At 40.5% G+C, this 135,759-nt stretch overlaps 7 protein-coding genes and 1 long non-coding RNA gene across 12 annotated transcripts; 5 read left to right on the forward strand and 3 right to left on the reverse strand.

Moving 5' to 3' along the window:
• The first annotated feature begins 5,698 nt into the window (after positions 1-5,698).
• On the forward strand, positions 5,699-20,136 carry LOC106931509 (solute carrier family 22 member 13). Its single transcript, XM_088010112.1, has 9 exons — positions 5,699-6,753; positions 8,732-8,835; positions 10,904-11,058; positions 11,623-12,020; positions 12,792-12,898; positions 12,979-13,190; positions 13,722-13,830; positions 13,916-14,128; positions 16,301-20,136. Exons 1-9 carry the CDS (start codon positions 6,421-6,423, stop codon positions 16,371-16,373), a joined length of 1,704 nt encoding a protein of 567 aa, XP_087866238.1. The 5' UTR covers positions 5,699-6,420; the 3' UTR covers positions 16,374-20,136.
• Positions 19,987-28,867, reverse strand: LOC106931510 (digestive cysteine proteinase 2). The gene is made up of 11 exons (XM_015009667.2): positions 28,709-28,867; positions 28,238-28,297; positions 28,063-28,155; positions 26,528-26,700; positions 25,689-25,950; positions 25,411-25,606; positions 24,840-25,033; positions 24,664-24,755; positions 21,566-21,727; positions 21,183-21,372; positions 19,987-21,101 (listed from the first exon to the last, which is right to left on the reverse strand). Exons 1-11 carry the CDS (start codon positions 28,752-28,754, stop codon positions 20,914-20,916), a joined length of 1,656 nt encoding a protein of 551 aa, XP_014865153.2. The 5' UTR covers positions 28,755-28,867; the 3' UTR covers positions 19,987-20,913.
• Positions 28,868-32,379: 3,512 nt separating this feature from the next.
• Positions 32,380-50,079, reverse strand: LOC106931505 (SH3 domain-binding protein 5-like). The gene is made up of 9 exons (XM_015009658.2): positions 49,686-50,079; positions 49,416-49,478; positions 43,689-43,817; positions 37,824-37,988; positions 37,584-37,714; positions 37,267-37,309; positions 35,747-35,963; positions 35,271-35,630; positions 32,380-33,442 (listed from the first exon to the last, which is right to left on the reverse strand). The coding sequence occupies exons 1-9, from the start codon at positions 49,761-49,763 to the stop codon at positions 33,270-33,272; spliced, it is 1,359 nt and encodes a 452-aa protein (XP_014865144.1). The 5' UTR covers positions 49,764-50,079; the 3' UTR covers positions 32,380-33,269.
• A 2,419-nt stretch (positions 50,080-52,498) lies between these two features.
• Positions 52,499-69,422, forward strand: mturn (maturin, neural progenitor differentiation regulator homolog (Xenopus)). The gene is made up of 3 exons (XM_015009660.2): positions 52,499-53,170; positions 63,517-63,639; positions 66,824-69,422. Exons 1-3 carry the CDS (start codon positions 53,012-53,014, stop codon positions 66,929-66,931), a joined length of 390 nt encoding a protein of 129 aa, XP_014865146.1. The 5' UTR covers positions 52,499-53,011; the 3' UTR covers positions 66,932-69,422.
• A 1,224-nt stretch (positions 69,423-70,646) lies between these two features.
• On the forward strand, positions 70,647-81,785 carry LOC106931511 (E3 ubiquitin-protein ligase znrf2). Its single transcript, XM_015009668.2, has 4 exons — positions 70,647-71,453; positions 76,211-76,306; positions 79,332-79,437; positions 80,796-81,785. Exons 1-4 carry the CDS (start codon positions 71,135-71,137, stop codon positions 80,851-80,853), a joined length of 579 nt encoding a protein of 192 aa, XP_014865154.1. The 5' UTR covers positions 70,647-71,134; the 3' UTR covers positions 80,854-81,785.
• Positions 81,786-83,112: 1,327 nt separating this feature from the next.
• On the forward strand, positions 83,113-85,759 carry txnl4a (thioredoxin-like 4A). 2 transcript variants are annotated; one of them, XM_088010113.1, is made up of 4 exons: positions 83,113-83,270; positions 83,456-83,654; positions 85,041-85,144; positions 85,269-85,759. In XM_088010113.1, exons 2-4 carry the CDS (start codon positions 83,502-83,504, stop codon positions 85,438-85,440), a joined length of 429 nt encoding a protein of 142 aa, XP_087866239.1. In that variant the 5' UTR covers positions 83,113-83,270; positions 83,456-83,501; the 3' UTR covers positions 85,441-85,759. The 2 variants fall into 2 exon arrangements, with proteins under 2 accessions (XP_087866239.1, XP_014865156.1); XM_015009670.2 differs by having other exon boundaries at positions 83,476-83,654.
• A 12,302-nt stretch (positions 85,760-98,061) lies between these two features.
• Positions 98,062-135,400, forward strand: fam49al (family with sequence similarity 49 member A, like). Of its 4 annotated transcripts, none has more exons than XM_014976390.2 (12): positions 98,062-98,418; positions 112,834-112,927; positions 116,563-116,642; positions 123,455-123,576; positions 125,446-125,551; positions 128,320-128,456; positions 128,562-128,639; positions 128,772-128,888; positions 130,024-130,103; positions 131,242-131,368; positions 132,358-132,428; positions 133,660-135,400. In XM_014976390.2, exons 3-12 carry the CDS (start codon positions 116,573-116,575, stop codon positions 133,721-133,723), a joined length of 972 nt encoding a protein of 323 aa, XP_014831876.1. In that variant the 5' UTR covers positions 98,062-98,418; positions 112,834-112,927; positions 116,563-116,572; the 3' UTR covers positions 133,724-135,400. The 4 variants fall into 4 exon arrangements, with proteins under 4 accessions (XP_014831876.1, XP_014831873.1, XP_014831875.1 ...); XM_014976387.2 differs by lacking the exon at positions 116,563-116,642 and adding an exon at positions 118,468-118,547 and having other exon boundaries at positions 98,066-98,418; XM_014976389.2 differs by lacking the exons at positions 98,062-98,418; positions 112,834-112,927; positions 116,563-116,642 and adding exons at positions 113,425-114,165; positions 118,468-118,547.
• LOC148156387 (uncharacterized) lies at positions 111,846-112,839 on the reverse strand. The gene is made up of 2 exons (XR_015764611.1): positions 112,757-112,839; positions 111,846-112,393 (listed from the first exon to the last, which is right to left on the reverse strand). It is a non-coding gene; the product is annotated as an uncharacterized LOC148156387 (long non-coding RNA).
• Positions 135,401-135,759: the final 359 nt, after the last annotated feature.

Consider the following 135,759-nt stretch of genomic DNA (forward strand, 5'->3'; position numbering starts at 1 on the left):
CGCCCAGTTCTACTACTTAAATAATTTCTCCCGTTCAAGGATATCGTGTCATCAGCCCACCTCTGTAAAACTGCATCCATGCAGCATGACCTCGGCACAGGTTCAGTGAAACTCACAGAAGTATTTGAGTGTCTCTTCGATCTGCTCGGTGGTCAGGTCGAGCCTGGCGTCCGGCGCCACCAGGGGCGTGTGGAGCCAGTCATCGTTGTCGTAGCCGTAGACGGTATCGGCCCGCAGCCGGTAGACCGGCAGCTGCTCCTCCAGAAGGCTGATGATCTCGAACTCTGGCAGGTCGGTGCTGTTGCAGACATCTGAGCGACACCAAAAACACAAATCAGATTGCTTTGGATTTCGTTTTCTCATCATAAATAAATAAAAACCATCATTGCAGAACTGAATGTTCTCAGTATATCAAACAGTCAGTAAATCTCCTATGATCTAACAATATAACATGTCATGATAACAAATATATTGTCTGAATAAGTATTGCAATACACTGATGTCACTGTTTTGAGACCATTTTGAAGTAACATGTTGATAATGGGATGATAATGCAAGTTCACTCTCTCAGAATCCAATAAACTTCACAATAGAACTAGAAGAGATTTTAAATATCCAAAAATGAAACGCAACTAAAAACAATAAATAAAACAGAAATCAAAATCACAATTAAAACCATTGATAAATGTATCACGTAAAGAAAATTACCCACCAAAGAGATATTAAAGGAAGTTACTGAGCTCATTTTAACTTATCCTCCAATCAATTGATCAGTTGATTAATTACTTATTTTGACAGGCTTATTAGTGACTGTATATAATCCATATCATGTTATTACAAACTTTTAACACATACCAACTTATATTAAAATGGTAAAACATAAGCTGTAACACAACTGAAAACACTATAATATAGTGAACTTAATATACCAGCTCAATTATAAACTCTCAAATTCAAAAATATTTTATTAATCCTAAAGAGAAATTAATGTTGTATTTTTGAATATAATTTGAGAGCTTAGAATAATACCAGTGGATTGAGCTTGTATATTAAGTTCAATACATAAAAAAACAGATTAAAACCATTACAGTATCGAGTTAATATTGTATCAGCCAATACACCATATCGGTATCATATTGAAAGTGAAAAGGTTGTATCGGGACACTTCTAGCGCTGACACAATAATCTTGAAACAGCCCCTTTTCACCTTGTGTCAGCCTCATGGCTGAGGCGTCACTAAATTCACCTGTGATGGTTTCAGCGTCCCTGCAGGAAGGAGGCGCGGGGCCGGCGTCAAGCGGGCTGCACTCGCCCACGCTCACATACTGCTCTTCGTGAGCGAGACGCTCGTCGGGCTCCGGGTCTGGATCGGGATCCAGGTCTGGGGCCGGGGTCAGCGACGCGGCTGCCGGGGAGGCCAGCTTGGCTCAGAGCTGTGGAGGAGCAGGGGCCATGGGCCACTGGAGCCGGAGCCCCACGGGGGTCAGCTGCTCCACCACAGAGGCCGGAGACAAGGGTGGTGAGAGGGAGAGATTTCTGCCAGGGACGACCACAAGCAGAGACATTAAGAGAGTTAGTTAATGTAAGTCAAAAGTCCACACTCATCCTTGTTTTCACTTGACGGAGTCCTTAATTTAAAGAAGTCTGCTGAGTCGGCAGTAGACCTCCTGCCAGCGGGATGCATCAATAGCTCTTTGCAGACATCGGTTTTTAACGGTTGGGATATATTCAAAAATACTTTGTTAATCTATTTATGTAATAGAACACAAAGATTAAACATGCTGTTTAAATGCCTGGCAAGTGACACTCAGGCTACTTTAACACAGCAGGAAAATGCAACCCAGATCTGCTTGCTGTGATCTGTATCCGTCTGAACGACCCAATTCCAAACTCTCCCAAAAAAGTCCGATCTGTGCCACTTCGATATGTGGTACTAATTTGGTTTGATTTCAGCAAAAATATTGGAATTGAGCTTCAAGACATGCTGTGTCAACATGAGCTTACACTCTGTTCTGAAAACCTGAATGTTTTTGGCCTACAAGCGAAACTCTTTTGTGGCGGAAAACTGGAAAACTAAAACTGCATGGCAACCTCTGTACGCCATTTCTTTGGTGAAACATGGTGGTAGATGCATCATACTGTAGGGAGAAGCAACCGAAAGGTAACGACGCTAGATATCTGACCAGACATGCAATGCAGTGGTTTAGATAAAATGATGATCATGACCTAAATCCAATGGAGAATCTGTGGCAGAACATGAAAATTGATTTCCGCTAATATGCTCCGTCTGATCCGACTGAGCTCGAGTTAGTTTACAAAGAACTGGTCAAACATTTGAGTCTCTAAATGTGCCAATTATTGGATGAAGTGAGCTGCAAGGTTCTTTAGTGTACTAAATCTGTGCAACTGCAGAAAATTAGTCTAGGATACATTTAAAGGATTTTAAATAGCAATGACGCTACCTCTGACCTTGCAGTCACCCCAGAACGCCTCACACATCCACAGTGATATCAGTTTCTGTGACCTTGCAGCTCCGACTGAGTTCTGCAGGAATCACCATGTGGCTGCAGAAGTGAAAACACACTGCGGGCTGAAATTGTGACATCACTGCTGTGACAGATCAAACATCGAGCGAGCAAGCTTCAACACCAGAAGCTAATTTAAGCATCTGTTTACGTGTGCGCGTGTGTGTGTGTGTGTTTTGGCGCACCTAGTTGAGCGTGGGTGGATTTTTTTGTGCAGTAGAATAATTGAAACAAAGGTTGAGTTCATGTGTTTTGTAATGCTTCCACAACAGATAGATTAGCTCTGTTTTAGGTACAGCTTTCCCCATGCAGCACTCCGTAGACTCGGCTTAACATCTCTGTTAAGTGTTTTCAAAATTACATTTCGATATTTGTTGAAATTTGTTGGGAGGGTGGGGGGCGGAATAAGCCTACACCGTGCAAGTACAAAACTGAGTCCCGAAAGCAATGCTTGCTAATCAAATGCAAAACACAAACAATGACATGAGTTCAACCTGTGGTATAAACAGAAAACCCAGATGTTTTAGAAGTCAAGGCGACATGAAGCCCCTCATTAAAACTAACGTTACAATGTTTAATTTAATTCATTTGGGATATTCATCATATTGTCTTGGTGAAAAAGTGGCTACACACAAAAAACAGCTGGGTTTACGTTGCTTAGGGCAAACATTCTGCTTATTTTGGTTAGAGAAGAGCCAATATTGACCTGATTAGACTTTACTCAACCTTCTTAAAAACAAACCAGCATAAGGAACATAACATTTCAAACAGTGAAGACATTTATTGCAACAAGCTGATGTGACTTTTTTTTTTTTTTGTTATAAGCTACAACAACAATGATGTAAGATGTATGATGCATAAATATTTGAGTGTGGATGCCACGAAGCTAATGTTGGCTGAGCTGTTGTGATTGCAGACCCCCAAACCATTTTGTGTTTAGGACGGGCTCTGCTAGCTTGCTGACATGGGCATTTCTCAAACCCTGTTGTGTTAAAACAACCCAGACCAGGATTTATTATCAAAATAACCTAAATTAAGAATCATGCCGTTAAAGCTGCCTCTGCAGTCGGTGTGGTTAGTACGAGCAAATAGGTCAGGGTTCACAGATGCATGTGCCAGAAACCATAGAAACAATGTTATTTAAATACTGTCCGAGGGGCGTGGCTTCATCTCCATCAGCAGGTCGCGTCATGGATGAAAATCTTCGTTGTTCGAAATCATGTGTCCCCTCTCTAACACGGCGGAACGTGATCAGCTGACCTTATGCTGGATGACATTGGCAATAACGTGAGCTGCTCTCTACTTACTCTCACGATGAAAAGATCCGGGTGTCCCGTCTCAGTGAAACATCCAAGAGGGGAAACTACAGGCGGGCAGGGGGGGTTATGATGATGATGCTGGGGTAATATTCCAGGGATGGGCAGGAACAGAGGCAGGCAGGCCGGGCGGAGCGATGGGAGATCTGGGACTCTGTCTCTCTCTCTGCAGCGCTGGCAGCTCCGGAGGATCAGTTAGAACTCCGACTGGTTTCCAAACGATGCCCAGACCCGGTGCACTCCTTCGGCCTCTCATCCATCCATCGCGCCCCCCTCCACCTGTCCGTCCTTTCCAGCGCTTCTCCTCTGAAGCTTGTGTTACATGCAGTCACAGCGTCAGAGGCAGAAACAGGACGACTTCTGGGCTCCGCTTTCAAAATAAAAGCTCCGCGCACGAAAACACATGCGACAAAAGCAACCGCAGCTGGTGAGGTGCACTGTTCAAAAATAAATAGACGATCACGTTAGGGAGATTATTATTTTTAAAGACAAAACATTGCTTGTATATTATCTGTGAATTAATTTGAGGTAATTTCTGATATGTTTCTCTTTGAAGTTGCTTGAAAAACTCCTCTTTTTTTAATTAGTTCATCCGATTTGCGTAATCCACAAGTAACATCAACATCAAAACAGCCACAAAGCATGATGCTGCTGCCACCATGCTCTACAGTGGTTCATGTTCTCAGATCTAGTCTAACTAGTCTAACTCTTTGTACCAGCTGACCACAAACCTTTTCTATGAATTTATGAATTCAAAGAAAAACACACACACACACGCACGCACACACACACACACACACACACACACACACACACACACACACAAACAAATGTTCTCGCTATAAGTTTTCTGGCATTTTACCAAATCGTAATCATTTTTGCAATTCTAACCTAAAACAAGAGAAGTTTGGTCTGATTTAACTTCGGAGAGTGAGTAAAAGAAAGGTGTGTGTGTCTTTTTAATGCAGGGTATGTAAATATCTGGTTCAACTGATGGTATCACTTGAAAAAATTCTGAACAATTTCTAACTTGTGCAGCCATTTACACAAGTTGCTCCATTCAGGAAGAAAAAAACTGTTTCAAATGAATAGTTCAAAATATTTAGATTGTTCTTAAAAGTTTTCTAGTGAGGTTGGAGTTTCTGTTCTGATTTTTGTGTCTCTTTTCTCTCTTTTGCTTTTGGAAATACTTAGCTGGGTTGCTGTCTACTTTTGCCTACTTTTAGTGCTGTGACTTAAAATGTTATTCAGAATTCACGTTCTTGTTTTTCTGGATTCAGTGATCCAAACCAGTAATCAGTCAATGTGCTTCGGTGTGTATCAGGTAACTCAGGCCTTCTAAAGCAGCCATTTCACATTCTGCATCACTGATTCGCCTAATCCGTTTCCCTCTTCAGACAGATCATAGCATTTTTATTTACATGAACGTGTATTTAGAAAGTATCATAACATGAAATGCTTATAACAGTCATTGTTGATTAATTACGTGCTGCTTTGAACTTCACATTGATCTTTTCGGTTTAGTTTCAACAAATTATACATTTAAGCACACAAGTTAAATTTTGCTGGTTTTAAATGCATTTTTAAATTTTCTTTTTTACTTATAGATGTATTTATGTCTTTTTATTTTTTAAATTAATTTCTTAATAAAAATATTTTTTAAATTCATTTAAAAGATTTATTTTTTGAAAATTAATTGATTTAAAATGTTCACATTTGTTCTTTTTATATTTTTCCTCTTGTTTTTAATTATGTCAGTTTCGATCCTCCATACATTTAACAAAAACACACCAAATTTATGTTAAATCTTCCACCACCTGATCAGACAGTAGATGGCAGCAGAGAGCTGGTGTGAGCCGAAGGCACGTGCTCCACGACCAATTTATGCAAATAAGATGCTTACAAAACGGTAGTTGCGCTATTAAATTATGAATTAGGATGCGTCCTGTGCATCATAATTCAGAAAACCAACATATTGAATATTATGTAATAAATGTGCCTTTAAAATCCACACATATGGAGCGTGTTTTGCATACATGGAACTGCTCTGTACAGTAAGCAGCGCATACGTCACGCCACCTCCGCTGCCATTCATGCGCGTTTTTCTCCCCAAATTCCGCTTCGAGTGGGAAACCAGAAGCACACAGGCGCGTCTGGGGGGCTTCTGAGGGATGCGCGTCTTCTCTTACTTCTTAAAACAACAGCGCCAATCATTGTGGACCGTTAATTGCATCCGGTTTCCCGCGCCCCCGGCTGGTGAACCTGCACGCGCTCCTCCTTCCATTATGTGATGCGGAAAGAGAGAAAAAAACTTTGATGAAAGGTGTTTGGTTTTCACGCGTGGATCAGGAGAACTCGGCGTTTAGAAAGCGCAAGCGCCTCGCTGGTGGAGGCGTGGAGGGGGGAAGATGATCTGACTGGAACTGATTCAGATAGTTGTTTGTTTGTTGTTGTTCTTTTTCTTCTGCTGCACATGGAGGAGAAGATACACCTTGTTTACGTCCTGGTCTGATTCACTGCCTGGTGCTGCAGAGGAGCCACTCTTTCACGTTGACCTGTAGATCCCCATAAATTACCCTATGAATTTCGACCAGATCCTCGCTGCCATCGGCGGCTTTGGCAAATATCAGAAGATCTTGTACATCTGGATTTGTTTGCCTCAGATCCTTCTCGCCTTCCACATGATGGTGAGCATCTTCACCGGGGCCACGCCGCCCTACCGCTGCCGGGAAAGCTCCAGCTCAGGAGCGGGGAATCAGACTTCGCTCCCCGCAGAGAACGTCAGCCTCTCGGACTCCTGCTTCTCCTCGGAGGTGATGCTGCGGCTGCAGGGCAACCGGACGGAGCGCGTCCCGTGCGGCCACGGCTGGGTCTACAGCACGGAGGTTTTCCACAGCACCACTGTCACCGAGGTACCGGAGGATGATGGGATGTGGAAATAAGAGCTCAGCTCAAGAATAAATTCATAAGTTTTGTTTAAAAATATATTTGTAATAAAATAGACCACACTGCCTAATAAGCAGTGGCGGTTCCTGCGTGACTGGTGTCCTGGATGATCCCAGAGGGGCCCATCAACACAAACCTTCTGCAGCAGCTAAGTCCAAAACTTTTGTATAAAATAAAATAAATAAATAAAATAAAAAAATGTACATAGCTTATTTATTGAAACTGCCATTATGTTGTGACAGTATTGTATAAGACAGATAAACTATGAAAAAAATCAAGTGCTTCTGCTAGCTAGCAACAACCAATCAGAGTCAGGAGGAGGGTCCTAGCACTGTCAATCATGGTTGTATACACTGCCTCTTCCCCTCTCATCTTGCTCTCTAGTTGCTACTCCACAGCTTCTTCCTGATGCTCAGGCTAGTTAGCATGGCCACCGGTGACAGCGGATATGAGTTGTTTAGTCAACATAAATTGGTCCCAAAAGAGTTTGTGTTGGTATGAGTCCATTTCCACTTTTAGGGTCTCATGAGTTCCACGATGCGAAAACAGCGGCTGCGATCTCGGTATTTAGCAAACAAAATGGAACCCACTATAAACCACGGAGTTTCACAGAATTAACTGATATTGGCGGGAAGGGAAGGCTAGCTGTTAGAAGGGAATAACACATTTTAACACCTTATAAAACAAATGTTCTGTTGAACCACAGCGGTCTGTTATATTTGTGAAACAGAATAACAGTAAATGTTGGCCTTTAGATATTGATTTGTAATTTTTTTATTCTCACCTCATACTTCATACTTTTGGGGTTGATAAGAATGGATAAAATGGAAAAAAGAGGAATTCAGAAAAATTAGAATGGAAAAAGTGGAGTTTGGAAAATATTAAAAAGGATTTCATGGGGGCCGAAATATCCTACAACATTTATTTGTTAGCTGAAACTAGTTCTTTTTTTTAGTAATAGTAAACATTTTGAATAACACAAACATAAACGCACCCAATTAGAGTCGCGGCTCAGTTCCATTGTTTGTCTCCAGTTATGTTAAACTCCGGAGCGTACCAGCAGATGATGACATTTATGTTGCGCAGACGTTGTTGTTGAGCGACCTGAGGGTTGTGAATAAGTCTTTGCATCGTTCACCTCCAGAGGGATTATCAACTCCCTATGGAACGGGTTTGCAAATAACCAATAGGAATCTTGTTCCTAAAGCAGCTGATAGACGTGCTAATGGAGCAGCCCTCTGGGCTGTGAGCCGCACCGAAAACCGCCACTGCAAAGCATTTATTATAGATCTAATTAAAGAGTGAACCATAATATGAGCAAGTATATAGGAGGAGAAAAAAACACTATTGTGTGTGATTCTGACGCACACATTTACACACATCGTGCAGCAGACTTCCTGACAGAGACCAAACAACCACAAACCACACAGATATGATTTGTGGTTGTTGTTTTTTTTGCTTCCATACGGGTCTGCTACAAATAGTTGGTAACATTTAGCACATTGTGGTTGTTTTGGCTCTCCTGCTTGGTTTTTTATTTTTTTATTTTTTTTATTTTAAAAACCTAACTGGTGTTTTCTACACAGTATATGCTTTTGGCTCTAACTTTTGACACATTTACATTTTTCATTCCTTGTGCGACATCTTCTATCTCCTTTCAGATGCTTTTTAATCTGTTTCTGCGTGTCTCGTCTTTCTGCGTAAAATTTGAAAAATCATGGATGCAGAAAAGCTCAATACGTTAAAAAGAAAGAGGCTTGATTAAAAATAAAAACCAAACATTTGTTTTAGCACCTTGACTTCAGTATGAAGCTAGTATATGGTACGAGGTGAAAATGTCAAACAAGTAAAACCTGCATCCCACCTGGAGAAACCCATCTGTAAATGACAGAACAAATAGGATTCAGTAACAACTTTTAACTATTTCCTTTCTTCTCCTCCCAGTGGGACCTGGTGTGCAGCAAAGCTGGACTGAACAGCCTCGGATCGTCCATCTACATGTTCGGCCTGTTGGTGGGGTCTGTGCTGTTCGGAGCCATGGCTGACAGGTAAGGCTCGAATCTCGGACTCTGAGACGAGACGCCAGACTCGGCCGATCCAGGCTGATCTTTGGCATCAAAGCGTGGTTAAAGGGGCGGGCGCGCTGGAGGAGTCCTGCTGGCATGTGGTTGTTTTGTGTAAGTAGGGCAGCTGACAAACCGCGGCGAGTTAGTTCAAGAGTTAAAAATACACAAAGAGGTTTGACTCAAACTCCTCTGCTGTGAGGTGGAATTTGTTTCAGGCGTATGACATATTCTCAGAAATGGTAGTGTCCTTCTCCAACAAAAACAAAACATAATTCAGGAGAGTGTAAAAGCAGGTGCCTCGCATTTAAAGGCACAGTTCAACACGCCTCGATCAAGAGAAACAAACAAAAAAAATATATATATATATTTACTTTAATCAGCAGTGTTGTTTCTTTGATTTATTAGGTCTTAGACCTAGAAAGAGTTGCTAGTATAGAACTGTCAGAGCTCTAGTTTAATTATTTTCAGGGAATTAAAACAATCTGATAAAGCCAAATCCTGGATAAATTATTCAATAGAACCACCTGAAAATGACTGATGTTATTAATCAATCAGCCTTGATAGTTGAGGATTTATACAATCCGGTGTACTAATTGTCCCTGAATGCAACTTAAAAGTTCAGCTCTGGGGTCCAACTCTTCTTACAGGGAATCCTGTTCTGCATTGACATTAGGCAGCTACAGACAGCAGCACTGACACTTAGGCTTTTTATCTGGATCTAAACAAAATGTTTAGCTGTGCAGCTAAATACTTAGTTAGTAAGTTAAGTAACAAGTTTAGCCAATTACTGAGCTAAATTAAATAACATAGGACATGCTAAATATTTAGCTACCAAACTAAATATTTAGCTAACAAGCTAAACATCATTGGCTAATAATTAGTGAGATGTGCTGAAATAACATATTTAGGTTGTCATTTAGCTAACAAGCCAAATATTTTGCCTCATAAATATTTAGTGAGCAAGCTAACTATTTAGCCACAAACAAAAATATTTAGCTCTGGGCTAGCAAAATATTCGGTTAGGTCTGAGCTAGCTAGCTGTTTACAAACTTACTAATTAATTAGTTAGTTTTCTAGCCAATTAAACACTTTGCTTCAAATTAAATGTTTAGTTTGCTTACTAAATATTTGTTTTGGGGCTAAATATTTAGTATGCTAATGTAATACTTAATGTTGTGTTGGGTTTATGAATTGTAAATTTATAACATATTTAATAAAAACACTTTTGTGAAAAAAACTGAGCAACGTGAGAATGAAGATGTTCTGCATAGAACAATGTCTGAACCAATCCCAGCTATAGTTTAGCTAATCCCTGCCGTAAAGCTTTACCTTTAGGATGGAAGCTTGCTGCTTGTTCGTAAACCTTGGGTTGTTCATTAAGTGCAAAGGAAAAATAACAAAACAACCACAGCAAGAAACCACAGTGACCATTTTGTGAGTCAAGAATGAAAATGCTGATGTGGAATGAAACTCCTGTTATAATAAAGAAGATTTAATGGAGCAAGCTGTCAAGATTAGGGGCCAGGAGGTCAGGCCACAGAGAATGATAAGATACCAAGCTGCCCGTAATGGCCAGTTTCATACTGAAATACAAGTCATCAAAAATAAGAAATGAGAAAAACTTTTATGCTTTAAACAAGATAATTGCAAACATGGAGAAAAGGTGAATAGATAGGAAGGCAACTCGGAAAACTTCAGGAGGTAAATCCCAAACATAAAATTAGAAGCCACTTTACAAGTCACTTACAGTATCAATATGAAGCAATAGAAAAAACCTTTGGAAATGTAAATATTATGACACAGTGGAAGGCGCGTTACCAGAAGACATTCACGTGCTGAACATCTGCAATCAAGAATGTGTTGTAGGCTATCTTTTATAGAGACATGTTTTGGTTAGGCTGCCTTATTTTGGAAGATGTCTCTGGTTCAACATTTAAATTATGTTATGAGGGCTGAAAATTTAACATGAACCCTAAAAACTACACCTTCAGTTATCTTGGGGTTTTATGTGACAGATCGTCACTATCTTAGAGTGGTCTCTTTGTGAAAGGTACGGCCGACGTTTGGTCCTGCTGCTGTCCATCGCGCTGCAGACTGTGTTTGGAGTCGCTGTGGCTTTTGCGCCCAACTTCCCAGTCTACGTGATTCTACGCTTCGCAGTTGGGACCACGATATCTGGAGTCATTATCAACGCTTTTGTTCTTGGTATGAACTAAACGATCACACTCAAAGACGAACAAGACAAGGTGAACTATGAACATTTAAGTTATAACCTCCGACCTTCTGTTTCCCTGCCATAGATGTGAGACATTGCCAATATTTCTATTCTCTTAAGGTGGATGTGTGTTAACATTAGTCTGTACCAGAAAACAGCTGCTTGTCTAAACTTGCCCAAATCTACAGTTAGAGTTTGAGCTATAGAGTAAAAACTGGAGTTAGAACAAACAAGGTTCAATGGGGAACCATATTTCCTTCGTGACATAAAATATTTTTTCTTACTATTTTTTTCTCTCCTACAGCAATTAAATATGAACTCAGGTTTTTCTGCTTGATGCATTACAGAAAACTAATATTTAGGTTTTATTGATTTCAACTTCCACTTGCATGTTGTTTTTTTTATTAGAAAATATAAATTGTTTTCTTTGTAACCCTTGACACTTTATCCTTCACCTCACAACTCCAACCCTCAGACAATCCCCTTACCTGTGGTTCCTCCTTTCCTCTCTTGTCCTCTTCTCTCCCAAAACCTCCTCAATCTCCCTACGCCAGGTACTGAGTGGACGTGTACCAAGAGACGCATGCTGGCAGGCATCATCACGGACTACACCTTTGGCCTGGGATACATGCTGCTTGCAGGGGTGGCCTATCTGATACGAGACTGGAGAAAGCTGCAGCTCGCTATATCAGCCCCAGGCTTCCTGCTGATCTTCTACATACGGTGGGAGGTTCAACCGGAAAATTGGATTTATGCGTGTTCATGCTATACAATGAATGGCCTCTGTGTGGCGCTGAGTTCCTCCCCTCCCCTTATATCTGCTGTGTCCTCCATCAGGGTTCTGCCCCAGTCTGCCCGGTGGCTACTGGCCAACGACAGGAGAGAGGAAGCCATCGCACTCCTCCGCAAAGCAGCGCTAGTTAACGGCCGGGTCTTACCTCCCGCTGTCCAGGTGTGTGTTCGTCTCATTCGTCCGTCCATCTGTCCGTAAATGTATTAGTCTGTTGGTTCAGTTGACCAGTCCAACCGTTTGACCATTCATCGGGTCATCCATCTACACATACAACCAACCAGTCCATCCTTCCATCCAGCCAGATAGTGTAAAGTAAAAGGATGCCAGTCCAAAATGTAGGGGAATTTCCCATAATTCACAGTTTCATCTGTCTGTTCAACTAATCCAGCTGCTGCTGCTCTGCCCTCCAGTCCATCCCTCCAAAATACCATCCATTACTCAGTCCACTTGTCCAACAAATCCATCCGTCCACAGACTCAAGGTCAACCGAAGAAAATGCATTTTTAAAAACTTTTTTTTTACAGAAATTGGATGTAAACACACACAGTGGAAGAGGACCAGTCCAAGTCTGAAAGGCTTGGACAACACCAGATACTATATTTTTTCTCTGATGATGTTTGGACTGGCCTTTTAGTGCTGAGGACTTAACATGTTGTTCGTTTGTGGGTCTTTTATGTTCAACGTTCATTAAGTGTAAAACACTCAGAGTTGCATTAAGGTTAGATAATTTACTTAGTGATTGTAGAACGTTGCATTTCCTCGACTGCAGAGGATCTTCATCCATTTGTATTGAGTGCTTTGCTTTGCTTCCAGCTGCAGACTACTCCTGCTTGTTTGTGTAAAATTCGTATGGTAAAACTTATGTGCTGAAGTGATTTTGTACCAACAAGTTTTTTATTTGCTTGTGTGTCGTGTTCATTTACACATCAGGCTGAAAAGTGGGAGTTTTTAGGCGGCTCAAAGCGAAGTCACTCAGCTATGGATCTAATCCGTACACCACAGATGAGAAAGAGAACCATCATTTTGTTCTACATCTGGTATGTTCTGTCGGCCTTCTCCAGTATTCCTCAACGTTATTTCTAGATCTTTCTTGATTCCTCTGTGTTTGCAATCACAGGTTTGTGAACGTCCTAGTGTACTATGGGCTGTCTCTGGGTGTGTCTCGGTTGGGGACGGACCTCTACCTGACCCAGTTTGTGTTTGGATTGGTTGAGATCCCAGCTCGCTCCCTGGTCCTGGTCGTCCTGCCCTTCAGCCGACGCCTCTCCCAGAGTGGCTTCCTGGCGATTGGTGGTCTTGCCTGCTTGTTGATGCTCGCCGTCCCTGCAGGTATGGAAGATGGAGACCAGGGATTGGTTGCAGTTTCAGGGAATCTCTTAATGCGCTTTGCAAGATCTTGCAACTAACTCTCAAGGGGTTCCTACGTAGTCTGGAAAAGTTTGGAGTTTGACTTAATTATCTTCCAAATATAGATAAATATGTAAAAAAAAAAAAAAAAAGAAAGAACGTGGAAAGATGAATCCATCCATCCCACAAATTAATTTGTCCATCCAACTAGCAAGTCAGTCTGACTATCTGTCCAACAAAGCAATTTTATTCATTCATCTCTCCAACTAATTCATTCACCTTTCAGTCCATTTGTCCAACCAACCATCTATCATTAGTCTTTCCATACATCCGTCCGTCCACCTGTCCAATCAACCAAACAATGGTTGATCTAACCAACCAACCAACAATCCTGTTTGTCCAACCAATTACTAATCTCATCCATCGGTCCATCCGGCCAACAATCCCATCCATCAGCTACAAATACATATAAACTCTGCTCTCTAAAATGTCGATATTTTTCTTTGTCTGCAGATCATCCCAATGTCCTGACTGGACTTGCTATGGTTGGGAAGTTTGGTATTACGGCCTCATTTGCTGTCATCTATGTGTACACTGCTGAGATTTTCCCTACTGTGGTAAGGTAGGACTTCTACGTTTTCTGCCAAGCAGTTTAAGGCTTCCTCAGACATGCAGTCTTGCAGCTTCTTCACTTGGTGTACCTGCAGGCAAACAGGAATAGGCGTGTCCAGCATGTTTGCGAGGATGGGGGGCGTATTGGCGCCCATTATAAACATGCTGCATAACCACAACCCCGTCACGCCGCTCATCATCTTCGGCACTTCCCCGCTTCTGGGAGCAATTCTCGCCTTGGCGCTGCCTGAAACTGCTGACCGACCTCTGCCAGACACGCTGGAGGACGTAGAGAACTGGGACATCAGGTACTGCGGCTAGATAAAGATCTAGTCCCTGTAAATAAAACCTGTTGCACTGCTGCGTGTTAGCCTAGCCATCGCCTTCCAACGCAATTCTGCTCGATTCTATTCTCGATCTTGGCCTTTTCCCACTGAAAAGGATTTCTCTGATACTCCTTCTGAGTTAGGGACACCAGAGAGCAGTCCAGTGTTTTTGACAAATGAAACCCAGAGGATTTTTCTGAAGAATGGGTGCCAGTGGAATGTTTGCCAATTATTTTAGAGAAAAAACTTTCACAACAGCATTGGAGAGTCTATTCAGATGATCCAGGTGCTGGCGGTGACACAACGAATGACGAGGCTTGGGAACCTGTTTGGATGCCTTTTTGGCAAACAAGTTATTATTCAGTCGTGGAAAGCAGCTTGGATTCAGACTCTGACTCAGATTCTGAAACGTCTAACCAGGTGAATGTGGTTAGACATTCCTCTTCCACAACAGAAGAGGAATGTTGGTGGAAGAGAAATATGCATTTAAAAAGCAGTATTTGATTATCAAGGCAGGTATTGCAGAGGAAAAAAGAGTTAAAACCTCTGTACTTGGATTAATTGAAAGTTTGATTAATTTGGCTTTTAAAAAATCTACTGTACGCTGCCTTCCAGAGATTACTGAATCCATGCAGCAATACTATTTTGATAAAGTCTGGAGTCCACTTCAAGGACAGTTTGCCTCTGTGACCCCAGAGAACAACAATAGTGTTTCAAAGATTTTTCACAGGCTAACTAAAAAAGTTAATTGCAAATTGAAAGAGTTGATCTTTCTTTTCGCTGTATATGACCCAGTAACTTGTGGAGTGTTTTAAAAAACCACGTAGCTGAACCAAGTTCCCTAGCATCTGCAAAGGATGTTGCTCATGGTTTAAGAAAAATATAAACTTAAGAAAGTCCTCAAAAAACAAACAAAAAAAAGAAGGCAAGGAAATCAGTCAACAAAAACCATGCTCTGAAATTGCTTGTCCAGAAAATGCTGGATGAGACAATGCATGTCTCAAACATAATTGTCCAATGACCGCCTAAAGGGAAACTCTAATCGGCTGTTTGAAAAAATCTGGGCTTAATTTGAAAGAAAGGATCTCAATATCAGCCCATGTAAGATACCAAAACAGAGTAGCGCTATTTTAAATAAGCTTCATAAAAGATATTTTGAAAGAGATATATTGTCTATGATTAATTTAGAAATACCAGAATTTGACAAAATGTGGTACCCTATGTGATGAGACATCTAACAAAGCTGCAGAAGAAACCCAACGGCTTAAGGAGGCTGTTGTCGTCCTGCAGCGGCCTGGTGAGGCTCTTCAAATGCTGAATTTACATCAGTGAAGTCTAAGAGACAATTTCTGCTCAGTTTCAGGTAATTTCAGTACCCAGTGCAGCTTTAACTGCCCTCTAAAGAGTCATCCTATCAGCTGCCATGATGCAGGTGCAGAGATCGATCTCCACCACACAGCGATACTATGTCCTCAGGACTGAGCTCCCATGTCTCCACAGCTTCCTCTGGAGAGCTGGAATTAAAAAAAAAAGTTTTTAGAACTAGGATCTTCATGAAGCCTTGAAGCAAAATCTACATTTTTTTTTTTTTTTGCCATATCATTTATTTTATGAGTTATCTTTTGTATCACATTTGATACGGCAGGCTTTTTTTTAGAACTTTTGGGCAGAACCAAAGTTAGAGAAGCACTTAGATAATCTAACGGCAGGCAGATTGTGTTAGCCGGTCTCCTCCCGCCTGCTACATCCGGTTATATTTCAAAATAAGAGCACCAACATAAATCACATTGTTTTAATAATTAAATAATTTTTCACAGATGTTTATGAGTAGGGTGGGCTAACTGTTGATACATAACCATTACATTTAAAATCAAAATGTAACCAAAAATCAGTTCTGGTTGCTGAAATAATATGAAATAAGTAATTAAAAAACAGTAGTAAAAAATTTATTTTTAAATCATTAAAAAAATTATGTTAATTAAACTGACCTTGAAATAAATAAATTGCACAATTAATTTCTTGTCTTCTTCAGTGTTTTTTACCAGGCTAGCTTCGTTTAGATATATCAAATAAAATCCCAATGAAAGTTCAATTTACATGATTCAAGGTACTGTTAGAAATCTTTACGTTTGTATTTTTTTTAATCTTTGGCAGGATGGCTCCTATTTTGGAAAACCTTGAGCCGTACGAAGACTTCGATCCACCAGAGAGCAGCTGCAACATCTAGCGAGCCAGAACTCGAGTGTGTGCAGCAGAGATGAGCCGATTCTGTCAACCAAACGTTTCACTGCTTTGAGGCAGTGAAACGTGCCTCAAAGCTCCGACATCTAACACACTCAATCATCTTCTATGCAACTGCAAGTCATGATGTGATTATGAGCTCTATCCAAGAGAGCCAGACGTGCTTCACACACACCAAATCAGCACAAGGTGTTCACACACAAACACACACAAAGAAGGCATTCAGCGCTCCTGCCAAGGCCAATGAAAACCTCACTGTTTAAGCTGACGCAGGTGAGAACCAGCAGTCAGGAATAGCTGCAGTTCACACTTTTGTATATCCGTCGTCCAGTTTGTACCTTTAACCCAGTTTTACAAAGCGAACTCATGTAGAACATCCTGTAGATGTGAGAAAGTAAGAAAGCAACTCACCTTAGGAGTTTGCAGACAATTTTTGCATATTTATATGCCTTTATAAAGGTCTATATAAAACTGCCAGTCCAACACTAATGCAGTTTACAAGCCTGATGAACTCTGTAGAGTCTCGTTAAAAAGCAGAAGTACCTTTCAGCTCTAGGGTTTTATGTATAAGGACATCGAGTTAAGTGGTTCAGCAATTGGGAAAGTACAACCTCAGATGAACAACACATTTAACAGTTCTCATTACTTATTTATATGATTTACATATACAATATCCTAGCATTTCTGGCTCTACGAAGATTTATTTTCTTCAACGGATCAATTTGCTTCAGTTCACCCAAGATCACAGATATTCATTTTGTCAACATGTCCAGGTTTGGTGCATCGCTTTCGATTGTTATCGTGTTGCGTGACACAGTTTCATTAACTAGTTAACTAGTTAAGAGTTATATTAACTCTTTTATGTTCAAATGAGACTGTTCCAGAAATCCTGAGTCTTTATCGATGCAACTCTGCAAATTTATAGGTGTGGCATTTTGTACCCGTGTCAACTGTTATGTGTACAAAAAGGAGCATGAAGGGGCTTAATATATCATCCATACCCACCAGGTGTCCCTTTGGAATCAATAATGTATTTTTGAACTGAATTGACATCTATGAATCTTAAAAATAATAAATTTCAGTAGGTCAACTTTTATTTTGGTTTGATCAGGGGATCATACTCTACCTTATGATAAACTGTCCCTAAAACTATTTGAACATTTTGTAATTACCTGAATTATTAATCAAATTACTAAATGAATAAGTGAAATAAACTAATGCGCAGTGATTTTTAGCATACTGGCACAAAATGGCAACGCTTGGGTAAAGAAATATAGGTGTTAGGGTTGGTAGCTATGGAGGTTTTAAATGTTGTCATGCCTGACTTCAGACAGGCATTTCTTGGAAGAGCTGCAGCTACGTTAAATTGTTCCATCTTTGTTGCCGTAGAATGATTGATTGTTCAGAAAGTCATTTTGCGGACGGCTTTTCACTCAGGATGCACCGTCCAATATTAATATAGTTGTTCTGGCCGATAAATGATATTTACCGATATTATATATATTTCTCTACCTTTTTGATATTATAAGATGACCATCATGTTGACGTTGCTTCTCCGCTTCAGCTAAACTCCCCACAATCCTTTGCTTCATCACATGACCAAACATAACCTGCCGATAATGAAACATAAGAAGCAATAAAACGGAAATGAGCATTAGTTGTTAACATCGCCATAGTTTTACTTATGGAAACAATACGATAAAAAGTGACCGTAATCAGCCAATACTTTTGTTAATGCCGATATATCGCATATATCTGCTTTTAACATTGGAATATTCCACACACTCTCATGGTTAGAGCAGTACACCAACTATAAAGGCGTTGGGTCCTGCAGATGATGACTGCACCTCTAAACCCTTCAAGTTGCTTTGAAAGGTCTGCTTTCGTTTTGCTACGCATTGATTCCATCTGTCTTTACCATATGTCATTCATATGAGTTTCCATCTTCCCATCTTTAAGGCCTTTAGTTTGTTTAAATCTGATGCATTTAAACTTCACTGAACTGAAATGACTGTAAATCCTGGACATGGTTCTTAAGCATTTTCACATGTCATACAAAACACTTTTTCCAAAGTGTATCATGTCTCTTGAGTTGTAATGTGAAGCATGATTGCTGTTTTTCCAAGTAGCTGCAGCCGAGATTAGTTTGCATGCACTAGTTCCTTTTATCATGCGCTGTGTAGCCTTTGTATGACGTTTATACTTAGTTTTGTATTGAAATCATGGGATGTAACAGATCAGCATGAATCAAGGTGCTCGACTTTAGTATTTTTTGTAGACGTGCTGTTTTCGATGAGTGAAATATAATCACGTGTGAATCAATCTATACTCTGATGCATTGTATGATCTATTGATAACAGTTACAAGTAGGTTTAAGGGCTGTAGTTGCATTTATAGATGAAATGGTTGAAAAAAATGTTTACTGCAGATTTCTGCTGCAAAAGAATGTTTTTAAAACAATCATTGTCTACTGCTTAAAAAAAAGTTTATAAAGATTCTTGCATATATCTTGATATTGTTCATATTTTCTTAAAACTCGACCACAAATCTTAGTGGATGTTATTGGGATTTTCTGCGATAGACCAACACAAAGTAGAAGATAATTATGAAGTGAAAGCAAGTTGGTTTGTTTCAGGGGTCTGCAACCTGCGGCTCTCTAGAAACTCCCACAACAACTTTGGATAAAATGATAAAGAACCACATAACCCTTGTGAATATAAACATTAGGCTGGAGCAATATTCCTTTGAATGTCATCATAATATTTTGAGGCGTTTATAGCGATACCATTGGCAGTGAAAATAAAAGTTTTTACAACTTCTTTTTGTAATTTATATAGGCAACTATTTTCTCTGCTGACCGGGTCCATCACAGCATCAATAAATATGAAAATATTAATCTGTAATGTGGTAATGTTTTCATATTTATTGATGAGGTAATGGGCCGGGTCAGTAGAGAAAATAGTATAAATAAATATTCTGAAAAGATGGGAAGTTTTCAGAGTTTTCAGATATAATTAATGGGAATTTGTAGCTATGATAAATAAAAAATGCATGTGTCTAATAGCTATAACACACGAAGGATTTAGCTGTTTTCCTCATCTCATGGAAAAATTACATTGAATTTCCACAAAAGAATGACATTTGAAAGTATATTTTTTGTAGATTAATATCCAAAATATTTTCCACAAATAACATCGCATAGAGGAAAGTTAATCCATTTTGTTTTTATTGAAGATTTTTGATTTTCTTTATTTCAAAACTTAAAAACTGAAGTTAAATTGAGGTTATAAGGCGGATATGTCTCAGAAATGATAAGTTTCCTTTTTTACCAAAAGGTTGTGTAACATATATGGCTCTAAACACGTTTTATTTAGGTGACCTGCAGGTCAGAACGGCACTTTGGGTTGCAAAGGTTGCAGAACGCTGCTCTATTTCATGAAATCTATTTTCAGTATTTTCAAGCTTGTGATTTTACCAAATGTTTGTGGGAATACGTCTGCAGGCCTAGTGAATGTGGAAAGTTTTGACATTCAGCTGAATGAAGTGAAGAAAGAACGCCTTAGAGCCCGAGATGAAGCAGAGATGTCACTGCAAGCGGGGAAGTTTCAGCGTTTTTATTGTCACGATTTTGTCAAATATGTAACGATCAAGTGGAAATGTGTCATGAAATGTATTTTGTATAACTGAAATGAAGGCGTAGTGCCTTGGTGCCTCCAGCAATAAACTTGTTTGAAACAAACAAGAAGAAAGACGACATATTATTTGTGCAACTTTTGCAAAACAGTATATTTAGAAATGCACCGATCCGATATTATCTGTATTGGTTCTGATATTGAAATAAAATTCTAGATCATGAATCATTGCTGAACAGTGGTGCAGTTGGTAGAGCTGTTGCCTTGCAGCAAGAAGGTTCTGTGAGGTGACTGTCAGGTTAATTGGTCTCTCTAAATCCTCCCTAGGTGTGAGTGTGTGTGTGCATGGTTGTTTGTCCTGTTTGACTCTGTGTTGCCCTGCGACAGACTGTCCAGGGTGACCTCGCCTCTCGCCCGGAACAATAGCTGGAGATAGGCACCAGCACCCCTCTGGACTCCACTAGGGACAAGGGTGTACAGGAAATGAATGAATGGATGGATGGATGGATGGATGGATGGATGGATGTTTGACCAAGACAGCAACCTGCTGTCTGTCAGTTTACATTACCTGCTATACTCCGAATTACACTGACTGAACAAAAAAAGATTTGTAAAGCTATTGGTGTCTTTAAGTGTGCTGTACTGGTGCAAAGTCATCAAATAAATTTGTAATTCAGTCTGTGTTTTTTTTTTTTTAAAAAGTTTTACGTTAATTCAGCACTGTTTTACTGTATCTGACGATACTAAACCTCAGATATTGTGATTGGAAATGAAAAAAGTGGATCGGTGCGCCCCTGAATACTTTCAGGCTGCTTAGACTCTCACACCAAACAAAGTGTCATTCAGACCCAGGCACTGACAACAGCGTAAACATCAACAACAAACAGGAAGTATCTAGGCCAGAGTGACGTATGTAGCGTCTGTAGTGACTCCGCAGTTGTTGTCCTTCGTAGACATCAGGATGTAGCCGTCGTTGCCCCAGTACGTGGACCAAGAGTTCTTAACCAGCCAGTACGGCTCCCCGTTCAACGTGCCGTATCCCACCGCGAGCACGGCGTGGTCCAAGTCGTCCGGGGTGTTTCCTGAATCGACAACGGAGTGGAACGTTAGCTTGCAGACGGGAACAGAGACGTCCGGAGCGTCCGGAGAGACGTAAAGCTCACCACAAGCCGGTTCGTAGTAAACGCCATGGCTGTAGAAGACGAACGATCGGTGCGAGGCGTCGATGCTGACGGCGGTCGGGCCATTCTTGAAGAGGGCCACCCTGAGGGCGTCCGCGTCGCCCGACGTGACGTTGGTGTAGCTTTTGACGTGAGCGGTGAGCTGCGACGAGTTCAGATGGCAGAATCCGTTCTGTTCAGCAAGGGAAAGAAAAAAATGAAGCTAACTTTGGAAGAAGAAAATATGACTGACCTCAGAGTGGAAAATGAGTCATCCGGTGTTTTTTTTTCTTATAACGCCTCTGAATGTGTTTGAGGTTTTTCGGCGATATGAAACACCTCCACAGCTGTTAAAAACCTCAGAGTTGTGATGAAGTTCGTCTCACCATTCCCATGTAGGCGCCGTAGGTTTCCGTGGTGGCGATGCCTCCGTGTTTCATGATCCACTCGTACGCCCGCCACTCCTCCCCGCCGTCGCAGCCGTTGTTGCCGAAGCCCCAGGAGCAGTCCACCAGCATCTGCTGGGACAGGACTTGCAGGGAGCCCGTCTGGAAGAACAGGGGTCAAAGGTCAGCAACCTGTTCTCACTGCTACGGTTTGGGGGGGGCAAAAAAAGGGATTATGCTAAAAATTAAAAACACCCATTTATTGTTGATTCTGTCAATAGAGAGAGAACATTAAGCCACACATTCTCTTCAGCTTGATGATATTCTAGTAGAACATTTTTGATTCAAAGAGTAAAAAAAGTAGCTTACAGCTGCATCGTTCTGGCTGCTGAACACTTTACATTACTGCATTGCACAGGTGAGATTTACCCATTTATTTACAGACATAAACATCTTTTCATTTCAGATTTCCATCTTTTTTCCAAATTGACATTCCCAGATGTAAAAATTAACTTTATATTCATCTACAAAAGATAAATACAAAAGTTACCCCATAAGTTTATTACTGTTTAATCAGTACAGACTGCTAAGGAAAAATGGAAGGAAATACAGAAGGAAAGAAACAAAGAAGGAGGGATAACTTCTAGGAAATATCACATTCTTTACAAGTTCCTCCTTTCTTATCATCAGTTCTTCAAACGGTTCTGTAAATTTTATCCAGGAAAACAACCGTCTCAGCACTAACTTTTAAAAACTCATACAAACAATCAGACAAAGTGGAAATAACTTCTCACAGAGTTTTTAAAGATATCCAGCAACCCTGAACACGTGTTTAACAACCGATTCACAAACTTCTCTAGACAAAGTGAAACCGTCCTCAAACAGACAGAACTGTTCTTGGACCAGCTGTCCCTCCACAGATCTGCAGAGCGATGCTGTGAGACGGTCTGGAAGTGAAGCCGGCTGTGTTTGTGAAGCTGCCGGTGAGGACCGGGGTCACCGCTCTGCACAGGTCACCGTCCCACTGTGGGAGGGGAGCGCCACATCCTGGCAGATGTACAAAGCCAGAGCACTGGGGCCCTGGCGAAAACACACACACACACACGGCTCTCCCTCCGAGCCGGAACATTGCGTTCCTGCCACCGCTGCAGAACAATTAAACAGCACCGACTCTAAGAAGCTGCCTGATCGATCTCGACATCTGTCGCCTCCCTCTGTTCCCGACACGTCTGATAGACGGGAGAACTATGAAACTACACGGCAGAACGACTTTAGCATGTTCCGGTCGGTAATTTATGACCTTGACTAAAGAAAAGAAAAGCGCACACAGGCTCCTACGCAGAGCTCATACAGATTAGTCTGATGAAAACAACTGGAAATAAAATCTGGAAAATGTGGTGTGCATTTGTATTCCTGCACATTTTTACTCCAATTACCCCTGAATGAAATCCAACAAACAACAACTAAATTAAATTCTAATAAAATACATTCAAAATTTGAAAAAAAAAGAAAAAAAAAAAAAAAAAAAAAGTTCAGCAGGTTTGATTACTTGCAAACCATTTTCTCCTCTACTGGACCCGGGCCACGAGACGTGATGGAGAGCGGCGTGCGTGCCAGACGGAGTCAAAGAATTTGCTCACTTCGACAGGGTGCCATCAGATCCCATAATAAACTGCTCCCATGTTTGGATCGGTTGCTAGGCGACACAGGAGAAGGAATGCCTTTGAGCTTTGGCTTTCTCTGTGACGGGAGCCGACGGTTCAAGCCGACCGTCAGGTCTGACTGCTGCTTAAATCATTCTTCATTTAATCAGTTTAAGATGATTGACAAGAGCAACGAAAACACCAAAACTTTATATTTCATTTCACAAAGTAGAGCAGGATTGTAAAGTAGGAGGAAAAGAGGAGTTTCCAAAAATTTCAAATCGAAAAATTTGACAAGACATCATTTTCAAGCTTTGGAAGACTTTAAATTACAACGTTGTATTTAATTTAAAAAAATGTTAATTTAAGTTTTGCTCACTAAAATTGCACAATTTAATATTACTCAATTAGTTTTAATGAAAACTAAAGAAAATTTGAGGCAAGTTTGAATATATTATTTAAGCAAATAGAGCTGATAAGATTTTACGGAGCACAGATTCCCAGATGGAGTTAGGTCTGGACTTTGACTAGGCCATTCTAGCACATGATCTAAACTGATCTGTTATGACTGCATGTGTCGGATCTTTATCCAGCGCATTTGATGTGACTTCTGACAAACTTCCCTGCCCATAATGAAAGGCATGATGCTGCCACCACCAGGTTTTCACCACACTAATAGATTCATGTTGTTGATTCAACGATTTTATTTGGAGACGCCAAAATGTGTTTGTACAGGACACTTTTTAGATTTTTATTCCTAAAAAATTTAGAAAACAATAGATCTTTTTATACACTACTGAGTTTCTTTATGACATAAAATGCCAGTAAGATAAATGGAGATTTGTGGCAAAATCTCCATTTATCTTTAATGGGTCTGCCTACAGAATCTAATTCGATAAATTAGATGATGGGATTTATTTGTCCGATCAAAGGTATCTTATGAAAATTGACAGCCTTTAAAGCTGGCACTAAACATACTTTGCATTAAAGCTGCATTTCGTTATAGGTTTGATGTAATATTCTAATGTTAAATGTCATGTTTTTATTAGCTGTAAGTGGAAAATAAGCAATATTAACAAAAATAAAGGCTTTCAAACATCCATCTGTGTGTAATTGGTCTATATAATACGTTAGTGATAAGAGTTTCTGAAATAAATTAATTTGTTGAATGAGTCTGTATGTCACTAAGGATCCAGATAACTTGATCAGTTTAGCTTCCTATATGAAATGTATCTTTTTTATTATTATTATTCTTATTTGCCCTTAATGCAGTTAATGATCAAAGTGATGCCAGTTTTTTCTCTTCACCAGAATTAAGTGCATCATGAATAGATGAGGCGTAGAGCTGAACATCTGCATCCTCAAAGAGAATAGGAAATTAGCCCATCAGTGGAAAACACTGGAATGGGGTCACTTGCCATGCTAAAAGCTGCATCTTAATTCTGCAGCCCTCACCTTTAGGAAGAGGGCGCCCTCTACTGCTCCAGTGGTGGCAAAGCTCCAGCAGGAGCCGCAGATGGCTTGGTCCTTCACTGGAGTCACAGCACCTGAAAACGGTCACAGGATGAGCAACAAGTAAAGTGCTGACAAAAATCTGACTTTAGGGAAAAAGATTAGTGCCTCAGACGTACCGTACAGCCTCCAGTCCAGAGACTCGGGTACTTTCACCCCTTCGTACATCTTGGATGGGAAGGGGAGACCCTTGTTTGGGGTCTTGCTTCGTTTTCTCCCCCTCATGGTTGCTAGCTCCGACATGGTGCGGTCCGACAGCGAGTTCAGAGCCAGGGAGAAGGACAGGCCAGCTCTGTTCTTAGAGTGGACATACCTACAGCAACAAGGAAACATTACTGGAGACCTTTTCGCACCATAAACGGTTAAAAATCTGTATTTGTCAGGGTAAGACCTTTTTGTATCTAACTCTAACTTTTCGCATCTATTTAGCTGTCTTTCATCTATCTTGATATCTTCTCTACATCTACCTCATGTCACAAAGCAATGAAGATGTCTACATGCGACTCAAACTTTTGCTTGACAGAGAAAAAAAATACTACCAATATGAGAATATACAAGTTTGAACAGTCCTGCCACTACAAAATGTAAGACCTGTGATTAATGTATTTAAGACTAACTTACAATTTAGGGCCTTAATATTTGATGCATGAATTTAAGACATTTATAGGCTGCGTGGACTCCCTGTTTAACCTGAGGTTGTGAAGAAAAGCATGCTCTCTCTTCTCGTGCTCCATGTCGTCGCCATACTGACGCTGGAACTTCTCCTTGAAATGACCAAACATCTTCTGAGAGTGGCCTGAAGCTGAGGTGTGGATGAGTTCCTTCATCGGGTTAGCCAGTAGGTGGTGCTCTACCCCTGGACCTGGGAATCCCCCGCAAGTCATCCCTGGATGGAAAAGAAAGAAAACGTAACTGCTATCGTCGTCCGATGATTCTAAAAGGTTCCCGCTAAACCCGCCAGCTCAAACCTTCAGGCAGAGAGAAAACTACACGGTCAAAATGGGTGCTGAACTCTTTGTAGTCCACCAGGTACTTGTCATAATGGGACCCCAGCAGAGTGTTGTATCCCATCATCTCGTAGTGAAGGGGTATGGAAGTGCTTTTCTGTCCGTCTGCGTTTTTCTCTGCGTTCGTCACCCACAGCGTGTAGGTGTTCTTCTTGTAGCCCACGGTGGTCACGTTCTGCCAGACTTCGCACAGCGAGCCGCCGTAATACTCCATCCTCAAGAACTACAGAGGAAAATGGCAGGGTGGGAATGAAATGTTAAGCTAAGCGGATGATTAGCATTTTTGCTATCGCCGATAACTTTCTACAAAGGCAACCTCAGTATGTTCTGCTGTTTGAACATGTTGTTGGTTGTGAAAACGAGGACAGTCAGGGTGTGTAAACTAAAGCGGCGCCACTTGTTATTCTTATTACAGTAGTGATATTTTAAAACTGTTGTCACCAAACTTAAAGCAACATACAGTTAAGCAGCAGACTGCAGGCTAATATATAATGGTTAAAATATTAATGTTTTCAGATATTCAAATCTGTTTTGCAGTTTATATCATAGTTTAGAAGTGTCAAAGCTTTACAAAAAATATACAAAATCATCCATAAGAACCATCCTATATCTACAATAATGCTAGTTTCTTCATCGTTTTAGAGGCCCTAGCATTGCTGCTGCTTACACAGTTCTAATCATCTATATCACTGGCAAATTTTAATGCTAGTTTAACTTAAGGAGAAGAAAAGTTTTGAATGTGATCCAACTGATAACCTGAAATGTCGTCATTAGGGTCAGTGTGAAGTACGCAGACGCACCTGGAAGCCCTGCACATCCGGTAGCGACGCTTGCGGCTTGACCGCTTCGTCCTTCGTGCCGTTCACCTGAAAGCACTTCATGACGTTTTGCTCCACCTCTGTGGTCTCAGGAGTGATTTTGTAGGAAACGCCAAACTCCTGCTGAGCCCCCAGCTGGTAAGTGGAGACCTGGCCTGGTGAGAGGGAGCCACAGAGGGAAGCTTAGAGCGACACAGAAACCACAAAACCGACACCGGTGGTCTGCGTTTACATTACGGATCGAGTTAGCTTCCTCATTTTCTGACCACCTGCTGCAATTTTACAGCTCACATTTCAGTTGGGAAAGAGGCTTTTATACTTCTTCACGTTACAGTCAAAAACATCGCTTTGTTTTTAGAGTTACATCTGATTGAGCAAAACACAAGTAAACCTTCTCTGTAATCAATTAATCAATTAGTGGCAGGATCAATTAAAATGAGCTTGATCATTTCTGGTCTGATGATTTATGTATTTTGAAGGGATGTTTGTTTACAGAGACGTTACAATCCATTTTACTTATTGTTTTGGTTGCCACCTTTTATTTTAGATATTTAAAATATCTTCCACTTCCAGTGTTAAGTATTCTTTACTAAATTAAACTATTATTGACCTTTGAGAGGGCAACCTTGAATTATTATGCCGTCATTAATATATTACTTGAAAATGGTCTCAAAACAAAAAGATTATCATTTATCGCAATCATTTCTGGGGCAATTTATCGTCCAGGAAAATTTGTTATCACAACTGGCCTAAGCAGAAGGTTGTGCAAAATTGTAACGTAAACAGATACTTTCTTTTTCCTGAAAAGTGAGGTGTACGTTTATATTCCCCAAAGTCAACTCTTTGTGAAGCCATTTTTGATGCAACTAAAGATTTTGGGTTATTTCTCCCTCAGTTTTGCATTTCAAAAGTCACATTTGTCAATTCCTCTTTTTGCAAAGTAGCTCAAGCTCAGATATATTGACCAGAAATCTCACTTTTCAGATCTGACCACAGATTATCCATCACATTTAGGTGCCGAAAAGGACATAGATATTGATATACATATTGATTTTTACAACAAAAGAGCCACAGTCCAAAACATAATGTCCACTACAAGGGTTTGAAAATGCAATCCTTTAGAGTTTAATTTTAATTACATAAAATGCCAATAAAACTGACTGAAGGTTGTGGTTGTAGTGAGACAAAAAAAATCTGAAAAAATTAAGAGTGTGCATATTTTTGGACTGTGAAGTACACTTAAAAAAATGCTTAGTCATTATATTTTATATGTCTGAAAAATAAAAATCTGAACTCAGGTTCAATAAAAATACCCTACAGTGATGTGTGTCACATGAGTTAGCCGATCAAGTTCTCATTTTCTGTTTAACTTCCTGTTCACATTTGATGATGCTGCAATCTGGCTTCTTTTCACTGACACAACAGGATATCAGGTTCGGATCCATTCAGTCCATCTATTCCTTTAAAACAGAATCAGCTGTAAGAGCCTTCTGCCTAAGGTTGAGTAGTTCTCTTACCATGATAATAGTCTATACGGCTGGACTTTGCTGCGAGGTCAAACCAGCCCTCAAATGGCTCCAAAATCTCAGCATAGGGCAAAGAGATCACACCTGCAATGGCAATGAGAAACCTTAAAGTGTAAGGATGCAGATCCCTGTCATCAGGACTAAAACCTGCCATTATCCAGCTTACCTTTGACGTGATAAGCGTCTCCGAAGTCAGGAAGAGAAGGCACAGCTTTTGCATGTGTGGCTACAAATAATCCCCCCCCCAAAAAAAAAAATAAAATAATGAATGTCATGGATTTGACATGTAATTTTTGAAGTTAAACACAAGCAATTTATCAAAATAGCAATTTTCCGCCGTATAAAACAGAGAATATAGACACCCCTCGTTAATAACAGTGTTTCAACTCAGCCTATTACCCAAAATATCTGATATATAACAACACGTCAAGCTTTGTGGTACGAATTACAGTTTAACAGCATAAAAAGTAACTAAAACACAAATTATCATTATTACTAGCTATCAGCTAGTGGGTAGGAACGTGTTTCAACAGTTGCTACTATGCAGCAATAACACCTCATGCTAGCGCCTTTAACGGTTTTCATGCAACCTTCACTGACTGAAAACACGCTACGGGAAAATAGCGTCGTCTCTTACCGCTGGCAGCCCAAAAAAGAATAACGGCAATGTACAAAGGCCGCATTTTGTCTGAACCAGGTTTAACAAATACGGGGGGAAAAAAGGAGCCAGACTACAGTAAAGTAAAGCGACAACACATGACTCCAAATGCTACCCAGTATCTCCCAAAACACTCAATAAATGAACACAAAGCCATCAACGTCCCGTCTCGACCAATCAAATCACAGAGAGGAATGGCGTTGACCAATGAGATATCAGAGGCGGGTTCTAGTGTTTTAAGCGTCATGTGACATGGGTCATATGACCTAAGGTGATCTCCAGGGTAAGTTGAGTAACTTATTGCTGTTCTTTGCACATTTTTAACCGACCAAAGGTGCAGTTTTTTGTGTTGTTGTTCTGAAAGTTGGCATAGCTTTAGAGGGAAGGTTGGGAAAGGATCTGAGACGTTTTCCTGACTGTTGTGTCACTGTAACATTACTGATGCCTGTTGTTTGTCCAACTGTCTGCAATCTAAATGTGTTATACAATCAACTTGTATCTGTATAGTCATTTGTTTGCTGGTGTCTATATCCAGCGGTCATCTGGTCATGGTTTTGGACTATGGGAAGCCAGAGCACCCAGAGAGTACCCTCACATTTACAGGGATAACATTCCGACTCCATTTAGAATATTTAAGTCTCAAAAGTATTAGTAACACCAATCACTGTGATGCCCTTAAATGAAACCCAGTGTAAACTAATGCCTTTTGATGCTGCTTTAATAGAGTCCTCATGTACGAAATTTGATCTGTGTAAATTGAGCTGTTCTGTAAAACAGACATATTTTTTAGAAAGAAATGAAGACACAGTTAAAATCCTTATCTTTAAAAAAAAAAACAATAGTTAAACTGAATATTTTAAAGTGTCCAAAAAATAGAGTACCTTTTACCACTGCAAACCTAACAAGACTTGACCATTCACCTAAAACTAACATACGCCATCCTCATGGTTACACATGATGCGGAAATGCTTTTTTTTTCCCCAGAAGATCTAGGGAGCCAATGAAAGGGTGATTTTGAAAGAAAAGCTGTTAGAGGCTTCCAGCAAGACAACAACTATAGTTTTTGTTAAAATACTCTTCCAACAAAGCAAAATTGGAGTAGTTTTGTTTTTTCAAACATGCACTCAAGGCCATTGCAAAAACTTAAATAAAGTCTCAAATTTAAAAGCATTACTGTTAATACATTTTGTTCTCTTATAACAGAATAAAAGTAAAAAAAACTGATTTAAATAAATTTGTAAATATTCCAAGGAAAAAACTCAAATGGTTAATGAAACTGGAAATAAAATACAAAGATACATTCTATCACAAACATAAGCATTTTAATTCTGCATCTTTATTTTTCTTGAAATTATTTGCTTCCCCAGTTGCATAATTTCCCACTATTTGTGAAATATAACAGAAATTAGCCTTAATGGGCATTGTACCATTTGTTTTATATGAGGAATGTTTATAATAGTCTTATGACTGTAATCACTGTTAACAACAAATAAACATAGACTGAGGGGGAAAAAACAATAATAAGTTTGATGTGTCTTTTAAAACTCTACTTGTGTTCACTATGTGTGCATCGAGACAAATCCATAATGCAATATCAACACTAGATGTCAGTATATCACAGGACAGGACTACACATAACTGGAAATATGTTCCTCATGAGTCCAGGGTTATTCTGGCACAGATATTGAAACTCTAGATTCTCTGATGTAAGTGAACAGCAGCAGCCTGCAGTCGGGACGCTGTGGCGTTAGAACACAAAAGACGTTATTCTGCGTTTAACTCGGTCAGGTGGGCGTCTGGTTGCCCCTAAGTGAAGTCATGAGGTGACGGTGTGAACAACTGAGCAGTCAGTGGGGTTTACAGCAAGCCATGTTTTCATGAATAGTAACAGAAAACGGTGCAGATAAATGTTCTCTTCAGGGTGGGACCTCATGTTTGAGCCCGAAAAAGCATGAAGTCAAAGAAATCTATCAGTAAATAACTGTTTGCTTGCATTTGCTGCTAATTACGGGGTAGTTCAGCAAGAGCGATGAAAGTTGTCAGAGTGTAATCTGATGACTCAAACTCCGAGTTCTTACGCAAGACTTTTCCCTAAAGAAACCAAACCCCAAAGACAAACAGGAACACCTTTTCACCGCTTCTAAATCAGATCAGTGTGTTTAAACACAACGATCTTCCTCTTACACACGAAGGATCACTTTCTACTGCAACCAGAGCTTTACAGTTTATGAACTCTCATTTTTATTTTCGGAACAGACAATATGGATTTTCCTGAAAAGCCAGAAGGAAGCAGAATTAATCCAAGATGTCTGAACTTTTACAATTAGGTGTTGATTTGAAATGGAAAAAAATCTATATTTAGAGTTTTTAGTCACTACATTGACACAGAAATGTCAAGTCTGCCACAATCAGAACTCGGAAGCATGCTTGTTTTTTTGGAGCTATGGAAATTTGAGTGGAAAAATGGATTTCCTGCTTTGTGTCCAAAGGAAACGACAGAAAATAGTGCCTGATATTTTCTGTCAATAAGAAACAATAAGAAAACATAATTTTGAACATTTTCTGATGAGTGCGTAGAAGTGGGGTCCTGACAACATCTTTGGTAATGTCTGATCTAGAAACTGTCGTTTCTTATCCATCTTATTTGCAGAATAGCTCAATGTCTGTCGGATTAAATAAAAACTACCCGTAAACATCAATTTATAGGCTTCACTACAATTTGTCAATTAGACTTGCACTGGACCATCCATCCATTTTCTTATAAATTCAGGCCACCTCTGTGTCCTGCTGAAGAAGAGAATTTGTTGCATTCCTACATGGCTTTTGGAGAACTTTGAAAACATTCCTTCTTGCCACTCCTCCATAAAGACCAGATTTGCGAAATTCACAATTAATCGTTGTCCGGTCATTGTATTCTCCCACCTGAGCTCCTCTGGGCTGGTGGCTGTCCTCCTTTCCAGCCTGTGAGTGAAACTGGATGACCCTGTCTCTCAAGGCTTTCCTCATTTTCAGATGACGGGAGTAAACAAAGCTTCTTGAGACATCCAAACGTTGGGATGTGGCTACCCTAAACATGTTAGAAGTTCTCTGACATGGCTGGGATGTTCCTTTGTCTACGTAAAGCTCCAACTTCACTAATGCCTCTGAGGCCTTCGTAGAACGTTAAACTACACGCAGGCGACGACTTCCGTTTTACATTAGGCAACTTCTGGAGGCAATTGGTTGCGTTGGATTTTACTTAGAGGCAAAACGCATACCAGTTATTATTCATCACTGTGTTTGTCTGTTCTACAAAGTCCCATGAATATACAGAAGCTGGTGTGTGTGATGAGAGAAAAAGTGGAGAAGTTTAAAGTTAATATTTTTTGCCTTAAAATACTATAAAGAAGTGGGAAGCACCACAACTTACATAATACAATTGAACTTTGTCTTAAATTTGGGAAAAAATCAAAATGGAGAGAAATGTAGCCCTCGGTCATTGATTGAGCAACAAGTTAAGAGATAAATCTGTGGATTTTAAAGTGAAATGTGAGCAGACTTGCACACATGAAGATAAAAAAATGGACATGCTTTGTATAAAATGATAAAGGTCAGTAATTCTTGATCTTTACAGAAATGCTGCAGAAGAACAATTTCCACTCACTGAAAAGTTACACGAATCCCATGTTTAATGCTTATCTTGTGCTAAACAATTACAACAGTAACCACAAAACATGTTTCATATACAAGAATACATGAGTATAAATATAGAATATCTCTACAACGGGGTAATATCTGAACAGCTGTCCAAAACACAGAACACACACAGTCAAAAACAACAACAAACCAAATCATTCACTCAGCCACACAGAGAAACCTCAGAATCCTCTCTGAACTTTGCACTCAGTCACACATTCACTCACTCTTTCACAAGTCCGGATGGAAGACTGTTTATGTAGCTAAAGGCTAAAGGGTTAGGTCAAGCTGTAAGTCTCTTTAGTGCTCAGAGTTTCTTCCAGTTGTTTCCTTCACATCGCTCCAGAACAGTCGACACCATACGCTTTTCAACATTGAGACCGAAAAATAAATGGCGGCTCGATTCTGTCCCGTTCGGATCCTCGGGTGGTACAATGCAGATCTCTGGTTACAGTAAGGATTAGGTTGGACACGTCACTGCATAGCGTTAGAACATCTAAAAGGAAATCTACATCTCCGTGTTATGGCACACAAGTCTAGAATGAAGGTCTCTTTGCGAACATGGAGCAAAGAAAGTCAACCCAACAGGAAACCGTAGGAGTTTCAGGTAGAAACCTTTAATGCCCTCTGATAACACTACAGAAACGCACTCACTGTCCGTTCTCCACCCGCTGATGTTTATCATGTCCACATGGCTTCGGAAAATCCTCAACGAGGGTATAACGATGGCAGACGCACCATCAACACTGATGTGTACACAACACTTGAGACGGGGAGTCGTGCAGAAGAGCAGCTTCAGCTCTCGCCGTCTCTTTCTGTCCCATGTCAGCGTCCCACTCTGTCGGTGGGTCCCGCGTTAAGTTCATTAGACGCCGTTCAGGAGCAGAACGGAGGCGGCGGAGCTGGGGGAGGTAAGTTCAGGGTTGATGTAATGCGGGTCTTCCTCGTCCTCGGACTCGCCGGGGTTTTGGGAGGCGGTCAAGGTGAGCTTGCTGAGGCCGCCCTCTATAGAGGCCTCGGCTCCCTCCGCTCTGTCGCCTGCAACGCAGAGGGAAGAGGAAAAACTGGTTCAAAGTTTACCTGCTGGAGGCGGGGAACGCCAACTGTCTACAGAGGACTGTTTACAGCCACTGAATGTTTTTTTTTTTAAATTCTGCATTGAATGTGTGTGATGGACCAACACGAAGCAGCACAGAATCACCAAGTGGAAGTAAACTGATGCATAGTTTTCCAAATTAAACAAAAAAAAAAAGGATTTCAATCTTTGCAGGGGCTTTGTAAGGAAATGTGTTTTCAAAACGTACATATCCAGTCATTTCAAGCCAAAAAGCAGCTGTTTTAACCCTCCCATGGTCTTAAGAAGTGGAGTGAATTGGACACCGCAAGCTATTTACTCTGTGCGCAGGCTGACAGGGTCGCACCGACCCTGCGTGCGCTTTTTTTAGTGTGTGTGGTTTTGGGAGCTGACAGTCTGACCCCAGTATATGACTATTACATCTGCGTTCAAGATCCTGAGCATTGCGATAAGACCGAGGGAGAGTTAAAGTTGGATTTTAGACCTGCTGCAGAAAAATCTGGTTTCTACAAAACAGGTATCTGACTCAAAACTTAGGAAAATTAGTGTTGACAACTGACTCTTTCCAGTGCAGTCTTATTTTGATGATTTATGGACGGTATGCTTGGTGCATTATATTCTAAGTAAACTCTGCATCTAGTTCTGCCTATGCCAGTTACCATTGCAGTACTCCTTTACAGCAGACTCAGCAGCAATTTCTGGTTACATATTGGCATAAGCCAGCTAACAGTATTCAGCTATTCTGAGGTTCTAAGATGTTTCATAATCCTTAAACTTTGCCATCTGGCTTTTTCTAAAGTTTACTTTTTTTTCATGAGGTAACAGAGAAAGTTCCAGAGTTTTTTCTGGCTGTTTGGACCATAGAGTAACGTGGTTTCCTCTACTGCATCCATTCTGCAAAGCGCTGCCAAGCTAGCAGGGAGAAAAAGCTGGATCAGATCATTAGCAACAACAGGCAAAACTTTCTTAAAGAAATGTGTGGGTAGGACATCCAGACAGCAGGAACTGGAGCTTAATTGACTTATAATTTCTTCTAGGGTTTTATAATAAAGTAGTTGAAATTGGGTCATTTTTCCTGCTTTTGTTTTGTTTGGGCACAGCATTGGTACTGGCTTTGGAGTGGATGTGCAGATTAATTCTCTGATCTTTTGAATTTTCTCTGAAAGGAAACTGGAAAACTTATTGCAGGCGGCATTACATTGAAGTTCAGGTGGCAATTTCATAGGAGGATTTGTGAGCCTGTCAACAGTAGCAAATAGAGCTTGAGCATTGTTAATGTTTTTGTTTATGACATCTGCAAAGAAAGCCTCTCTTGCATGTTTTAGTGTTGTGTGATAGTTACGTAGGCTATCTTTGTAGATGTCATAATAAACGTGCAGTTGAGTTTTACGCCATTCTGTTCGGCTCTACGGCAGAGTTGTCTTGTAGATTGAACTGTTTGTGCATTAAATTGCAGTAGATGTTGTTTTGTTGCCCGGCCCTAACTGGCATATGGCATTTAACATTTCTGATACAGGAAAGCACATTCCTGAAACCAGTCCCCTCCCCCACCTGTTGCTTTGAGAATTCATAGAGATTTTTTTTCACTCCCAAAAAAATTGTAGCATTTTAAATTTATATGACACTGGAAACATATTCTTGAGTACAATACCAACAACTTTCAGTCTCTATACTGAAGGTGCGTAAATGGAAAATACCAAGTAAAGGACAGAAACATGGCGGGCAGGGAAATCATTTCCTTCATTTAACGACCTACTGTAATATTTCGTGTGCTGTTTTTCTACCACACACCTCTCTCCTGATCGCAGTCTGGAGAGGAAGCTCCACTGCACTGGCTGCGAGGGCCCAGGACAGGTGAGACATGACCGGAACTGCACACCAGGTCTGGGCCGTGAGAGGCGCCGAGGGCCTCTGACTCCAGACCCTCAGGACAAGACGAGGAGGAGGACGAGGAGGAGGAAGCGGTGAGGAAGGAGAAAGGAGGGTAGCCGGAGGAGCAGGGCATGCTCATGGGAGTGGAGGCAGAGGTGGAGGGATGGGAGCACGAAGAAGGCGGCGAGGAGGGCGTCGTTCGGCACGAGGAGGTGGTGTGGGTGTCTTCCTCCTCCTCTGAGCTGCGACTGCCCTCTTCATCAACTGAAACTGACACCACTGAAATAAATACACACACACACACCATTAAACATGCAGGCTACGAAGGTGCACCAACAAAATACACAGACATGGATTGACAAAGAGGGGCGAAAGAGTGATGTTTTCAAACTTACTCGACAGGCCGTCTGACTCCATCTTGAAGTTGCTGATGTCGTCGTGACCTTCGTCGACCTCGGCGCCCACACCTCGCTCCCTGGTTCCCATGGAGTGGGAGCGCCGGTGCGCGTGGATTTCCTCCGAGATGCTCTCCAGGCTGCGCAGCGCTGCGCGGTACTCGGACTTGGAGACCACAAGCTTGGCCTGACGGTCGTCAACGTGCTGCTTCAGTTGCTGTGAAAAACCGAGAATCAAACGTCAGGCAAAGAACTGAAGTAAAGTTTATTCGTATAGCACATTTCAGCAACAAGGCTGTTCAGAGAGCTTTACACAGTACAGACATAATAGTGACCAATTATAACAGAAACAATACACATTCAATTTCGTCAAATGCCATCATCAAAATGATCAAGCAAATGCACATTAAATATATTCATGAATGTTCCAGTTGTTGTTAATCAAAGGACACTCTAAACACATGATCCGATTTAGAGGAACTCAGTGTTTTGACAGTTTTCTGAAGTTTGTTCCACATTAGTGGAGCATTATAAATAAATGCTGCTTCTTTAAGCCATTCAGTGATTTATAAACCAGCAACAGTATTTTAAAGTATATTCTCTGAGATACAGTGAGCCAGTGTAGGGACTTCTCTAACTTCCTGGTTTTAGTGAGAACCCGAGCAGCAGCGTTCTGGGTCAGCTGCAGCTGGATGACTTATTTGTTAGGCAGACCTGTGAAGATGCTGTTGCAGTAATCAATGTGACTAAAGATAAATGTATGGATGAGTTTCTCTAGATCTCGCTGCGACATTAGTCCTTAAATCCTGGAGATGTTCTTCAGGCGATAGAAGGCTGACTTTGACTGTTTTTATGTGGCTCTGAAGGTTCAAGTTTGAGTCGCAATAGCTATATATACATGAGACACACTTTGCTATGTTTTGACAGAATGTGGTTTTAACTAGTGATCTGTGGTGGACCACTCCCCTCACCTACCTGTTGCTTTGAGATTTCATAGGGATTTTTCCCACATAAATAAAACAAACAAAAAAACCAAAGACAGCTATTTAGACATTTTTGTGGGACCAAACAACTCATTGTTGGTTATGTTGGGAATGAGACTTGGTGAAATAAACGGCTTTCTGCAGATTTTTTCAAACTACCACTTCTGGATGTCAGTTAACTAAATTAATGTAGCTAATTTAGAACCATAACTACATGTGTCTGATGTAAAATGTCTATCTTTATTTGGGTTCTCTAGTGTAATGTATATCTATAGAACACCATTTTCCTGCAGGATTACTGGTGTTTTAGTGAACAGTGAATTTAGATTTAATCTCAAAACTTGAGATTTACGTAGAATTTAAACTCTGATCTTCAAAGAGAGTTTTAAACAAAGTCATAGCATGCTCTCTCCATCAACTCTTCAATATGCACATCCATAAACATAATAAATACATTGCTAACACATAATGTTGCGATAGTTCACAGTTCTATGTTTAGAAGTTCAACTAAAATCTACAAGCTTTCTATATACATACCTCAAGCTGTAGATAATATTTAGCTTTCAGTTCAAAGTATGGTCTGCAAAAGAAGAAAAAGAGAGAGAAGGTTGAGAGGGGGGAAAACGGTCAGAAGAAAAAGAACAGTCTTCTGTTAAAAAGTCACATTCCTTGGCTCTCAAAAAGGGAGCACAACCCAAAGCTGTCCAATCAACACATGGAACATCTGGAGTGCATCAGGTGACGCTTAAAGGGCCCTCTATTTTTCAGCGCGCTTGCATAACACTGAAGAGGCCCAAAGAGGGCGGCGAAACGTGCGAGCGTCATTTCCAGCCAATCACAATGGAAGCGCCGACCTGGATTTGTTTATGGAGCGCTTCAGCTTCTTCTCGATCTGCTTCATGTGGCCGATGCTGGAGTTGTAGTTGGCTGCTGTCTTTTTGTGTTCGGCTTCGCTCCGCGTTCTCGCTTGCTCTGCCTCCATCACCTGAAAACCAAATCCGGGCAGAGAGTTCCCCGGAGTCGTTAGCAAACTCCCTCTCGGTTGTTGTTACGATGGACGCTCTTTGTGGGTGCGTCAACTCGGGCGTACTTACTCTCTGGGTGGCGTGGTTGAGCATTTCCTGCCAGGCAGAGTCAAACTGACGGGTGTCCTCCTCCAGAAGCTTCTCCTCAGCCAGGGCGATGGTCTCCTTCGCTGCCCGCAGGATCTCCACCGCCCGCTGGAATTCTTGGGTGGCTTTTTGGGCTTCGACCTGGGCCTGTGGCGCCAAAACAGGAAGTCACGGTTACGACTCACTGGAAACAAAGAGTCCCACTCAGAAAGGTGCACAGATAGAAAAAATGTGCCCTTCTGAAGTCTATTTTATTTTTTACAGTGTATAATGTATACCGGTATATTGCTTATGCCTATTGCAATAAGCAATAAATCAATTAATTGCATAATAAATTAAATTGAGCTCAATAATTTTTATTTGCATGATTTATCGTCTCTCATTTCTCTCTTTCTTCCGAAAAACTTGGAAGAGAACAGTTTTCAGTTTGTGCACACCACTAGTCGCTCTCAGTGATACCATTCAACTTAGACCTCCGTAAATGCCCACCCTACAACAAGGTATTAAATCCACAGTGGATGAATACAAACGCATCCCACATTTGTGCATTAAAATAAAGAATTTAACGCCAAATATAATTTTTTTTCTTCCACCAAAAACTACACTCTACTTTCTATTAGTCTATCAAATAAAATCCAGATAACATACATTCAAGTTTCCATTAAAGGAGACCAAATGTGAATCAGTTCAGCCTGCACCAACAGAAACATTAACATCTGCTGCTCATAAAACTTCTTTTAGTTGGTCGGATATAAACAGACCCAGGGAAAAAAAAGCAACTTTAATCGTTTTTAGCATGCTGGGAACCACTTCTGGGGAAAAACACGTTCCACAATGTTTACAGGAATCCAGCTCATTCCCATCACTTTCCCTGACCCAAACTGCTGCACAGACTCCATACTGTAAAGTCACTCTTGGTATGCTTAAAAAAAAACAACAGAATAGCAGGTTGTTAAAAGTTTGTGACATTGAGATATGAAAATGTTTTTCTATATAGAGTATTCTTCTTCTGCTCCTGTGAGCATGTTTGTCATTTCTATGCATGGTTTGAAGGATCCGTGGAGGATTTCTTTTGACAGCTACGGAGAAACTAAGAGGATTTACCACAGCACACACACTCATTCAGAAAGACAAGCATGCCTTGACTCTGCAGACAAACAGACACTTTGTCTCTGAGGGGCTCTGACATGCTGTCAGTGGCCTCTGCTTGCCCACTGCCACAGTCAATAAGGAGATTATCACCAACCCCCCACAGTACATATCTGGACCCACTTGCGTCAGATGAATAAGCTAAAGGTCATTGTGATTCAGTTATGGAAACTATTGGATTAGATGACTTTGCATGAGGTAAAAATAATTTTTGTAAGTTGTGCGTTTAAAATCTAACGGTGAAGATGGAAAAATGACAAAAGTGAGTTGGCAGCGATTTCAGAACATTTGGGAAAGGTTCCTCTTTGCAGCATGCCTGTTACTTTTCCTATCATGCACTACTTTCGAATTTATTACTTTGGTGTGAAATAACAGTACAGACCAAACTGAACGGAAAACAGAGGTAAAGCTAGAACACAAAACCTGGAAGCAAGAGACACCGTGACAGCATCTCAGTCAATTTCAAGATTATTATTGCAGCTTTAACTACAGACTTATGAAAGACAATAGATTTTATTTCACATATTAAGACGTCACATTCAGCAGTTTACCAAAAATAAGAATAAGCAATATGTAACAAAATGATCAACATATACAGTGTATAGAAGAAGCAACAGAACAAAGGTACAGCGAGTACTCATTATTATTTTTTTGTTTATGTTTTAAATTATTTTATTATAAATTGTAAAAGTTTTCCTCAAGATTAGCTTGAGTGCTTTTTAGCTTTTTTTGCATAATTGATACTTGTCAATTAAATTTTTTTAATTGTGCCCTATAGATTTCATTAGTTTTTTTTAAATTTAGGTTTAAAATTTCAAAATTAAATTTTATATGTAAACTGAGGTTTTAGCTTTAATTTGAAATTTGAGCTTAAATATAGAAGAATCTAAACACAGAAGAATGTTCTATATTAGAATGTGAAGCATTCTTCACATTTTATAGATCATGAAGATGCAAAGCATCTCCACATCATGACACTACCACCACCATGTTTGATAGCTGGTGTAAAATTCATGAATCTGAGCCTCAAAGTGCATTTAAGTGTCTTTTGTTTCACATATATATGAAGAAACTCACCTGAAATAAACCCATTTTTTATAACCACTATAGCTCAGAGCTGGTGGAGATGTTCAGTCGATTACTGTCCATAATTTATGTCTCAAGTCACTCTTGCTAGTACAGCCTACATTTAGGGCCAAATGATTCTGCATAGATATTGTGTTTGGAAAGAAATGTAAAACAAACTTTTAATGGTAAAATAAGAGATCGGTGTGTAATAAATAAAGCTTCAAGACGTCCAAGCAGGTCCGGTAAGCTTCCAGAACCATCTCCTGCTGAGACTATGGCATAATGTTAACAGAGGCACAACCCTGTAAGGTAAAAACTTACGGAGAACAGGTTAGGAACAAGAAGATTAGCATAGAAGAAACCACCAAGGACATACTGAAATTCTTCAGGAAGAAGAAGGCAGAAGATCAGTGCAAAGTTATATTCTCTAAAGAGTATTTTAGCTTATTTCCAACATCTGGAAAATCATTTGCCTAGAGCAGAAAAGGTAAAAGCTTCCGCAACCCTTGTGTTGTGCAACCAGAGAAGCATCCGGATACATGGGTGGGGTTGCTTCTCATTAACCCTTGTGTTTAGAAATGGGGTACAACCAACACCACACATGTAAAACTTGTATCATTTGCCACAGTCCTCTACATTTGCCTCAGTCCTCACACGCACAAGGGTTAAAGTGAGTTGACTGAGTTACTATTCTACCCAAGAAGAGCTTTTTGAAAAAAAAAAAAAAACATGGGATAGTGTTACCTGGTAGTTAAAATGAAGTAAAATGAGGTGAAGGAAGAAAACTAAATTGGAGCTAGAAAACACAAATGTTCACATGTACTGCATGCTGGTTTTATTTATTATGAAAAAGGTAAAAGCTAGCATTTTTTAAAATTAATAATTATTATTATTACTACGAGAAATGCAACTACAAAAAGGAATCATTTGCCTTTTTCTCTCTGCGTGACCCATTTCCCAGGGTGTAAAAGAGGACAACAGACGGAGGATGATGGATATTTGATGAGGTGAAACTGTGTGGCACAAACACAAGATGAACTAAGACTCTGAAGCTCCATCCATCATTGCTGTTTCTATGTCAAAGTGAAGATCAAGGCTGAGACAGATCTTTTTCTCTGACAAAATTGGTGTCTTTTCCTTGCTGCCTCAAAAACAACTCAGGCTGTGGTCTATGACCAAACATGCTAAATATGTGCTTCCTCCCTTCTTTGCTCTTGCAAAAAGAAGCAAACACACTCTCCATCCCATAATGTGCAAAAAGTTCAGTCTCTAGTTGAGCAAAGCTGGTAGAGACATACTTCAGAAGTTAGTGTGATAGATGGTTCCACGTGGTTCTGACTCAATGGGCTGTAAATGCATACCACATTTTCCCCTTATACTTAAAGAAATTGGGAAAACATTTTATCTTTCACTTCAAAAGTATGTTGTGCTAAAAAGAGAAAATCTGATGAAATGTGATGAATCAGTTATTGAAATAATCGTCAACTGATTTAGTAATTTATTTATTGCAAACTGGAGAAGACAGACTTAAAAAAGACCATTTGATGAAAGAATATACTCAGAGCAGTAATTCAGCCAAAACTGTACAAAATATAGATGTTTTGCATTTAAGATAAAAGAAAATTTTTTTATCTGGAAATATATTCCATCCAGAAGAAAAAACAGTTTTAAATATCAGTAAAATTATTTAAATTTATTTTCTTATTTAAAAAAGGAATTGAATTATTTATTTGCATTTTTATGTATTTCTAATATTGCATAAAATAAGTCTGAGGTTAAACAAAAAATCTGAAGAATGTGGCAATTTTTCCCAGATTAAACAATTAATCATCAGAATAGTTGACAGACTAATCAAATTACTAAAAAAATCGTTATGTACTACTTTGTGTGTATAATTTCTGTAATAAAATAAGTTTATGGTTGATAAAATATGAACTCAATTTAACTTGCGTAAAAGGTAAATTTGCTTCAACCTTTGTTAGGATTTCATGATAAAATTAATATTTTGTGCTTTTCAAAAGAATGCTACATATTTGCTCTGCAAAACCAACACACTGTAACCTCGTGACATTTTTCCGTGACCACTCATCCCACCCTACATACTATTCATGTCTGATGTGTCACTCTCCAGCTGATTCATTTCAGTTTTTTTCCATCTAGTCTAGTACCTCCAGACGTGTGTCCTGTTTGTTGCTTCCAGTAGAGTCTGGGGACAAAGGGTGGGAATGGCACAAGTGGATGAAGGTGGGTGAGGGTTGCAAGTGAGGGAAGAGACATTTGCGCTGATAGCCAGTGAGACTGAGGAGAATGCTGGGTGAAAAGGACAAAAGATAGAGCGGACCGGGAAAATTCCTACACTCTCCCCCTCAGCCTCAGTCTGCTGGAATGTAAGAGGGTTAACAAGGGTGGGAGGGATGAGATTGGCAGATGAATGGGGGTCGGGGAACCACTGTTGACATTTTTTTGCCAAGGGCCAGTGAGGAAATATCTCAATCCTCCGGAAATAGGTCATATATTAAATATTAATTCATAAATCATGCACACACAACTTTCCTATATGACCTCAGGCATTTATTGGCTTTGGTCTATTTACCAGCTACATTTATACCTAACCCAAACATTTACCCCAAGAATAGGGGTCAGCTGAATTAAGATCTGGCTTCGGTCCCCATAACCCCTATTGGTCTTCTCTTGTACCAGCAAGGTCCTACTAAATCATAAAAACAAAAACACACATACACACACTCACACACACATATATATATATATATATATATATATATATATATATATATATATATATATATATATATATATATATATATATATATATATATATACTTAAACGCCTAAAGATGGATTTTGTCACGCAAGTACGAGTCCCATCACCATTCAAACCCTCCCTGTTTATCCCTCACGTGCTAACATCAGAACTAATGCTGCTCACATAAGCATTAGCTCATTAGCTCTCAAACAGACACAAGCAAGGACACACACGCACCCACCCACGCATGCACACACACACACACACACACCCCCACACACACACACACACACACACCAAAACCCTCAAGTCTATTTCAGCACAGCTATGACACACAAATGTCAGTCGTCTGAAGTCTGACTCATAAGATCCCAATTCCTTGGCCAAGACGATGGATTCCACAATTCTGGCTGTATCCAATCAGATTGAAGCATCAACATTAACTTTAAAGATTAGCTGGTAAAGTATTCTGCAGACGAGAAAAGCAAAGTTTGGGTTTTAAACCGCACCGGAAGTTGTTCTACCCACCTGCAGCAGTGCAGGAAGCACTAAAAAAACTGTAAGAAAAAAAGAGCAAGAATATGAAATTTGTTGCAAGTCTATCAGTAGTTTGTAAATGTGTTCCTATGTGAAGTTAGCTCAGGGAAGCAAAAATAGCCCTCATGTGATGGCTCCCTTTAAGCAGATATAAGTAGAGCGCTTTAAACTTGTCAGTAATCCTCAGTAAACTCGCCGTCACAGTGTCTGTCAGCTTCAGAGTCAATCCAGCTTGACTGTGCTCTGTGTGTGTGTGTGTGTGTGTGTGTGCGTGCGTGCGTGCGTGCGTGCGTGCGTGCGTGCATGCGTGCGCGCGTATAGATGTGTACCCGTCTTGCCACTTTGCGGGCCTCCCAGTAAGGTTTGGAGTCGTCCACAGCCCGTCCGATTTTCTTCAACACTTCGTCCAGCTTCACTGTCGCTTCCACCAGCACCGCTCGAAACCTCTGGCGGAAGTCCTGCACATGTGATGACATGAAGAAAGCAGCATATATAAGCGTATCAAATGCTGCATGGTAAACATTGTTTGTTGAGTGGTCAGGTACTTTTTGATCATAAGCATAAACCGGGCGAGGGTCACCTTTTAGGTCGTGATTGAAGTTGGCTTCTGTTGTGCCTTTTTATAAATCAAGATTTCTCTGCTCTATTAAGAAACACACAACTCCAACTCAGAAAATGCTCCAATGTTTCCATTATGCTATTCCTGGTCCTTTATCTCAAAGATATTTAATTATCATGAATCTCTCCTGGGCTGTTTGTCGTGTGCATTTAAACTGCCAGCACTAAGTGTGTTTTTACTGATGCTGCCAAGTAATGTTGAAAATGCTTTATTTAAAACCCCAAAATATCACAGTTACAAGTAGCATAAAACATGAAATATAGAAGAGTCTAAACAGTGAATGGATGCTGAAAATCATCATCCAAGAGAAGTGAGTCGCACTGAAGTGACTAATTTGATTACATCTGGGGGTCATGACTGATCAGGTTTTCTACTTAAGCCCTACTTTCTGATTATAGCTGCACAATAAATGTGATAGGCCATTGTGAGGTTACAGATCATGTTGCTGGGTTTGCTGAATCAAAAGGGAGTAGCTTACAACTTCCACCTTTCCTCTGCAGGGGATCTTCGCTAGGGGATTTCCCCAAGGCTGAACTTTGTGTCACTAACACTTGAAGTGTTGCCCAATAAGATTCAATGCCATGATTACAAGCAAAGGTATTGTGCAACATCAATAGCCAGTAATTATCTTCATCAGATTTTGCAATTTTTGAGATCGGATGAACATCGACTGTGATGTGTCAACTCTTTGCTAAGTGGTAATATGAGGTAATATGAGATTCCAGAGTGTGACTCGGGTTCTGTAATCCCGTATTATCCCTTATAATTCATAGTTAGGCCTGTCACAATAAATAAAATTTTTACTGGATGATAAATTGTCCCAGAAATGATTGCTATAAATGAAAATATTTTTGTTCTTAAGACCATTTTCAAGTCGTATATTGATAATGGCATTGTAATGAAAGTTTGTCCTCTCAAAAACATGTAAACACACTTTACACTGGAACAGGAATATATCCTCCTGACTACCAGGAAAAAAAAATTGTCCAATCACCATTTTTTTTAAATCCCACATTCTTCGTAAGGTAATAAAAGGTTTTATGCACTTACTTTGTCTCGTCCCATAGAATGTGTTATTACTGATGAACACAAATTTTATGTATTAGAAAAAGATACGAAAAAAAGTCCCACCCCTTCATATGTGGTATCATTGAAAAGCCCTAAATGTCCTCTCCAGATACCAAAAGGAATTAATTCAGTAGAATGCAGGGAGTGGGAGATATTCAAGTTTAGAAATGTCCTCTACAGAGGACAAAAATGAACTACTGGTAGTCAGGAGGATATTTTAAATATCCAAAATAAAACATGGCAACTGAAAACAATAACTAAAACATAAATAAGAACCACAAACAACCAAGCTCAGCAAACAGTGTGTGTTGCTACAATGGGACAGAATTGACTGTTTCCTGGCATGGCTCCCTAACAACCAGTTGACATGTTGGAATCGTCTGGCGGCTGTTATGGGGACATGGTGACCCCAAATCACTCAGCCCTGGCATGTGGAAAACCTTTGCTGGAGTAAGCAAATAAGCGCCACAATTTAAAACTTCATAGTGCAAAAATGAGGCCTTGTGTGTAATTTTGCAGAGAGGAGACATAAGAACAGTGCAGGCATCTGGAATCTGCATTCTTGACCTTCTTTTTTGGGTTGCACACTCCAAACCACAGCTAAAACTCCATCAGCAACCACAGCTCTCTGGCAGTCTAGGGTTGTGTCAACATTTTCCTACTTTCTAGACAGTCTCTTCTGCAGAAACACCCATGCTATTTTTCATTGTGACGAATAAAAACCATGACCACAGAGAGAAGAGAGAGTCAGGTTTCTGGATTGAACTGCCTTCATTCATGACCTGTCAGCAATGTGTGTGAAGCATTTTAAAAACTGAAACACTTAATCCTTTGGTGTCCTGAGAGCTTCAGTGAGGATAATGCGTGGGCGGAAACCTGAACGAATGCTGTGTATTTGAAGATTTGCATTTTCACGCAATCAAAAGTTAATTTGGTACCTGTTTGCATATCAGTGTTTGTGTGGATGTGTGTGTGAAATGCCGCCTCTGGTGGTCTGTGGAGGCTGTAATTTGGAGAAGCCCGGCATAAAAAGGCAACACCTGCATCCTGTTCATCAAGCTGACTGAGCAGCAAATGAAAGGTTAGCGAAGGAAAACGGGGAGGGCGTCGCAGGAAGCGCACTTCCTGTGACATCATAGCACTTCCTGACGAGCCATTCCTGCACTGAGATAATGATGCAGCTTTTGAATCCAGGAGGTAAATCCTGTGTATAGCTGCACATACAGCAACCTCAAATTTTACCAGTGAAGCTCTTAAAAAAAAAAAAGCATTGAAACGAGTTCATGTTTTATAAATAACAAATTTCACGCTGAGAAATTTAGGGAAATCCAACCTTTAATATGATTACAGTTAATCAGTGAGAAAATCTCATTTTGAAAAACAAAATCACTGGTGGCATAATTACTGGAACATGCAACAACAATCCATGTATCCATAGTCTGTACCCACATGCATCCCTACAGGGTTAGGGGAGACCTAGCAGTACGGGGGCACCGATTCCAATTTTTAGGCTGATACCAATTTTTAAAAAGCCTGGCCTGCCGATTCCAATTTTCACTGATACCAATTTTTTTATTATCTGAAATGTCGTTAAATATAGCGACAAATCTGCTAAATTAGCAACAGTGCAGTGACTGTTGTTAACTGCGCATCAGCAAACATGACCTGGTTGGCGGGTCCTTCAGTTAGCCGTCACTCTTGGCAGAGAGGTGGATGATTTTCAGACCTGCGTACAGTTAGATAAGGTCGGTTTTACATTTAAGTGTTGATCAAGTGCTGATCTCTCGAAATTAAAGCCGATTTTTCAGTGCACCCCTAGCTAGCAGTCAGGTTTTTGGACTGTAAGGAGAAGTTAAAGTACCCAGAAAGAACTCATGCTTGCATGAGAACATGCATACTCCTGGGGTTCAAATCCCGGACTTTTTGCTGCAAGGCAACAATAGCTGCGTTTCCACTGACCATATAATTGCGCAATTTGACATTTTGAAAATAAATTAGATTTGAAAATAAATTAGGTAAACGCGGCAATTGTGAAAAATCTCTTGGTTTTCGATAAAGTTTTGATGCTAACATGTGCTGGTTTTCTTGGCAAGATCAAAACTGGTTTATTTCGCAAAAACACAAAGACATTGATGGCAGTAATAGTTGGAGGATTGTGGCACGGAATGTTTTTTAATGACTTATCATGTAAACAAACTTATTCACGGGTGATTCTAATTGTGTTTCACACTTAATGGAAACACCGCAATTGCGAATTTGTGTTTTTTTCCGACGTTGGCGGAAAAATGTGATTGACAAAGCACATTTGTAAAGGCAACGCATCTAGTGTTACCAACTACACCAACATAACATAATAATTTCTATAAATCATATAAATAGAAACATTTTCTTTAAGTTATCCTTTATCTTTTTTAGTTGATCAGAGTATCTGTTCTTTTAGTTAGTTTTACACAAATACCAGTTTCGTTGGGGTATAAATATAACATTACCCATTTCTCTAAACCATTCTTCAAAGTGAGAGAGAAAAGAGAATATTTACTTCAAATAAGGCAGATTTGTTTTGATCTTCTTAAACAGGAAACGACTAAGAAAAGCTTATCGTAGTGTCGCTAAGTGTCTGTATCAGGTGTAAGATTATAAGATGACATCGCAGACTCTTTGGGGTTTTTCACTGAGTCGCTCATCAAAACATATGGCCAAGTCAGCAGCAGAATAGTTCAACAACAAAAAAACTAATCCAATAGAGGTTGGATTGTTTTCATTTTTATTCAAAGTGAGGCTATTCTGCTCCAAAAAAAGATGAATTTATTCTACACATTTCTACCAGGGTTTTAGTATTTATTATCCTCCCTGTAGCACACATACACAAGCACACACACACACACACACACACACACACACACACGTAAACGCGCACACACACACACACACACACACAGCGTTCTACTTGTGGGAGCAAAAAGAGAGGTTTATAAATGTGTCAGCAGAGTTGCACACAGTTTGAGCAAGGATTTAACTTCACTGCCTGATTTTTTCCCCAAATCCTGTAAATCTACATCTTCCTTAATCATGTGCTGGCAGTGCAGGGAAGCAGCCTGGCCGTTGAACGTTTAGCCTCAGGACGTTGCTAAATGTCACAGTTGCACGTTGCCATTCAGAAACATGGGCTTCTTGGAGCATTACAAATGAAGAGAGAATGTTTTCTTTTGCTTTTTGTATTACAGAACAGGAAACAGAAAGTAAAAAAGGAGGCTAACCCCACCCTCTCTTGATGAGAAACAGAAGAGGCCTACTTTTAGGATAGGAAAACCTGTGGCCTCACTCTGGAATGTTTAGGTCGTATCTGAACGCAAGCCAGAGCAATAAAGAAAAATCCCGTCTGATAACAATCAATCTTTTTAGAGTTTACAGCTTTCTTTCTCTTTAAAAGCGTTTCATTTCTGCCTTCACAATCAGGGGAAGGGAGTTGCAGCTCAATGGCAAGAGCAATGACCGGTCTCTAAGTTGCCACAGAGGTGCTATTAAGCAGTTGTTCCATGTTTTTTTTTTTCCTACAGAAAGAGGCCAGAATTTTCCATCTTTCTGAGGCTCTTGAACCGTTTTGAAGCCAAAACACTGTTGCTAAGGAAAGCGTCCAGCACCTAGCAACAGCTTTCACGCGATTTTGTCATATTAAAACCACAAACTTTTATTTATTTTACTGGGGTTTTCTCTAATAGACCAACACAGCACTGCATAGTAATAGTATAAAACTGCAAAACGATATGGAAAAAAAGCATTTTATATTTTTTAAATGAAAAAAAGTTAAATTCAGTGCCTTTTAGATGTGAACTAACTGAGTCAAACTGTGTTTGATTTATAAATGAAGCTAAAAGCAACACTACACTTGACCCTGAAAACATCATTCCCACTATGGAACACGGTGGTGGCAGAATCATGATGAGAAAAATGAGAGCTGGGCTACAAGTTACAACCCTAAAAACTTAAAGCCCAAGCTTCAACTGAAGGTTTCAAATCAAAGCATAAACACGGCCCAGTTAAAGTCCAGGCTGAAATTGTATTGAGAATCTGTGGGGGGAAAAAAACAACAAAGTATTGACACAGAAGAGCTAATACATTTTTAAATGTTTTGAAACCCAGCTGTTGTTTTCCTTCCCCTTAATTATACAGGAAGGTTATATACATACTGGTGTTTCTGGTTTTTAACGTGACAAAATAAGGGAAGAAGTGTATTTAAAACTACCTGAACTGTAACTGAAACAGAAAGGCTCCTGTGTTTAAATGAAAACATCTCAAGCTGGATGGCTGCGCTGTTTACCCCGGCAGGACAGATCCAGTAGTGATACAGATGATCTTTTCTTTTCCTTACCTCCAGCTCGCTCTCCAAGCGGTTGATGTCATCCGTGGACTGGTTCAACTTCTCCAGCTCTCCCTGTTTACAGCAAACACGGCAGGGACAAAGAGAGGCAGACCGTTAGATCAGAATAGAGGCGATGCACAGTCACTTCTGTTTAGTCAAATTACCAACTGTGCGTCCCTGCATATGACCCAAAACACATAAATCCAGTGTACTCTAAATAATACATCAATAAATTATTCACAAGAATGTTTCATCCCAACTTTTCCAGACATCTCTCACCTGGATTCTTGGATCTACTTCTTCCTCCTCCTCAGCACACAGAGGATCGTCCTCGCAGATATTCCCATTGCGCTCCATCCTCGGGGAATATCTACAAAAAAATGTTTTTGTGTGTGTTTTTGAAGAAGCGAGGGTCTCCAGCGCAGACAATGAGGGTTGCAGAGCGTCTGGCAGCGGGCGGCGGTCCGCCCTGTTTAACCTTCACGCAGAGCGTCCGGCAGTCTGCATCGCTCTCAGCGGACTCGCAGGGTCTACTGGGCGGACGGGAGGTGAGGTGACCGCGGGGTCCGCATAGCGCCGCGTCCGGCCGCGGTGACGTCCACAAGCAGCCTGCGAAGGACCATAACTTCGGCTCGCGAACGAACTACAAAGAAGAAGAAATTTACCTACGCTGATCAATGGGAGTGTTTCCGGGTTGGGGCCTTCAAAATAAAAGTCAAACTGAAGTGGAAGTTTTCGAATGAAAACATTTCAAGTTAGAAGGTAGATTTGGAAAAATGCTGTGAAAGATGGCGGCTTTTTTTATGTTACTGCTTTAAAATAACTGCCAGCGATTAATTGATTAAAATTATATTACAATACATTTTAGGGGCTTGGTGTGACATCAAAAAGATACTTAAACTAGTGTCTTTTAAAAATTATGCTTGACCTACCATTTCAATAATTTCTATTTTGTAATGTTGCAACAATAGTTGTCAATATATCCCCGAGAATGATGTTGCCGCCATCATGTATTAGGTGTGAGATATTTCATATTGAAGTATCTCACAATCAATACCAAATATACAATAGAAAATATACAATAGAAAAATAAAATTACATTTCAAGAGGGAATCTGAAATTATTCATCTTACCTCACTAATGTGTGCTTCATCTCTCTTTAAAACATAAGCAAAATCCACAAAATCATTGAAAATGGATTAGCTTATGGAGGGTTTGTTCTCTAAATTAATAAGTATAACTAGTTTCTTTTTATTCTGAAACCCAGAAGACTTTTACTTTGGTAAAAGCCTTGTGAAGATGCTTGAACTGAAATATGTCCAGCTTGTTGGAACTCCGCGACACCACGGACTTTTCGGTGGTTCCTCTCCGCCATCTAGTGGCCAGGACTCCGGGGAGCATGGTGGGACAACCTGACTGGAAGCGTCTAGATTCCTGTAAACAGAGCCTTTTCTCCACCAGGGGCTCCCAGCATGCTGGATCCCATTAAAGTGCTTTTGTCTGCATCTGTCTTATTTCTAGGAAACTGAGAAATACTGTTTACTCCCAGTGGATAAATATTTAGTGGCGGGCTCCAGTCACATAGAAAATCTTCTGGATTTTTTTGGATTAAACCAACACAAGGTACTGCAACATTGTTTTTCATTTTTTACTACTTGACAATAAATAAAATATTAACAAAATCTATAACTCAATATAGGCCCAAAACATAAAAACAGCTTTGGACTGTTGCCTTATTTAAAAGAGACATTTCCAAATACTTTGGGTCATCAGTTGTTTTCTATTTTGTTGGTAAAGTTATGGTTCAACCTGTGGTCTTGGGCCGAACAGAATCATTTCAAGGGCTGGCCACAGTTTGGCCTCCCCTGGTCTAAATCCTTGCATTTTAACTAGAAGTATGTTTAGCACCAATCTCCTGCTGAAAGGTGAAACTCCACTTCTGCCTCAAACTTTTACATGTTTCACCTCCCTTCTCTTCTCGTTCATGTCCCTGTTGGAGAAAAACATCCCCACAGCGTGATGCTTCCACTACTATGTTTCAATGTGGGGATAGTGAATAATGTGTGAATTATCTCCTATGAAGTGCAGCAAACTTAAACTGAGTGCCTTCGATGTGCTGATAAGGTTGTTGTTGTTGTTCCACAATGCTGTTTATTCACTAATGTTCTCCAACTAAACTCTCTGTCCATTGCTGATCAGCTGGACTTAAATGACTCTCTGACTGTATTCAGTACCATAGGAGATGTCTGAATGTGGTTGGTTGCACTGGATTCGATTCAAGGCTATTAAAATGAAAAGCGGTTGCATAAACATTGAATTTTTATTTGATTCCTTTACAGCTATGCAGAAATTGTTGTATTGCATGCAACTAATAAAAGCTGTACCGTAAAAATAAGTGAAAAAGTTCAAGGGGTACAAAATGGCTTCTTTCAATACACTGTCAAAGTTTTAACTATAGGGGTGCACAAATTTAAGTTTTATAACCAATCACCAATTTTACAAAGCCAATTTTGGCTAATCCCTTTTGTTTTCTTTTCAGAGTCCATACAGCGATAAAGTTGCTAAGTTAGCAACAACTAAGAACAATTTAGAGGGATCAATTAGCCGTACAGTAGAGGTACACCAAATGCAATTATCTGGCTGATATATGTCTTCAAAGAGCCAGTTTTGGCCAATTTAGTTTGTCTTAAAAGTTGTCAAATATAGCGACAATTTACTTACCAACAGTGGGGTGGTTATTATCAACGTGACCCGGTGGGCAGGTCTGTCACTCAGCCCTTTTTCACAGCAGAGCAAGACAGGATAGTGACTGATTTTCAGACATTTGCAGAGTTAAATAAGATCGGGGGATAAAATCGATGTCGCTTAAGATTCGACCAATGGCCGATCAATCGGTGCAACCCTAGTTTCAACTCACTGGAACTGTATCAGAATAATTAATTGGGCATATTGTTGCATTCAAATGTATAATCAATCATGCCTGAATTATTGTTTTATTTAAATAATTAATTGTTTTTCGAGGAAGAAACGTATGCACAATAATTTAGCATAGCTGACTTTTCTTAAAAGAAAGAAAAGAGAAAGAGGGAGTTCATCCTGAAGGCTACATCCAGTGACATCATCTTTTATGTTTTTATATATGATCCCATGTTTCACACTGTGTCTAATTCAGACTAATGTAGCCGACAGATTGCGGTGGACGGCTGGGCCGCTTAGCCGTTCGTCATCGCCTCTCTCTCTCTCTCCCTCTCCCTCTTCTTTTTTTTTATCCCAGCGTCCCTCCTGCGTATGCATATATGCGACGGTCTGATTTCATAACGCGGTGAGGAGGAAGAGAGGAATGGGGCTCTGAGAGGCGGATGAACATCAACCCCATCGGTCGGCTCACCGTGCAGAGCAGCAGCTGCAGCCGCCGTCTCCACCCCGCTGCTGTTCGCCGCCGGTGCCGCGCAGAGGAGATGCGCTATAGCGGAGGCTGCTGCTGCTGATGCTGCTGTTCTTTGCGTCTTGAGCATCATCGCCGCGACGGCCAAAGGGTGGGCACGGGGGGTGGGGGGAAATCGATCTCCGGAGCCAGGGACACACGGTAGACAGGACAGCAGAGGATGGAGTTCAAGCATCTGGTGGAGGCGGCGGAGAAGTGGTGCTCCGGGAACCCGTTCGACTTGATCTTCGCCGAGGAAAACGACGAGCGGCGGCTGGACTTCTACGCAGAGCCCGGCGTCTCTTTCTATGTGCTGTGTCCCGGCGGCACCGACACCTTTGTAAGTGGGCTTCTGCAGGGCCTTAACTTAGCTACTGTGTGTGTGTATGCGCGTGTGTGTGTGTGTACGCGCTTGTAGGAGTATATAGGCTGGGTAAAGGAGGTGGTGGTGATGGAAGCGGGATAAGAGGGGAGGGTGAGCAGTATGATGTCATTTCAGTCTGCCTTCACACCTCTTCTCTTAGATGTGTTTAATATTGTCCTTCCTCTTGTTTTATTTTTATTTTATTTTATTTTTTATTTTTTGCTATAAATTATTTCAGTATGGCTCTCTATTCAGGGCGGCATCGCCTTGGGGGTGACTAAAGCACTAACATTTTTTTTAGCTGCATTAAAAGGAAGAAGTCACCATCTTGTGTTTTGCACTGGATAGTAGACGTAGCATGTGATGCTACTTCAGTATTTAAATATTAGCATTATCAATTATTGAAACAAATGATTTTTGACATCTTTAGTGTATCTGCTACAAATGAACACAAGAAGTATGCTACAGCAACCTTCTACACTTTTACAACTTTGCTGAAAGTGAAATGCAGCAGCTTACTCTATACACCAGAGGGTTAGTTTTAAAACTAGCTAAATGCTGTTTAGCTAGTTTCCCAATAGGAATTCTTTTACACGCGAAACATTTACACTATGTGAGGCTCTGTATTAACCACAGGCGATGACGATCAATGTTGAAGTATTTTCCATGCATTGACCATACAGACAGAGTTGTAGTTACTACATGTAGTTGATTAGTTGATATTATGAGTGTTTGATCAAATCTCAACTGTTTAAACTGTAATTAAAAAGAGTGAATTCATTTTTTTATATCATGTTTTTTTTTAATTCTCTAAAAATATATTGTGAATTCATTGCATTTTATTGGTCCTTTAATTTATTTACTCTGCACTTTAGTCTTTCCTTTTTTGCTTTTGCATTTTCAGCCGCTGCACATAACTGTAGTCAGGAATCGTTTGATATTAGCTAGCATCATATTCTGGAATTGTTTGTTATTCCAAAATGTTCATTCTAACGATGCTGCAAATTATTCTAATGTGGCAAATTTTGATTAAGTTTAGCATTCGATTGGGGAAAAGGGATCAGTCAACTGGCCGACCTATTAGTCGGCCCCGATTTTTTTAATTTTGGATGACCGGCGATCATCCCAACACATGTAAAACCAAGCTATCCACTGATATCTAGCTCCATGATCGATGTGACCTGTCTCTGACTTTGGTATGTGCTAAAATCAAAATCAGCGGATCAGGGTTTCTCCAGAAAACTGCAATCAGTGCACTCATACATTTGATATAAGATGATTTTGTTAAAGTCTGTGCTGATTCTAGACAATAAGACAGGTCTTAACCTAACACAATAGTTGGATTTCATTCACAGTTTGATATTTATCATTAATTTGTGTTCAAGTTATGCATTTAAGAAGTCTATCTATCTATCTATCTATCTATCTATCTATCTATCTATCTATCTATCTATCTATCTATCTATCTATCTATCTATCTATCTATCTATCTATCTATATATCTATCTATCTATCTATCTATCTATCTATCTTGATTAAAACCATAACAAATGTGAAGATTTCAGGTCATTTTTCTTGTCCTTCAGAGTCACACAGATTAGCATTAACTTCATGTGAAGAATGATAATAACAACTGGCCAATCTCAAACAACCCTTTAAATCAATGCTGGCATTCAAATGCTTTATCAATGTTTGCACCCTTCCTGTTCGCAGCAGAAACATTTCTAATAGTCCTAAATAATAATAATAATAATAATAATAATAATAATAAAAACAAAGTCTTTGTGTTGGGCATAATAACTGCAGATTTGTTAACCTACAAATTGCAACCAAATTGTTCTACCTTCTATTATTATAATAATTTTTATATTTTTACACATGTAAAAGCCTTAATGGTGGAATCGGCCCTCAAAATTCAGCCTGGTCAGCCAGGCTAAGATGCACCACATCCTAATGGTGGACGCAGCACAGCCACAAACTGTTTCCTCAGAGCTGACTGTATGTCCTGCGGCCGTGTGATGCAGTGTTGGAGTTATGAGTCCTAAAGTCCCAGAAGCCCGATCTGCCCCTCCTCCTCCTCCCCCCACCGCTCAGTGACACGGGCCAATAGGGCGGGGGAGCAGATGGAGATGACCCAGGAGCCGGGGCGTCTGTTCAGTCAATAACACATTATGTCACACGGACCGTGCCTCTGTTGTGTTTGCACGCCTCGTCTGGACGTCGGAGTAGTGCCATGGTGGGGCGTTTAGATAGCTGCTGATGAAATTTAGCTGAGTCCCTGCGCCTGAGGCCCTGCTCTCCTTTAAGAAGCAGATTCTAATCAAAGCGAGTAAACAAGACAACAGCGGGTTCTTTCTGCGATCTGCTGTCTCTCAACAGAACCACTTTGGTCTCTCGTCCTCATGCTCTCCCTCCCTGCTTGCAGCTTTCTCCTGCTCTGTAATCTAATCCATGTCAGATGTCTTTGCAGCGCGTTCTCTCATGTACTCATCTCCGGCTACATGCATGGTCAGACGGTCAGAGTTCACTGCTGCGCAGCCTCAAACCCGCTGCAACAACACTACAGGCTGCACTCAATTTTCTCTTAATATTTTATGTGGAAATATTCACAATCACACCATATGCCACGGCATTAAATGCATACAGTACAAAAAATAAATACAATTCAAGTAGATTGCACCATTAGTCAAACATTTATGTAATTGTGTGTGGTAGTTGCATTTTGATCTAGACTCAAATTCATAAACAACTGCCAAATATCATCTAATTATTTTAAAATAAGGCATTTTACACAATTGCACTTCAAGAAAGTTAAATTAATTTGCACAGCTGTTATAAAAAGTCCTGACATACTAACCTGCATTTCAAGCAAGAAATAGGCCAACTGCAAAAGTGCTTACTAGTCTGGCAGCTTGTGCCGCCCAAGAGGAGAAGCCGCCCTGGGCACCTGCCCATTTTCAGAAAGCGCTATTTCATCTACTGACACTCATCAAACCTCCACTAAAGCCAGTGAAAATGCTACCTTGTTATTTTTTCAATAACGGATTCCAAAAATCGAAGTTTTTTTAAAGCACATTTTTGTTTAAGTAGAAGCATGCGGTTCAGATTAGACCAGAGGTTCCAAAACTGCGGGGCGCGCCCCCTAGGGGGGGCCCATACCATCGCAGGTGGGGGGAGGGGAGAAGCCGTCTGGATGGAAAAAAAAAAAAAAAAAGCATGAACGCTGTATGCCCTGGGTTTTTACCTTAGAATGGCCAACTCTCTGTCATTCCTATGTCAATTTGATACAGTAGAGGCTTCCACACTTCCCATATCTGTGTCCTCTGTTACTTTTATCAGCAGTTAAAACAGTTTAATCCGTTGTTAACATGTCGTAACCTGGTTTTCCGAGCCCCCTTTAAACGCAACATGAACGCTAAGACGCTCGCGCTGGGTTTACGCCTGTGCGGCAGCGAAGGAGACCTGCTGCTGCTGTGCGGAGCTATGCAGGTTTGTATTAGGATCATGGCAGCAAACCAGCAAAAAGCAAAGAACTTTTCACAGTTTTTCCCCCAAACTAACAGACTGAGTTGAGTAAAGCTGTTGGATGCAGGTAAAGTTAGCTAAATGGTGACTAGCTAATATCAATACATCACCTTAAGCTTAACTAGCCTGTAGGCTACTGGTGTTGTTGTCTATGTTCAGCTACATACATTCATTTCCCCCCCAAAAAAGTCAATTACCCACCCCCCTCCCCCCTGTTCTTAGAGACAGGGAATCTCTAAGAATCCTCCCCTCCCCCGCTTTAACAACGGATTACTGCTGATAAAAGTGACAGAGGACACAGATATGGAAAGTGTGGGAGCTCCTACTGTATCAAATTGACATAGGAATGACAGAGAATTGGCCATTTTAAGGTAAAAACCCAGCGCATACAGTGTTCATGTTTTTGGGGGGGGGGTTTCACCCAGACGGCTTCCCCCTCCCCCCTGCAATGGGCGCCCCACAGTTTGGGAATCTCTGATTTAGGTAATGGAAACGAAACGCACATAATTGCGCAATACCTTGTTGAAACAATAATTACTGAGATTATTTTTGTTCTTTCATTAATTTGAACACGTTTTGTTGATTTGTTTTATTTATTTATTTTTGTTCTTTAATAAAGTTACAAACGTTTTGATAAGGAGTCAGAGGAGGACGTGCTGGTCTCAGCGTCCTGGCGGCGTTCAGTTTGTCACCTAATGCCGAGATCAACTCAAAACTTTGCGCGATTGACGTATCGCACCGCTGCTCTAACAAAGCACGAACAGTTCAGAAACAATATGAAATGGGGGTGGGGGGAGCTATTTATTAACTGATTAAGTTGTGTTTTAGATTGTTCTTGAAAAACTAATCAGTCACGGCTGATTAGTTTCACTCACGTCTACACAGTGAACCCATTGATTTTTTACAGCAGACAGCCGCTCCCCCCTCTTACAGGTACTGCGTACCCCCGCTAAATCTTTTAGGGGTACGCAGTACCCTACCGTACACGCCTACTTTCACCCCTGACCTTAAGCTTGTTAACAAGTAGCCTGTAGGCTACTGATGTTGTTGTCTATGTTCAGCTATGTACATTCATTTTGCCCCCCAAAAAGTCGATTTGTAATGCTAATGCGGTTAGCTGTTGTCAGTCAGACCGACAAGAACATCATTACGTCATTAAAAGCCTAGTCTTCCATGTTTGAATATTTTCGCATTGTAAATCTTACATTATGAAAATTATGGTTAACAACTAAAAATAAAACCATTAAAAATAGATATGTAGTAGCGCATTTACTGACTGCAACCACATTTGTGTTGTCTAAATATTTGCTAGTAGCACTTGAGTTAAGTTTTGTGTATGAGAGGGAAAACAACGAAGAAGAGGCAGAGGAAGAAACCTTAGAGACTCATCCTGAGCTGGACTGATGAAAAAATATATATATTTTTTTATCTTTTACTTTTTTTTCAAAATCTTTCTCTTTCTTACTGCTTATTTAATGTCACATGCTGTTCTTATTTTTTTTTTCTTTAATTATGTAAAGCACCTTGAAATACCTTGCTGCTGAAATGTGCTATACAAATAAAATTTGATTGATTGATTGATTGACTATACGACGGTAATGGCGAAATTTAGCGACCATTTTGTGCCTAAAAGGAACATTATTCATGACAGAGCTTGCTTTCATAAGAGAGTGCAGAAAGACGGAGAGCCAGTCGAAGCATTCGTTAGAAGCTTATACGAGCTAGCACAATACTGTGAATTCGGAGGTACCAAAGATGAACAAATTCGAGACAGGATAGTGATAGGCATATTGGAGCGTGATGTTTCCCAAAAATTGCAGCTGGAGGCAGACCTCACACTTGAACGAGCTATCCAGATAGCACGCCAAAGCGAACAAATCAAACAGCAGAGCGCGAGTTTGCGTGTGGAGTATGCTGTGGACGGAATGAGTCAAGGAAGACGGCATTTTCACACTAAAAAGAGCAACAACGATGCACAATGGCAGAGAAAACCGGAGCTCGGTGAGTCCAAATATATCCTTACATGCCCTCGCTGTAATAGACAACATGGGAAAATGCAGTCATGCCCAGCTAAGAATAAGAGGTGCCGGAAATGCAATAAAACTGAACAATTTGAAGTAGTCTGCAAAACAAAAATGCTGAAAGAGGTGACAGTGGTGTCTGACAACCCAGCGGAGAGGGACGATATGTTTTTTCTTGGAGCAGTAACTAATACTAACCCAGCTATAACTGAGCAGCCAGATTCAGAAAATGAGTGGCTTGTAGAGTTACCTGTAAATGGCTGTTCTGTCCAATTTAAAATCGGCACAGGTGCAGACATTACGGTGATGTCACTAACTGCATTTAACAAACTGCCAAAGAGCCCAAGATTGGTCACAGCAAGTAAAATGCCACTTGTCACCAGCCCTGGAGGCGAAGTCCACTTTGTGGGTAAGTTTCTGGCCACAAGTCAGTTTAAAGGGCAGAAATACCGGTTCTGGGTCACTGTCATAAAGGGACCCTATGCACACAACCTGTTGGGAGGTAGTGTTGCTAGGAGGATGGGTTTGGTCAGAAGGGTCAACAACATAAACACAGACCTCCTAGGGGACATCTTTGGAGAAATTGGCCTGCTTAAGTGCGACCCTGTCAAAGTAGAACTGAAAGCAGACGCAGAGCCCTACAGCCTGAAAACGCCACTCCATGTTCCATTTCCCCTCTTTTCGAAGGACTATTAGTCGACTCAAGGGTATGTTCCGGAGGTGGGGAATTCCACTGGAACTGGTCAGTGACAATGCTACTCAGTTCACATCTACTGAGTTCCAGGACTTCACCAGAGAGTATGGATTTGTGCACACAACCTCTAGTCCCCATTACTCTCAGGCGAACGGTGCTGCTGAACGAGCAGTTCAGACTGCTAAGAACATCTTGAAGCAGCCTGACCCCCATTTGGCCCTGATGTGCTACAGAGCAACCCCTAGTACTGCCACAGGTGTGAGCCCTGCACTACTTATGACTGGAAGAGAGATTAGAACTACACTTCCGATGCTCAAGAGCAAGTTGCAAGCTGCTCTGGTGGACAAAGAACTGGTTCAGCAAAAGGATGACCAGACAAAGCGTATCGGTTCTTCCACGACCGCCATCACTCTGGACAACCACTTCCCACACTACAACCAGGACAGAACGTCAGAATAAGACTGGATGGTGAAAAAGGTTGGAAAACCCCAGCTAAAGTTATTGCCAAATGCAAAGAGCCACGGTCTTACATGGTGAAAACAGAGAATGGAGCTGTGCTATGACGGAATCGGAGACACCTGCAAGCTGTCCCACTTCCCACCGATCGACCAGATCAGCTGAAGTCACCTGATTCCCCAGTGGAATCAGGTGACCACCTGAGGAAAGCTGTCCTCAGGTGGACCAGCTTTCCACCTGAGGACAGTTCCGACTCCACGACCAGAAGTTCTGTTCAGAAGCAGCTGTGCCCAGATGTGGAACGTCCTACTACACTTGAAGGGTCACGGGTTACATCCAGGGGCAGAGTAGTCAAAATTCCTCTGAGATATAGAGATACTTAGTGAATCAAAGCCCTTTACTTCACCTGTTTGCTTCAGGTATCTAGGTGTGAAACCTATAGAGTTCAGAAATGTATTAAGTTCATTCTAATTTTGAGTTTTCAAGGACAGGGGAAAACATTTTTGCATGTTGCAGTTTGTTTCATTTCTTTAGAAGAGTAATTTGATACAAGCTAAAAAAAAAAAAAAAAAGGGGGGGGGGGGGGAGAAAAGAAGCAAATTGAAATTTTGAAAGAGCACTGGAACTTTGTAAGTCTAAAGATTCATATGTTGGAGTTACCACCAGTCTGCTAAAAGTAAATGAAACTTTTAAGTTTGTTTTGTAGGTTTGGTAGGAACAGCAACTGTTGAGGGCAGAATAATCCTTACGTTGCTGCGGACTGAGGGCAATCTACCCCAACGTCCTAGTGTTAAGAGATGCTATTTCTAACTTGTTAAGTATTTCTGCAAAGTATCCATGTAAGGGTTAAGCAAGCGGGTTTCACTGCTAGAAGGGGGAGATGTAGTGATATGTCACAGTTAGGCTTCCGTAGCCGGGGGCAGACTGATGAGCATGCGCTGTACATCCAGCAGTTGTATTGTGGCACTGGGACAAATAAAGCGGAGTTCTACGAGCTACACAAGGCGTCCATGTTCAGTTCTTCGTCAAAATAGCCGTTCATGACAATACCTCTGTCAGATTTAGATTTAAATAATTATTTAAATTTTACCATGATGTTTCTAATGACTGAACATACTAACATGTTGATAGTGGCCCAGCTGAAGTCAAAAGTCACCGTTTGGGAACTGAGTGGCTGAATTATCTCCTCAACATGTCACGTTCTGCAGACAGCTGGTAAAACATTCGACTGAAATAGGAAGTTGCAGGATGGTGGTTCTTGAAGGCCACAATTGTAGACACTTGCTATAGAGAATCTGTGGAGGAAGATTCTCTATAGCTTGTCTCCTTGGCTGTGACGGCAAGGACACATCCCAACCTTAGAAACTTTGAGCTCATGAAAAAAGGTGAATGTTTAAAATATTTGTAGACACATGCAAAAATGACGATAATACTTTATCACTGAAAAGGCTGTAAATTATTATCAAATGCTATTTTTATTACTATATATATATATATATATATATATATATATATATATATATATATATATATATATATATATATATATATATATATATATTACACCATAAACAAAGTCTTATTATTCAAACTTCTTTTCTGGTTTATAAATATTTGCGTAAAAAACTTTATCAAATGATAAGTTAACCTAACTCCGATCTACTCTTGATCTTATTTTTATTCTTAAATATATGAATCCATAAATGTATAGATTTATATGATCCATAAATATAAGGAATGTTTGGTGACCTAGAGGGATTATAACAGCAAATTGCTGTCTCCAGCTCTTTAACCTCCTCCTAATATGTTCTAATAGCTATTTTGTTTAATTATTGAGCTCTATCATCAGAGATAAACATTACCAAAAAGTCAGATAATAAGTAATACACAGTCACAAATTACAGTATTCTTTGTTTTCCTTTTACAAATGATAATAGTTGTTAGATACAAGTTGAAGAATTTGTTATTTATATATATATATATATATATATATATATATATATATATATATATATATATATATATATATATATATATATATAGTTTGTAATTATAATCTACGATTAAAAAACATTTCCCAGAAGAACATGTCAGGTCTCCCTACTGACCTAAATCAGATAAGCCTAAAATAACACTTCAGATGTCATAATTTTCAATACGAGGTAACCTGCGGCACAGTTCCTACCGCAAGCTTGACTGGACACCAATAATGCTGTTGACTAATACATAACCTAACAGCGTGACCTTTGGACTCTGATTAAAGGGATGTTAAGTACACAAAGCGTCATAGCTGCAGTGGTCCATCACACGCAGTTGTTTCCATGAAAGCCTTGACCAATTTCTTCAGGAGCGTCTTGGGTCTGATATCAGCCTATCTCTAGTCAGCGCTGATTTATTATGTTTATTGAAAGAGGTCACATATCTCAATAAGCAGACTCGATTACCGTCCATTGCAGCACATCTCAAGGCAGATATTGTTTTTCAGTGCAAAATAGCTTGAGCTGGACGACATTTTCACATCTTCCCTTGCAGCTCTGGCTGTACATTCTGGAAGGTAAACCTCCGTCCCAGTCTTAAGTCAGCCTTTAGCATGTTTCTTTCCAGGATTGCCCTCTACTTATGCTTCCCACAGCTTCCCATCAGCTTGGACTTGCTTTCCAGTCCATGCGGGCCAAAAAGTTACATTTTGGTTTCGCCTGATCCGAGCTCCTTCCTCCACGTTTCCTGTGATCCCTTCTTGAAACAAACATGAAACAAGACTTATTTGTGTGTATTTTTTTCAGCCCTGTTTTAAATTTCTTCACAAATTTTCGTGTGACACACATAAATTTATCTGACAGAGGCAACTCTTTGCTAGATTTTATTTAGTGGTATAAAGAGTATCATTTTCGTCACACTTCTTAGATTTTTACTCTTGAAAAGAAAAATGAAACCTTGAATTCTTTACTTTTCACTTCAGAGTTATGCACAACGTTGTTGCTCAACTGCATCAAATATGAATAAAATATATTGAAGTGTGTGATTTTTACGTGACAAAATGTTACATTTTAAAGGTGTTTTAATGCTTTTAAAATCCACTGTAAATAGATTAGGAATGGGCCAAAAAGAAAAAAAAAACTTGTAGATTTCTAGCATGAAAGTTGGCTTAAAAGTTGTATTAAAAGTTGGCTTTAATACTGAAACACTGAGTTTTGGGTAAACCACAAAGTAAACCAGATCCTTCTTTCTGAATAAAACCAACAAAGGGGTGGGAGTGTTATGAGGTAATGATGTATTTCATAATACTATCAGATGCTGCTATTTTTTCAAAAAGTGCTGCAATTACAGATTTATGATTTACAAGATGATTTAATGGTTTTACCCTAAGAATGTATTTTACAAAAACTAGGGATATGTAGTGTTAAATAACACTACATTGAATATCCCTAGTTTTTGTTTCACTTAAATCTGATATGTCCCTCATATTTTTTATGTTTTGTGCCGGTGTTTTTGTTGCTTTTAGAACGAAAGATTGTGTCTTCAAAGTTCCTATCTCCTTTGCTAGAGCTTGGTTGAAAATATGTTGTAAACCAGTGTTTGCGTGTGTGTGTGTGTGTGTGTGTGTGTGTGTGTGTGCGCATGTGCAGCATGTTTGGAGCGAGAGCGAGGACTGCCTTCCGTTTCTGCAGCTGGCCCAGGACTACATTTCCTCCTGCGGGAAAAAGACTCTTCTGGAGGTGTTGGAGAAGGTCTTCACGTCCTTCAGGCCTGTAAGGAAACTGAAAGCATGCAACTCACTGTGTCAGTTTGCTTCCTAACACACTGTCACAGCAAAGTAATTTCTGTCTGCTGAGTCTAAGTCGATTACAGACTTGATACATTCTGTTCTCTCTGCCCATAAAAGACACCATGCTGGACTAAACTCAAGAAATCTTTATAGGAACTTAAGCTTTAAAGCAACCATTTTTCAAATGTTTTCAACACCTGTGTGTCCTAGTGTTTATTACTATGGCAGAGGGTAGAATAAGACTTTTTTAATGTTTTGAAAGTGCAGGTTAAATATAAAACTAACCTGGTAAATACTTTTGAATGTGTTATGATCTCAGTTCATCCAATAATTACGCACAACCTTATTACTTCCTGCAATTTAGAAGTTACAAGAAAACACAATTCAAACCTGATAAATACATAATATCTTAAGACATTAGTAAGCCACACCTACAAACATACCAGACTGAACTGAATAACATATTTTTAAAAAGCAACTCTCTTCAATAGGGGAGAATTCTGCCAATTCTGATGCTTCAGATGAGCCTTTAGGTTTGGCAGTGGTGGTCCTTACACTGAGTTTTGAGTAAAGTCTCTTAAAAACTGTTTTAGAATTAGTTAAACAAGCATAAAAATTAGAGATGTGCCGATCAGGTTTTTTCCTGCAAATTTCCTGCCGATCACCCATGAGGGCCAATCACGGCCGATCACCAATACTGATCACATTTTTTTTTTTTTAATCATAAGCACTACCGGTTACATTATGTGGAAAAAGGAACCATGAATTCACCTTAATTTAAACAAAAACTTGTTTTTAATAACTTTTTCCAAGAACAAAACAAAACAGGCATTGTGCAAATTGTACTGGTAATACTATCTTTAACAGACTGAAAACATATGAAGACTCTGAAGAGGTTAAATAATGCAAAGAGTCTAAATAAAATCTCTCAACATTGCCAAAAAATTCAAGTATAAAACTTAACATTCAAAGGCAAATACAGGTTCCATTACAATAAACAATCCAGAGTTACTGAATGAAAACTTCCTGATAGCATGGGGGCTAGCTGATTACTGCTAGCTCTGATTGGCTGTTTCTGACTGAGCGGAGTAATTATGCAGAACAGGGAGGAGATCAATTATTTTTTCAGAGATTATCTGTCTCATGTTAGGACAGCGAAAGTTTTAATACGTATGTAAAATTTATCTTTTTTAAGTTAAATGCTGCAGCTTTAAGCAGAGGTTCGGTGTGAGAGTCACTACCAGGTGGAGCAGAAGCGGCGCTCCGTCTGTGAAATATTACTACCTGTAGCGTAGCAGCGGTTCAACAGCGAGAGCAGAACCAGCGTTTTACATCGCAGCTCGAAGACTTAAATAATTTTGCGGGTTATTTGTTTAGCTTTCTAACCGTCATGCTAATCCGGTTGAGTGTTTGTAGCTGAGCGCTGCTTTATCTGCTATCTGATTGCTCCATATGTCTTTTTTTTTACTGATGTGAGCCTCGAGGTACCCAAACTCTGTCAAGTATGGCATTGTTTTTATGCCATATTAAATTCGTCATGTTGGTGTATTTTGACGTGCTGTGCTTCAATTTTCCGCCGCAACACGCAACAGTCCCCATTCACTCAGTGCGTTATAGGTCCACACAACATTGCTTAGGATTTGTTGCTGCGCGTTTGCGCAGAGTGAAGGAAAGAGGAGACCAGCTGCACAGGCAGGCTGCGAAATGAAAGGTGATCCGTTTGTGTGATCGGCAACAAGGGACCGTGATCGACGATCACCGATCATACACTTTTTCACGGAAATCGGCCCATTATGATCGGTGGCCGATCGATCGACACACCTTTAATAAAAATAGTTTTGGAGGGGCTTTAAAAGCATTTTAGACAGCTGTTTAAAAAGCCTAGCTAAATCTTGTCACCTTTTAATTTCATTATAATTTGATGCTAAGCTAAGCTAAACTAATCCTCAGTCTGACGTAGCTTCATAGTCACTGTTTTATAGAGACAAGATAGTTACATTCTAAATTACCTATCTTGAATTAACCAAAGCTAATGATTTTACCAGATGCTAAACTGTTTAAATTTTGGGCCTATAGCCTACATTCGGAAAGAGTGATACTGTTGGCATTCTTGTCCACAACTGAGACATCGGAGCATTTGGGATGTTAGGGGATGAAGCCTTCAAGTGTTGTTTTCTCCTGTTAAAGATTTACCATCTGTGGATAAAGCTTTTGAATCAAACAATAAATTACCTCAATTATATTTTGACAGGCATTTTATTTGCCCTGATCTTATCCCTCTTTTATCTCCACCCAAATTGTTTCTGGAATGTTGGTGATGTTGCTGAAGCTCTTAAAAAGAAATCTGAAATTTGCTCCCCCTTTAAGAACTTATCTGTATTTTCATACATTATGGAGATAAATGATAATAAGAATTGGAAATCTCAAATATATTGATACTGAATTGTGAATAATTTACTCCAGAGTTATATGAATTAAGTTGTATTTCCAATATTTGTGGCTGTTTGTGATTTGGACAAACTGTCTCCTTTAAAGTATGAGATATTCTGGCTGTCCTCCTATCAGTAGATATGATATATGAAGTCTCATAACCTCATTTTCATACAATAAGTACAGCACAAGAGTTAGATTTTAGAAAACATCAGTTGTTTACATGTGTATGAGAAGTTCCCAAGAAAAGTATGAACACAAAGTCAATGCAAAATATTCCACTGAAGATGTCTGTTTTTCATATATAAAAACAGACATCTATGACAACAGATTTTTACCTGATTTTTTATATAAAAAAAATCAGGTACAAAAATAGACTAAAATGGCAAAATTCAAAACATCCAATACCAAACACCATTCTTAAATTTTGACTACAATATAAAAATACATCAATCTTAATCTATTTTTACCCTGTCTATCTATTGTTGGTATTTATGTCAAACTTTATACTCTACCATTACTACAAGTGGGCTTAAAAACAAATGTCCTGTCAAAGTTGTCTGCTCCAAAGAAGGGAATATGTGGAAAACAAAAAACAGTCTTGGTAAAACAATAAAAAAGCTTGCTGCACATTCAAACATTTTTTTATCATCAAACTTTGTATTAATTATATGAATTTCTCATACTGGCTCATCCCTACTGCTAACTCTCTACTGCCCCTCTCATTGGTCTTTCAGCTGCTAGGTCTTCCAGACATTGAAGATGACAGCTTTGAGCACTACCATGCAGACATGGAGGGGGAGCCTGGGTCCGACCACCAGCAGATGGGGGTCAGCCAGCAGTGACGACCCGCTGAGAGGACCCCCGAGCCTGGGCACGACTGCTCCTGAAGACCTGGGCCTTGATACCTTAGCTCACTTAACAGCACACACTCTTGCAAACTTATAGTTGACATGCTGAACTCTCACCACCTTGTTCTTGAATGTTTCAGTGGCTTTGCTTTCCAAAGACTGCACTTTGTTGACCTCCCCCACCCCATCCTTTTCTAAAAGACATACACAGAAGTTTCCATTTTCACATATATTAGGACTTTGTATTGACTTCCATTCATTTTAGTATAATGACATTTATGCCTAGACTTACCAACAACCCCTACCCTTACAATTACCAGTATATTTGCAACCCTAAACCCAACCAAAACTGGATTCACACCATACCTCTCAACCTAACTAATAACCCTAAAAAAGGGGGCCCACCCCACATGTAACTCCCCAAAGACTTTTGGCAACATTGGTCCCCTTGCGTCCTTTTTGGGTTATGGAGACAAAGACTCATGGGGACTTATGGGGACATTGGTCTCCATTTGTGTTTTTTTGGAGTTATGGGGACACATGGGGATGTTGGTCCCCCTGAGTCTCTTTTGGAATTATGGGGACTTATAGGGACATTGGTCCCCCTGAGTCTCTTTTGGAGTTATGGGGACTTATGGGGACATTGGTCGCCATAAATGTTTGTTTTAATTATACCAAACGATCCTAATTAGGCTACACAACCAAGTACAAACACAAACATATACACACACCACATGCTTTGGGGTTATGTGAGCTGTAGCCATGTATAAGTTATAATCATTCACAGTCTGGTTAGTTAAAGTTCCACAGCACAGCAATATTCTATCAGCTTTGTTATGCAGAAAAACATTCAGATGTTACGGCAATACACACCCCACCCTCCATGCCATCCCCGACCTGTGGAGCGAATGTGGCAGATTGCTAACTTTTTCAGCCAGTTTGACATAAATGACGCACAAATAACCAACATCATGGGGGAAAAACTGACAGTTTGTGGCTACGTGAAAGCAAAGGTCTAGCAGGTGCAGGAAAGAGAAAGGGAAGTGAGGAAATAACATGCAGTTAGTTGTGACATAGATTCACGCTAGCAACATCTAACATAAAAGCAGTCAAATAGGTTAAGGTGATTCCCTCGATGCAATCGCTCCTTTGTGTGGACTAGAAAACTCTACAGCTTTTCCCAGTAGCATGGATCATTTTAAAGTGTTTGTTAATGTTCGTAAAGCTGTGCATCGAAAATCAGTTACAAGTTGACGATCTTTTTGACCACTGTTGCTATCTTATGACTGTCACAATAATAGCCCGTGCTGCAGCTTTAATCCTTTCTTATTTGGGTGTCTCGTCGCCATGCGACACCCAGCCTCTTGAATGTTGTAGTCTTCCTGTTGGTCCAAGGTGTGCCTCTCTTCCTGGGCACCACCTGAGGAGATAACCATTGTAAAGCTTCCCAAAATCCCACTCTTTTTCATGAAATGTTTTCAATCTGTTGTCTCATTTAGGGGTTCTTCAGAATAGGCTTACAAAGGACACACCCACACACCCCTGGAGAGCATGGGAGGAAGGGGTAATTAGATACTGTTGACCACCCGGTTTGTATGGAACGCTATCAGGCCAAAAACTTGTGACTTTCATGTGCCTTCAATGTTTCTACACCATTTACTGGATTTAAGAGTTTGTGTAAACTACAGAAAATCTGGCGTGCCCTACCATAATAACAATAGATGAATAGTGTGCATTACCTGCAAGGTCTTTAGGCTTTTAAGAGTTTCCAAAAATTATCTTTGTTTAAAAAAAATTCTTAAAAGTTCCTAACTCATCCAGCATGTCAGGTTTGGTTGTGGAGATGTGATTAAAGCAAGTTAGCTACGTCTGACATACATGGAGTTGAGGATTACATTAGCAACGGGGGCCATGACATTGGTGCGTCATAGCTTCCTACACGAATAACTATTAGATTATACATCACACAGTAATATGAGCTTAAAATGACAACATATTGTTTTAAAAATTCATTAAAATAAAAGCTTGGGGCCCCTGAGTTTCCCTTGTTTCTTAGGTCTATCCAAGTCAGTAATGTTTCTTGAGTGTTGGTTGGTTGAAGGCAAATGTTGCTGATGTGTGCTTAATACACTGACAATATGCAAACACGTTGTTTCATGCAAACAACATATCTTTAACATATAAGTCACATGAAAAGTTATGTGTTTTTGACCCCTCTGGCCTTCCATAACACAACTTAAAGTTCAAATCTCAGTCAATGCACTGCAAGACTTCCTTTTGCTTTCTACAGCTAGGTCAACACAAAGGACTAACGGCTCCTCTGCCAAGTTACTTTGACTCGTAAATGTTTTATCATCATCATCATCATCATCATCATCATCATCATCATCATCATCATAATTTGCCTGTTTGAATGTTTTCCATGCAGTATATTCTCTGTCCTCTGATGTGTGTGACATTGGTCAATAAACGGTGTGAACTGAGAGTCTCTTGCCGGTGTGTTTGAGTGTTATTGGGACCAAAACGGACACGAAAGGACTTTTCAGGTTCCAGTTGAGGACCCTCGACCTACTGCCCTGCCAACAGCCTGCTAATGTTATTGGAGCTGACGTCACGTGGCACCTGACGGGCAGCCTCGCGGAGCTGCGTCAAGGTGGAGGAATAACCGGATGTAAAGGTTGGCTTTCAAAATAAAGGTATAAAGGTTGGAAAGAGTGCTCACAGTAGTCCAACTTCCATTATTTTCCTACAGTTTTTATACAGATCCAAATTTTCCAAACATCACATGATGAGCACTTTACATAATTACCACATTACATAAGAAGCCATTAGTCATGATAAAGAAAGCGAAGCGCACAACACAACTTTATACCAATGCTATTTTTTTACTAAATTTGGGGCTTTGTATAGCTACTTTTAAATGGAATAACATCCTTCTGTTATATATTCAAGCTGTTTTTTATTTGCAAGTTGTCACGCTTCATTTAATAGTATCTAACCAACTTTGATTGCCCCTTGCAACATGCAGGTGTAGTTTGTAAAGTTACAAGTAATGTTTCATTTTTTTAGTCAGAATTTCTTCGTGTTTTTAATTCATTTATAAATGTCACAGTTTCAAAATAATATTTTATTAGCAAGCTAAATATTTAGTTTGAAAACTAAATATCACTCCAAATTAAATATTTAGCTAGCAAGTAGCTTCAAACTAAATATTTAGTTAGCAATTTATTTCCAATTATTTCAAAATTAAATATTTAGACAAGGTAAATATTTATCCTCCAACTTAGCTTGAAAATATTTAGTTACCAAGCTAAATTTCTAGCTTTTAGTTAGCAGATTAAATATTTTGGTTCAAGGGAAATATTTATTCAGCAAGCTATTATTTAGCTTTAAACTAAGTTTAGTTTGAAGCAAAAATATTTAAAGTAAACTAAATTTAATTTGAAGTAAATAATAGCTTGTTGACTAAATATTTAGTTTCAAGCTAAATATCTAGTTTGAGGCTAAATATTTAGCTTGCTAACTAAATATTAACATCTGGAGGAACGGCAGTGGTCCAGAACTCCAGAGAGAAAATGTTGCCAGGATAAGAGACCTAAACTTCCAAGTCTTCTCTTTACTGTTCACGTTTCCATATTTTACGCTTTTATTTTGAAAGGGGGACCTTGTTTATTTGACTTCTATAAGTTCGCTTGACTTAAGCGCCCCGCCACAGAAGGTGGGGGAGGAGGAGGGCAATCCCTGCTTTTATTTTTCCTTCCCCACGGCCGCTGTTGAGCTCAAAAACAAACTTGGACCAGACGAGCTTTACGCAAACATTTGCGTTCCTGCGTTCGGCTGCGGCGCAGGGAGTGGAGGCGTGGGGCTCATTAGAGTTTTTTTTTTCTTTCCTTCTTCATTTCTTTGTTGAAAAAAGGGGAAGGGTTCCGTTAACGGAGGAGAAAAACAGAATAATTGAATATCAAGTTTAGTGTGCTGAGAATACGCACTTGACGCACGGAGCGCACCGTAGGAAAAACTCCTGAGATGTTGGATCACCTCGACGGTCTCGCCCTGCTCCAGCGTGTCTCTTATTTCCTTTGTTAGTGTCAGCTCTTCTGAACTCACCGTGGACATGTGTCGCGGCTGAAATACGCCAAACTTTCCAGCGCAAAACAACAATAACAACAGCAGCAAAACCTGTAAAAAGAGACCGGCATGGGGGCCAAGCAGAGCAGCCCCGCTTTTGACAGCAGAACTCGGGCTTACTCCAGCTCAGACCTCCCGTCTGGAAACTCAGCCGCGGCGGACGGGATCACGGGGTTTAGGTACACAAACGGACCCGACGGCCCGCGGATCCGGTACACGGGCGGAGGGCCCACCAACTCCGGGATGAGGATCCCGACCGGCAGAAGGTCGGGGTCACACAATCAGGGTCTGGATGGCCCAGACGGGGATGAGGGGCAGCTGCCCCCAGAGGCTCACCGGCTGTTCATAGGGTCCTTACCGTCTCACCTGTCCCCTCGCCTGCTGGGAGGTAAGGTCCCCGAGCACAGATTGCACAATCATAACAAAAACAATCTCTGGAAGACATAGAGGGAATCTAACTTACATAGGGGAACTGAATCTATATCTGGTGCATCGTTTTACGTCCGTTATTTGACCTTTTTCACTCTAATCTGTACTTTGAGCAACCGTACCTCACAATACTGCTGTTTTTTTTTTTTTTGTTTTTTTTTTTCACGGAGTAGAACTGCATCTACTTCCTGTCTTTATAATTTGCTCAACACATTATATCAGATGTTTTGACACTCTGGTGGTCAACATGAGATTAAAGATTTTAAACAAAGTCCTTTGAGTATCATTAGTGATCCGTGACGCTTCATTAGTTTCTCACTCAAATATTTCCAAACTGCTGAATTTGACTTTCTGTTAAGGGAGAGAAAAGGGCTAACTTTGTTTCAGCCAGCTGACCTGCAGAGGAATGCAACAGGTGGGGGGGGGGGGGCGGTGCTGTGTTTAGTCACTCTAGCGTCACATTAAAATAATTTTAAACCATAGGAAAATCTGCCCATTTTGTACCCTTTGGGACTGTTGATGTAATAAGATCTCACGCCCAGAAACTTTGGGATATTAAAATGACATACTTTTTTTAGTCAAAGTGAATCCAGTCTTAAGAACACATTCAGACATGTTGGTGAATAGTTTAAGCTTGTTTTATATGTATATGGTTTAGCTTACTTTTTTGGGGGGGAAAAATATTAGGAAGTAGTTCTTTCAATCTTGAGTTGTTCTGTTGACATAATAATGTTCATCAATACTTGCTTAGAACATATTGAAGAAGTACTCATCAGTTTGATGAGCCCAAGATCAGGCTGGGCTTTACACAATGTATAGAAAATGTTTGGTAACTATGACAACTTGGGGCCATACCAATCGCAATCTTTCGACCGATCACCAATTTTTAAGAAGTCTAAACTGACAATTCTGATTTTGATCAACACACTCTTTGTTTTTGTCTTGAAAACTGCTAAATGTAGAGACAAAGTTGCGAAGTTAGCAGCAGTGGGGCGACTATTGTTGACTGCACACGTGGTGGGCGGAGTCTATCAATCAGCCTGTTTCACAGCAAAGAGACAGCAGTTGATTTCCAGCCCGTTGCAGATGAACATTAGATTTATTTTGGCCTATCGTCCAAAATGAAAGAAATTGGTTCTCCTAAAATTACAAGATAACATATGTTTTGATCCAAACAAAAAATAAAAAAGAAACTAAAATAGAGAAACTCAACTGATGAGAATGTGTTTCAAAAATTGCAAAACACTGGAGTAAAAAGCAGTTTTTAACTCAATTTATGAAAATACTGTAAGGCTCGTTGTGTTGCTGGATCTGTTTGTGGTAGAAATCTGAAATTGGCTTATATTTGATCGGAGAAAAACTGAACCACGTTCTTTTTCTTTTTTTCCATTTTTTTTAAACCACCTGACCATACTACTGATATTAGCATTGATTCTTCTTCTGGGAAACGGCCAACATCTCCCCTGTGATTGGCTGTTTTTGTGGCTTTTTGTGAAGCCCACGTACTTCCTGGTTAACCACATATCGTTTCTCATGCGGATTGCTAGAACTATTAAATTGGTATTTTAATTTATTCCTTATTCAAATACTGAGGTCATTTTATTACCAGGCACTAGCCATGGAAAAAAAATAAAGGGGAAAAATTTTCAAAGGGAAAATTTAAGGTACTACACAAAATATTTTATTTAATTACCTTTTTTGCATTCATATTATTTCCATAGTAGGTAGTACCTCAAAGGTTAACCACCTTTAACTCAAAAGCAGATTTGTGTGAAAAAATTTCCTAAGCTTTGCTAAATAGCAGGGTTTTTTTTGTTGTTGTTGGAGGAAACATTGACCTACATCCCAGTGAGTCAAACTGTAGCTTCTATTTTAAATAAGTTAAGAGTGAGATCTTTTTTTGTCTATATAAAATTATTTATAGATATAGTTTCCTAAACTAGTGAAACTTTTTTATGTCATTGAAATCTTATGTTTTCTGGTAATCTGGTTAAAAGAAAAAAAAATTTCATGCATGTTGCTTTTTTGCAAATTTAAAACTAACTTTTTTTTACTTCAAACTCCATGTTGTTTTATTATTATTATTATTATTATTATTATTTATTTATTTATTTATTTATTTATTTATTCATTTTTCTCTCTTTGTGAAGTCTTCGGGACCCCGGATTTGGTCTGGACCAAATAATTCTGCACTGTTGTTAAAACGTGATTGACAGAGTCTTTGTTTACCCCAAAACATGGCTAAAAATCTTCTCTTCATCTCATGGACTCGCTATCTTGTGACCTCTTACTCATAATCATTAGATGTTACGGTTGCAGTCCCGACTGCTTGGTATTTTTCCATTTGACATTCGATACCTGGATCCGTTTAAAAGCCGTATGATGACTGAACCCTTTGTTTAGCCCTCCTGCACATTTATCGCAGCCACAGGTGGCTCTGCTGCTGCTGCGCCGCGTTGCCCTTTGTCTTCCTTCTTCTGCTTCTCCTCTGTTGTGCAAAACAGGGCTGCGCTTTTTTTTTTTTTTTTTTTGCTCTGAGAGGGAAGAGAGGACTATGTAGGTCAACAGATAAGCGCTTCCTGCTGGTTACACATTGCCTGACACGGACACACACAAACGCGGAGTGAAACTCGCAGGATGCACTCAAACTTCCTGAATCGGCAGGTTTAGCTGTTTCTCCTGAACCAGTGGGAGTCTCCAGATCCGAGCACAACAAAGCAGGGAGCGGGGGGGGGGGGGGGGGAGGCGAGGGAGCTCGTTCTGTAATGGTCATGGGGCTGAAAGAGGAAACGGTGCTATGCTTTTATAAACGACATCCATAAAAATCCAACTGATCTCTGTCTCACTCCCCACGTTTTTTTTAGTCTGAAGTTACTGGTAGAGGTAATGAGGAAGTCTAATCACTGATAAACTCATTTGTAACCTTTGCCCCACCGATGAGAACCATGTGACTTAACGGGCCTCACGCTGACTTTACGGAGTCCCTTATAAACACATGACACACACATGAGGTAGACGCCAGGCGCAGTGATGGCAGAACAAACTCTGCATTTCTTCTTCTAAAAAGAGGCCAGTCTGTCTCAGGTTGAGCAGCTCTGGGTTTAATCTTTGCTTGGAGCAGAACATGGAAGATGCAAAATGATATCTGATATGTCCCGTACAGTAACTTGCAAAAGCAACTTTTCAACTGGCACATTAAAACTGCTACATTAAAACCACAAACTTTCTTCTAAAAAAAGAAAGTTTGTGGTTTTATGTGGAAAAAAGCAGCACATAGCATAATTCAGTGGTTTCCAAACATTTTCTGGGCCCCCCCAAGGGATTACAAATAGCTGTCTGGTTGAACGACGTGTGTGAGGGGGGAGGGGGGATCGACTTTTTTGGGGGCAAAATGAATGTACGTAGCTGAACATAGACAACAACACCAGTAGCCTACAGGCTACTTCTTAAGCTTAAGGTGGTGTATTGATATTAGCTAGTCATCTTTTAGGTAACATTACCTGCATCCAACAACTTTACTCAACTCAGTCTGTTAGTTTGGGGGAAAAACTGTGAAAAGTTCTTTGCTTTTTGCTGGTTTGCTGCCATGATTCTAACACAAACCTACGTAGCTCTGCACAGCAGCAGCAGGTCTCCTTCACTGCCTCACAGGTGTAAACCCAGTGCAAGTGTCGTAGTGCTCATGTTGCATTTAAAGGTGGCTCGGAAAAACAGGTTACGACATGTTAACAACAGATTTAACAGTTTTAACTGCTGATAAAAGTGACAGAGGACACAGATATGGGAAGTGTGGGAGCTCCTACTGTATCAAATTGACATAGGAATGACAGAGAGTTGGCCATTCTAAGGTAAAAACCCAGCGCATACAGCGTTCATCTTTTGTTTGTTTTTTTTCATCCAGACGGCTTCCCGCGCCCCCCCTGCAATGGGATGGCACCCCCCCTAGGGGTCGCGCCCCACAGTTTGGGAACCTCTGGCATAATTGAAAACTTGTAAATAAAATTGGATAGAAGTTCGATAAGAAAACAAACTTCGGACAGCTCACAAAATGTAATTTTGTCTAACGTTACTACGTATTTTAATTGATTTGTTGTACTTTTTGTGTCGTTTATGATGTTGATATAATACTTTTTTCCACTTTGTTACATTTGTTTAAAAAAGTACTAAACAAGTAAAGTATTATTATTATTATTATCAGTAGTAGCTGTAGTATTGGTAGATGTGGAAGAAGATCTGATCAGTTGAGATCACATTTGTATTTTTTAGCGTCAATGGAAAACACATTAAATATTGTTTACCATTATAGCAGGCAAACGTAGACGGAAAGACGGATGGATGAAAACAGAGGATAATCTTGGAAGAAATCTTACTAAAGACTTGAAGCAGTGGACGGCGTCCCCAAGTCTAGAGCCAGAATATAACTTTATTTTAAAGCATATTTATGTATTTCATCGTCCAAGTCATAGATCTAACACATGCTAACTCTTACGCATCAATTTATAGATAGAACTACAAACCTGAGCATCTTCCTTAGCAGACTGTCATGCAACAACATATCATCTTCAGCCAGATGATAAATAAGATGTGCTGTAACACAGACTGCTGCTGGAGACGGTTCCTGCCCACAGCCGTCATTTGAATGTCCCTTAGGGATTATTAAAGGTTTTTTAAATGTTGATTATGGGTCCTAATGTTTTTTGTGTTTTGTACTTTCAGGGTTCCACTGTCCTGTTTGCTCCAAGTTTATGGCGGCAGATGAAATAGAGAAGCACCTGCTCGTGTGCTTCAGCAAAACACGCCTTATCTACAACAGTACGTTCTGGCGCGGGGGGAGGGAAGCGGTTCTGAAAGTTGTTTTCTGTTATGATACAGCAGATGTGATGAGTTTTCTTTATCTTCTCCTTTCTGCTTTAGAGAGACAGAACAACATGTAAGCTGACTTTAATTTTAATCAGTGTTTGAGTTTTCTTCAACGGCATCAGAATGTTTTGTTCAACATTTGAAGAAACTGATTACTTATGATTAGCTTGCATAACCAGTGCGAGCTAATCAAGTGGTTGAATTACATCCTGACCATGTTATCGAGTTCTGCTGAGGCCTGATAAGGAGCCATTCATTTGATTCAAGTGTGCTGGAGCAGTTCTGAACCCACAATAACCGATAAGGCAGTCAGACATACTTTTACTCCCCAACCTCAGACCCGTGAAGATCCAACTTCGATTTGCTGTAGTTGTTCATGTTTGTACTAAAGTATCAAAAACAACAACTAGAGGGAACATTGGGAAACCCAGGCTGTAGGGAACTATAAAAAAAGCAGAAGGTGGTTGCAAAAACAATAAAGAAGCATACTGTTTGTATGATATCAATGCTTTGGCTATGGGGAATAGCAGCTGTATTTTTGTAGTTACCATTAGAGGCCCATAAAGCAATCGTTCTGATTATCCGGTCAAATTACCGCTAGCTAAAAGGTTAGCTGCACTAACCCTAAACCAGTAATTATCAATAAATGCTAAAGCGCTAATTTCAAATCATATCTGCCCTTATAAGACTAAAACCCTTGAGTACCAATTTAATTTCGATGCTATAGTAGTACTTTCTATAAAGCCCATAGATATTGTATTTGTGTTTATATCTTGTTCTCTTTTGAAAACATGAGCATTAATATCGATGTCGTCTCACTGTTTGAAGTATTCTTAACACTTCAATGACCAAAACTTTAACACTGGTGTCGGCCAGCTGTTAAAGAACAGCAAACTAAAACAATTTATTCTTTTAGGGGAAGCTAAACACGCTAAACGTTTTTTAAGCTAGCAAAAGCGCTAAACAGAAAACTAGCTGCGGGTTAGCAGAAGTGTCCCCTCCACTGGGTATTACACTGCCTAGTGCTCACTGGCATGTTACTCATAGAAATATTTTTATGTGAATTTCCAAAGACACTCACCTTCAGCCCCCCAAATGCATCATGAATGCAAAGCACTGCCAAAAATTCACAGACTCAGTTGGAGAAGTCCCAGAATGCACTAGTCGACCCTTAAAAGCCGGCTGTCTCTGAATGTAGCCACTAGCTAAAACTGAAATCTAATTTTGTTTAGTTGGTGTCTAGACAACACGGCTTCATTTAGGCAAAAAATCAACCCAGTGTTGACGCATACAGTTGGATGGGTGCATGATTGTCGACAAAGAACTTTCCCCCTCAACTCCCTTTCTCTCTTTGAAGATATTTTTGTCATGCAGCTCAGTTTGTGGCCTCGGGCTCTTGCAGGCCAGAACTCTGTATCAGTCCTTTGTAGGATATCAATGGTCCTTAAGACCAGAGCGGATCGTCATCTGCATATGTGGAATTTGCACAATACAAACTCAGTCCATGGAAAAACACAGCAGAAAAAGCTACGTTTTGACTTGCACATCTAGAAACACTCAAAATTGGACGACAATCTCACTCCAGGTAAACATTGCTTTGCGTTTGCGGCTTGACATGATTAAAATCGTTAAGAAATATTACTCTTTGCGTTTTGCCAACCCACAAGAAAGAGATGAAAGAGAAAACTAATACAAACGCGTGAAGCAGCTGCATGTCAGAGCAGTGCGAGCAGCACCTGCACGAAGCGACGCACAGGAAAGACGTTTAGAAAACATCAGAAGCAGACGGTTGCCCTGTGCAGCCCGAGGTGCGGGCCTCTTTCGTCAGCTCGTCGCTGTTTGCCTGAATGCCAGCGGGTGTGGATTCCTCTTTTGTTTTGCGGCGCCACATTTGTTTATTCGCGCACACGCCCACTGCGGTGTGCATGTGGCTGATAAATGTGCAAATCCGGAGCATCTGCTGAACGGCGTCAATCAACTTATCGCGGTCATGCAGATGTGGAGGATCTGCACAACTGCAGCTTCATTCTTTACCTGCGCTAGACTTCATACGCAATAACTTTTTGATTGAGCCTGCCTTTTGTTTCACTCTCATAAAGCCCACATGCAGTTTGAAAACCTTGTCTTTTTTTGTATTCTCAGAAAGATGAACCCAAACTTATTTACAGAATCAGTTGCATTTAAATTTAAAACTGAATGGAAGATTTTTTATATTTAAAATACTACAATATGTTTAGTTGGTGTGTGCTTTGGTATATAAATAGGAGAAAAAAAAGGACGGGAAAGGTTAAGAGGATATTTTACGTTTAAGCTGACTGACAAAATTAAGAATAAAAAAAAGAAGAATACTACAATATGAAGTAAAGCTAAATTTTGTATATGATGGAACCTGTTAGAGTCCTTAAAACGATCAGATACGGGGTGTTGTATTGACCTTCATTTAAAATTCTGTTACCTTAAACAAAATGTAACAACATGAAAAAAGCAGGACACTGAATTATGGCTTCATTTCTTTCAGAAGAGCTGCTCTTTTTATTATTATTATTATTATTATTAGTTTTTATTGTATTAAAAAACAAAAAAGATTGATGGCAGTTAAACTCCAAAACTCAGATTTGTTTTCATGAAACAAAAATATCTAAAGCTTATTCTGTCTCATTTGATCCGAGATGTGCACTTGAACTAGGCCATTCCGAGACATTTATCTGTTCCCTTGCTGTTTCTGGAACTGCTCACAACCTCTATAAGGAGACAAACAAAATGTGAATACCAAGAGGCTTTTTTTGTGTGTGTGTGTGTGTGTGTGTGTGTGTGTGTGTGTGTGTGTGTGTGTGTGTGTGTGTGTGTGTGTGTGTGTGTGTGTGTGTGTGTGTGTGTGTGTGTGTGTTTATGATCCAAAGTACTTGATTAATTGATTTTAGTTTTTGGTGCATTGTGTGGCTCTGTGCTCAGGTTACGCGTTTTGTCTCTTTCTCAGAGGACATCCTATCGAGAGACTCCGGTGAATGTACGATCTGCTTAGATGATCTGGAGCAGGGAGACACCATTGCCAGGCTGCCCTGCCTCTGCATCTACCACAAAGGGTAAAAACACTCAAATATGTGGAAGTGGTTTTAGAAAAATGAAGGCCTGGTCCTCTGCTCTTGAATCAAATTCAGAATACTTTCTTAATCCCAAAGGGAAATTAGACATCTTGTTAGTATGCCAACCCTTGCGATAGGCCATAGTTATCTGGAGCAAGACTCCAATCCACCATATAGACACCCTTTCAATATATTACTCATTTACCAATACTGCAAATCAGTTGCTGACTGAATCTAATTAAAGTCACAAAGATTTTCTCTAAAACTGATAAACGATTGACGCCTTACATTTGGACTCCTTTCAAGATTCACATTTGACCGTCAGATACCCAACAGAGTCTGGGTCCGTACCGTCTTCACTTCCTGTTGTAGGACGAGAATGAGCTGCCCCAAAAATATTTGCTAATTATGAGGAAAATAGAAAAAGAAGGAGCCAGGCGTGGCTCTAGAGATCCTCCAGGTTCGTGATCCGAATCAGACCACCTGTTTTATCATCTTTCTAATCTTTTATCCTGAGATGGATCATAAAATAATGGGAGTGACAACGATATAATTCCCTAGCAACCAAAGCAATTACTCTGAAGTTTTCAATCACAAGATCCAGAATCAGCCTCTGAAGTAAGAGTCTCCTTATGAACTAGTGTAGTCCCACCTGAACAAGATAAACCTATTGATAAAGTAAAATAGGTTAAATGGAATGAGGGAAGTGGAAATGTTGTAAAGATTTATTGCAGCATATAGTGTCTACAATATTTTTTCTTGCTGTATCAAACACATGTAGTAAGGACTGGGTGTCCAAAAGAGACATGTCAGTAATGTTCTTTACTGGTAGCTAATGCTGTGCTCCAGTTACCTGGTCAGAGAAGGCTGCACTTCCGACATTGTTCGTGGTACTTGTTACAAACATCATTTTTATTTTCCATATGCAAACAGAAGGTTTAATATGTTCAGTTTAGAGCTGGAGAAGCTACGTGTAACATCTATTTTATACGCACTCCTACCTGCCTGTCTCGTAAAGTAACTTCTGTTGATGCGTGGAGCGGCCATATTGAAACTCAAAGTCAGCTTTACAAGTTGTACCTGGCGATAGTTGGAGTCGCCCCCGATTTCCTAGCGGTAAATTTGACTCTGGAGGGCATTCCAGGTGAATGTTTCCAAGCATTACTCAGGCTAGCTGATTAGCTGACTAAACTGAACTGCTAGCAAGGCCTTTCAGGAGATCAGGACCAGTTTAGTGTCCATGTAAAGAGATTCTTAAAACAAAAGGAATGGGTCAGTTTGTAATTCTAACTTTTATTTTTCATTAGATACAAGATATTAATTACCTCTTGTTTTTTTGCATTGTGTTTTTTTTCCAGGTGCATAGATGAGTGGTTTCAGGTGAATCGCTCCTGTCCGGAGCATCCCACCGACTAGGAGCTGCAGAAACGCAGCTTCATTCAGCAGTTCATCGCCGAGGCTGACTGTGCACCCTGACCTTATCCCAACAGCTGCCTGGTCCAGTGAAACGGCACACTTTTCCTCAGGGTCTGCGGGACGTTACGACACGCAGGATTCCTCTTATTGCCTCACCGAACACCGATGGACTTTGGATGCTACTATGCTGCGATGTTGCAAGAGCCAAAACCGGAGACGTCTTCTTCTTCTCCTCTCCGATTTCCGTGAATTTTCCTAATCGCCATCTGTCGGCCTGAAGTGGAAGCTGAGTTCTGATCCAGACAGTTATGTGGGTCAGGGTGCGGCTTCGCGGCGGTGGACCTGTCTATCCAACGGGGTGGAAGGAGGTTTCGGCTTAGTGGCAGAATGTTGATGTTGTGCAATATGAAAATTAGCCAAACAGAATTTCAAGCGAAGCGTATATATGCTTTAAGGGATTGATTGCTGTGTTGATGCTAGTCAGTGAGTAGGTCCAATTTTTATTTAGTTTTTTTTTTTTTTTTTTTTTTCTTCAAATTGGCTACCGGTGTCCTTTGTTAAACAATCATGTCTCCTAAACCAAATTGTCTAACATGAGATTGTTGAGCTCCATTAATCATGTGACCATTTGGGTAGCACAGTGATGTGACTGTGTAGTTGTAGTGTTGAAGCTAAAGAAAGGTTCAGACATATCTAATGGTGATTTATACTCGCTCTGAGGAGTGCCGTAATGTGCTGCTATGTCATAGACTGGAAAGTTTTCTTTAACCTTTGAGCCTGTCTGTTGTCTGTCGTTCTCTCCTGTTTGTACTGTAATGAATCGCACAACAATAAATGTTTTTATGTTTGTGTCTTTTTTCTGGTGAAAGAACTGTTTTAGGTTTCCGTGTACCATATGCGTTGAATAAAATAAGCCCTTGATTAAAAAAGAATGCAGGAGTGAATGTTCTTTGTCTTTGGAGAGAAGATTTCAAACGGGGTCAAGTAATTTAGATGCTACAACATATTGGCACAGACAAATTTCCTGGCACCACTGCCTGATAAGATGTAAAAATGATTAACACGTAATCTCACAACAAAAAATTTAAAGTATGGTGGAAGATCTATTGCGCCTGTCTTAGCCTTTTTATAGTCCATATTATTAGGAAATGTAAGAAGTATCAGGACATTTAAATATGATTAAATAATTATGCCACCAGTGATTTTATTTAAAATTAAAAAATGCCCTTCAATTTTCCCCTACTCTCACCAAAAAGAGATTGTTTCAATTAAATGTTGGGGTAACACTTTATTTGAAGGGGGCTGAATAAGACTGTCATGACACTTTCATAAACATAACACCTGTCATGAACATGAATAAGTCTTCATGAATATTTATGACTGTTGTCATAAAGCGTCATTTGGTAAATCATGACACTTAATACAAAGTTGACATTATTCAACATGTCTTTGTTATGACAACTTGACATTAACCAATAAATCATTACTGTTTAAACTTTACCTTTATTAACATAAAGTTACCTCATTTTTAAAGTGCAATCAGTAATACTTTTATAACAAATTTATAACAGTAATGATTTATTGGTTAATGTCAAGTTGTCATAACAAAGACATTTTGAATAATGTCAACTTTGTATTAAAAGTGTCATAATTTACCGAATGACGCTTTATGACAACAGTTATAAATATTGATGGAGGCTTATTCATGTTCACGACAGGTGTTTATGACAGTGTCATGTCAGTCTTATTCAACCCCCTTCAAATAAAGTGTTACCAATGTTGGATTTGACCAAAAAAAGTGTTCCTTTTATTGCTAATAAAAGCTGACTTTAAATTTTTTTAAACCTTAATTTTTTTTATATTGTAAATTGGTTTTATTCCCCAATTTTTAAATATATTTCTCTGCTGTTTTTTAAATACGCAAAGATGGGTTTTATCTTGTTCTTTACAGTTTGCCTTACATTAGACTTTAGTGATTTATGTATAATTTGAAAATTTGCCAAAAAAAAATATTACAGCCAATCAATATTGTTTTTTTTTCTACGCCAGTGTTGGCTTTTTACAATTTGTAAGTTTCTGAAACATTGCCCCTTTAACATCAATTTAAAAAAAAAACTGTTCTACAACTGTTATTTAAAAGGTTTTAATACGAACAATAAAAAAACTGTTTACTAAAACCTTTTCAGAGTTTGAAAGGTTCAAAAATAGTTGCCGTACATACATCGCGGCCATAGACGCTACCTTGTCGCTAGTTTGATGACGTCATCGCTCTTACTGGGACGTTTGTTTGACGCGACGAGACGTCCAAGATAGGCAACATTCAACAACAAATAGCTTCTTTTTTTAATATTACTGTATTACTTTACTTGGTAGTTAGGCGTTTATTTCGATACGTAACACTCACTTGTTAATTTAAGGTGAGTTTTTCTATTAATTTGGTCAGGGTTGTGCTTCCTTTGGGGTTTCTTTTCTGTTTCTTCCAGATTTTTCCTCAGCTAACATTACCCAGCGCTAGCTACGTTTAGCTGCCTTGTGTTTCACTACTCAGACCAGTGCATTATGTTTGTTTCATGACCGTCTGTCTCTCCTTCAACCTTAAAAGTCGGATGTAATGACCTGCAGGTTGGAAATCACTTTCTTGGATCAAGATGTCGTACATGTTGCCACATCTCCACAATGGCTGGCAGGTGGACCAAGCCATCCTATCTGAGGAGGACCGAGTCCTGGTCATCCGCTTCGGACACGACTGGGACCCAACGTGCATGAAGATGGACGAAGTTCTTTACAGCATCGCTGAAAAGGTTTGATTAGTTTGTTGACGTCTTTGCCATCAACGTCACGTCGGAGCAGCATCCAAAGTTTGCTCCCTAGAATAACCTGCTGGTTTATTGGTTTTTGAAACGGGTTTAACTTCGTGTTGTCAGGTCAAATCCGCTGTTCATCGAACTACACATATTTATGTGAAACATTTCAGTTATTGCTACATTTAGACGTTTTTTGTTACGAGACACAGTAACGCCAGCAGAGGTCGCTGTTTCTTACGTGCTTCTGATTAATAACTGGTAGTCATCATGTAGTTAACAGCTTATTGGAGATACACCAGTCAGTGTTTTGTGGCCATTTTCTAGTCATTTAATTTGTAAACTGGTTTGTTTATAAGTACCGTTCGCACACAACGTATCAATCTCTATTTAAAGAAACTAAAGGGAAGATTAGATACACAAAACCATCAATCTTTGATTAGAGACCAGGCTAAACATTTAAAAGTGTTGCATTTAATAGATAAATGTTAGAATATATTTTTCACATAAGATTTCTAAAGAAGAAAACAGAAAAATTTGTTGTTTGAGGATTCCTGTGCTTTGTAAGAGTAAAAGTTATCAGTTTTTTAATGAGATTCTATGATTGAAATCTGAAGTAAACAATTTTTGCTTCAAGCCAAATGAGCAAATTGTTTTTTCACAACTCAAGCTTTCAGGAAGTTTTTCAGCCAAAGGAGCCAATACATTTCTGCATAATTAATACGTGTGTGGCCTCAAAGGAAACAAGCTGAACATATGACATACTATGTGTCGTATGAAGTCTTGGAGGAAGGGTAAAACTCTTATTGACTCATTCCCTAGACCCACTACTCTGTAAAATTGACCTTTGCTGATTAATTGCACCACATTTCTCAAATATATAAATTATAAGCATTTGCACATTTAGAGCATTTGGTTCTCAGGGCTGTTTGAGAATAGTGAATAAGGATCTCTGGTTGTTTTTACACCTCAGGTGGAAATATTTAGGTTTGTGTACAACCAGATGTAAGGACCTTCATCCATTTGATTCAAGCATTTATTGAATAGTGTATGTTTGTTCCTTTGTATTTAGTTTTAATGGGCAAACTTGTAAGATTTTGTTGCTATTTTAAACTTTTACAAAACTCTTTACTGAGTTTTTATTAGCTTGCAGTTTTCCAGTTGATCACTGAAGTTGCTAAAGATCTTTGCAGAGTAAGATAGGATCAGTTTCTCAAGTTTTTTCCGATCTCCCAAAATTAAGGAAATTCGGACAGACTTGTCAGTTCACCCCTAGTTTTTTAACACTGTGATAGTTAACTTTTACTTTATAACTTGTCTTTTTTTTACCGTTCTGCTGGTTTTGTTGGACACAGTTTGCTATCAACGTTCCTTTCTTTCGGCCAGGTCAAAAACTTTGCGGTCATTTACCTCGTGGACATTACAGAAGTGCCCGATTTCAACAAAATGTACGAGTTGTACGACCCCTGCACCGTCATGTTCTTCTTCAGGTAAGTCATTCTCCGAGTGTGAGTGTTCGTGATGGGAAGGTTGAATGGACGGTTGACGGTGCGCAGCAACCACTGACACAGCTTCCATCTCCTGGTGTTAAACAATGACGTTTCTGTTTCCCAGGAACAAACACATCATGATTGATCTGGGCACCGGTAACAACAACAAGATTAACTGGATCATAGAGGACAAGCAGGAGATGATAGACATTGTTGAAACAGTGTACCGAGGAGCGCGGAAAGGAAGAGGCTTAGTGGTGTCTCCTAAGGATTATTCCACTAAATACAGATATTGATTTTATTTTTTTTCCTTTGCCTGCCTCATTTGTTCAGTGTTTGCCTTTCCCATTTGATAGTTTGGCAACCGAGAGACAGTAAGTAACGGAAAGCAAAACAAAATTGATTTATTTTTGCTTTGTCGATGAAGGAGGAGAGGATCCTCATCTGGGGTCTTGTTACTGTTTGTGTTTCATGTTTTTCACCATTTCATGAATATTGGTGTGTCCTGTGTTTTTCGAAATCTTATTTCTGTGAAATAAGAGTAAAACAGATCAGACACATTGTATTTGGCCTCTTACTTGACTGTTGTAATAAATATGAATTTCTACTTTAAAACACTGTCTTGATTTTTATTTTATTGAAATGAGTTTAAAACTGCAGTATGCAGAATGAAATGTGATGTAAAAGAAGCAAATGGAAAGGGTTTCAGAGCAGGTCTTCAGTTTTTATAACATTTAAAGTTATACTAATTAAAGAAAAATAGACAGATGTGACTTAAAAGGATACAATCATGCACATACTGCCTTCATACTACTAACTTTGACTTTATGTTAAATAAAGTCAAATTCTTGCAGTCAAAGAATTTCTGGGAAATTATTTTTTGTATTGTTTCACAGGTAAATCTTATTTCTAAAATTTATTTATTTCTATTTTTTATTTTGAAAATCTAACTTGTATAGCTTCATTACACACAATGATACATTTCTATCAGAGATAATGCCAAAGTTCAATTTCTCAAAAAATTTTAAATGTTACACTAGACAATTATGAGAATATGTAACACAGAGATATTGGTGTACTGAATTATATGACCATGTATTAAATTGCCTGCATAAATTTCCATAAAAATATAAAACTTTCTAATAGTTTTCAGCCTTGTGATATAAAACGACTAAATAAAAAAGTATCACTAGTGTTGCCAGTTTCTTTCTGTTTTCAGAAAGCAGATATTGCATTAAAATATAGAAAATAATTTTTAGAACTAATAGCTTCTATTGCCTTTACATTATTAAAACACATATTTCAATGCATTTATCTGAGCACAACCATGGTACCTTTTACAAATTTATCTCAACAGAACTATCTAGGAGCTTTGAAGCATGTGCTCCAAAAATCACCACTAGATGGAACCAGAGTACCGAATAGTCTGTTGCTTTGATCTAACACGGTCACTTAATGTTGATGAATGATCCAATCTGGCTTTTCTTGATCTAAGATGATTTCTGGTTTTCTTTGAAGTCTCTTTCTTCCAATTTCGATTTTTGAAAGATTCTCTTTTTATACTTCACCATTCCAGGTTCGTTTACAGGGGTTACTTGGAATCTTTTGGAAGATGTAAGACCTTCCCCATTTATGCTTAAAACACTTTTCTCGTAACCTAAGTTACAGAAATTAAGTCTGTCTTCTACACCATGAGAAACAACTAGAGAAAATACCCGTAGCTCCTCCCTCAGACAAATTAGGAGGAACAAGATATGTAAAGGTCACTGCTTGCGTCTTCACTTTGAGGCTTAGACAATGTACACTGACCAATGGCCTCAATGACGAGGTGCTGAGGTGGCTGCTTACCAGCTGGCAACTGAACAGTGTTTGAGCAGAGAAGAAGAGGCAACCAACTGTTCTGGCTGCTGCAAAAACTTTGAATAACTTGGCTGTAGATGCACCAAGAGACAGCGGCGGCTACAACATGACCTGATTGCTCTAAAGTCTGCACTCTGACCGTCAGAAACATGTCTGTAGTAGAAAACAAGCTCGTTGTCTGTGTGTACGCCATGTTGAGGGCCCACAACACCGCCCTCCAGGCGTCCCGCATCCTTTCCAGTTACATTAACCCGGAGTCTGGCATGGCTTCTTCTTTGTCTGGCCCGTCCCTGCAGGGCTCATGTACACTATTCCAGAGCCGCTGTTTTCATATGGAGCATGGGGCAAAAGGCCGCCGCCATTGGTCCATTATAATTCACATTATCATGCATTGTTATTCCCTATTAGAGTTAATCAGCTCAACCTCAGGGGAAGCAAGTCCAGACGACTAAGGGATGGTGACTAACTCCGGTCTAGACGTGAGAAGAGGTGAGGTGGGATGTACAGTAAAACACAGAGAGGGGTAAAGACATTCAGACAGAAGAAGAAGAAGCAGCTTTTCTTATGGACTATATGGGGAATATGCACGCTCATGCTGTAAAGCCGTTTAATCCGTAATCTGGTTTAAACTGATAGTGTTTGAATGAGGGGGGGATGATCCGGACGCCAGGGGGAAGACACGCTGGCATCCTGCCATCCCCTGTGTGTCTCTTGCTTTCCAGGTCTGTCACTATCCATGTGGATACCCAGCAAGCGGCGGGGGAAGGGAACAGGACATTTGCCAGTTTCTGGGACACCCTACCCCCCTTACCTCCCTGCCGACTTCCATACTGGCACTCACACGGATACATACACAAACAAAGCTTTGCCATTTTGTTTCTACCCAGCAACTGTTTGCTCGCTCTGTTCTTAACATACATTAAAGTGGATTTCTCTGGTAGAATTTGAACTGGGCCAATCGGCAAACAGAAAAAGTTGTGAACAATGTCGTTGATTTTCTGCATCGTTTTAGAGTTGTAGTCTGCCTGTAGTTTTAGCAATGGCAGGGGAGGAAGAGAACAAGCACTTTCAATCTGCGTCGGCAGGCTGTTTCCGGTAAGTTTCAAAGCGTCGGACTGGCGCCCAAACGTTAGCAATTGGGTAAAATTTAAAACTTCAACAGAGTCCACCGAAGCAATAATTTCTCAAAATCTGAGGGTCCAGACCTTCTGCGTGAATCAAAATATAGAGCAAGTGGCTGGTTTTTATCAGACTATGTCTCCAGGGATGAGGCTTTAATCGGTTATGCCCCAGTCAGACCGGGCCAGATTCTTCTCCATTTGCAGATCCGACGCAGTTCTTCCTTGTTTTTTGGAACCACCTCAGGGTTTGTACAAGCCGGACCTAGCCAAGTATTATGCACAAGTTGAGATGTTGTTGATTGGCCTGTCAGCATCTCAACCACCATTTTCAATCCACAATGAGAGTTGGTGAGGTAGCAAACTGAATATTGATAATTGTACCGTCAAACCTTGAAGTTCAAACCTCTTTATTAATTATGTGGGAAGAGCGCATACAGCGTCAGCTGGACACGGCAACTTGCAGTGAACAAATACTGAGAGATTTCTAAGAAACTGGTCGCAGAAGGGCACACGATTATGACGCCATGCTAACAATCAAGTGTGACCAAGAATCATCCTGATACATGATTCTGATAAATACATTTTCATAATTGTCACCAAGTTTGCATTCTGGGCTCCCTGAGAATCTCTTTCAGATTGAAGACGAAGACAGATTAAATATAACATTTTACTTAATGAGCCATGATTTTCTTTATGCATACGGTTGCTACCCATGCATGTGAGGACGCTTTGACGACACATTATCCCATCCATCCACTGCAGTAGTTTGGTGTTTTAGCTCAAATGGGACACAGACCAACACTTTTCCTGGTACGTGCCCAATGAGGTGAATGAGAGAAAGTGGAAGTAGATGCTGCGTCCCAAACACACGCACACACACACACTGTCTGTTAGTTATAAATAACTTAGATGGAGCGACGCAGAACACCCTGAAGCTATGGGTCATCTGGCGCATCTAGAAGAGGCCATTAAAGTACGCTGAAATGCTCCGTATGTGAAAGCAAGCGGGGTGAGATTCTGTGAGGCATGTGACCCGACTCGGTGTTCCGCTGAGAGTTTTAAGTAATGAGGACGACGTTGCGCTCATAAAGTGGATTACAGGCTTTTAAAGTCCTATAGAAACATTCTCAGTGCTAAATTCAACAGACAGACGGCTTCTATTTTCAATCAGATGAGGAGGGAGGCACTCTTTAATGGCAAATATGGAGGCTCACAAGGCCTGGTGTTGTTTCACTGACCTTCCACTGGGTTGTTTTTGTGAAGCCCCTTCAACTTTTTCACATTTAATCACATTATAGCCACAAAGTTCACTGTATTTTATTGAAATTTTAGTTGTAAGACGCGAGTGAAGTTTTAGCCTGAGTAGCTCAAACAAAGAATGAATGGACAACTTCTATTAACAGCAACTCTGATTTAGCTCTGGACTTTGACTGGACCAAAATTGTCGAGTACAAAGTACTTGGAAATAAAAATAACTAAAATCAAGTAATATTTTTTTTAATTTATTTATTTTACTGCATTTTTTGGGGGGGAGTGGGGGCAGAAAGGGATCTTATTCATTGTAGATCCAAAACATATGAAGGATTTTGCACATTTGCTGTACTAAAAGTTTTTGAAAATATTTTGGACTCGATTGAGCTAATCTATTTTCAGCTGTAAGAACAGTTTTAATCAATTAAAATAAGTTTAATAAGTTAAAATAAAGCTAATTTGGTTGCGGCAAAGTCAGCTATTCTTATAAAAGTCTCCGGATAGCGCTGACTCTACTTATTGTAAAATCTTGGTTATAAAAACATGAATACTTTGTGTTGTACTTTAGATTTTCCATTGTAAAAAAAAAAAAAAAAAAAAAAGTTGATAATTTTATCCTGATTAGAAATAATAGTTCTCTATCTGCATCTGGTGGAAGGGCCAAATTTGTATCATTCTTGAATGAGAGTTGGGGTCTGACATGATCAATCCAAGGGTCACAGAGGGAAACCTCAGGCACAGCCTCATAAGTGGTCAGTAAGAAGTTTATTTTTAAGCTTTTCAGGGGTTGGGCAGACAGAATGTGACATAGGATATTTACAGTAAACTGCTGCTTCTTGCACTTTTTCTTCTCTGTTCTTGTATCTCTGCACAGAGATCCTGTCGGAGGCGCTACTGTCACTGTGAAGTGCTGACCTCATTCCTGCACGGCCTTTAACTTCCTCCTCGTCCAGTAAACTTCAACTCTTCTTGTGAGTTACATCACAGCCTCTTTACGTAACCCACTCCGCCGGGAGCGACATCAAACCTCGTTCCTGTCTCTTGGCTTTCTAATTACTTCAAGGCGAATGTCAGCTAATAGATTTAGGGATGAGATAGGAGGAGGTGGCTCAGTTTTAACGTGGAGCTTATCGCCGAATCTCTTCTGAATGGAGACGATCTCGGGATTCGATGACGGACTCGTTGACTGCAGGGTGGGTTTGAGTGAAGAAATCAGAGTAAACAAACCGTTGCCTACAGGCTGGCAGAGATGAGCAAGCAGGGATGTTTGAGGCTGATAATATCCTGAACCAAACACACACACAAACCCTCTGCTTTTAAACCACTCCTCCTCCTCCTCCATACATGCTGACAAACTTACCAGCTGGGTGGTATGTTTGTTTTCACACCCTGCCCACCCCCCTCCACCAATTTTTGAGTCTTTCTTGGGGATTTGTGACTAAACGGATTTGCATTCCCACATAATCCCCCCCCCAAGAAAAACGATGCCATTCCTCCATGAGCAGTGGAAGCTGAGGGTCCGCCGAGAGAGTCACCAGAACTCAGTGGGGAGGCTGAGGCAAGGAGGGGGGGGCTTACCGACGTGCCGTACAAACACACGTCACATGAGGGGCCCCTAGCACCTCGCACTCAGCTACATCTGAGGTTCGGCTCCTCCATTCAGATGCTTCAGAGCCAATTAGCACCTGTCCTGTACTCCCAGGCGGGACGGCCCTCCCACTGCAGGGAAGGTGTGATGCTGAGAAATGCTGCAGCTGAACCAACACAGCCAGTGTGCACAGACTCTCATGAATGTAGAAGAGGAAAACTGCATTTTGTTTTATTTTTTTATTACTTATGAAATATGTTTGAAACATGTAGACGGACATGGTTTGTACTTGGAATCTTGGTTCCAGTTTGAAGTGACAATCCAAACCTTATCACATCTGATTCACCAGTATCTTTTTTTAAAATGATCTTAATTTTGTAATGTGGTGTTTTGCAAGCAGTTTAAACTAATAAACTTTAAAAAAAAATACAAAATGCATACAGTCATAATCAATAAATTAGAATATATGACTATAAGTCTCCTTCGTCAGCACAAATTTCTTCTTTTGTCCTAATACAAGTTAGTTAAAAAAACAAAACACCTAACACAGCAATATAAAAACAGGATACAAGACCCTCTGCAATAAACCATGGAAGTATCTCCACCCCATGATACTCCCACCACCGTGCCTCACCAGTAATGTGAAGATCTAGTTTTCTCCACAGTCACCATAGCCCTGTGTACTTCTCTGATTAACCCTCTCTGTGTCAGAGAGGTGGACTTTTATGTGTGGATTTTAGGTGGGGATGACAGAGCGACTGGTTTGAAATTCAGTTCTCTTTCTCATCTTAAACCGCTGCTCCCTGACCTGGCTGCTGTATTCTTTTTGGTCTTCGTGATGCTTTTTGTTCCCTAAAGTTCCCAAACAAACCTCCCAAGACCTTCAGTGAACACGTAGATTCATACTGAGATTAGATTTTCTCACAACGCTGGTCACAACGCACTGTAAAACCCTCCGCACCGAATCCCACACTCTCACTTCATGAGTCTCACCAACCGAACGTTAGGCTTTGTGTATGCAGATGAGCATGTGGGCAGCTGCTGAGCTCAGTATGAACACCAACGGCATTTGAATTTATGTTTCCAGTGTGGTGTATTTGGTATTTGTGAGAGGTATTCGGTCTCTTAAGTTCTCAACGTTACATTATGTCAAATGTATCCACCTGCTTCTCATCATCTCAGGTCCCTACATAGTCTTTGTTAAAGGGGGGCATCTGCTGACTGAAAAGAGGTTGCTCATCTCTCCTCTCTGCCCTTTCCCCCCACTCTTCCTCCCACTTCACCCTGCCGTTCCTGTCGATGTGGTCTCCCCGACCCTGCAACACCCCTACCGAGCTCGCGCCGTTAGTACAGTCTGTCTGTACTCTCTCCTTATAAGGGCAAAACACATTGACAGAGGCAGAGAGAGGGGGCCATGCCTCCTCAGGCAGGCAGGTAGGGGGACAGTGGCTCAAGCAGGAAGAAAACAAGACGTGATGAAGAAGAAGAAGGAGAAGAAATGATATAGCTGATGGACTGCAGTGTGAGAAGGAAATATGTGTTTGGCTGGATTGACTCCTGAGAACAAAGAGGATGTTTTATAGGAAAAGGCCAACACCTCATCATCGTTATAGAAAACATCTTAAAGAAACCTTTTAGAAGCAAAGACCCCAACGCTGTTATGTTTTAATGCACAATATACATACAACGCATTTTAAAAAGCATGTAGTACTTACATATCCCTCAAAAAATAATCTGTAGCGTGATAGTAAAAGTATATTTGCAACATTATTGCTTCGTATGAGAGTACTGCAAACACACAGTTGATGGTTACAATGAATGGATCTAAATACATCGCCAGCCTGAAAAAGTTCCTACATACACAGTATTACAGAAAACTTGAAATTGGGTTGATGTTCACTTTCCAACAGAACAAAGTTCTCTGAACATAAAGCTGGAGCAACAATGGAACGGTTTTTACAACGTATTTACAATGGCTCAGTCAAAGTTTTGACCTGAAAATATGTGACAACTCTTGAAAACTGATACAGATGTTTTCTGTCTATCTGAAAAGTGTTGAGGATGGTCCATGTAGTCCAGTCCCCCCAAAAAAACATTTACGCTTCCGATTGTTAAATAACACTTTTGCAAGATACAAAAGTGTTATTTGTATCATCCTGTAGCATCCAGTGAGGATGCTACAGGATGTACCTGTAGCATCCTCACTGAAGACATCTAACCTGTAGGTAACGGAGGGCAAGGAAACTTAGGATATTTTCTAACTACAGGATGTTAGAGATGGATACATCATACTTCTTTAAGCATGTTAGATTTTGCTTGTTTCAGCGTCTGCCCATTGAGAACAAGTTTCAGTACTTGGGTCTTTCACGTTTACTGGCTTCCTGAAAAAGGCACAGAATGTGGTTTTACTTTGACATTACCCGCAGTCAAAACAAAAGAGCAAACCACTATGTACCAGCCACTGGCTTCCTTTCATAAAGGCACTACCAAAGACCATTTAAAAAAGTCTTTACAAAGAGTACGTATATCCAAGATGTACAGTTGGATGCGTTACCTTCCTCAATGACCCGCAACTAGGTGTGGATAATAGAAATTACCTTTATTTATCTTTACTACAGTTACAGAGAAGCTTTTTATTAAAAATATATCTGGTTTACTATGAGAGCTGCAAGGTATAACTGATGTTAGATCAGTTTCCTTGCAGCAGAAATGCTCCCAGTTACAATCTCAGCCCTGTGCCTTAATGTCTGTAGTCGCTCATGATTTTGTTGTTCATCTGTGGTTCCAGAAATAGAAATATTAAGTTGATGGGCCAATCTAAATCAACACTAAATGTGTGTCTATCACATGATCAGAGAGTACCCTATGTCTCTTCTATTCTCCACCTGAGGCAGGCACCCGGCTCATTACAGGTATAGTTTGTGAATGATTGGATGTTTCACAATGTCCTTTTCCTCTCCACAGTACCGACTGTAAAAGTCTATTTCTGCACATATGGAGGATGCCAATTAGTCCTGAGAGAACTGCTTCACCTCTACTTAAAGTTTTGAGGAGGAAAGCACTGTAAATTCTTGGTTTTACAGTGCTTCAGCATTCTTGTCTGTGGTAAGCATTCATCTTGTACTAAATAGATTGCTAAAACAAAGTGCTAACCAAAACTTTGGTCAGCTCTTTTGTCCTCTCAGTCTTTTGTCCTAGTAGTAACAACTGCACCTGACATCTCTTCATAATTCATAAAGCATGACTGGGCTCATTAAGGAGACACACAAACACCACCGACAAGTCTCTGCTTTTCACAAAATGGACACCAGCCCGAGGAGATGGACCTAAACAAATCATAGACACTGTATAAATAACACAAGGTTCTCTACCTTACACTAGTTCACAATACTGTGCAGGTATTAATAATTCAGCTACACTTTTCTATATTTCTATATGGCTCTCAAAAATTATCTTGACCTCTTTTTTGCACCTGACTATTGACAAGGTAACATAAACCACAACAGATGTGAATTTAACGACACACTGACTACGGCTATTAATAGACCACATTTTGAAAATCTTCCTCCCATTAGACGGGTTTGGCAGTCATTATCTCAGGTTTACTTCCCAAAGAACTGTGTACAGTAGTTGTCTTTGTAGGCAAACTTTCCCCAGAAGCTTATGCAAATTGACTTTCTCATCTGAGCGGTAACCTTGGATACGAGCAATTTATCCGTTTTGGGTTGGTTTGGAGCAGAGCTGTTATCTTGCAGAACAATGTGCCCACATTAGGTCATAATAATATTTCTCAGGAGGGGGTTTGCACAACCACATGCACAAACATGTTTGTTTCAATAGCATCATGGAGATGCCTCAGCTCCACAGAGCATGCACACCTCTTAAACTATTCCAGCACTACTTCAGTAAGTATGTCACCTGGTCCCTCTGGTTTTATTCTAACATTCCCTATGACCAGATATTCTTGAACAAGAATGATCTTATTCAAGATCATTCTTGAGGCAGAGAATGATCCTTGACCTGAAAAAGGCAGAAAATGTGAAAGCAGCTAAGACTCGGGGACCGGAATGAAGCAAAACCACAGAAAACTGGTGAACCTTGTTCAGATTAGAAAGAATGGGCTAACTTCACCAGTGATTGCCTTGGTGTTCTAGCCTCAGCTTGGCTGGGCTCAGTCGAAATACTTGTGTTGTGGGTTATTGAGATTGGGTCCAATGGCTTAGACTTGGGTGTAATTTAAATCCATATCCATAAAACCACTTCTAAACTCTGAAAGAGTACTTCTGATGACTGCTTTTTGGACAAAACCTTTCCAAGAGGACCTCTCTGATTTTTATTTTTCATAACATGAAAACAAACACAGTGGGATGACTCCACTCAAGAGTATTCTCAGCCGGTGACATCTGAGCAATGTATCTGTCAACCACATTCAGGATGATTCAACACAAGGTACTTGGTCAAGCCCCAAAACCCCCACCCCACACACACACACACACACACACACACACACACACACACACACACACACACACACACACACACACACACACACACACACACACACACACACACACACACTATCACATCAAAGACGTTTATTAGCACACAACAGGCGAAACTGCCCCCAACCTCTCTTTTCTTCTCGAGAACATCTGCTTGGTGTTGTGGTTGTGTTGGGGGTGGTGCTGCTTGGCGAGAAACTGTGAAACTGTGAATGTTCTGTTGTCTAAACACCTTATGAACTCTATTTCCCATTAAATTAGCAAAGCACCCCAATTAAACTGTCTCATTCTTACATTTTGGAAAGTACTCCCAGAAGCCGAAGAGCCGTCTGCTGTTTAGCCAATTGCTAACTCGTCTTTTCCTATTGTTTTACCAGAGTGATGTTAACTGGCTAGAATACATCAAATTATTTGTGAAAATGTCAAAGACCAGCACGTGATTTCCTCCCATCTTTTGTGTACAAAGTGTTGATGTGAGTGCTGGTGTAAAATAAGGATGAAGTAAGACAGAAACTTTTCTAAGGCTTGCGTGAGATTACAAGCTGCTTATGTGCTCTTGGTTGAGCAATGTTGGACACTGTTTGGTGATGTGAAAGTATCAGTCAGAAAGTCCACTTCTCAGACACAACCACAAAAACAGGAAGAGCTGAGAGTGAAGTTGGACATCTGACTGTCCCTCTGTTCTACATTTAACTCTTACGCCTATGTCAGGCTTCAGCAGGTCTGACTTAATTAATAAGCGACATCTTTTGTACAGTGCCTCTCCCACATTTTGTCAAGAGAGCTATTAAAAGACAGCCAGAAGAAATTTGTTACAAGCCATGTTGGGGATAGACACGTAGAAGAAGAAGCTCACATTAGATGAGGCCACATCTATCACATAAAATCCCAATGAAAGACATTGACCTTTTTGATTCTTAACAATAACAAAAAGTAAAAATGCTTTATAAGACAGTGTCTTAGTTTGGTAAGTGTGCTAATGGTTCACAAGAAAACAGTCATGAGCACTGAGCTCTGACGAAGTTCTAGCTTTGTCTTTAAGCTTAAAGCAAAAGTGGATGCCTCTTTAAAGTCATCCGGCATCTGACAGCAAGATGGTGTCCTCTTTTACCCATCAGCCTATTCAAATATTAACAATCACCACAGTGGGAAGACTTCATCAACTGGACTGCCCCAAGAGTCACTCCCATGACCTGACCATAAAAGGGCACCACGTCTTTGTAACCCCAGCTGTGGCACCGTAATAAACTATGGTGAAGCATTGCACAGTAACATTTGGTCTTCAGCTCCTCTACTATGTCCCCATCCCCCGGCTGGGCTACCACAAGCGTTGGACTGGGCAGAAGACCTCTAGACAATAGGCTCTCTGTTCCCCCAAACACATACTAACACAGATAAAGTGACAATTCAGGCATGGCTCATTTAATGTTGCCCTTTTGTCCAGGCTTCGACCCCAAAGTAGGTGTCCCTCACGGACAATTTCATGTTCATGAAGTATCCAAACCCTTTGAAATGTTATAAACACAAAGTTCAGTCTATTTTGTTGGGTTTTTATGCTATAGACCATCACAAAGTTGTGCACATTTTGAAGTGGAAGAAGTGATAAATGATTGTGCACTTTGTTGACCCTACCTCAGGCACTGGTGAGGTGCAAGTCTTTTGCACATCTAGAGACCGAAATATTTGCCTTTCTTCTTTGCAAAACTTGAAGCTCAGAGTGAACATCAATCAGAAAGGATTCCCCACAACATGAAGCTCCCACCTCCATGTGGAGTGCGTGATGCTTTTTGTCCACTAATGACAAACCTCCGAGGCCTTTGATGAAAAGTTTTATTTATACTGACATTAAACTATATTCACATTAGCTGACTGCTAGAGGCCATCAATCACTCTTGATTTCATTTAGGGGTATCACAGTAAAGCAGTGTGACTGCAGATGCATTCGACACTTTCCAAAACTGACTAACAAGGGAAACGTTCAAAGGTTATGGATCCTTTAGCAATGCATGGCAAGATGAGTACAGATGCACACAAAACCAAGCATAGGCGCATCAGGAGCAAAGTTGTGTAAAGTACCGTTTCTCTTTTCACAGCGTTACTCTTCCGAGTTCAGTCTAACAAGTAAATACACACACCTACACCTCTGATAACCACAGAACATAAAAAGCCATAACATTTCCTTCCCCTTAACAGCACAGTAGCAAATGATGCTCAACAATCACCCACACACTTTGCAAAAAATATGCCGATGCACATCCCTGCCCTGCCATGATTCACTTTCACACTGTGCGGACAGAAAAAGTCACTCTGCCGCTGAAACAATATCAAACACAATGCGACCCTGAATGCATATGCACACAGATATATGTAAGTCAGGGCACACAGAGTCTCACTGCCAGCAGGCTAGTGGGAGATGTTAGTCAAAAGGGGAGGGGGTGAGGACACGCTAGATGTGTGTGTGTGTGTGTGTGTGTGTGCGTGTGTGTGTGTGCGCGTGTGTGTGTGTGTGTGTATTGGGGGTCTTTGTGAGCGAGCGAGGTAGGAGGAGAGGGGTAGAGGGAGGGGGACACAGTGTTCTATTTCTCATAGAGCAGCAGCTGCCGTCTTTAGTGCGGAGACAGAGAGCGGGAGAGGGAGGGCTGCGTGGCGTGAGGCAGTGCGTGCTCGCGATGTTTAGGTGAATCTACAGCCTTCTGCCTCACAACCGTAAAGCAGCCTCACTGAGTGCATGCACGGCAGCAACACGGACACCTCTTCCTCCTCCTGCTTTCCGTCTCTCTCTCTCTCTCTCTCTCTCTCTCTCTCTCTTTCTCCTTGTTTCACCCGGCTGCCGGCGTCTTTACGTCTGTTCGTTTCCGTCCTCTTTTGTTTTTCTCTCCTTCATCCGTCTCGGCCCGGAAAGAAGGAAGGAGCATCGGAGTTGAGAGGCATATCGTCCTGCATGCCCAGCCGGTAAGCTGTAACATCTTTACTTCTCAGCGCTGGTAGAAAGAGCGGAGCTGGATAGTCCCACCCTGCAGCATCAGTATCAGGGAGAGGATGCTGAGAGATGCGGGTCATGATGGGGGGGGGGGAGGTGGAGGCGGCAGGTGAACGCTGGGTATAGCTTCCGCTTGGATGGTGGGTAGATGGAAGTATAGGTATCAAATGTAAACCTCACAGTGCTGGTCAATCTTTTTTTTTTTTTTTTACTGCATTTCCCAGGTGGGCCAGGGTGGTCACAAACTCACACACATCTGCCCACTTAGCAAACGTCTATACATTAAACCAACAAGGCAAACATGAAGTTTCTGTGGATATTTTTCCTCCCAAGTAACGTAGGACATACCAAGAACCACCGCAGCACATGTCACATAAAAACGAGACACATTGGTCAGGCATGTCAGCCGCCCACCCCTCACCTTTTCAGCTTCATCACGTCCCATGCTTCATACCGAGAGTTAGCTGGGTCGGCAAACAACCTAGCTAAAAGCAACATAGCCCCAACGCCAAACGCCGAACAGCGTCCAGAAGGGAAAACAGGAGGGGGAAAGAGAGAGGTGAGCTGGAGACAGGGGGAGAAAAAAACTGAATGGAGGAGACAAATGAATGAGAGCGATGGCTTTCCAGAAGAGTTTAGTTCTGGCAATTGTGGGAAAGACAAAAAAAATAATGAAATAGGTAAAGAGAGGGTGGAAAAAAGCTCGCGAGCCGCCTTGTGACTCTGCAGGTCTTTGTGTGTGAAGGAGCCGAGAGAAGCTACGGATGAAGGATGAAGAGCAAACTAAGAGGAAGAAGAGGTGCTGAAGAATCTTTATATAGCTGTGACATGCCTTGTATCGTGATAAATTGAATAGTATATACAATTAGTAGTATAACCTATCATGATAGTAATAATAATAATAATATTAAATTAATGAGTTAAAGTGTGTTGACAATAAGCATAAAAATGTAGAAAAGTAATGAAAGTATTTTATAGATGGAAAGGGAAAGGAAGTAATCAGCTTGTAATTGAAAGTTCAGATTTCAGATCTGTGTCTGGAACTCTGGTAATCTACATGCTGGTTTTATATATATACATTGATATTCACTGATGTGTGTCTACACCACTACAGCTATCTTTAAATAAAGCGCACCAGTCTTTGAATCATGTGTGACTGCCTATAGGTTTTTTTTTTATTCCCCCTCAGCTGCTGCTATGGTATTTACTCCGCTGTTGCTAGGACACTCCCTTTGAACATCTTAACCAAGGCTTTCCATTGGCCCGCCGCAGTGATGCAAGATTCCCTCACCCCAAATCTGTCCTGAGCGCCCATAGAAACATGCCCGTCTGCGTTTCCTCCTCGCTCCTTTCTTCGCTGTCACTCTTTTGTCTCACGCCCTCCCCTCCTCTCCTCCCTTCCTCCTTCGCTCTCCTTTTTTTCCCTCTCTCTCCTCCAGTCCATTCCCCCCTACTCTTCTCACCTCTCCGTTATTGCCCCCCCAATATATAATTAATTCTCGCTTTCTGTAATCCTCGGCTCGCATCGGTCTTGATGAACTCTGTGCTCTGTGTCACTTTTCTTCCCCTCATAAAGTCTAATTGCCCGCTGCTAAATCGCATCAGCAGCATGTGGGAATGCACAATCATTCTCTCCTGCTGTCTTCGCGGAGGATTGCTGGTTTTGTGCGGCCCACAATGCCCCACTTCCTGCATCCATATGGGGTGAGTGAGGCATCTGATTAGCCCTTCTTACCATGAGTCAGGAGGAGAAGGTTTGAGAGAGCAGAAGACGGGGATGGGGGTTGGTGTGTCACAGAGGAGGAAGCTCCGGTTTCAATCACTAACTTGTATGGATTTCGTTAGAATCATTGAGTGAGAGACCAGCTCTAGAGTCATTGATAAATGTGAAGTGGAAGGAGAATGAAACATGGTTTTCTTGCTTTTAGAAAGGAAACCACAGAAAAATGGCTCAAGCTCAGGCAGATTGGAAGGAGGTTGTTTGTCACTTTCACTTTCCAAGGGGTTAGGGTTAGACAGCTCACCATGTCTCTGGTTGTATGGTTAGGGTTGTTGTGCTGTCTGTTGTCAACTTCCCACAGGATGATGCTCCCACTGCCATGCTCCAGTATGTACGTCTTATTTGGCATATAGGCCAGGTGTCGTGTTTTCTAGCTCTTCCACATGTTTGCTGTGTTGCTTTTTATTAGCTTGAGGGAAACCAGTGAGGTGTGGCTGTGGGTGGATTTTCAGTAAACAGGTTTTCTTCAAGGATTCACCTGTATTAAGCTCCAACCATTACAATTAGATTACATCTGAACTCAAATGGTTGCGCATAGTTTAAAAAAAAAATTGTATCAAAATAAAAGGAGTATGCCACAAGTTTCAGATTTTTATTTGTAAAAATTTGTTGAAAGCCTTAAATAGTTTTCCTTCCAATTCACGATAGTGCTTCATTGTGTTGGTCAGTCATAGCAATCCCAATAAAATACATTGATAACTGAATAGACCAGAACAAAGAGAACAAAAGAAGACTGCTCAGTCATTAGAAATAAAAATATCAGACTCACAAACCAGGGATTGTGCAATGGAGTCTTATCACTTTTCCAAAATGCACATCGTTTATCTGTGTTAAACACTGTAAAATGTGAAAAATAAAATGCAGGCAGTATGAATACTTTTGAAAGGCCCCCCTGTGTGCACGTCATGCTGTAGGGAACAGAGGATTGGTCTGTCTGAGGTTAGGTCTTCAGATGTGTTGTCTAGATCAGGTAAAATGATGCGAAATCATTTCGACTGTTTACCAAGCGAGGCACGGTGGAGGCTGTCGATGAAAACATGCGCTGCCAAATCCAGCTGTGACTACTCATGCCTGAAATCTATTGAGTCCTCCACTTTTACCAATCATTTAAATACAAGAAGTCTGAAACATGTCTGGCCACACAGCTGCTAATAGATCGTTTTATTTCCAACTTTCAAAACTGGTTGTTAAATTTCCTCCAACATAATAAAACCATGCAATAAATTGTTGTTTTCTCATCAGTGCATAAAGGAAAGTGCAGAAGAGGAGATTTTTTCCCCTTTTGATGCACGCTCCATTTTTTGTGCTACTCCTTCAGTGAAATACGGCACCCTGTCCATATGTCAGTTGGTAACATCTGTCATTCGGGGCTTTTCCGCACGAGCTAGATCAGTTACAGAGCCTGAAATAATACCAGAACCCGAAATGTGATCCGCCTGCACCTGGTAATCGTGTGCGCGTGAGTGTGTGTTTTTAATCCAGTGTTGTCAGGATTTAGGGATTACGTCCTCAGAGTGTGATGATCCCGTTAAAGGGGCCACAGGCTGGAGCGCAGCGAGAACCACAAATAGAAAGCCGGAGACTTAATTTGCCGCAGAACAGGACAGTAAAATGTTTAATACATGCAGCTAAAGTAACGGGGTTGGAAAGAAACATCGACTCACGTGCGAACTTTTATAGACAACACTCTCGTCTTTACAAATGTGTTCATTCGGTTTCAGGATGAAGGTTAATAGTGAAGTGATCGATTCAGTTGGAAACGACTCCAGAGTCAATCTGACAGAAGCAGGTTAATTCATGTAGCTCAGAGACTGAATGAGGAAGAAAACAAACACGCTAATCTCAGTTTAATAATAATTGATGCTTGGTAAGAAGTCTGTTAATGACAAATTTTCTCTCCAGAGGAAGCCAGCACCAAGGCATTATTATGACTGAGCTGATAATCGTTGGAATGTATTTAGAGGGATTTACTCGTTTAAGAGAACTTGAAATATCAATCTCACTGTCCTGTCATCTGCTCAATATATACAGCATTTAATACATGCGTGTAAATTAAACGATAAAGCCTTTTAAAGATCCTTGCAATAAAGAAACTCATGTAGTTTGTTCTGTTCTGTTCTACACGAGACAAATAAAACAGAAAAAAAACACTGAGCCGCTTTCTAACACAAAATTTAATCGGTTTGTTCTCATTTTATTTTAAAGATAATAGTACGTGACGGAAGGAGATATTATTTCTCTGTGAGATAGTGTCAAAGTAGATTACATAATGCATCAAAACACAACATCGCTTTACAATAAAATCGTAAATCTTAACAGCTGTTTGTCATTTCAACAGCTTGAGTCAAGAGGCTTTGTAGGAGTCTGTTGTTTCTGCTTTAAATGTTGCAGTACTGTTTGTCAGATGGGAACAGTTCATAAAGTTCATGGAAAGGCTGTGAGGAGCCTCTGACGACGTCCAGAGTCCTGTTCCTGTAGGCAATGTAAAGCACATCCTGGAAGAGATGCTGCAGCGACACTTTTAGCTCCCGTCACTATTCTCTGCACGGCCCTGTTTCGTTTATGTTCAAGCGGCTGATGCTTTCTTGCAGCTCCAGCTGTTGGCCTGAATTAAAATTTTACTTCTGAAATAACTTAAGATTAAATTCAGACCCATATTCATTGAAACCACAGGAGCTTTGTTCAGTTTTCGTAAACTACAACCACCAGTTTTAACATTAAAGCTATATTTGCAAGTTGAAAAACCAGAGAGATGCTTCAGTTGCTATGACGGCTTACAGGTCCATAACATTATTTTTCTGAATGTGTACATCAAAGGAACAGTGTAGCCTACTGTGTGCACTGCTGCTTTTACGAGATACCACTGCCAGAAGTGCCAGTAAATACTTTATTGAAACTTTGTGTGGAAGCCATTTTGGTTCCAGAAGGTGACTTTTTAACGCCAGACTTACAACTGCAGGAGGTCATCTTTTTATATTTCCAATGTGTAATTAGATAAAGTTTGACTTCCCAATACAAACAGAACAAGCTATTTTTCTCTGTATCAAAGGTCAAGTGGTCTTGGGAGCCTCCTGCTGGCCTGGAGGTCTGAAAAAGTGGCTCAATTTACTTACTTTATGTACTTTATGTACTTATGAAGCGTGCGTCATGAACTTAACGACAATTAACTGATAATAAATTTTCATATTGGATATTCTTAACAGGAAATTTCACTAATTTGCATTTGAGTTTACAATACAGAAATGGTAATGATAACAATGAAAAATGTTTCGATGAGTGTTTGGCAAAATCCATCTTGTAGAAGTAGCGTTTTTGTTGTTGAAAGGAAGGATAAAGATTAATGCATATAAAATGAAGAACTCCACTTCATATGTTTTAATACTTTACAACCAGAATGATTTAACAGACCAAATAATTTGCGTACTTTCTCTGGTTTGAAGAGAAAAAGTTATAAAGGAATGAAGGAATTTAAGAGAGATCTTAGAACCTACTTGATTCTGAGAGAACTGAAAGTTTCAAGATGTGATAAATGATTGTGTTCACCTCTAAATGGAACAGGCTAAAGTGGATCCATTCCAGCCTGTAACCAAACTTAACTTAAACAGCAAAACTTTCTCTTTAGTATTGAATGAAAGCAGAAGTGGACAAATTTCTGAGAGTAATCAGTTTACCTCAGATCTGCCCTTGCGAGACTTCCGACAGCGTTGTGGCCTGCAACTTGTCGATGAGATCAATCTCTGTTTACCAACGCCAACAGATAGTCTGAATGTTCACCCTCTGGACATATTTGAGATCGATGCCACCAGGTCTAGGGAAGCTGGAGCTGATGGGACCAAGTGGGAGGCTGAAGTGAGGAGGGTGGGAGGAGAGAGCACCGTTTATTGTTCTGCTGCTATATTTCAGGGAGTGAGAGGGAAAAATCATCTCTGTGTCTACAGCAGGGGAAACAAGTATTTGAACTTACATGGCAGCCTCATTTTGATGTGAAGAGACAGAATATCAAATAAATATCCAGAAGGAATTTGTTATATAAACGTTGTAAACTGATTTGCATGTCTACAAGCGAAAGACGTACTTGTTCCTCTACACTGCAGTAGAAAATCTGACGCACAAGACTGGATAAGCAGTCATTTGGCATATAAATCTATCAGCTACCAAACACACCTGTCCATAGATTCATGTTCTTTCCCAATCTAAGGGAAAGAACAAGAACAAGGGGGAACAAGAACCCCTCCAGCCTCTGAGTTCCCCTCAGAGGCTGGAGGGGTCTGCAATCTGCTACATGCTAAGTGTGCTTATTTGGAACTAGGTGAAATGACAGTCAGAGGCCCTCAGTCTGAAGATCCATGCAGGATGTGGTCTTTGTGAGGATGATCAACAGAAATATGAGGAATCAGGTTTGAAAGCAGTACTGACTACTGTCACCAAGAACCTTTTAGCGCAGCATGCTCTGCTGAATTTAAATCTTGGACCTTCCTTACATTCTTGAGGAAAAATTCTGTGATCAGATGAGACTGAGGTCACTGACGTTAGCTTGACCCATTTGATTTGGAGGAAGGGAAAGACTGATGAATATGACTGGAACTATCATGCTTTGGGGCTAATGCACGGTAGCATCTACTGCAAACTCTGGAGGAGAACAGGAGCTTTCTTTCCTCCGTCAGAACGCCAAGGATCACCCAAAACATGTCACCAAGACAACAAAAAGGCTAAAGAAGGGCTAAAGAAGAAGACCTCTGTGCTTCTGAAAATCTGTGAAGGAATCTGACACTTTGGGTTGCAGAGATGCAGCAAAGAACCCTGAAGGATTTCTCTAAAGTTCCAGTGGGCCAGAATCCCTCCTAAGCTAAAAACAAACCTGGTGACCAGCCCCGTCCAGTTGACCCTGTGTGCATTCTTCCACCACAATTGATGAAAAGGTTCGGACCTCAAGGTTTGACCATGGAGGTACCGATTTGCAGCTTGCCATCTCAAAACTACTACAGTCTTGTCAATTGAAAATGGTAGTTGAGATCTTGCTGTTGACATAAATCCACGTGCCAGGCAACGAATGCAGTCTGCTGCCAATCAAGCCTCTTGCGCCCAATACCTGACTGGGTCAGGCCAGTACCACTCGTGATGTGGATCCAGAAAACAGCGAAGAACCGCAGAAGATCTCCAAATGGAAACAAATCTGACTGGCGAAGAACCTGTTAATGACTCAAGTCCCTTAAATTGTTGATGTAAAATCTGAGATCAGATTAGATTTCTTCTTTTTTGCTTGACTAAGGCAAAAATCTGCAGTCATTTTCTATTTATAGTGCAGCAAATTGGGTTTATAGTTCAGTAAGCAACAGCTGAAATATCTCAAGATTGCATCATAGCAGAAATACTCGTTATTCCTCATCCGACGCAGGTTTGCAGAATCATATTTTAGAACCACACAGGCTGTCTGATTTCCAGATTTTTCGTCTTTATACAGTAGACTACGGCAGTCTGAAACCGAAACCCTGCATTCATGTTCTATATTTGTTTGGTCAAATGGACTTTTACCTGGAGTCATTAAATCTGATGTCATAGGTGAGCTGTTTTAGTCTTTTCATCATTGTAAGTCGTGCACAAGTTTTCAGTCACCTTATGGAAGCTCATTAGTGGCAGAACAGAAAGTATGACATGACAGGCACAGCATAGTACTGCAGTATCAGTTCTCCTTACAGCTTTTTTAAATCAGTACCTCTGTAAGTGTCAGTGTGTGTGTGTGTGTGTGTGTGTGTGTGTGTGTGTGTGCGTGTGTGTGTATGAGAAAGTGGCTTTGGAACCCATTTCCTTAATGGTTCAACTCTATGAAGTTAAAACAACAGGGAGTGTTTCTGTGTTTGCTCCTGTGTTCATGCCAGATCCTAGCATACCATGGACACACCAGGATGCTGGCAGCCCCGGTTTTATTTCATGTTTGATCAAGCTTGTGAGACAATACGAACACTGTTTTTTTTTTATGTTTTTTTCTCCCCCCCCCAAATCAATAGGTTCTCATCTAGTTAGCTCCCACTGCTATTTGTCATCAAAACAACAACAAAAATAGAAGCCACACACAAAACAGGGATAGAAAATATCCCATTAGACAGGAATAAACCTGAAAAACGGCCAAGATCTCACGCTTTCACACCAGGGATTGACCGCATCCATTTTTAGTCCACTCTCTTCCTGCTCCATCAATCCCACCCCCCACTGCCCCGCCGCCCCGTCAGCTCTGCCTTGCGCTGAAGCCAATTTCCGGCGTTTGAAGGTGCTGCTGCTGCTATTCTTCTCCTCCCAGCGGAGCGGGGAAGAGCGTAGCGCTGCATCGTCTGCCATGTGAGACGCGCTGCAGCACTCTGTGATGGAGCATCGCCTCCGTCAAGGACGGGCCCAGTCGCTCCAGCGGGCTTCGGTGCACCAAGCTCAATATAGACTGCCGGTTGCACAGGGGGTCAGGGGTCAATTCGTTCCTCCTCTGTGGTCATGAGCCGCTGGCTTTGGATTTAAACACAATAGGACCCAGTTCCACACTTTATTGGGTCCGCTCTTCTCTTTCCCTGCGATATTTTTAGATTTTAGTTCATTCATGATGGCGGTTTGGCTTTTTTGTCCTTGTTGGAGCAGCCAGTGTTTTTCACACCACAGAATGCTGCCTGTGCACCCGGTACAATGTTACTTCCTCGTTCCATTCTTCCTTCCTGATGACTTTTGAGTCGTACATATTTGGATCCAACATATTTGGATCAAAAGATAATCACCGGCATTGCACTGTGGATTTTTAGTGAAGTTATTACTCCTTTCATTTGCCATCAAACCTGGGAATGACATCACAATGTTTTATATGGGCAGCCATATTGGATTTTGAAGCTATTCACTGACGTCCAACTTTCTTAGTCAGACATCCGACTTTAGTGGGAGTTCTTGTTGTATTTTTGACTAAAACACAAAGGAATAAAACTTAACCAAGTTGGTTTTGCTGTTTTAAAACTGTAATTTTATAAAACTTTGGTACAAAACAAAAAAGTTCAGCGCTGTTCCTGCACTTTAAGATCCAGAGAAAATGACTGACGTTTTCCCCTGCACACATTGTGTACATTTACCTGCACACAATCAGTCAGCTGGCTGAAAGAAATTCGACACACATTTCCGATGCTTACGGGGAAAAGTAAATGGCAACGAAGGACTGGTCAGGTCGTGAAAAATAAAGACAATCCTGGAAGCTAAATGAGTGTCACCCATCTCTTCTACAAACAGCATCAATCAGAGATCTGACCTTTAAGAGGAGAATGCGAGAAAAATAATAATATTCGGAACAATATTAATTTAGAATCAACTACTTTACATATATTTTGCCGTAGACTGTTTATGAAATACAAACAAATCATAACACAACATTTTTGTAACAGTACTAATTAATATTTGTATATTATGTGGATTTTTTCATGAATATTAAACACACTTTAGGTAAAAATTTGTATAAATATAACAAAACCATCAAACTGTCTTGATCATTAACAAAAACCACTCTTTCCAGCTTAATGCACATATACGCAAACCATGATTGATGTGAAATTACACTTGACCTAAATCTGAGTTAAATCAGACACAATTTGTCCCTTCAAATCAACTCAAACGTCCTTTTGTTTCCCCCCATTTAACGCGACCCGGCCTGTAAAAGCCGTCACGCATGCGGCCGTCCCCCGACCCGCAGGAAAACAACGTGTGAGCATCCAACCAAGGACAAAGAGCAGCTCGCCTGCAGAGATGTACGTCTCGTCTGCCTTTGTTTACAGATAGCGGGGCTTCTGGGAAACGGTGTTTAACGACTAGATACAGCATCATCAGAGCCCTGAAAGAGCCAGGTGTGTGTTCTCGCTTCGACAGGCGCTAATGAGCAGCAACATCCCACTTCTTAAATAAACATAGGAGATACTATTAAGTCTGAAATGCTTCTGCTTATCTACGGTTGTAAAAGCCCAGAAGCCTTATCGCTGTATTCATATTAATATTCATGGCTACATTAAGTATAAAACATACTCTCTTGGTGGGGAAAAATAAGATTAGGAAGTAATAAACTTAATTTTCTCAAAAATTGTCAAAAATTGCCTTACAGACAATTTCTCAAAAATTGATGAGCAAAAATTGCAAATATGTGGGTTAGCAATTTAAAGATGGGATCTGCGCCTGCAGTGTTACCATATATATTTTTTTGTAGTTTAATTGAAAAATGACTACAGATCAAAATGTTTTTGCATTTAAACATGCCATAATATCCCTCTCTGCCTCTCCAGGCATCCTCTCCGCTCTTCTTTGTCAGCTTCGCAGCACAGGCTCACAATGCTCATTTGCAATCGCCCTTTAAGGAGGCGCACCATGCGTGCATGGCTCTGGACCGGGCACGTGTGTGTGCGTGTGTGTGTGTGGCACAGAGGAAGGGAGAATAAAGGGGGAGGGGTTGTGCAGGAGCATCATAGGCTTCGGTTTTTAGTTTCCATCTCTGATATTCTCTTTTCCTTAATGAGAGACAGTTACATTTATTGGCGCCTTTCAAAACAAAGCGTATAAATATAATCATGTTGGTGATGGTTATAGCAGAAGGTTTGGAATACCTAAATGTAGAGTTACTGCTTTGGATTTTCAGAAGAAAGTTTAGGCTTGCTTCAAAATAAAAGCTTACAGGTCCGATTAATGCAAAAGCAAGTTCCAGGTTACCAACAGAACTAAATAAAAGTTGTTCTAATAAATCTCACACTTTCTAAAATGAGAGGCTCACTCTTTTATTTGTTGATGTACTTTGAGTAGCTTTTAAATATCTCACAGTATTTTCATAGTTATGAATATTCTTGCAAATTTAACGCCTCATGTTTCATAAATGAGTTTAAAATAAAATGATGTTCCACATTGCTAAAGAAAGTACGACAAAGGTCATTTTTAATTTGCCTTTCCTCAGGGTTAGCAATTTGGAGTACCAGGTTTAGGTTTTTACGAGTACTCTTCAAAATAAAAGCCTCCATATTTAATAGAGCAGATTATGGAAAAGGTCAAATCCAAAAGTCTTCAATATTGTTTTTTGCAAGAGTGGGTTTCAAATGGGCCCAAAACCAACTGGGTTACAAATTGGGATTTTCAGAATAAAAACGTAGAAATACTGCAGTAATAAATGCCTTAAGATTAGCAATGGAAAACAAAACGACAAAAAGAAAGTGATGAGAATGACAACATTCGCTTCTAGTTTAGGTATCACTTGAACTTTTGAGATACTAATCAGATACGTATCATAGCAACTGTCCAAAAGTAAAATTTCTGTAGCTCAAATCTCATAATTGTAGGTTCCAGATTCCTTTTAGGCTATAAAGACGAAAGCGTCTATCGTTGGGTCTAAATCAGATTGGAAAGGCATTTTGGTGGCACACAGAGCTACAGGATAAGTGGCAGCCATCGCCAACATTTCCTGAGGATTTTTTTTTTTAGTTTTCTTTCAGTGCATCAAGTGTATCTTTGGCCTGAGGCCAGTTGGCTGTAGGAATCCATTAGCAGTGATGTTCTAGGTGCATTTGACAAAGTTAGCTCCCACTTTATTCCAGAAACTCGCTCTTTGTCACATATGCTGGGTTTGTTTTGCATTTTCTCTCTCCTTTCTGTCCTTAAATAACCTGATCGTCCTGTTATCTAAAAATTAGACTTGCACTGTTTACGTGAGGCCGAACAGGCCGTCTGATTCTTCTCTCTTCGGAGACACAACCACAGCCTCCTGCTCTCATCGCTATCTTTAGATATGCTGACAAAGGCAGAGGATCAAAAGAACAAGTCAAACAGGTGTGTGAGAAGAAAGGTGGATCAAGCAGAATGCATCAAAGAGGAGACTTTAAGGCTGGAGAGAGCGAAAAAGTCAGACAGATCGGATTAAAAAAACATTTCCCGCAGACTTTTTTTTAATCTTATCAAAGAAGCGTCTTTTTCAGCAAGTTGTACAACCAAGACTTTCTATGTGAGGAGTTTGTGAGAAAGCTACGACAGCGTACAAGAGACAAAAAAAGGAATAAATTTCTGCCAAAAAACTCTGAAATTTTTATATTAATCCCCAAAATTTTCTAGAACACTTGGAGATTTCTCCAATTTTCCAACTTTCGAAACTCTGAAATTTCCTTGTTTTTTTCTACAGTTTCATCTTAGCATTTCTGAGTTTTTTGTACTAAATTTTTGCTTTTTGAAACTCGGACATTTCTATTTTTTTTTTCTAGAAAAAGCCCAGAGATTAATCCAAACATTTCTGAGCTTTTCGTTGGAAACGTACTCCTCCTTTTGACGATGAGCCTGATATGCTGCTGCTGCTGGACGGTTAAAGCTCTCCAGACCCTTCTGATGGTGTCTGCTCTCTGGAGAAGGCAGAGCAGGCTAATATTTGATTAACGGGACACTGATTCATGATGACACTCATAAGTGCAGTGTCAATATCAAAGTCTTCCGGGGATCAGACTGATTGGCTGTAGCCTACTTCAGAAATACACACTAACCTTATGAACTGCGGCTGTAACACACAGATTGTTTTCATTTTTGATATGCTGCTCAGACAAACAGTACGGTATACTGAATGATGTGATGCACTGCAGAAATGCCAAATATTACCAAGTATTTTTGGTCTAGTTTAGTTTCTAGGTCAAATTTCTTTTTAGACTTGAAATAAGACAAAACTGAACACTACACTTGTTTTCCCAAGTCGCCAATATGGCTTCTACTTTCAAGTCAAGTCAAGCTAATTTGTCTGAGGAAGTAGCTCATGTAGTTGGGGCTCATAAATGGCATTATTAACAAAAGTTTGAAATGGCTAGTTTGGAAACCGGTCCATTCCTTCTCCCTCCTGCTGTGTTTGTCGATTAGATCAAATCGCCTGAATTGCTTAAATTTGAATAATGTTGAACATCTTGTAACACTGGTCAGTTCCTTTGGGATTTCATGTTTTTTCCAATCAGATTAACATATTTTATTGGGCTAATTCAGAAAAGCTTGTGGGGAATTTTGAAATATTTGCGCACTTGTCTGTAAATGTGACTGTTTTGTTACTCGCCACATAGTTCTCGGACTATAACTTGACATAAAGTAAGACTGAGGCAGCAGTGTTGTAGAAGTGAGACATACTGCCCCCTGCAGGTGGGAGTTAACATCACTTAAAGCCAACATTTTTGACTTATTTTGCAGAAAACTCAAGAGAAAATGTGGGGATCTGTTGATTCAAAACAGAAGGAACTGATTGATGTAATCTGACAGTGTACAGGTACAAAACTGCTTTGATTTGTTAAAATAATATTTGAGCACACAGCTGTTATTTGGACTCTAGAGGGCCACATTAAGAGCTATGACGGGCCAGATTTGGCCCCCGGGCCTTGAGTTTGACCCATATGCTCCAGATAGCTAGTTGCACCTATTCTGCTCTTGGAGTGTGAAACGGGAGTGCGATGATATTAAGCACAGCTCATGGTTAAATTAAAAAAGTGCTGAGAATGCAAACAGAAGGTTTGGAGCTCAAACCGCGAACGGAAGCGCTAAGCTAATTATGAGAACTGAAAATAGTAATCCATCAGCGCTATAAGAGCCCTGGGCTTAGGATAAAATTGGAAACTTGCACATATTTAGATATACTTTAATACAAAAGGCAACAGCTCTGATAGGTTTAGCATATTGTAAGGTAATGAGATTTTGTATATTTCTTCAAATACCTCCACCTAACAAAGCAATAGAACAGATAAATCTCCCTTAACAGATGATATTCCCCTCCATTATGTCCACAGGTGTGGATTTGACCTATGCACAGGGGCGATCAGCAGCCATTGACCCTTTGACCTGGGTCAGTTTTGGTCAAGCTCCCCAAGTAAATCACTGGATGTGGAAGTTCCACAAGAGCAAAAATGTTTCCGGGATGAATCCGGAAACACAGGAAACAGTGAACTCAGTGTGGACCGTCGTTATCCAACTGAGGCGCCGCACTGAAAACACCGAGCCATGCCTGAGTGTGTGTTGCCATGAGAATGAGAGGCTGTGTTGCCCTAGCAACCACTCTGCAAATATGCCACCTTCCTCCAGTCTGCACTCTCTCCTGATGAGATTCGATGATGCAAGGGCGGCAGCAGCGGTGTTAATAGTTACACCAGTCAGCGGGTCAGACGTGGTCCAGGCTGCGTAAGAAGCGCAATAATGAGATTAATTTGATGAGCTTTAAAGTACAGAAGAAAGCGCGACATGTGCGTTCAGCTTTCCAGGCATTGGTTTAACAAGTAGCTTTGAAACTGAGTTAGCAAGTTTATGTTTCTCATTTACATTTATGAGCTGTATAGCTTTAATGTTGCTCCTTTAAGAAGGCTCCTTGTGTAAGCCCACAACACCAGAAGACTGGATGTTTTAGCCTCACGTTGCAGGCCTTAACAGTCCATTCCAATATTTTTGCTAAAGTTGAATTTTTGTTTGTGGTTCACATTTCCAAATGATGTATTGATGTTTTTCAGCCACAAAGCTGAAAAGAAAGATTTTTCTTCACTTACTGCTTGGTCAAGCACCAGCCATTTTGCTGTGTTGAGTTTGATGATGATCCTCTTTCCTTTCTGTCCGTCTTCTCCAGGTGTCGGGTGCTGATGCTGTAACCAGCGCGGGGAGCTGAGAAGCCCTGGTTGATGCAGTGAAGTGTTCCAGTGGGATAAACACAAGCAAAGAAGGTAGGGAAACAAAAGACAGTGAGCAAAAACACATTATTTTCTGGAGAGCCGGCTCACTCGGCGCAGCTGCTGAGCGGGTTTGACCCACAGGCCGGTGAGCGTCCCGTCACTCGAGGGCAGTTTGTGGTTTCCAGAAAGACTCTCAGAGGGTACAGAGGAAGCTCGAATTGGTGAGTTAATAGAAGTTGGACTTGGCAAAGAGAGTGAGTGCTGTGTCTTTGCTCAGCTGCTGAGCTGTAACAGGAGGATTCTTTCAGCGGGAGCTGAAAGGAGCCAGGAAGGCTTAGCTCAGCTGCTTGGCTCCCGGTCTGAACCAGGTCTGCTTTTCATGCCCATGTGGTCGCAGAGATGTGTCTTCATTGAGACTCGAGGAGGCCCCTTGGTTTGGTTCCTCCGCTTTGCTCCCCGGTTGCGTAAGAGGGATTCTTTCCTCCACTTTCACTCTGGCTATCTAGAGGTTGTGTCTGTTTGCATGTATGATAAACTACTGCGACCAGAAGCAGGCGATGGCACTTCCCGATTCCAGGAATGTTGTGCCTCAATGCTCCAACAGTCAGTGATCTAATGACTATTATGCAATGCGTGGCCCCTATTGCCTCCCGCCTCCTTCTTAGACGTCTTTGCACCCAAGGGCCACCAGCGAGACCGAGTGGCCCCCTGACGGAGATGTCCTGTGACAAAATAAGGCCAAGAAGTCGGGAGAGTGCTGCTCAGTGGTGAAATGGAGAAGTGAGGCAGAAAGGAGAGCTGCAGGGAATATTTTTTGAGGAACACATTCTGGTGTCAGAAACTAAAAGAGAAAATGAGCTTTTCAGTGCAACAGAAACATGAGCGGCGACAGAGAAGCGTCAGAAAGAGGCAGAAATTAACAGAGCCTCGGGTCTGCGGCAAAACCCTCAACGCTGCACAGCATCGCCCTCTGAATAAGGTGTGAACAACGAAAGGAAGAACTGAGCAGCATCCGGGTCGAAGCTAATAGAGAAAACCACGGGGCTTTAAATAGACGTCGAAAAGAGAAGTGCGAAGTGGACTTCACACTCAAACAGAGGGAGGAAGAGAGACACGAGTACGAGTTTACATCCGTCTCCAGAGAGCCGCTGGGGACTCTGAGCTGGAAGAACTAGGGGATTTACTCACAGCGACGCTTTCAGAAGGCACAACGAGAAAATAAGACAGGAAGAGAGAGAGTTAGGGGTGAAGAAGCCAAGGAAGAGGAGCAGCACCAAGAGGAAAAGAGGGTAAGATGACAGAGAGTCCGTGAGATGCTTTTCTAATTTCCTCCGTCTGAAACTCGACATGCCGTGGCCTCGTGATTGCCACGAGCGAGGTGCAGTTTCATTTTAAAGACACACATTACAGGCGGTAAAACAGCGACCGTTTGTGCAAGCTTCACACCGTTTCTCACTCCGTCCTCGGCTGCGGCGAGCAGACGGCATTGCCAGGCCAACGGTATCCTGGCAACCATCCGCCGAGCGCTGCTCTGGGGATGGACCTCATGCTGCTCCAGTCTAAGCTTCTCGTGTGTGTGCTGATATGTGTGTGGATACCTCTGACAAAGGGAAACATTGCGTCACCTGGTTTTAGTCGCTTGTGGTCGAGGATGTGGTTCGAATCTTCTCGACTTAACATCGCAGCCCCTCATTAAGTCTCCCGTTCATGTATTTTCCAAGGTTATAAGGCAAAGTTAGATAAGGTGTGGGCTAAACTTGTTTGTTGGAGCAATGACTCAGCATGCAGAGGTACTTCTTTGCTGATGTAGACGCAGAAGGATATTTGAGGAGGCATGGGTACCATCGGAGATGATGCAGAACATCAATACCGGCCGGCTGTGTCTCGGTGCTGCATTGCGACCCCCGCTCTCGTCGAGTGGTAATGAAAAGACTGAGCCTTGTTCTTTTTCTGCACGAGGGATGGTGGCATCTCATAAACATGCTAATGCTGGCTGTAAATCCTTCCTACATGGACCGATAGGCCCCTCCCGAGTGCTAACATAGGACAGCAGAGGAAGTAAAACCTTGGCTTCTGTCACCAAAGTCCTCCTGTTGTACAACAAGAAACACAGATTTTACATCCACAGAGCTTTGTGTCTGTTATTGCCGTGTCCCAGTCTGGGTTAAACTTTCTGGTAGTGAATGTTCCTGTTCCTCTACCTGCTCTAAAGACGCTCAGGAAAACTTTGAATCTCAGCAGTATGATAACATACCTTCAGTGCCTTGCAAAACTGTGCATGACCTTTGAACTTTTTCACATTCTGACATGTTACAGTGACAAACCTCGATGTATTTCACTGGGCTTTTATGACATAGACCAAAACTAAGTAAAATGTGAAGAGTGCGGTGCTGTTTTCTTCTGATACTCAGATTCAGATGCCATGTAATCAGCAAACCAGTGGTAGTTTAATGTGGCAGGATGAATTTTGCTCAGTGCTCAGAGGAACTAACAGCATCACAAAGACCACAGCAGAAAGATCCAGGATGGAGGTGTGTGAGGTTTAAAGAAGGATTACAGGACAACTGTTAGTCCACATCTCCGCTATTGTTTAATATGAACAAACAAGTTGGTTAGACCTGATGACAGGACAGATGAAGCTAAATAATCTCCAACTTCCCCACCTTCCCAACTCAGCTCCTCCAGACTTAGCCATCAGCAATTAGCAAACATATAATTGACCTGCGGTTCTGATGAGCTCATCATGGAAACTATTTCTCAGTCCAATATTACAATAGAACTGTTGTAAACAGCATAATGGAAAGGTGTTGTTATGATGATGTGCTGAAGGCGATGTGTCAGAAAGAGCAGGAGCTTCTTAAAGAGACAGAGGCCCAATTTCAAGGCATCAAATTGCAAAGTCAAATTTATTTCAAGTTATGTTTGATATATACAGTATTTTCAAAACAACTGAAGGTAATGTAGTTACTTAACTGTGCTATAAAGTTGTACTATGTATCCGGAAAATAAGTTATACTGCATGTTTAAATATAATTCAGAATTTTTGGGAAAACTTTAACATGAATGATCACATTCACGTTTAGTTTCTTATTACTTCACAATTAAAGACTACATTTTGTCTGTCTACTCTTGAAATCCCAATGAAATTCATCCTTATGAACATAATGTTGCAAAATGCACATGGATACTTTTGCAAAGCACTGCACTTCTCATTCTACCTGTGGTTTTTTTTAGCTCTAGCATCCACCATGTTGGTTCAAAGGTGAAAAAAAAATCTCTGTCAAGCATCTATAGACCACTGCCTATAAAAACCATTAGATGGGAGCAGTCTGTATACGGCGGGTTCTTATTGGGTTACTATAGTAATGTAAATGGATTAAAACCACTGCCCAGCTCTAGTGACTCTCAGTAAGTGAGCTAAATGATTCGGCGCTGGATTTAGTCCACGCTGTAAGTGGATACAGCGTATTGGACATAAACTGTGATCAGTGTCACTGATGACTGGGGCGTCTGCTTCCGCTCTGGAGATGCTGCCTCAACAGAAGGATGGAGAAGACGAGGAGCGAGGCAGAAATGCGGACGGGTTAGATGAACCTGAGGTGTCCTCCATGTCTCTGCTGTGTGTTGGTGTGTTTTCTTGCGCGCTGCCAGGTCCTGTATGCATTTTGTTGTTTCCTCCCGTCCAGGTCGCTGGCCATGGGGAACCTCATTAAGGTCCTTGGCAAGGATTTAGAGAACTGTCCGCATTTTTTCCTGGACTTTGAAAGTAAGTGAGCGCCAGGGCGTGTGTGCACGTGTCTGTGTGCTTGGATTGTGAGTGTGGAGCGGAAGGTGGCGCCGTGGGAGGTCGGTGGCCGGGTACCGAAGGGGGGGCGGGGAGGGAAATGTTGGGGTGTGAGCTGCTGAGTCGTTGATGGTGTGATGGAGTGTTGTTGAGGGTGTTGTTTCTCATTATCAGATGCTCTTCAGTCCCACTCTCACTCAGACAATTGTGTAGATACCATTTATTAGACATCGGCATTTTTGGGAATCAGAACAGAATCACCTGCAGCAGACAAGGCTTGACGTTATAATGCCCTAAACACAAACACCTTGATTTCATGGTAATGCAGCATACACAAAAATAAAGTACTATTATCACCTTTGCTTAAAATGCACATAAGGCTTTTTTGGGGTCGTGGGGACAGTAGGAGAACCCAGAGAAATCTCATGCGTTCCCTAAAGCCAGGACCAGTAAGCTACATTTTATTTGTATAATTTTTCAGGCTGCAGCTAGCAATTATTTTAGTAATCATTTATTCTATCAATTATTCTGACAATTAGTCAAGTAATCCAAAAATAAATGTGCACACTGTGTATATAGTCATTTAAACACTTACAATAGTCAAAATATATAATATAGGCAAATAAACAATTCAGTTACTTTTCTGGGTAAGAAAATAAAAACTTTATTGCTTAAGTTACAATAAAATCGCATTGCTTAAGTTTAGCGCACATGATTATTTGGTTACTGAATTAGTTGTCGATTATTTCAGTAATCATGATTTCTGCCCTAATCAGTTTTATTCACATTTTGAGAGAAATGTGTGAAAAGTATTAAAAACTTACCAACTCTTGTTGCTAGGCTGCCAGCACGTCCTCTGGACCGAACTTGAAATCACAGCCGTATGTTAGTTGTGTCTGTATGGATATTTAGTGTGTAAAGATTGTGTAGATTTTTGAAGCTCAAAGGAAAAAAATCTGAATTTAACCCTTTTAAGTAGTGAGTTAGCTAGCTCACCAGAGAGCTAACAGGCTACATCTGTTTAGGGCTACACCTGAAACAGACGTACAAAGTGGTGAAAAAGACAAAATAAAAGCAAATAATGACCAATTAAATTTTGCTAAACACCTACAGTAGTTTTGCTTGTTGCGCCTAATGTCAGGAGCTTGACAAGGCCTTGCTAGCTAACTACTAGGCCATGCTAGCTAACTATACTAACTAACTACTTTAGCTAGCATAGCCATGTAGAGGATAGATGAAGCTACACACATGATTAACTTCACTTGTTTCATAAAGTTAAAGGTAATTTTCTTCCTTTTACCTTCATACACACCTTGCGTAGTTTCAGGTTAGAAGTGGGGAAGCAGGAAACTGGACTTTTGAAGACAACATGTACCTTAAAACCAGCCTTTGCCTTTCATAGAAAAGTATACAAGCTGTACATTTAGGAGGATTAGATATGTGTTTAATGTCTTCAGTTTTTTTCTGTATTTGTCACCACAAACTAGTGCATTCCAGGGATGTAGCCATGTAGTTATTGCTTCCATGCAGGTTTCTGTGCCGTGTTGGTGAGCACACATGAGAGTGGGACTGAAGATGCTCTGTTGTCAGTGTTGCCATGCATCACCCAGGCCTTACTCCCACCATGCCATTCCAACAAACCGCTCTCTCATCCGGTCGCCCACCTCCACCACACCGCCTCCTGCACGCCACACACATATGCGGCTCACACACACACATATCCATACACCTGTGTGCGCACAACCCCTCCGCCCTGACACGGCCATCCCCTCATCACCCACAGACTTCTCCCCTCTCTCTGTTCCAGGGGGCTCATGGGAAACCTCCTGAAAGTGCTGGCTTGCGCCGAACTTGAGCATGGGCCAATAGTTTTCCTTGACTTTGAACGTGAGACCATCAGCTTCTTATTTTGAGTTATCCCTTTCTCTTTGTTGCCTTTCCCTTTTATTTTGACACCATTCCATCTGCCTCAGCTAACATCGTACCATCTCTACTTCCTGGTTTTCTGCCCCCTCTCTGTTCTGTTTCCCTTCACGCTTTATCTTTTCCTTTCACGGACTGGCATTTTTGAATCATTTGGCTTCTTTTGAGAGAATCCCTCAAAAGAAGGGACTGCTATAAGATGGGAAGCAATACGCTTTGATCGTCACAGACAGAAAGATGAGAACAAATAAACAGCAAATGTCAGTCCTGTGTGGGTTTTTTGTTGCTTGCCGATGACGATGTTACACACAGTCTGTCGTCATCCAAGTACATCCTCCTCATCCTCCTCATCTCCTGCTGGATGTCGGGTCTTCCTGCGTGTTTGCTTTCCACTAATGCGGGTGTATGAGAGTGTGATGAAGAGGCTGAGAAAGAGAGAATGGCTGTGGAGAAAAGTGCTGTGGATACAATCACTCGTTCTCCTTCTTCCTCCACTTTAGAGGCTGCAGTGCAAAAATCATCCATCCTAACAAGATCTTTGACGTCTTAGAGTTGATTGAAATGAAACGGACTGCAAAGTTATTTCCATTCTCTGATCAAATATCAGTTTTCTTCTTTATTAGTTGTTACTTATGTTACCTGCTAGAAACTTAACGGGACCAAAGAGCCTGTTAGGATGTAGATGCACAGGGTGGTAAAAGTATTTTCCTCCTTAAAGATCGTATCTGTTTTTGATTTTATTTGGTCACATTTAAATGTTTCAGATCTAGTTTTAATATCATAAAAAGCTCGGTAATGCAGTTTTCAAACGAGGTATTTCATTTTATTATGGAGGTAAAGCTATTCAACCCAACTTGGACCCATGTGAAAGTGTGTTTGTCATCAACTAGCTGTAATTTACCACCATTTGGTGGTTTTGTTTCATTAGTCAAACCCAGGTCTGTAGAAGCAAGAAACAGAACCTGTCTGACAACATGAAGTTGGCTAAGACGCTCCAGTCTGCCAACAGTTACTAAACCACTTATAAAGAGTGCAGGAAACCCCAATGAGAGCAACTATCCACAACCAGAGAAGAAATGAAACAGTGAGGAACCTTCTCAGGATTGGCCAGCCTCCCATTGTTGCTTCAAGATGAAAAATACAAGAGTTAACAAACTGAACAAAGACGAAGAAACTGGGAAAAATGGTTTCTGCTGTTCACCAAAATAAAACCCCCAAAACTCAAAGACCCGTCTCATGTTTATTTCATTCATATTGGAGGGTTTAAGAGGATGGACAGCATGGTTAAGGAGATGGCTCAGCATCCTACTGGGATTTATGGGCGTTCTTTGAGTAGGCCACTCCAAAACCTTTTCTTAGTGTCTTGTTTTTCCAAACCATTCAGACGCAGACTTGCTGGCAGGCTTTGGATCATTGCTCTGCTGAAAAACTCAAGTCAAGACGTTCTGATTGGGGATTTTTTCTGCTAGAGAGCAGCATTTATGGTTCCATCAATCACAGCAGGTCCTCCAGGAACCGAAGCAGCAGAGCAGCCGCAGACCTTGTTTGACTGTCGGAACGATGTTCTCTGAAATGCTGTTAGCTTTAAAGTTCAGCTTTTGTCTCATCAGTCCACAGAATATTTTTCTGAAGGATTTTGGGGATCACCAAGATGTTGGAAAGTGTTGGCCAAAATCCCTCCAAAGAGACGTAAAAGACTCAATGCCTGTTGTCACTTGTTACCACCAAAGGTCACATAACAACTTATAGATTTTTAACACGGGTTCAGGTTGGTTTGGCTAGCTTTTTTCATTATTTACTTGTCTGATATTGAGATTTACTTGACCTGAAACATTGTAAGTACGTCATAGTGTTGGGTCGGGGGGAGGCAAATACTTTCTCACAACGCTGTGTTTTCCCTGTATCCGTTCATATCCTGCCCTTTCTTTGCCACCTTCCCCCCTTTAACAGCTGTCTTCCTCCTTCTTCTCCTCCCTCGCCAGCTGTAGGTTAGAGCGGGAGTCGGGGGAGCTCACTGCTGCTGGCGTGAGACGTCAAACTGTCAAATAGGCTGAATCCCTCCCCCCCCGTTTCATTATGCATGTGATTCACTCGACTTCAAAAGCAAAAACGAATGAGTCAGAGTAGGGAATGGCAGCTTTAGAAGACCTTACCCCCCCACAATCCCTCCTCATCCACCTCTGTGCCATCTGTGAGCTCTCTCTCTCTCTCTCTCTCTCACTCTCTCTCTTTCTGTTTCTGTCTCTCTCTCAAATCGGAGGATGCTCTCACCTCTGTCACACAAGTCTGGTTTGAGCCGACCTTTGCCTGAAAACTTAACTACAGGGCTGTGTTTGAATGGCTACTAGCGACGTTTTGTGGACAGCTTTTTAAAATTTTAATCATGACAACATCATGCTTAAAAATGAACATTTAAAAAAAAATTTTTTTACCAAATGATGCAGAAAACTGTTTTTTTTTTGTTTTGTTTTTTTTTTAAGCCAAACCAGTGGGTAGAGAGATTAGCGTTTACATGTGATTTTAAAATTACACTGAAAAATTTGCACAATGAAATAATTTCAGGAGTAATTCTGTTATCAGGTACGCCTCTTCTGTTTCTTGGTAACATAAAAAACAAAAGCATCAAATCACATGGCAACGGCTTACCTACATCCCCAAAACAGATTCCTGCACATCATCACAAATCACGACTGGATTTTCCAGTATCAGCTCCATTGATCCACTGCTGCAACCTTTAAGGTTTCTGAGCTACTACAAGATTGGGGATTTCCCCGCCCCCCCCCCATAAAATAATAATAATTAAAAAAAAAATCATGACAGGAACAGGATTATTCCGATCCATCACACTGGATGAAAGAGAACAAAACTTTCTGGTAGATGACACCGAGCAGCCGGGTCCGTTCAGATGATAACATCCTAAATGTGATTATCTGATGGAAAGAATAAAATGGTGCAACAAATCGATGAGCAGAGAGAGGAGCGAACCTGTAGGGAGCTCACTCAGGCTACTTGTTTCCTCCTGTTTTATCTCAGCTAAGCTCACAAATATGCTTGCGAGAGGACTTCCTGCTCCTCCAGTTTAGGTCTGGAGATTGGTTTTGTTATCGCTCCCTAATTAACACCTAGTTAAGACGGCATGTTGTTTACCCAGAGAATAAAAGAGGCTGTAATGAGGCGTTATAAAAATAGCAAAGGTTGCGGCGCTTAATAGGGCAGCCGGTGTGTGCATGAGGACGGCACATCTCCCATGACTGCTGGCTCTCGGCAGGACGGCTGTGCCTGCGGCTGCAGGGACCGGCGGCACTGCAGCCCGGGAAACTCTCCCTCACGTTCCACCTGAGTCACAGAGACAGACAAGAAACCCAAACGGTACCGTGACTCAAACAGAACACGTCCTGAACTTTACATCCACTCACCATTAAAATAAATGTTAGAGTGATTCTGGACTTTCAATGATTCATTTGAAACCTTTTTTTTTTATAGGTGGGTGTGATCGCACGACTCGCATGTATGCAGCTTTTTTTCAGTCTCTGTTAGTAACGGGTTGCCTATTTATTAACGATACACACAGACACACTCAGACCTGATTGCAGTTCATGTTTTGAAACTTTTGGTGGAAGCCAGAGAACCTGGAGAGAATCTTAGTCTGTGCATTTGTGAATTATGAGACAATTTTAGCTCCATAGAGAGCGTACAAACACAGTAGAGAAAGGACAGGATTTGACATAGATGTTCAGCACACACAAGCAAATTCAAATAATTATGAAGCAACAATTAGGAGAAAAAATGTAATCCTTGGATGCATATCCTTCAACAAGTTGCAGAGAAATCCTTTTTGCTTCGACAGCCACCAATAGGTTTCCGGCATATCTCTGGAGAATGTTTTGTTATTATTATTATTTTAGTAGGTTGGTCTCCAGATACAGACATTTTGACACATGGCGTACATTATTAATGCAGATGAAGCAGAAGATTAGGCTCAACCTCTGCTATCATTCAATCCAAAACACATTTTAATGCGCTCGGTATCAGGAGCTGCGCTTCCATTCGTTTTAAAATTGAATTGTATGTCTTTATTTGAGGCAAACTTGTAAAAATTTCACGATGAATTTAAACTTGTCCACTCTGATTCTTATTCATAAAATTAATCCAAGTTCGAATGAACCATTCAAAGCCCCAAACAAATCGGAAATGTAAGCCAACGATGAGGCTCTGTGCCGAAGCGAACAAGAACAGAGCAGGTCTGGATATTTTCTTCCTTTGGCAACTAACCTTAAAGGCAAAAAAATAAAATAAATCTGCATTGGTCCACAAAATTGTCGCATAAAGTGGTAAAGAAGAAGCATAAGATATTACATGGATTAGAGGAATGGACAGCAGAAACATATTTTCATTCCAGCCTCAGATAAATCAGTGTGATTTACTCCGTTTGGTCTGGAGTCTGTAGTCAGACCTGACTGTGTGACGGAGGGCATCCCAGACTGACCTCTGACCTCTTGACACATATGAAGTCAGTGAGTGACTCTTTAACTCTCAGCCCAGATATAAACCTCGATTTGATGAAGTTCTGCAGCCACAGAGAGAGAAAGACAGAGAGAGAGAGAGAGAGAGAGAAAGAGAGAGAGAGAGAGAGAGAGAGAGAGAGAGAAAGAGAAAGAGAGAGAGAGAGAGAGAGAAAGAGAAAGAGAGAGAGAGAGAGAGCTCAGGGGTTTTTTCTTGACCTTCTAGTATAACTTTCGCTCTTTCTTCCTTATTAACCTCCTTTTCTCCTCTTGTTTTTAACCCCCTTCTCTCGCTCTTGGTCTTCTTTCTGTGAATACGTTCACCCCTCCTCTCCGCCTTACATCACCTTTCCCCCCGCTCCCGATCAGACGCCCAGCCCACCGAGGCGGAGACGGCCGTGTGGAACCAAGTCAGCGCCGTGCTGGAGGAGGCTCACGGGATCCTGGCCGAGCTGCAGTCCTACAACGGCGCGGGGCAGGAGATACGAGAGGTGAGGCGCAGCACAGAAACAACACAAAGCTTTGGACTCAGAGCGTCACATGTGGAGATAAGAGACACCGATATCCGAGTGACTGTGTTTAAAAAACATCAAGAACACAAAAGGTTTTGAACTTTGAAGTGTTCTGTTGGGATTTTATGCAAAGTCAGGGTTTCCCATAGAGTGTCATAAGCCTGGCGGGCCACCTGGCTGCGATTATTTACTTTAGTTTTCTTTTTCATGTTTGCCTTTTCACAGACTTTATAGTTGGTCTTTAGGTATTGTCAATAATGTCTTCACATAATTACTTAGTGATATTTTAAAATTCTCGTTCAACTTTAAACATTTTTTAACTCAAAAACACAGCAGGCAGCTGGATGACTGTCCTAGCGCCCCCTACCTCCAGGCTTAGCAAGTTTTCTGAGGGAAACTGTGAAAGTGAATCAATATTACTTTGTAAAATCACTCATCGCTGCGAATAATAATATTTGGGGATTCTCTCTACCAGCTTTGCAGACTCAGTTCGTTCTGCTTTGCAAACTGTGGAAATCTCAGGCAAACTGGATGGACGGCGTCTTTTTTTAAGTCTTGCCACAGATTCTCCATTGCATTTATAACTAAACCGTTATCTGTGGTTTAAGCTATAATTGTTGCTGTAGAGTTTGCTCAATATTTTGTCTGTTTTAAAACTGAAAAAAGATCTGAAACTGAAAAAAAGTTCAAAACTTTTCAGATTGAAGTTTTTTTTTTTAACAGTTTTACTTTTTTTCAGTTTCAATTATTTCCTTTTGGTTTCATTTTATTTTTCTGTTTCAAAACTAAAATTTTTGGCCCCAGTTTATCTCCGTAGTTCTCAGATATTCTTGGATCTTTTGTACCTCTGGCTAAATGTTTCACAGTCGGTACGTTCAAGGTTTATTTTCTGTTTTTGGTCCACAAATGCTCCATGAAGGCCAAAAAGATGAACTTTGGTTTCGTCTGACAGAATGCCTTTTCCCACGTTTTCCCAATTTGAGTATCTTTTACAACCCAACACGCTTTAACCTTCACATCCTTTAACTCTCGTGTTCCTCGCTCTTCTTGATGCTATTTGTTGTTCACTGATGTTCTCCAAATATCTACACACAAGTGGGCTGCAGATGTTTTTAAATAAATGCAATATTTTCCTTCTGCTTCCCAACTATTCTCTACTTTTGTGTTGCATAAGCCTGATATATGAGATACACTGAATTTTGTTGTAACATAAAATAAATGTAGAGGGTTTATGGGGTGTGATTACCTCTGGTAGAAACTGAACATCAACATCTATCAAAAATTTTCTGCTGATAACTTTCTTCTTCTAACTTCAGCTACGAACGCTGAATCATTTCTGTTCTTTGCTGACGCTGAGACCTTGGAGGAATTTAACCACAAAAATCCATCAGCCCGTGTTTCGCCGGGCCTGGTCGCTTTTTCACATTGCATCTTCAGTCAGCGAAGCGCAGCAGCGGCAGGACTGCTTCTACATACAAATACAGTTGGAATAATACCAACAAAATGTAATTTTAGATTAGAAGTAGGACTATAATTGTGCATTTCTTATGAGAAATGGATTTACATATCACCTTGTAGCCAAAATAGCTCAAGGATTTCCCTGGAATTTGATTGGTTTAGTGCCGCTAACACAGTTATTTAGCTGGATTTGTTGGGAGTCTCCCAGTACCGCTGGATCTCACTGGTATTGCAAGCTTCATTTGCATCCCGTTAGATCTTAATATGTGATGCTGTGCTAATTGCCCTACCGGCAGAATAGAAAGATGTTTCTTTCATGTGAAATACGGCTTAGAGGTGCAGATATGAAGAAGTTGAAGCAGCTTCTGTTTTCCTGCTGCTTTCCTGCAGGCCATCCAGAACCCGGGCGACCTCGCTCTGCAGGAGAAGGCCTGGAACGCCGTCTGCCCCCTGGTGGCCAAGCTGAAGAGGTTCTACGAGTTCTCCCTCCGACTGGGTGAGACGTTTATCTTTAAAAAGAAAGAAAAATCATCTCAGAGGGTCGCAGGACACCAAAAAGTAGAGATTTATGAAACATACAAGGAGGGAGCTTTTATAACTTATATTAATATTAGTACATGTTACTTACAAATATAAATTAGCAAACTAATAATAAAGAAAACCACAACTTTTCTATCTGCTGCTTTTCTATCTTGCTGCAGCAGCTGGCTGTGCTGCAGTTTTACAGGAACAAAAGTTGAGTTTTATTCTTAGCTCCTGCAAAAGTTTACATCTATATTCATGTTACAAAAATTAGAACACTTTACACCAGCATGTGTTTTTCTAATATACTAGGATGACATATTGATGTTTAAGAACAATTGCAAACCATATCGCACAGAAACGTAAACAGGAGGAAATACTTTTGAAATGTTCTTTTTTGCAATAAAAAGTTAATTTCTATTTGAGGCATAAATCAGAACACGTTTACTCCAACTTCAAAAAGACCAAAGTTACGATGTTTCGCTTCAGCTGCATGCAAAGTTTAAACCTCGAACGTCTGGAGATCGAAAAAGCCGTCTGAAGGAAGAATGTGGAAGGGTATAAGTCTGGCAAATAGCTCTCAAAATCATTGGAAATAAACCACTCTGATGTTTGAAAAATAGTCTACAAGCAGAACACGTCCAGAAGAGCAGTCTGAGAGCAGACGGCAAGAGGCTGATTGAAGTCTCCAAAAACAGAATGTCATCATGGGACCTGCAGCAGAATCTACCGGATCTCAGCACAATCAGAAAAAGGCTGCACAAGTTGAGTTTTAATGGTATGTGTGCAAACAAATGTGAAACCAACTGTAAATAAGAAAAAAAAAGTTAAAACAAAAGCAGAACTGAAACCTTTGAGATTTAAGTGACCCGAAACGTACCAGTAAATCCACCGAGAAGAGGCTGGAAACAAAGAAATGGTCCGAATCAACGTCGGGGTCTGACTGGAAATGGAGATTTACATCCAGATGAAAATAAAAACAACCCTCAGACATGTGAGAGCTGAAAGTGAGGAGCTGGGTGAGCTTTCCTCAGCCTGCACATGTAAATTAATACGAATGCTGCAAAGACACAAAATCTTACAAAGAGTTTTTTTCTACTGTAAAAATCTTCCTGCACTTGGAATAAGACAAAACTAACTCATAAGTAGCTTTTCAGAGAGATACAGGAGCTTGTTGGAAGTAAATAATTCATTAAAATTGATGAGAAAGTTCCAGTTACAAACTTATAAACAGAACATTTCCATCATTAATAAAGAAGTATTTATTTAAAACAGGCTCCTGTGTCTTGCTGAAAAGTTATTTGTAAGTTAGTTTTGTGCACTAAGGTGTTTGAACTGGAAAGTAGACCAAAAATACTTGGCAAGATTTTGTTTTTGCAGTGAAATTGGTCGGTTTTGGGTGCAAAGTTGGAGTGGAAAATGACAAAATGGGAGAAATGATATGCAAGAACCACATTTGTACAAACATACAACATAACTGACTGATGCTTCAACACCTTTGTAAACCTGACATCCCAAGGTGGGGTCAGTATCTTTTGGGTTTTAGTGCCCTCTTTACTATATATAATACTCCATGTTACATTTGTTTGTTATGTCAGGTCTGTTTAAGGAGTGGAACATCTAAAACTCACAGGAAACAGAGAATCAAGCTTTCACCAAAAGACAAATCAGTCAGATGTCAGAGCCGCCATGCGAAATTTTATTTTATTTTATTTTATTTTTTAGTCCAGCAGCACTCCTATAAGCACACGCGCTGCAGTAGCAGCGTCCTCGGCAGCATCTCCGCAGCATCCTGCCCAAGCCGCCAGGCAGCCGTTGCTAGGGAAACAGCTCTACACGGCCATCCGGTGCTGAAAGAGTCGGGGAGAGTGAAGCACAGTTCAGCCGCCGCCTCTGCTCTGCCTTCCAATAATACCTCCATTTCAGGGACTCGCTGTTCTCAGCTTACCATAAAGCGAAGGCCTGGCTAATAATTGATGAGGCTGTTATCAGACCTCAACCTCCGCCATGACGGAGAGGGAAACGGACTGGATCCTTCACCATCCGGAGGGTCCGCCTCTCGCTTTCTGCATCCTGAGAGCCTTTTTTCTCTTCATCCTCCACTTTTTGGTTCCGTTGTGCAAAGCAAAGCGAAGCTTCACGCAGGACGGAGAGCAGGTGCTTTGTGGGTTTCTGCCCCGGCCCTGTAGATTAAACACTGCTCTGCTGTATTTATAGACGGCCATCATGCATTTATAATGTGGCGGAAGAGACGCGGCCGCAGGAGGCTTCGCTTTTGATCCGTCCCCACAGCAGGCGGCCTCCGAGGTCAGGCTCTGCTGTCTCATTTGCTACCGGCAGCAACACCTGAGAACCGGTGAGCCAAACGGCGTTCATTCAGCCGCCGACCCGACAGGCAGAGGGACGCCGAGCTGCACAGCAGGAACACACAGCATCAGCTTTTTATCGCTTTTTGTCACAAACCTTGTCGTTTTTTTACTGTGTGTTTTCTGTAGCGCAAACTAATGAAGTAGAAGGAAAACGCTACATTGGTCTGATTTTTCTGCAAAGACTAATCTAAACTAAAGTATCAATCCATCATGCTAGTTTCGATCCAATACTGATATTGACTTATGTTATACAGTGAACATCCCACTTTATAAAACTGTTCATGTCTTTGTTTTAAAGTGAAATTAACAGAATTTCAAGACTGAATTTGACAGATCTGGTTTGGAGTTTCTGAGCTGTGTTTTCCTTTTGTAGAGAATGCCCTGCGCAGCCTGCTGGAGGCGCTGACGAGCCCGCCCTACGCCCCCATGCAGCACCTGGAGCGAGAGCAGGCGCTGGCCAAACAGTTTGCAGAGATCCTTCATTTCACACTCAGCTTCGACGAACTAAAGGTCGGAAAGAGTCGCTTTTAGAACGAGCCCTACGGCAAAAGTCTGACCCGTGTTTTGGTTTAGTGACATCTTGAAATCGATTCCGTCCCATTTCCTGTCGTGCAGATGACAAACCCGGCCATTCAGAACGACTTCAGCTACTACAGGAGGACTATAAGTAGGAACAGGCTGAACAACCAGCAGGTAAGATCAGGACAAAGCCCACCGAGGCAGAATGGGTTTACTTTATTGATAAGTCAGTATTAATCTGAGAACTCAGTAATAATAACGGAATCACAATCATAACCCGTCAACAAACTGTTGCATCTCTTCCAGCTGGACGCAGAGAACGAGGTGAACAATGAGATGGCCAATCGGATGTCTCTGTTCTACGCCGAGGCGACACCGATGCTGAAGACCTTGAGTAACGCCACCACCAAGTTCGTTTCAGAGGTACGGTCCATCGCAGGTCAAAGTTTAAGTGACAAAAAAACAAAACAAAAAGCACACAAGTCAAATGAGTAACAATGTTTTTGGTTTTGTTTTGTTTTTAGTAAAAAATGTAGTGACCAGTAAAAAGTTTAGGGGGACACAGCCAACAAAAAACAACAAAAAAAGAAAGGAAATTATTTCTTTATTACTTTGTATTTATTTTATGGTTTCACATTTACATCTTCATTGAAGAAGATGACTCTTTATGTCTTTCTATGACATTAATTAGACTCTCAGCATGTTTCAGGAGGGGGCCACGGCCTCCCCTGGCCCACCTCTGAGGGCCGCCACTGGATAAATGGAGCAAGTATTGTGAAAACCAAGCAGATTTTATGGACTTTCAGAGCCTGATCACATAATCAATCAGTCGATCAGTTACGTTTATTAGCACATTTCAGCAACAAAGCAGTTCAAAGTGCTTCACATCATGAAAACACAAGTAGTCATAAGAACAAAATACATTAAACAATTGAGAAATAAGTAATAAATATTACATTTTGTCGAGTGCCATCATCAAGATCATCAATATATATCAAATATGTTGATCAATTTTCTATTTGTTACAGTTCAAAACACCCTTAATCGTCTACACTATTTTTAGTCTCGATTTAAGGCTAAAGAACGTTGTCCCTAATAAAAGCAGCAAGTTAAAAACAGATCCCGTCTCATTGTGACCTTATTTTTAACCCAGTGTGGTTCTGTTTTTACGTTTGTTGTACATTGTTCTTGATAAATGTTTAATTTACTAGTCTGGCAAACGTTTTTGAGCGTATTTTGAAGTATTACGCTCATCTCGTAACGGAAAGGTTTTCTCTCCGATTGTCTTTTTCCTTAAAAAAATAAAATAACACTAATAATCCATGATTTTAAAAAGCTGCAGAGTCAGTTTCCTGATGGGAGACGCTGCTGAGCCTCATACAAAATGCAGAGGACAGGCTGCTCACCCACATCTCTGCCAAGTCGCTTCCACTTCATAGTTTACTCTTCTGTGCGCTCTGTCTCCCCCTAGTGGTCACAGCCGTTTCGGGATGTTTGTTTTCTGTTCTGCACATTAAAGATCCTGAAGTTAAAGTACTCTCTGGTTGTCTGTGCGCAGAACAAGACCCTGCCGATAGAGGACACCACAGACTGCCTGAGCACCATGGCGTGTGTGTGTCGTGTCATGCTGGAGACTCCGTGAGTGATTTTTTTATTTTCTTGATGCTACAGATCTAATTTCTAATTAACAGCCTTTCAAAGTGAATAATATAGACAGTCCGAACTGTGAGAAGCTAATCCATTAGTTTCACTCTAATACGCACGGATTCTAGATGGGAAACTTTATGTAGCTGGATTTGTCTTTTGGTCACTTTAATTCTACACTGTAAAAAAAATGCTCACTCAACTCGACTCAGACTAGTTTCTTTGTTAAGTTGCATCAACTTTGAAGTTCAAGACATAATTTTTGCGGTCTCATAAATAAATAAATTAATAAATAAATAAGTCAAGTCAAGTCAACTTAACTACATTTAAGTTGACTTAACTAAATTTAGCAAAAATAATAAACTAAAAATTTTATTTAAAAAAAGTTGTCCCAAATTAATTACTTAAGTTTCTACATTATTTCATCAAGTTGACTTAACAGAAAATGTTACATTTTTACGACACTTTTCTAAGTTAAGTCATGTTTTTATTCAGATTTTTTTATTATTATTATTTCTACTTTAAAATTGTTATGGACATAAAATATTTTATACAACATTAAAGTGTTTACAAATTTCCACCAAAAAACAACAAAAATAAATTTCTAACTTTTGAAAACGCACACCTTCGTATATGTTTTAATTTTCCTAAATGAAAAAAAACAAAAAAACATACAAACAACAACAACATGTCCTTTTCTGCTCCTTAATCTGAATGCAGGATTTCCTTTCACACTGCAAAAACACAAAATCTCACCAAGTGTTTTTGTCCAGTTTCTAGTGCAAATATCTGAGCACACCATAAATAAGACGAAACTAACTTAAAACTGACTTAAAGTAGCTTTTCAACACAATGTAGGAGCTTGTTTTAAGTCAATAATTCCTCACTATTGATTAAAAAACGATTTCAACTGGCACATTATTTCACTCGTGAAAAATGTCACTACAAGTCAAACAATCAGCCAGTGCAACCAGCACATTTTCATCAATATTAAGGAATTTAAAAAAGCTGAAATGTTACCTGTAAGCTAGTTTTGTGTCATTTCGGTAGAAACTAGACTGACAAGCCCTTGCTAGGTGTTGCGTTTTTGCAGTGCAGAAGCTGAGCCTCTTTGTGACGCTGTGTGTTGCAGGGAATACCGCTGCCGGTTCACCAACACAGACACCATGCTGTTCTGCATGAGGGTGATGGTGGGCGTCATCATCCTCTACGACCACGTCCATCCTGTGGGAGCCTTCGCCAAGACCTCCAAAATCGACGTGAGTGGTGGTCACGGACGCGCACGGAGAGCCGCGTGTGTGAAGTTAGCGAAAACGTTGCGCATTTTGTTGCATTACGGGTTAGACTGGGATCAAGGAACACACCTGACATCTTCACTTCTTCACCTTCATGTGGAAGAAGTGAAGGTGTTCGACACAGATATCTTAGCACACCTGAAATAAGACAAACCTAACTTCAGTGAAATATAAGAGCTTGTTCTAAGTCAGTAATTCCTCATGAAAAGTACCAGTTCCACTGGCAGATTATTTCACTCAGAACAAGACAGTTTTCTCATGTTATGAGTGAACTAATCTGCCAATGGGAGTAGCTGCTCTTCATCAGTATTAAGGATTTATTTACGAGCTCCTAGACTTTGCTGAAAATGTTCTTGTAAGTTTTTTTTTCTTATTTCAAGATCTCTGCACCAGAAATTAGACTGAAAATACTCAGTAAGATTTAGTGTGTTTGCATTGTGACTGATCATGTTACGGAGTCGGATTTAACCCTTCATCTTAAAAGAGAAGGTCTAAATCGACATTTTACAAATCTGACTGGATCGTGAATAAAAGCAAACATTTCTGCTAGCATATCGATAAAACATGTCGGTAGCATACTGACACGTGTTTGGAGAGTGGAAAGTATTGAAATATTTGCTCCAACTAGTGGAAAACTCGTCGTCTGCCATCTTGTGAGAGAACTGCCTTCCACATGACGGCCCACGGTACTTGTTGCTATGGGAACGCCTCCCTAGATATGAGAGAAACGTCGGAAAAGGGAGGCAAAAATGACTGGAAATACCCAAATGAACTGACTAAAATTTGAAATAAATAAGAAATTATTAAAATCACAGAAATGCAACAACAAAACAAATCCCATAAAGAAAAGGCAGTTCAGTCGTCCTCAGGTTTCCACAGATTGTAGACATGAGGCGAGGTTGAGCCCAGGTTGTTGACCTTTAACCTGCTGTGTCGTCTCTGTTGGCTGGCAGATGAAGGGCTGCATCAAGGTGCTGAAAGAGCAGCCGTCCAACAGCGTGGAGGGGCTTCTGAACGCACTGCGGTGAGTACGGAGGCTGGGATGGACACACTTAATGTCTCACTGCAGTAGGATAATCTGAGACAAGGAAAAAATACGAGAGAAATGCTATGTTTCATTTGAAAAATATGTTTGTTTTTAGTTTTTTTTTTTTTTTTTTTCCAAAATCCTCGTTTCCCACTTATTCACACTTTCTATCAGTGTAATTAAAATCTGAAAATAGAAAACGTCTGGTACAACGCAAAGATCCACGACTCATTAACCTCGTTTACTGCTTAACTTCTGCTTTATGGTAAATAAAACCTCCATCATCCACTGACTGTCAGACCAAAGCAGACTTTGGCTGCAACCATTCGTTAAATTTAAACGTTTTCAAAGCAAAAGATAAAAATAAAAAACTGACCCGTATTGTCTTTTTTTTTTTTTTTTTTTTGAGAATACACTAAAAATCAAAGACGTAGAAACAACTGATTGTAAAAAAATGTGGAAATTGTACGTATTCCTTTTAGTACGGCAAGCGAAGGAAAATATTTTTTTAATCTTTTGGATCTACAATAATCTAAATAATCTAATTTTCCCACCAAAATATTTCCTGATTGGATCCAGTCGCATGTTTTGAACTCTTTTCCTGCTGAGACCCAGAAACCACTGATCTTGAGGTGTTTTCAATTATTATTAATAATTATCGTTATCATTGTATGAAATGTAAAGAAATTTAAAAAATATTCATGACGACATCCACCAGATTTCTCTGGGCCTTTGTAAAAGAAATGAGCCCTCAGCATGACAGATCCTCAACCGTACATAAAAGTGTTTGTTTCATCTGGAGTCGGGTTTGTTGTGTTAACAAAAAACTCAAAACTATAACAGTAAAGAAAAGGTTTTAGTTACACTTATTAATAATGACTACCATTAATTACTATCGCTTATGGAAAATGTAAAATTAAAAGTCAATATTCTAATTTTCTTGTGCGTGAGGTTATGCTAACAGAGCTGCCATTTCAATTAAATGTTTCTTTTTATTGGTATTTCTTGCTTTTTATAATTGCTAACTTGTACCATTATGAACCATTTCTTGTCATTTCTGTGTGTGACGGTGTGTGTCAACTGTTTTTATTTATTTCTGTAATCCTGCCAGGGGACTACAGATGCTAATTAGCGCTTGTGGCTACATCTAGCATACCTTCATATTTAACGTTCTCGCGTTGGTTGATGTGCTCTGACTTGTTTCTGTTTCCCTCTGTCTCTTCTTCAGGTACACGACACGACATCTAAACGATGACAGCACCTCCAAACAAATCAGAGCCCTGCTGCAATGAAGGAACGCCAGAGGAGAGGGAGAAATGTCGGAGCGCACCTGAAGACGGAGGAGGGAGGGGGGGAAACAGTCGCCAGAGGCTGAAAAAGCTGTTTGTTTACAACGGACGGAGAGAAGCATCTCTGGGTCTGGAGCAACCTGAAGACAAGAAGAAGAAGAAAAAGAGGAATTTAATTATATATATTATCAGCCGTCCATCATTCTGTCTCTCATTTTGTAAAGTAAGAAAAGAGAACAAAAGAAGAAACCAGAAATGAAGATTATAGATATTTATTAAGCAGGACAACAGAAGAAGCTCTATTGGGGGGGTAAAATTTAAAGGTCAGAACCGAAATGTGAGAATAGCTAGAGTTACGTGTTCCTGCTGTTAGTCAGACAAGTTTTGCACACTCCCCTTTCAAGAAAACAGCATCCATCCTCTTACCGGTTCCTGGAAGCCTCCCCTCGTCGCCGCGGGAACCGTTGCTCGGCCCCTCGGTTATCCCTCAGCTGCACTGATCCCCACACTCAGGCGAAACGAAGCAATGTGATGGATCCACTCCGGAGATTTGCTTCTTGCCTCTCTGCCCTTTCTGCCCCCCCCCCAACACACACACACCCACACACCACCACATCAGTACAGCTGTGGGGTACAGGATGAAAGGACCTACATTTTCTGTTTTCACCCCCCTGAATCACTTCCCATTCATCCATCCATCCAATTTGTAGTTTTCCTTTTGGTACGACATCCACCCTTGTAACGTTCCAGCACAAACAAAAAAGAAACCCAAACCCTTGTTAGGCTGTCTTCTCTCCATGGTGCTAATGTTGCTAAAGCTACCACAGCACTAGCTTCTTAGAGACCAAAAGAAACAATAAAGCAAAACAAACATGCTTCATTATGGAATCACATCCAGCTTTTTCTGCTGAAAAAAAAAAAAAACTCAAACCGTTAGCAGATCAAACCTACGCACCAATCATGGGAACCTACAGCACACTTCTTCACCTAGTGCCAAAAAAAGCTGAGTCGTTTACACTCCTGTTGCGTCGCCACGCTGGCTACAGGGGAGGAGTTTTGTAGTCCTGATGCGTTGCTGATCATCTTTAAAAAAATAAAAAAGAAGAGATGACAGGCAGAGATCTGGCGTTTTAAAAAGAGAGATGTGAGCTTTCCGGTGTAAATAAGTGAGGCTTCTCCTGTCTGACACGCTCCGCTTGGACTCTCAGCCCACATTCCCACTTAATCCACCCAACCAGAGTTCCTTTTAGTGCGAAAAGCCCGAGGGCCAGCCAATCGGAAATAAAACTTTTAACAACAACAAAAAATAATAAAGGAATGCTGTAATTTGGATGTCCATAGACCTTAGTCTGATTTAATTTATAATATATTTTCTATACAGGGATGTGTGCCCAGTACATACATACATAGATGGCATGTTGTAAAAGTTCTGACAAGAGTGTGTAAATAAGGTGTTTCTATTCATTTTTAATTGTTCAGTGACGCTGAATTCGGGTATGTGTTGTCTCTCAGAATTACCATGCGTTTGGCTTGGACCATCGGACTTGCCGTAGTCATAGGTTTCAGAAATTCAGCTTCATTAAGGCGAATGAACCAGAGGGGAGGGGGAGGGGCTCTCCATTTGCTTGTTCTTTTTGTATATTTTGTGCAACAATAAACTTGTCATTTATTACATTCAAATGCTGACGTTGTGCGTTTGTGTGTCACATCTGAGACATGACTGACTTTATTCCATCAGTGTCTGGGTATTAACGACAGATTATGTCATCAGTATTTTATTCAAGCCACCATGTTTGTCGAATTTCAATTTCAGAGCCAAATGACATGTTCCTGTGAGAAACTGCACACATTTACAGATTTTGTGTGGTGTGATAAACTCTCTGAAACATAAACATCTACATCAGTGCAGTGTGGTTAAACTCATTTAGCAAGTAGCAAACTTTAGCAAGTAAAACGTGCATGAAAGCAGGACTTCAAGCTGCTTCCATCCTCTGCTGCGAACTCTTTACTATTACTTGTGAGAGCTGCTTGCAAAACTA

The sequence above is a fragment of the Poecilia mexicana genome, unplaced genomic scaffold, assembly GCF_051168715.1.
Source record: "Poecilia mexicana isolate PSO_F unplaced genomic scaffold, ASM5116871v1 scaffold_11, whole genome shotgun sequence".
Lineage (NCBI taxonomy): Eukaryota > Metazoa > Chordata > Actinopteri > Cyprinodontiformes > Poeciliidae > Poecilia > Poecilia mexicana.

Excerpts from the sequence above, each read along its gene's own strand:
- LOC106931509 (XM_088010112.1), top strand. The coding sequence starts at position 6,421 with ATGAATTTCGACCAGATCCTCGCTGCCATCGGCGGCTTTGGCAAATAT. Across the intron at positions 8,836-10,903 it reads TTCGGAGCCATGGCTGACAG|GTACGGCCGACGTTTGGTCC; the intron begins GTAAGGCTCGAA and ends TCTTTGTGAAAG. Across the intron at positions 12,021-12,791 it reads TCTTACCTCCCGCTGTCCAG|GCTGAAAAGTGGGAGTTTTT; the intron begins GTGTGTGTTCGT and ends TTTACACATCAG.
- LOC106931510 (XM_015009667.2), bottom strand. The coding sequence starts at position 28,754 with ATGCGGCCTTTGTACATTGCCGTTATTCTTTTTTGGGCTGCCAGCG. Across the intron at positions 28,298-28,708 it reads TCTTTTTTGGGCTGCCAGCG|CCACACATGCAAAAGCTGTG; the intron begins GTAAGAGACGAC and ends GATTATTTGTAG. Across the intron at positions 26,701-28,062 it reads CCGTATAGACTATTATCATG|GCCAGGTCTCCACTTACCAG; the intron begins GTAAGAGAACTA and ends CCCTCTCACCAG.
- LOC106931505 (XM_015009658.2), bottom strand. The coding sequence starts at position 49,763 with ATGGAGCGCAATGGGAATATCTGCGAGGACGATCCTCTGTGTGCTGAG. Across the intron at positions 37,989-43,688 it reads CCCGCAAAGTGGCAAGACGG|GCCCAGGTCGAAGCCCAAAA; the intron begins GTACACATCTAT and ends TTGGCGCCACAG. Across the intron at positions 37,310-37,583 it reads CGCTCCATAAACAAATCCAG|ACCATACTTTGAACTGAAAG; the intron begins GTCGGCGCTTCC and ends CTTCTTTTGCAG.
- mturn (XM_015009660.2), top strand. The coding sequence starts at position 53,012 with ATGGAGTTCAAGCATCTGGTGGAGGCGGCGGAGAAGTGGTGCTCCGGG. Across the intron at positions 53,171-63,516 it reads CCGGCGGCACCGACACCTTT|CATGTTTGGAGCGAGAGCGA; the intron begins GTAAGTGGGCTT and ends GCGCATGTGCAG. Across the intron at positions 63,640-66,823 it reads TCTTCACGTCCTTCAGGCCT|CTGCTAGGTCTTCCAGACAT; the intron begins GTAAGGAAACTG and ends TTGGTCTTTCAG.
- LOC106931511 (XM_015009668.2), top strand. The coding sequence starts at position 71,135 with ATGGGGGCCAAGCAGAGCAGCCCCGCTTTTGACAGCAGAACTCGGGCT. Across the intron at positions 76,307-79,331 it reads AACACGCCTTATCTACAACA|AGGACATCCTATCGAGAGAC; the intron begins GTACGTTCTGGC and ends TCTCTTTCTCAG. Across the intron at positions 79,438-80,795 it reads CTCTGCATCTACCACAAAGG|GTGCATAGATGAGTGGTTTC; the intron begins GTAAAAACACTC and ends TTTTTTTTCCAG.
- txnl4a (XM_088010113.1), top strand. The coding sequence starts at position 83,502 with ATGTCGTACATGTTGCCACATCTCCACAATGGCTGGCAGGTGGACCAA. Across the intron at positions 83,655-85,040 it reads TTTACAGCATCGCTGAAAAG|GTCAAAAACTTTGCGGTCAT; the intron begins GTTTGATTAGTT and ends TCTTTCGGCCAG. Across the intron at positions 85,145-85,268 it reads ACCGTCATGTTCTTCTTCAG|GAACAAACACATCATGATTG; the intron begins GTAAGTCATTCT and ends TCTGTTTCCCAG.
- fam49al (XM_014976387.2), top strand. The coding sequence starts at position 118,475 with ATGGGAAACCTCCTGAAAGTGCTGGCTTGCGCCGAACTTGAGCATGGG. Across the intron at positions 131,369-132,357 it reads CCAAGACCTCCAAAATCGAC|ATGAAGGGCTGCATCAAGGT; the intron begins GTGAGTGGTGGT and ends GTTGGCTGGCAG. Across the intron at positions 132,429-133,659 it reads GGGCTTCTGAACGCACTGCG|GTACACGACACGACATCTAA; the intron begins GTGAGTACGGAG and ends TCTCTTCTTCAG.